General features: G+C 35.3%; 6 protein-coding genes and 1 pseudogene across 18 annotated transcripts in view; 3 read left to right on the top strand and 4 right to left on the bottom strand.

The window, feature by feature from the left end:
* Window positions 1–3,842, bottom strand: part of LOC126967838 (cilia- and flagella-associated protein 61-like) — an 11,719-nt gene extending 7,877 nt beyond the window's left edge. Inside the window, exons 1-3 of the mRNA XM_050812525.1 lie at window positions 3,702–3,842; window positions 2,125–2,260; window positions 1,067–1,221 (exon numbers count right to left, since the gene is read on the bottom strand). Coding sequence (XP_050668482.1) covers window positions 1,067–1,221; window positions 2,125–2,260; window positions 3,702–3,754 — 344 coding nt within the window. The 5' untranslated portion in view covers window positions 3,755–3,842. The remainder of the gene's footprint in view (window positions 1–1,066; window positions 1,222–2,124; window positions 2,261–3,701) is intronic.
* Window positions 3,843–15,809: 11,967 nt separating this feature from the next.
* Window positions 15,810–18,484, bottom strand: LOC126967938 (uncharacterized). 2 transcript variants are annotated; one of them, XM_050812644.1, is made up of 3 exons: window positions 17,963–18,484; window positions 16,529–16,743; window positions 15,810–16,408 (listed from the first exon to the last, which is right to left on the bottom strand). In XM_050812644.1, the coding sequence occupies exons 1-3, from the start codon at window positions 18,265–18,267 to the stop codon at window positions 15,855–15,857; spliced, it is 1,074 nt and encodes a 357-aa protein (XP_050668601.1). In that variant the 5' UTR covers window positions 18,268–18,484; the 3' UTR covers window positions 15,810–15,854. The 2 variants fall into 2 exon arrangements, with proteins under 2 accessions (XP_050668601.1, XP_050668600.1); XM_050812643.1 differs by having other exon boundaries at window positions 15,810–16,743.
* On the bottom strand, window positions 18,485–39,177 carry LOC126967937 (REST corepressor). 5 transcript variants are annotated; one of them, XM_050812636.1, is made up of 12 exons: window positions 38,908–39,177; window positions 38,493–38,645; window positions 35,460–35,674; window positions 33,874–34,056; window positions 33,441–33,527; window positions 31,295–31,407; window positions 26,560–26,791; window positions 25,838–25,991; window positions 25,313–25,462; window positions 24,864–24,955; window positions 23,809–23,906; window positions 18,485–22,836 (listed from the first exon to the last, which is right to left on the bottom strand). In XM_050812636.1, the coding sequence occupies exons 1-11, from the start codon at window positions 39,011–39,013 to the stop codon at window positions 23,814–23,816; spliced, it is 1,578 nt and encodes a 525-aa protein (XP_050668593.1). In that variant the 5' UTR covers window positions 39,014–39,177; the 3' UTR covers window positions 18,485–22,836; window positions 23,809–23,813. The 5 variants fall into 5 exon arrangements, with proteins under 5 accessions (XP_050668593.1, XP_050668596.1, XP_050668597.1 ...); XM_050812639.1 differs by having other exon boundaries at window positions 38,493–38,630; XM_050812640.1 differs by lacking the exon at window positions 33,441–33,527.
* A 7,323-nt stretch (window positions 39,178–46,500) lies between these two features.
* Window positions 46,501–73,526, top strand: LOC126967918 (diphthine--ammonia ligase). Of its 2 annotated transcripts, XM_050812620.1 has the most exons (14): window positions 46,504–46,908; window positions 47,081–47,265; window positions 48,475–48,548; window positions 49,553–49,658; window positions 51,514–51,683; window positions 51,834–52,339; window positions 53,956–54,140; window positions 55,406–55,540; window positions 56,695–56,856; window positions 65,009–65,174; window positions 67,960–68,061; window positions 69,046–69,230; window positions 72,405–72,564; window positions 73,383–73,526. In XM_050812620.1, the coding sequence occupies exons 1-13, from the start codon at window positions 46,794–46,796 to the stop codon at window positions 72,558–72,560; spliced, it is 2,247 nt and encodes a 748-aa protein (XP_050668577.1). In that variant the 5' UTR covers window positions 46,504–46,793; the 3' UTR covers window positions 72,561–72,564; window positions 73,383–73,526. The 2 variants fall into 2 exon arrangements, with proteins under 2 accessions (XP_050668578.1, XP_050668577.1); XM_050812621.1 differs by lacking the exons at window positions 56,695–56,856; window positions 65,009–65,174; window positions 67,960–68,061; ... (1 more) ...; window positions 72,405–72,564; window positions 73,383–73,526 and having other exon boundaries at window positions 46,501–46,908; window positions 51,834–52,343.
* A 5,147-nt stretch (window positions 73,527–78,673) lies between these two features.
* On the bottom strand, window positions 78,674–127,187 carry LOC126967917 (uncharacterized). Of its 7 annotated transcripts, none has more exons than XM_050812614.1 (14): window positions 121,619–127,187; window positions 120,529–121,015; window positions 119,771–119,874; window positions 118,996–119,097; window positions 116,559–116,634; window positions 112,891–113,041; window positions 112,056–112,285; window positions 110,912–111,138; window positions 106,672–106,825; window positions 104,921–105,104; window positions 102,910–103,098; window positions 88,731–88,935; window positions 84,724–84,833; window positions 78,674–80,791 (listed from the first exon to the last, which is right to left on the bottom strand). In XM_050812614.1, the coding sequence occupies exons 1-14, from the start codon at window positions 126,736–126,738 to the stop codon at window positions 80,547–80,549; spliced, it is 7,584 nt and encodes a 2,527-aa protein (XP_050668571.1). In that variant the 5' UTR covers window positions 126,739–127,187; the 3' UTR covers window positions 78,674–80,546. The 7 variants fall into 7 exon arrangements, 6 of the variants coding, with proteins under 6 accessions (XP_050668571.1, XP_050668572.1, XP_050668573.1 ...); XM_050812615.1 differs by having other exon boundaries at window positions 116,559–116,631; XM_050812618.1 differs by lacking the exon at window positions 84,724–84,833 and adding an exon at window positions 85,701–85,778 and having other exon boundaries at window positions 80,724–80,791; window positions 121,619–127,186.
* A 4,158-nt stretch (window positions 127,188–131,345) lies between these two features.
* LOC126967922 (N-alpha-acetyltransferase 20) lies at window positions 131,346–137,342 on the top strand. The gene is made up of 5 exons (XM_050812627.1): window positions 131,346–131,534; window positions 131,608–131,723; window positions 132,476–132,605; window positions 133,288–133,427; window positions 137,241–137,342. The coding sequence occupies exons 1-5, from the start codon at window positions 131,482–131,484 to the stop codon at window positions 137,324–137,326; spliced, it is 525 nt and encodes a 174-aa protein (XP_050668584.1). The 5' UTR covers window positions 131,346–131,481; the 3' UTR covers window positions 137,327–137,342.
* On the top strand, window positions 133,437–136,036 carry LOC126967923 (uncharacterized; annotated as a pseudogene).
* Window positions 137,343–144,179: the final 6,837 nt, after the last annotated feature.

The following is a 144,179-nucleotide window of genomic DNA, read 5'->3' as shown; positions in this document are numbered from 1 at the left end:
GTAAAGTTTTACCCTCTTATTCATAATGGTTCGCTAACTTAAAACTGCCGCTAAGGAGTGTTTTTTCTCATTCTGACTTAGGTCAATAGAAGAAGACAGAGTGAGAATTAGCAATGCTTTAAGTTAGCAGACTATTATGAATAAGAGGGTTAATCTACATAAAATTATTACGTAGTTATATGAAGCAAAAATTGAGCTCCGTGAAAATTCCTTTCAGAATCTGAGGTTGGTTTGTGTGAAGAATGATAAAGAGGACATAGTATATATACAATAATAAATACCATCTTTATCGACAGATATTAAGACATTAATTTGATTAATTTAATAAGTATCAGAATAGTTAATTATCGATTTATTCATTCATTTTCAATCTCAATTATTAGTTGACGTTGAAATTGAATCGCAAACACGATTTTACTACTTCTTAAGTAAAGTAAGGTATCTAATGGGTTTGTTTTTATTCAAGAGGAGGACAAACGAGCGTACGGGTCACTTGATGTTAAGTGATCACCGCCGCCCACATTCTCTTGCAACACCAGAGTAATCACAGGAGCGTTGCCGGCCTTTTAGGAAGGTGTACGCGCTTTTTTTGAAGATACCCGTGTCATGTCGTCCCGGAAACACCGAAACCTCATTCCACAGCTTTGTAATACGTGGAAGAAAGTTCTTTGAAATCCGCACTGTGGAGGAACGCCACACATCCAGATGGTGGGGATGATGTCCTAATTTTTTTTAATGAAAACTAGGGATGAGACGAGCAGGACGTTCAGCTGATGGTAATTAATACGCCCTGCCCATAACAATGCAGTGCCACTCAGGATTATTGAAAACCCAAAAGTTTTGAGCAGCACTACAACTGCGCTCATCATCTTGAGATATAAGATGTCAAATCTCATTTGCCCAGTAATTTCACTTCCGACACCCTTCGGATCGAAACACAGCAATGCTTACACATTACCGCTTCACGGCAGAAATAGGCGCCCTTGTGGTACCCATAATCAAGCCGGCATCCGGTGCAACGGTGCCTCCCACTGGTGAAGGATTAGTGGCAAGACTGACAACTGACCTACTGCTCGACTCCTCAAGTCCAACTGGAGTCGGTGGTGTTATCTTCTCCAACCGCTTCAAACCAGCGAATGGCGTGAGATCAAAACTCTCCTCCAGTTCTTCGTAATTGATCTGGGTATTGAGACACATCACGCCGACTGCCACTTCTTTATGCTATTTATAATATAAAATAACGTTAATTTTACTTAATTATGCGATCGGTATTCCTCTGGAATTTTTTATGACAAATAGAAACAAAACGAGCCGGACGTTCAGCTGATGGTAATTGTTATGCCCTGCCCATTACAATGCAATGCCGATCAAGATTCTTGAAAATCTCAATAATTCTGAACGGCGCTACAAATGCGCTCGTCACCTTGAGACATAAGAAGTTAAGTTTCATTTGCCCAGTAAATTGACTAGCTACGGCGCCCTTCAGACCGAAACACGGCAGCTTCATGGCAGAAATAGGCGCCGTTGACCCACCCGTAATCTAACCGGCATCCTGTGCTAAGAAGCCTCCTACTGGTAAATGCCCTTAATCGCCTCTTTCGGTAAATGCCCTTGAACCTGTTCTTTTTAAGCCCCGGAGAGGCACGGGGCAAGAATTGTTTTGATTAAATTTAAGCTAAAGCACTAACGCCGCTTCGGAAAAAAATCTCGCTCTGAGAGACTAGAAAAATATTTATTTATCGATCTTACCCATTACCAGAAAATACAGAATTACTTAATATAAAGAATGATTTAATAATACTTATTCAACCAAAATCAGCATGCCTCGGTCTTAGGTATCTATTAGATTGACTTTAGCTTAAGAACCATTTATAAGTTACATTTCTCCATGCTTTCCTGTAAAGATTCTCTACTAACTGATGTTTAAAACCCTAAAATAAAAAATAAAAAACTACAATATATTTGTGGGTAAGTGACGGAACGAGAATACAATCCGATCCAGTGACAATATGATATGACTCACTGACATGTGACGACCCCGTTCATGCTGCACTGCGCTCTTCACATGTGTCGGCACTCTAAGACTTAAAATTAAAATGTTTCATGTTGTGTCTGTAAAATTACCTCACATACGAGCAACACCCGCTCTGAGTCAGGATGTCTGGAGATCAGCTCGCTCACGTAGTAATCGCCGTACAGCTGACGAAGTTTTTCAGATTGTCGGTCTATTATTGGCACTATATCATCGTTGTCTTCTTCACTGTGTATGAAGTTAACCATTAACATTAATAACTCTTAATCAAAGTAGGATTATAATTTCATCATTACACATAGCTGGTTTTCCACGTTATTCCATTATAATGGTGCAAAGTCATGTTTAAACAGTACAATCTATTCAAACAAAGATGTTCATCTAAATCGAACCAATTCTCCAAAAGGTTCCTGTCTCCTGACTGTGTGTTTGAACGGGTGAACTTTCCAATTAAATTACTAAATTGAACTATTTAGTTCCATTTGACAGTTAATTTATTATAGCTAACTAGCTATAGCTAACTAGCTGACCCGACAGACGTTGTTCTGTAGATAATAAAAAAATACTGTTTTATGGTAAATTTGCCAATAATATTTCAAAACATCAAGAATTATTTCGTAAAAAATGCTGCCTGTTGTTATAATGAAATTGTTTCACAGCGGAACTGTCAAACCGTGCGTCACTAAATTCTCTCATGGTAAATATGTCCATATAAAACAAATATTGAAAGTAAAAATAATTATGGGTAAATCGAAGTAAAAACTATCCTATCTCTCAAGTTGGACCAAACTGCACTCCATGAAGTAATCCCCATTAAAATCCGTTCATTAGTTTAGGAGTCCATCGCGGACAAACAACGTGTCACGTAATTTATATATTAAGATTACTTACATAATATAAATTGATTATATGTCTGAAACTAATATGATAAAATATAAATGATAAATATAATTATAATATGATAAAACTGAAGCGGGCACCGCGTGCTAACCCTTCAACCAGTTTGAATTCCAACTTCCGATTGCTTTTAAAATAAATAGGACATGAGCATTGAATACTTAAAATAGTTTAACACCTCTCATAAACACAGATAACAAAACTTGATACATCGAATCTAAAACATGTTAATAAGTACATTAACAAAAGCCAATCCCTGTTTTTAACTCACTTTTAGATTTATAAAGTAATAATGAGCGAAATTAGCACGTAGTTTTAACTTTTAAATGATTTTGCATATCCTGGACATGTAATGTAAATTGTAAATATTTGATGAAACATTAACAATGTAAAATCGATGGTTGACCCTATAAACAAATGAAGTAATCCCTGAAGGCGCAAAACCTTAATGTTACAGTCAATCAATCATCTCCCTGTTGTGCACACCATAAATAGATAACTATCTAAATCCAATTACTGAGTCAGCTCCTTTTAGCAGGAAATCACGCGCCGCACAGTTCATTTAAATTTCTAATTTTATATAATTTTTGATACCTATTTCATTTAATTTAGTATTTTAAGATTGTAATTAATACCGCAGATTTAAGGTGGGTGTTTTTTATTGCTAATAAAGTGTTTCTAATCTATTCTATCTATAAAAAGCTAAGCACACATCAAATTACAACCAAGGGTTACCATGTGTTAACTGTTCCAAATAATAAATATTACTAACACAGCTCTTCTCACTTTCAATTTGAGGCATACATCATTCCTTTCGACAACCATCAGAGATGGTAGCTGGTCGCCCGGGACACCGCGTTCTATAGCCTGGATCCGTTTGAAGGATACCTCCGCACGCGATTGGCCAGGAACGAGTGCTTTTTAACAATAATTACAAATTTCATTGTGCCTCATAGAAACAACAATAAACATACTACTAATAATCATAGAATAAAATCGCCGATGTGATACTACAGGGCATTGATATTTTCATACCAAGCTCTGTAGTACCGATCGGTGGCAGATCAAAACCCTGATTCGATGCGTCTCTTTAAAGCAGGAACTGTCTACAAACAATTAAAGTTCTAAAGGAGAAATACCATGTTTCCTGAATCATACGGCATACTGTTCCTTCAAAAAAAGCGCGTAAACCTTCCTAAAAGGCCAGCCTCACTTATAATTTCCCTGGTGATGCAGCATAGTGTGATGATCACTTAAAATCAAAAGACTCGTACGTTCTTGTACCCCTCTTCAAAAAACCACTTCAATATAACATTTTATCTTCACGAATTAAGCACAGGCGAGTATTAAGACCTTTTGTACAATTTGCTAACCGTACCCTACTCAGTCACATCTGTGCACCTCTCCAGCATGTCACTTCCCCCTTTCGCATACCATCGGTACGCTTAGCATTAAATTAATGTATACAATAATTAAATCTGTATAAATATACCACAAAGGCCTCCCCCAAAGGTCTCCACGACGATTGGTAATGCGCTGCTCTCATCCAACGTATTCCGGCGATATTGACCATTGATCGTCGGTCCATCTTTTGGAGGGCAACACAGCGTTATCCGGTACGTGGTCTCCATTTGAGGTATGCCAGAAAAAATAGCATAATTGTAATGTAACAAGTATTTCTTTTATATTTGGAGTGATTTTTGTTTCACATCGTACTAGAGCAACGATATGACGGTCTGGTACAAATTTGACACCTTTTTATGGAAAAGGAGGACAAACGAGTGTACCTGGTGTCTTGCAACACCAGAGGAATCATAGGAGTGTTGCCGGCATTATAGGAATCGTCCCGGAAACACCGCACAAGGAAGCCCAGCTATGTTGTACCTACGTGAAAAAGTTCCCTGATCCAGATGGTGGGGATGATATCCTAATTTGTGGCGGTCTAATACATTAATATTCGTGGAATGCCTGGCGTCTTAAGACAAAACAAACGTATGTCATATGTATATTATTATCATATTTATATAATAAATTACTAATTAATATAAATTATTCATTCACCAGGATATTCTGAGGGAATTTTCATCATTGCCACGTACTGGACATAAAAATCATGCATAAATAACGACCTCAGCATCGCATCAACAACGTCTCTCGCATATGCAGGGTTCCAGCATAACAAATGCAAGAACAGCGTATTACGAGCGTTCATTTCAGTTGTTCTAAAAAAAACAACAAAATTATATCAAAATCTTTTAAATATTTTGTCTACTTGGGAAAATCTACAGTTTTTAACTAAGATTATAATATAAAGTTTTGTAAACTCATGACAAAGTGCAGTCTGCAAATTAGTAGGACGTATAACTTTCTATTACTGATAGATTATCGCTCACAATTACTGTTCTAGCTGCTTGCCGGAGATTCTATTCTATATCCGTATTTTTTTCATGACAATAAGGGACGATACGAGCAGGACGTTTAGCTGATGGTAATTGATACGCCCTGCCCATTACAATTCTGTCCTGCTCAGGACTCTTGAAAAACCCAAAAATTCTAATCGGGGCCACAATTGCGCTCGCCACCTTAAGATATAAGATGTTAAGTCTCATTTGCCCAGTAATTTCTCTTGCTACGGCGCCCTTCAGACCGAAACTAAGTAATGCTTACACATTACTGCTTCACGGCAGAAACAGGCGCCGTTGTGGTACCCATAATCTAGCCGGCATCCTGTGCTAAGGAGCCTCCCACTGGTAAATTTTCATAAAAAACCGTATTACGTTCTTATCGAAAAGTATATCCCCTATATAAAGTATAGCCCATCATACAAATTGCGACAATTTTTTGATAATTTATTAGGTTTCAGAACTAACCTAATAAACCATACGTTAAACTAGAGATTCCCAAGCTATTTTCGCCAAGAGACACCTGCCCCAAATTGACCTGATACCTCATAGCTTAATAAATTACTTAAAAAATCTCTAGTTATTTTCCTTTTTTGCTCAAGTACTTGCAGAGTTTTTTCATGGTACATGGGGCACACTAAAAGTTTTGCACTTCTAGGTGCTTCTAGCTAATCGGAACTATTTGAATTTCGAATGTTATATTTTTTGAAACGTTGCAATCTTCTTAGTAATGTAAAAAGACAATTGGCGGGAAATAATTTTCAATTGTTTTTTATCACACATCAAAGTTCTATGTACGCAACGAAAATGGAATGAAGTCGAAAAGATTTTAGAGCGATGATTTTTTATGATTTTTAAAGATCTCTCTCGGTGCCTCTCGTCTTCAAAATGCTTTTTGGATTGAAGTACCTTTCTTGAGCACCGTGAGGCGATTGTGTGAATAAGGGGGTTTATCAGGTACCCATGATGGGTGCACTATCTACCTACGTCATGAAAACTTAATTATGAAAAAGTTGAAACCGAATTCAACTAGATGGCGCTGATTTAGTCAAGTTATTGAAATCTATTGTCATGTCAACGACGGAAGTGGCGGATGTTGTTATTTTAAATTGTTAAGAATCCGTGACACTTCTCTTAAAAAAGGGTATTTAAGCCAGCGGCCAGAAGACTGGAGGCTCATTATTATTTTTGTGATTTATTAACTAATATCTATTCTATTCCTACATCCAATTTGTAGAATTATGTACTTTGTAAAAACGGAATTGGTGTCAAAAGATAAGGATATTTGATTTGTAAATTGGTTTAATTATTAAAAGAGATTCTGTTAGAAATTATTTTTATGCTGACTAGACGCCATTTTGGTTTTTTAATGTCCATATTGTTATTTATTTCTGTTAACCTTTTGAACCAAATAAACCTTTTAATTATTAATATTATTTCTATCTATCCTAACCCTGTGATTTTCTAAAATGTGAGCACTATAAAGCTATGTAACGGATGAATACTTATTTCCTCGAAATTAGTAATGGTAGTGGTGGTTATGTATTAATTAAATATCTGTAAATGGTTTTATGCGTCATTATTTCATCGACGGGGTTAATCAAATTAATTACCAATTATATTGGAATATGTATTACTTAGGTTCAGGTACTAGTTGAGGTTATGTATTATTTCAGTGAAGTAGGCTTTTACGTATATTATTAGGTGCAGGTAATTAATTGGTTTTAACAATTGTTTAAGTACTGGATTTGAGAGAGGTCGGGTTTCTTTGCATGACGAATTTCGTGTAGGGCGGCCTTCAACTGCCGTCAACGAAAATAATGTGGCGACTGTAAAGCGGCTAATTGAAGAAAACCCGCGGATTGGTATGAGCCAAATTCAGAAAATTTTACACGAAGAATTGAAAGTTCGGAAACTTTGTTGTCGTTGGATCCCTCATGAACTGACAGCGGAGCAGAAGCGGGCTCGCGTGGAATGCTGCTCACAGATGCTAATGAAGTACGACCACGGACATTCTAATGCTGTTTATGACATTGTCACAGGAGACGAAACGTGGATTTATTGTTTTGATCCCGAAATAAAGACAGCAATCTTGTGAATAGGTTTGAAAATGAGAACAGGCCAACAAAAGAGAAGCAGGCGAGAAACGTTGGTAAAAAAAATATCGCATTGTTTTTCTCAGCTACGGGTCCCATCTGCACAATTCCACTTGAAGATCAAAAGAGTGTTAATGCCGAGTGGTAATCTACCATTTCTTTACCTAGGGTGTTAAAAAAAGTTCGCGAAAGACGACCAAAAAGCCGCGTTTTCCTACATCATGACAACACTTCTTCACACACGGCCAACAAAAAAAAAGTCATTTTTAGCTTCCGAAAAAGTACAACTCGTCACTCATCCTACACATAGCCCCGAACTAGCACCCTATTTTTCATTTCTGTATTTTCCCCAAAATCAAAGATTTGATGAGAGGTTTCACTTTTACCAATTCGGAAGAGGCAGCGATAGCGTTCAATCAGCACGTAGAAAACATACCTTTAGATCTGTGGTCCTCCTGTTTTAAAAACTGTTCGATCGCATGAAAAAATGTTTACGTTTTAGTTTCGCAAAACTTTTGATTTTTCGACCACGTCAACCCCCAAAATAGATTTTCATCCATATTTTACATTGTGAATTCCAGCGTTGAACCATAACAATACAATTTAGGCTACCTAAATTACTCACATATTACCTACTGAGAGCAAAGCTAAGTACCTAGCTAGTGCTCTAAATGCATTTGACAAGTTACATTTTAATGGGTAGTATTTTAAAGAAACAGTATACGATTAAATAGTTATTATAAATTATAGTAAAATCGTTGAAGTAAGTAGAGGTACCTACTTGTATTTCATCCAAACAAAATCTTCCCAAGCAGCAGGATTTACAGAAGGGATCTGTGGATAGTCTTTAGCAGCAGCGAATCCAACAATCTCCTTATTTTCATCTAGCTGGCATATTGCAAGAATACTATGCTTGCTATGAACACAATTAGTAACAATAGTTATTATAAGCGGTGTGTTCACCGGAAGTTTTCCGAAGAGCTGATTGGACTTAAACTTAAATTTAGGACTTGGGAGAGTCTAATATCACCCTCACCTGAGTGGTAGGAGAACCTCCAGAGATCTGCTTTCAAGGAACTCTGGGTCCGGGTCCACGTACAACCCAACAGTGGAACGATTTCCTCCCGCTTCAGCATTTACAATGTTGCGACAAGAAAATATAAACGACACTAAAAAAAGTCATAAAAAACAAACTCAAGATAAATTACCGACCTGCAAATCTTATAATATTAACTTTTTTGTTCCTTGTCTAGTAGCATAGAATATGTTTGAAGTCGAAGTTGCCTTAATCAAAACCACACATATAAACATTTGCATATACACGTATAGCTATCAGATGTAGTGGAAGAAGTACCAATTGTGACGAGGGCCATTACGGTCAAAAAAGATACTACCTATTTAAATTATATAGAAAGAGTTCCAACGTCTCATGACAACTCTCATAAGCAAAACACGGCTAGGCTCTTTGCAGTTCTGATGCCTACCTATATCACCAGCTCACTTCGTACATATAAAATATTATACCTTTAAACAGTTTTGGTGGCCATTTCTGATCTTCATGCGGTATATGCGGAGATATGAAGTAAGAAACATAAAAAAATAGACAGTCAAGTATTACAAAGCTTATTGTGACTCGGCACATTCATTTACTCGTAACACTTTAGTCACTCATGAGCTCGTAGTCTTGTTACGGTCACTGGCAGAGAGTGCAATATACTCGATACGTGACTTTGCAAGTCACACCTACCTACGTTTTAGTTTCACACTTATTTTTGTGGGCTTCATAAGACATATAATAGCTTTAAAGTGAAATGTATACACTTTTATAATAAAGTCCCAGCCACTGTTCAGGCATTATCTATTTTGCATGTTTTATTAAAACATGGCTCTGTCGTAAATCCTATTACTCCATAGCTGAATATCTAAACGATCGGACAGCCTGGGATTAGATTATGATTATTTTATAGCAATTACTTTTGTAATAACTGTATATTTTATTAAAAAGACCACAAAAAAGGATGCTGGGAGAGTTTCGTGTCGTGTGTTCTCTGTGAGCGCGCCATTTGTTTCCGAAGCGGTGGTAGTGTTTGAACTGACATCAAAAAGAGTTCTAAAGAAATCAATTTAAAAAAATGGGTTGCATGCAATTTAAATTTTAAATTAGATCGAGTGCATTTTATTTTCTTATTGCGTAGCTGAAAATAAATATCACCTTGATTGAGGTTCGTTCAAAGCAACTTTGCATCTATCTAGGTATAATATAGGATAATCACATAATAATTACATGAGATAAGCAATATCCGACGGGTTCCGCACACGAAAGTTATGTATCATTGCGTCAGTTACAAGCGGCATAATGTGAGAAGCATCTTCAGGAATTGCTAGTCGTAAGCGACCTAAGAGCGCTCTCCTCTCGGTCGGTCTCGCCATTACAAATTATTTTCGAGTAGAAAAATTATTCACAATAATTATTTAATGACTGAAGAATATTCTTGACATTGGTAGAATGAAACCATAGAGTAGTTTTACTCACGCCAGAAGAATGTACCTACCACAGAGAAAATAAACACTACATTACATACCTACAACGGTGTAGAATTTATAAGTAGCTAATTTCATGAATAGCATTAGCTTCCATAAGAAAAGTTTAAATTAGACTTAATTTTAAATAATAATAATGAAAAAGCTTTACCAGTGGAATGCTCCTTTGCACAGAAAGCCGGCTAGATTATGGGTACCACAACGGCGCCTATTTCTGCCGTGAAGCAGTAATCTGTAAACATTACCTATTGTGTTTCGATCTGAAGGGCGCCGTAGTTAGTGAAATTACTTATCAAATGAGACTAAATATTTTGTCTCAATGTTTAGGACGACCGCAATTGTAGTGTCGCTCAGAATTTTTGGGTTTTTCAATAATCCTCAGCGGCACTGCATTGTAATGGGTAGGGCGTTTCAATTACCATCAGCTGAACGTCCTGCTCGTCTCGTCCCTTATTTTCTTTAAAAAAAAAAAGGTTTTCGCCAAATTCACATATTTCATGATATTTTGTAATTACTTATGTCGTTGTTTTCACTTTTTGAATTATAGTTTGCAATAATTAATGTATGAGTTTGACGACACTAGTTCCTATAATAAGGACGTGTAAACCCACTTCCACTCATATTTTCTGTTCCTTGGAATGTAGATTAGGAACGGTGAGGAACTTTGTATATATCTGAAGCCGATCTAAAACTCATTGTATATAATAGTAGATTACGCAACTAGGGAGAAAAGTAGGTAATTCTCACCCGCGGAATAGTGACAATCGCGGGTGGCAATGTCATACTTATCTCACGTGGGGCGTATACGATTTTTTTCCCACCTGGATGAAAAGCTTGCTGCTTGAAAAGTCCCTGGTATGAGGGACAAAAGTCGTCTTGCCGGGAGAGAATCGGCTAATTTTGTCCCTCGTACCAGGGACTAAAAGACAGCTTTTAATCGAGGTGGGAAATGAAATACTATCTTCAACGAATTGCCTTTGATACTTCTAAGATTTCTTTGCGCAAGGCATAAGTGTCCTGTTTTCAAAGACTTAGGCCCGGTATCCACCAAAGCGAAGAGGAGAGAAGCTGTCGGGTTATTTTCACCAAAACGGAGAGGAGATATGAGCTGTGGGAGGCCGAAATCAGTCAATTGATGTCTAGACGTCCAATATCACTTTCGGGTGTGCGAGGCGCGACAAAGGGGGCCGAAGCGCGTACAACAGTGAGAGTGATCGTCCTTCGCGCTCGGACACTCGAACCAATGACAAATCTGGCTCGCTTGTTTGTTGTATCCAGCTCTATTTACTTTGCTGTGGAGGAACGTAACTCATCCAGGATATTTCAGAATATGGAGGGAAGAGCAAAACATCAATGGTGAGTACCCGTTTCTGCACCCGATCCCCTGGGTATATTAATTTATGCCCAACAGTGGCTACCTGAATGAGGCGGGAATAAACCTCGAAAATGGCTACCTGCCCAATTTTTTTATGGAAGTGATATTATTAGCTTAGATAATTCATGCCTCTTGGTGGTAGACAACCGATGAAAACAGGCCAGTTTTATTACGTTAGTGTACGTGTGACAAGCTACGTCTTAGACTCGCGATTTGTATGTAACGTTGTGTTAGTGTGCGTGCATTGCTCAAAATAAGAGGTTAACTGTCAACCTCATATTGTTATTGATGTTGTCACACCTGTCAGTCTATCATGGTTTTCAATTTTCATGGAACACATCAGAAATATGAAATAATAAGGTATATTTAAATCGTTGTAATCACACACACACTCACGCCTTGTTCCCGTCGGGGTAGTCAGAGACAATAGAATGCCACTTGCTTCTATCCTTACAAACCTCACACGCTTCCTCTACATTCATTACTCTTCGTTGTGATCATTACAAATAATATTAAGAACATCAGGGAAGTACAATAAATACGCCAAATCTTTATATACTTATGTTTATTTAAATTTGTAAAATTGTATTTACTGACTACACAATAGAACTAAATAATTTTGTAAGAGCTGTCTCAGTAAGGACAGTACAAACTTCCTTTTACCTAAATTAAAAATATAAATCGATTTTGTAAGACTAATATACAGAACACAATACAAACTACATATATTCAATTATAATTTAGTTTTGTTATAACTTAACTTCTAATTAATGTCAATAAATAAAGACTTCATTGTGGTTCTCTTTGGGGGTCAAATCACGATTCACTGTTAAAAATTTTTTGCGTTATATTTAATTCAATATCAATTTATTTATGTGACTGTTTCCAATTTTGATATTATATTATGGCTAAATCAAGATATAAAGACTAATGAATAAATTAAAATTTGTATTACTTAAAAAAAATCTAACAAAAATTGTTATCGAACATGCTGTAGTTTTGTTCCGAGACCAACAAAAATTATATATGTTTGTTTTAAATAAATAGACCTCCACCAACATACACCAAAGATGGTTATTAACTTTTTCTACTATTTTGTACTCTGGAACAGTTTTAAAAAAAATACATCCTTGTATTTGCGTTTGACATCATCTCATTTCAGTCATCGACAGCAATCTCGAATTTAAATAACATAATATAAGATTTAAAAATCAGAATTTCTATATTTTATTGCTTGACACAGCTCTAGGCGGACATATTCAAATTATAAAATATAAAATTCTTTCGTCTCGTCAACACGGCTGTGTAACAAATATTAAGTTGGTTTGACTTTTATAAACACATTTTAATATAAAAGCTTATTATGCTAACCGACAACACTTCGACGCCTTAGACCTTATCATTGACGTCACATCCCAGTATAAAGTCCGAATACAGTATGACTTGTGAGACACTAAGGATATTTAAGGAGAGCACTCGGAACCCGAATCAAGTTCCAATTATGTTATAAAATTAGGTAGGTACATAATTTCCCTATAAATAAATAATGCAGTGTAGTATTTTACACTGCATTATCATCTATCATCACCACACTACGCGATTATTTCGTTAGCTAAGCGCAAGCGCCAACAGGTTCGTGTCTCAGTTTTCCCCGTCCTTAACCCGTGACCATAATTGCGAAATTAATCATTTAAGTTTCGATTAAGTTTACTAAGTAGTGAATTATGTTATTTTTTCTCGTGATGATCGTCAAAATATCAAGTCCTCATTTGTTAGTATTTCACTATTCATGCTGTATATTCGCAATGCTAACCATTTACGGCCCTTCCCAATGTACTATTTACAGATAGAGATAAATTACTACCTTCTACTGTTTTCTAGCTGTCAATAATCTGAAGCTGTCCCAATATACCCGATAAGTCATTCGTATCGCCAGTTTTCTGTTGCAATTTCCATACAAACTTCTATTCCTGATAAGCTATACGTCCTCCAATTGACAGTCAGCGTGTACGGATGACCATACCATCGATAAGTTTATTGGGACAGAAAAGTGAACGATAGTTACGATTGTTATATCTCAGGTAGACAACCGGAGATAGACTGAATATTGGGAATGGCCGTTAGTCAACAGAGCTGAGCGGACGCGGTGTATGAAATAGTCATAGGTAAGGCAATGCTAATGCATAATCACAACATACCGTAATCAATCGCTTTTCTTAATATGGTATCGGAAAACGTTCGCCTTTTATTAGGTGTCTGTGGATTATAAAAGTCAGTAGGCCATGTAGCTCTCTTTCGCTGCATTCGTTAAAATATGTAGACTCGACCTTATGTAGGTCAGATAATGTTAAAACTCCACCCTGGCACAGCACTAAGGTTTAGTATAATATTTTATCTAAGACTATTTTACCTAAGCACTCTCAACGATAAAGTACAAAAAAAATTGAGAACGCAATTATAAATAATATCGGTAACCGCATCTTCGGTTTAGTAAGATATCCTCCCACGGAATATAAACAGAGAAATGATTTAATTTGTAATCCTAATAATGTTTAATCGTATCAAGGTTATAACTTCGAATATGTATTTTTTGTATATTAATACTGAAGACATATTATATTTTCTTAGAGTGCATAACATAACAGTGTTTTTTGCACCGTATTTTCTATCAGAACGCTATTTGTTCGAAGTGATACCAGACATGCAAAAATTCCTAAATATTAGAAATTCTCTATTACTTCATAATATTTTCCCGTTACTTCGTCACTCTGTCAAACGAATTTATGGTATTTATTGTGCAAAAGGTTTAACTTCAAAAAGTTGCCAACATGCAAGCATAGGGATAGAAAAAATTATAAACCTCGTTGGAAAGGAAAATCGTCTCGAACTAGATCAATTAAAAACCTAATCTTACGCAAACGTAATTATTAAAACTAGCTAGTAGGAAGAAATATATTCTACTTTCGACTTAAACTCTATATGGTGAGATGTCATTTACGTATACAAAAATATTATATATTATTAGGTACTATTACTTAAAATAAAATAATAATAATTACAATAGTTTGTAATTAAAATGTCGTATTTCCCATACACAAGGTACAGTGAATACGCGCATTGACAATTATCGATAATGTGAGTATCATAGAAAAATATTTAAATACCTTAATTAAACTATAAAGCAAGACTAAGTGGGAGTTTCATTATCATCATAAAGCTGAAATACTGATCTATTTTCCTGCATTTTGAAATGGGGTAACAATTTAAAATTTCAGAAACATTATCAATAAAACTTATTTATATAATTACTTCCAGTACTACAGAGCCATACCAGTTAATGTTTCTATAAATGAAACTACGAAGTAGGTCATATCCAAGATCTACCCAATAACAATACTTAATGGTAGTGTTTGACTTTCAATTAGTGGTATTTCCCTATATTGAAGAAAAATATTTGAATTTGAATTAGAATTTAGTATCTACATAATGTATTATTTTAACAAACATCATAGTATAATCTAGACAAGTTATATTATGATTGCATAGACACATATTAAGGGGCACAATATCAACGAATCAACACTATCTGTGAACATTGTGTCCAAACAAAGAACAGGAAGGTGTCCCTTTCTCTTTCACTAGTCATTCATACCCTTCTGTATTTACATTTTATTTAAAACATAGACACTGACATGGGTGGGGTCACCAGAGGAATCACACAAGAGTATCTTAGTGTAGTGCGTGCCTTATAAAGCGTCAACAATCAAAGATGTACGTAGAGAAGATAAGGATCGAATGGCGAACGATGGCTTCACACGAAATGTAGATAATGACAATAATACGTCATTCAACTAGTACTTAGGTGATAATAAAAAAAATGGCAGCTGTAGAGACTGCAGATAGGAGTGAAAACTTATAACTTTTAGCATTAAAATTTGAAATTTCTTAATGTTTAAGAACAATTAAATAAGGGCCTACGCAGACCGGGACGGCAAGGCAAGGGATTTTAATTTTTACTAATGGACATTCAACCGTACTGGTACAGAAATACGACATAAATTGCTATGCTTTAAAATGATGCCGTGGCATTGAAAGGGATTTTATCGCAACACGCGCCACAGGCTCCCGTGGCGGGATGCCGTGGCATACTGCGGTAGGCAACGGCATGCCACGGACTCCGGCGCTCGTAGTGATATACTGCGGGGTGCGGCGGCGGGAGTAGAGAAGCGGGGAATGCACACCAATATTGACCATCCATTTGCGCCCGCGTCTTTGACGACTGTGCTACGTGATTTTTTCGGAGACCAGTTTTTTACGTTTTTTATTCCAACATGGAGGAAAAATTAATAACTTTAGTTCAAGACTATGATTATTTATATAATATGTCATCAAAACATTATATGAACACTCAAATGAAGAACAATGCGTGGAAAAGAATTGGAATAGAAATGAATAAAACAGGTAAGTAAATATTTTTGCACTATAATTATATTTTAAGATTTAACACAGTATTAATGTCTATTTACAATATCGTTTTGCCATGGAATAGAGCCCTCATCAGACCTAAAGTAATCTTTAAACATCTCCCGTACTGTCATACCATCTAATGCATTGTTCATATTATTATCGTTTTCTAAATTAATGCTTACACTTGCTATATTTTGGCTTTCTGTGCTTGTACCACCTATGATGAAATTGTGTAAGCAAGTACATGCTAAAATGATATTATCAACATATTTTGGTTGAACCTGAATTCCTTTTTGACATAATTCGAAACGTTCTTGAAGTATACCAAATGCATTTTCGACGATACGCCTGGCTCTACTCAAACGATAATTGTATATTTTCATTGCTTCATCTGTCAATCGATCGCCACTAAATGGTCTCATAATGTTTGTGGTTAACGGAAAAGCCTCGTCTGCTACAAAAACATACGGCAACTCAAGATCTGTCCTCGGTAAACGTTTTTTTGGGGGAATATCGAGGGCATTAGAAGTCAATTTTTTTCCAAATATTGAGTTTTGCATTATACCTCCATCACTATTTCGTCCATATGATCCTACATCTGCAATCACAAATTTATAATTTGCATCCACAACCGCTAGTAGTACGATACTGAAAAACTTTTTATAGTTTATGTAGAGACTTCCACTATTGCGAGGTGCTTTTATCTTGAAATGTTTACCATCTATTGCACCGATGCAGTTCGGGAAATTCCATTTTTCATCAAATTCCATCGCGATTCGCGTCCATTTTTCCCTTGTTGGTTTTGGCATAACACTAGGTCTTAGGGCATTCCAAATGACTCGGCAAGTTTCATGTACGATAGAGCGCACTGTACTAAACCCCATGCGATAGCTGTAACCTAGAGACTTGAAGCTACTTCCCGTGATCAAAAATCTGAAAGATAATATAATTAGGGGTAAGTGAGGCAGAGTGAAAGACAGGGCACAGTTAAACAAAGTCAATTAAATAATACAGTTTACGTATTTATATATAATTATGAATTCCTCATGATATTTTTCCGTCACCGTAATGCCAGTGGTAATTTCTACTTAGAAAAAGATTAGCTCAATATAATCCCATAAACACAGCTGGTGCTAACCTAGTCACTATCTAAGGCCTTTTCCCATTACCTACTTATTCTGTTTCTATACCATTTTACCTGCTTATGTTTTGTTTTAGGTGAAGAATGCCAGAAAATATGGGGTAATATACGTAATAATTTTAGGAAAGCTCTGAATAACAGAAAAACAAAGAGTGGTGACCCGTACACAAAGCGACGCCCTATCAAGTTTGAAAAAGAGCTGGAGTTTTTGAAAAAATTCATTCAGCACAGAAAACAAACCTCGAATCTGGACTCCTCTTCAGAGGATACGCAGACTTCTTTCGCAGAATCCGCTGTCAATGATAATGATGAACGTTCAGTTTCGCGAATGACCAATGATTCACACCATTCCTTAATAAGACCAGAACCTACAACAACTGCTGAAATACTAAATAAATACATTGAATCGAAAAAGGAGGTGGACCCCATTGATTCGTTCTTTCAAACAATGGCTGCCACAGTAAAAAAACTACCAGAAAGAGTGCAGGTCCAAATAAAGAGACAAATATTTAATGTGGTAACTGACGCCGAATTAAAATACATAGAGGGAACTCCAGCTCCAACATCTGAAGATGTCTCTAGCTATGAAACCACCTCAGGCTCTGGTTATGAAGCTGCTTCGGGGTCTGGCTATGGAACCGCCTCAGGCTCTGGTTATGAAGCTGCTTCGGGGTCTGGCTATGGAACTGCCTCAGGCTCTGGTTATGAAGCTGTTTCACGGTCTGTTTATGGTACCGCCTCTGGCCCTGGCTATGAAGCTGCTTCAGGGTCTGGCTACAAAACTGCAGTTTGTGAATACGAAACTAATCTAAACTAGTAGGTACTCTAAATTAAGTAAAAACAAATAAAGATCCAGGGATTATCAGTGAGAAGGTTTATCAGTGCAAAAACTTGAAAATCGTTATTATGTGTCTACAATACATGATTGTACTTGGCAAAAAATATTGTTTTTTTTTTTTAATTTAATAAAAGAAGAAAAAATAAAACTTATACAATCATTTAACTACCCACCTCAAACACAAGGATAATCTCTGATCGGCTTCAATGGGGTTGCGAAAATTGGTCCTCTGTTTTTCGATATATGGTCGACATATATTCAACAGTGCTTGAAATTTCTCATAATCCATTCTATGATAGTCATAAAATTTTTGCACGTCGTATTTTAAATCATTAAATAAATTATTGAATTCACCCTTTGATTCCCTTTCTTTCCATAAATTATCAACCCAAAATCTTCTTCTATCCCTATTATTAGCCTGTGCACCTTCTTCTTCATCTGCAATAATCGATATCAACACCAAATCCCAATCTACCATTTTAAAACTGAGGCACACCAACACTCGATCAAACGCAACTGAAGACTAAAAGTGTATCAGGCAGCAGGAGTCGCTGAGGCGTGCTTTGTCGTGCCGCGGCACGCCGTGGCATGCCGTGGCAAAGTGCTGGAATGCCGCGGTATCTAAGCGGCCAGTGTGCGCTGACTCACGGCAAAATCCCTTGCCTTGCCGTCCCGGTCTGCGTAGGCCTTTAACGGAACGCCACATCCTTCATCCTTAAAAAACATTCATCATTCTTTTTATACATACTCACCGGATACTGTTTATACATTGATTGCAATTCAGTCTTACAATCGAGAAAATTTACTTATTAGGTTTGAAGCCACAATAAAATTCTTCACTTCACATTTAAATGTAAGACGCAATATTATTATAAATTGTGAATCACGATGAGTTAAATTAGCCGTTATTTTTTCAAGTAAAAAACCCCTTAATATGTGTCATTGCGGTTATCATTAGTTATCATTAGTTGAAACAAAAGCATAATTTTGTAAAGTCGCGGAATGAATTAACTTCACAACTTACAACAGAAATACTGCAATAAACTTTGTGACTCAATTATTCTACATTAAAGGTTCTCAACGTGGGCGATAACGCCCCCTTGTGGGCGTTTGAGACTTTCAGGGGGGCTATAATATAATACTATATACTATAATATAATATCTTACGTTAAAATATAATCGTGGCAACAGCTGTTTTAAGATTCATAGTTTCTCAACCTTATTTTGCTAGTGTTTGGGCAGTGGCCCACTTTGAGAATATGTTTTTATCTAGAGTATTTTCGTGTATTTTTTTTTGGCTTTTTAGACTATAAATTTTAATCTACCCACTCCCCATCTGCGCCATCTCAATGCCCCTAATTTTCTCTGGGTCTTCTACTGCCCCCCCCCCCGAAAGTCTCAAACGCCTACAAGGGGACGTTATCGCCCACGTTGAGAACCTATGCTCTACATCTACCTATTTTCCGTTACGTCCCAGTTATTCACCTGTAGATATTATATACAGAATAAATATATGAAAAACGGTAAGGTAATTAACAAAAATTTACAAGAATTATCTGAGTTATGCTCAGGCATGCGTGTGTTTTACATATATTTATACAATATACTTAATAGCATTACATTCAAAATAGATTGCAAGGCGTGACTTGGCCGTGTGTTTTGTCCCTTTCACCCGAATACCGAGTAAAAGAGATAGCAAGTGCGCAAAGACACTAAGTACTCTAAACATGGCTATATACAAATGAAACAATATTTCTGAATTGTCCCTCTATTAAATATTGTACTATAGCGTTATATTGGGCGGCAACGTGGTTATATATACTTGTATTGCTAAAGTTACTACACTTAACAGTTAATTTTTAAGTGAGGTACAAACACAAAATGGTAAGTACAGTTGTGATGAAGAGAAATATTTGAAGTTTTTAAACTTAAGTTTAGGGAAAATTATGATGATTAAAATTCGTCAATTCTAAACTAATAAACGGTTCAGCTGCACCACTACTGAGGCCATGAGATGATGAGAAAAATTGTAGACTAACTACATTATTTCACAATATTAAGTTTATAATTTCAAATAGTTCTGAGTAATTTAATAATTCATAATACTTGTAATTTTCTAAACGGTTCAGTAACAACAATAAATTTGCAGGCTGATAAAGTACATGATTTTTTATTATTATTATTATTATGTGAGTCATCACACAATTTACACTATTAAGGAAAATTTTAACCAAAAATTAGTACGACCAGCTCAGAATGAGACTGATTTCATCAACTTATCACTATATTTATTTACTTAATATATTTCACTCGGTCTAAAGAAATAAATATTTTAAGTCGATGATTTTATAAAAATGGCAAGAAATATTTACAATGTCCTATGATGAATAGATGATTGGAATTAAATATAGCGTATATACAATTTAAAAGTAAATATTCAAATACACAATATATAGGTACCGATCATCATCATTTGATCATGTCTTAAGCCTAACCTAATTAATATTTACAATATGCTCAATCACTAATGGTTATGTCGCTTATTTTATTAAAGTTGCGGACAAATCGATCAGCAGTTATAATAATTACTAATAAATACTAATCCGAGAGCACTCGGACTTTGTAGAGGTTGTTAGTAAAATGTCAACTACATAATATAATCCGGAAGGGAAACCGTTTTATATATACTTACTTAAAAATAAAAATGTACCTGTCTGTTTGTGACATCAAAATAACAGCATTTTATGAAACCATGTGAATATTTACACCAGAATACATTTTGTTTGCCTGTTTTTATCTCCGAAACACTGATATTGATATAACTGGCAGATAGGTCAAATTCTACGGAGTAACCTAAGGTTTCAAGCAAAACTAATTCAAACCCATGAAGTTACTATTTTATACTATTTTTTATTCAAATATCAAAATACTGAATTTTTTTTTCATTTCCGCTGGAATGAATAAATTGATAATACATACATATCACTTGTATTTATACTTTCCCTACTCGAATTCACATAGTTCCCTATTTTACAATTATTTGAATTATTTTATTTTTAATGCCAAGGAAAACTTGTGTAAAAAACAGTAATGTCTTCTCATGTTCATAATATTTTGGTATGCTAAGCTTTGGAAAATCGAATCTGAATGAAAACAAAGTACCTCGTCAACGCGATTGTAATGACAACCTTAAGCTATTTTTCCAAACCTATGCCACCAAGCAAAAATTATTTTACTTGAAAAAATAATAACGCTTATATTTAACACTATTTCAAGTCAATATGCAGTGAACACATATAAAACATGGAAGCAGTCTTGTCATACTGTCTACGGAAAACTCTCAATGCATAATAGAAAGCGTTATTTTTATTTAATCTAAGCCGATATTATTATTATGAGGAGCTAATATTTATTATGATGAGCTTTGTCAGTTATTTTGTCATGGGCACAACGTGATATCCGTGATTGCTTCTCAGCATGACATAATTACGTAATTGGTTCGCGCGCTTGACATTATATCACATAATATCAATGTTTGTCAGATACGTGGACGATGTATGCGTTAAGTATGACGGGATCAGTCATAAAAATTTTAACTGTATATTATATTAGCTAGATTAGTGTATACCTTCAAAAAAAGCCGCCTACTTTTCTAAAAGGCCTTGCCGGCCTTATGGTATTTTATTGAGAATGTGGGCGGCGGTGATCACATAATCAAGTGACCCGTACGCTTGTTTGTCCTCCTCTTCCATAAAAAAAATAGAAGACCTCATTATTACGACACTGACAATAACTTAGTTTGAAAAAATGATATGACGCATTTTATTACCAGCATATCATTTATGTTACGCGAAAAAACTTAAGGTTTTTTAATTTTTGCCGAAATGCGTAAATAAACGCGTACGAGTTTTTACCCACGCTTTTAACCAGCAGTACATCATGTTTAATATTGGTTGAGTGTTTTATTAAGGAATAAAGAATGAATGAAGCTTGTGCAATCTGTACAATTTAATTTAGTATTTAGTTTCTTTGCTACAAAACGGAACATGTACCCAATTATTTGTGCAATTGTCTCTGGTAATTAACAAACACCTCACAATTTTTTTTTAGTATATTTTGTCTGCACATTATTAGGTTTACTGTTAAGAGTATTTTCAAACCTAAAAAAGCCTTGCGTTGTCTTTGTATAATAAAACATGAGTAAAATGTGCTACCACAGTATGCATAATGCCATCCCTCTTCTAATTGTATTTTTAATTAATTAGTGTACCTACAAGTGAAAAGTGATACTACTACCCTTGGCATGATGATCCGTATGATTCCTACACCACGTATAAACGCATGGCAAGGCATTTTTAATTGAACATTCCTTATTAAGTTTGTTCTAAAAACCTCGTCGATTCAATCGCGCTTACTCGCCTAACCGAACTGATCAGCCGGGACAATTTGAAAGTCCAGCCAACTACGGGATAATTTTAATTGCGCAATTTTAAAACGTCAGAAATGCTTCCATGTTTTTATATGCTTTAATATAAAAGTTATTATAATTTCTCTCAACGAATGACATTCGATTTTACTCTTTAACAATACTGAACTGAACTGAATACTGGAACCAACAAAACTCTTTTAGACTATCATGATTTGCATGTATTTTGGTATTAGATAATGTTCACTGCTTTCTATTGCATCTATGTATATATGGGGATGCTCAAAGATCATGGTAAATATCCACTAGCCTTAAATTGATTTGAGATTGTTTTTTCTTCCTTGCGATCCTATTGTCATTGAATAAGGAGAATAGGGCGACAACAATTTTCTTGCCATAGTTGTAATGTTATTTAGTGTTCAAAGCTTACATTTTCCATAGAAATTGTATAAGCAAAATGAAACTGTGTTTAAATAATACTAAATTAGACTATATAATATACATCTCTTAAAAATAACTAAACATTACTGTTGCAGGCTCTCTGTGACATGTGATATATGAATATGTCACATTTTCCAACCAGGGAGGCCATGTTTCATAATTGTTGATGATCAGATAATCCTGGAATAAATTATATGTATTAATTTGTTGTTGACAAAGTTGCATCCATTTGTTGATTTATAGATTACTAAAACAATTTATATGACACTAGCTGACCCAGCAAACGTTGTGTTGCCGATATTAAGAGTAGTTGGTTGTAGATGGGTGAAAATTTGAATTTGTATGTATTTTTTGATGCTGACTCATAATCAAACAAATTTAAAAAAAATGTCAAAAAAAAATTAAAAAAAAATCGTGTATTCGACCACCCGTAACATTTAGGGGGATGAAAAATAGATGTTGTCAGATTTTCAGACCTACCCAATATGCACTCAAAATTTCATAAGAATCGGTCAAGCCGTTTCGGAGGAGTTCAATGTTTAACACCATGACATAAGAATTTTATATATTAGATATTAAGCTATACACAGGTGTGTGGCTGTATAGGCTAGGTTTGAGTGGAATTTTAATTGAAAACTATTTATAAGTATTAATTTTTAAGTATCATAATTTTACATCATTATATTTTGATTACACAACAATATTATGATAAATTTTTAATATTGGTTTCATGCGTAAGATAATGGTTACAAAATTGCCCGTTTTGACAATAATAATTCTTGACCAAACATATTTGAACATATCACTCGAAAACGGCAACCTCTTCAAATATGCATCTGCACAAAAACAAAAGTCTAACAGATCCTGCCATCACAGTGTGAGTGTTTTTTAAGCTAGAAGAAAGCCAAGTAGCTAGCAACTATTCAACAATTTCTTATACATATTTCTTGATAATTAATAGGCTTTTGCCATACAATGATTCTGAGTCTACATACCAATATGGACCACAAAATAGCAACAATATTAATGAGAGCCTACACTCTCTTTGATACCAACGTAGAGTAAATGTGTTACTACAAAAAAAAACCTTACCTTACCCTACATCTTGCGCTCTACATTTACTATTATACATTATAGGTACACACTACACACCTGCATCACTTAACAGTTTTCTGTTTGGGCGGCGTAGTGGGCGCCCCACCTTGCTCGGCTGAGGCACCAATGGACACGCCCTCACTATCTACCTCCGTCTACACCCAAAAAAAAACAATATAAAAAATACATTTCAAGTAAAATATTTAACAACATGAAGAGTCATGGAATGGTGTACATAATCTCCAAGTTGTATAAAAACTAGGGCTTCCAATCCGGGCGGGATCCCGCGCCAATTTGTAATCCCGCATCTCGCGGGATCCGCGGGAATTGCGGGACTGAAAAAAAGCGTGCATGCGATGCAAAATAGGATAATCTGCGTGAAATATTATTCTTAATAACTCAAGTTTTAAACTGTTTCGTATTTTCGTGAAGTTTATTGATACATCCTGAATCATGAATCTTTCATTCACGTACAAACCCTTAAAAGGAATACCGCCCACAAGTGTGGAATCAGAAAGGGCATTTTCTGCTGCAGGCTATATTGCGTTTAAAATACGCAGTAGTATGGCAGACATCAGTTTGAACATGTTGCGTTTCCTTCGCAAACATTTTCAGTAAAGATTAAAAGCTGACAAACTTAATAATTAAGTAAGTACTAATTCGAGTTTAAAATGTTTTTTTTGCTTGATTTTTTATTTTGCTTTGTTTATTTTTTGAAAACGATTTGTTTTGTTTTGATTTGCTTTTTATTCAGAATTTGTTATTGTTTTTTTTGTGAAAGAACCGTATAATTTGATTGATCTCATTTTAATAGTAATATGTACGTAAATAAACGTGGAGTTGATAAATTCATTGTTTTACAATGTACATATCTTCAATATGCGGGATCCCGCGAATACCGAAATCCCGCGGGATTGTAAATTTGTAGTCCCGCAAATGCCGAGATTGAATACAGACCGCGGGATTGGAAGCCCTAATAAAAACAATAATATAAATGCAAGGATCATCTTCAATATTGAGTTATCAAAAGTATATAATTGTGATAGAAAAACACCCACAGATGGAACTAATAATATATTAATGTAGCTTTTGTCAATTGTGTATGAACTCACTTTTTCATCCTTGTTTGTGCTGTTCTTAGGAGAGCCAGCACCAGTGTTTGCACCATCTTCAATGCTTTCAGCTGCATCGGTACTTGTTGCACCTGTAATTGAAGAAGTTTTCATATTTATTATTTACATCATAGCATTATTCCACTATCTGAACCAGTGGGTGAAAACTATATGAGAGTAAACAACATTTGGTCAATATGTGTAATGTTTCTTAGCAACTTTTTCACAAACTACGGGAAAGTTGATTAATCTGGGTTTCTTTTCATTTAATGCAAAACCGTCGCGTAAAAATCATAGTTTGTACGATACTGTATGCATGGTGCTGCTCCCTTAATATACCACCAATTTGTTTGGCAAATCACTACTGCACATGTGGATCAGTGCTCTTTTTACGTAGGGTTGTTGCATGCCATTCATTATTATTGTGTTAAGTGACTACTAATCAGTACCAGGTTGTATATGGTTATTGCCGCGGTCTGCTTCATGTTCCCTCAGCACTGCGTCGAGGTTATACCGGCGTCGGTATGATATGAAAAATGTTCGCACGTGCGCCTCAGTTTTAGTTCCCAGGGTTTCAGCAATTGCTTGGAAGTCCTTACCTAAATATAAAAAATCAATTAGTAAAAATAATTCGAAAAATTCAAATTCATAAGACTTTTTTGCAGCCCGTTATTAACAGATCACCGAATGCAATCATAGAATAAAAACCTCTGGCTGATGCTCATAATTTGAAACCACTGCCCTATTCTAATTCATTCAAGTCGCCTTTAAAATGATTAAATGTTTGTTGCCCTATTGCTATTAATGGATTTTTATCTGAGTCAACTACAATGGAAAGAGCCTCTGGTCTCTACAGCGCCTATCATCGTCAAATAGAAGATTTGATGCTCCCAATCTTCTTATACAATGATCTATTGTCATCATTCCTGCTTTATACATTTGACAATGACTCAAGAGTGGTGTATTTAACATACCATATTTTCTAACAGCCGTGACGGCCATTAACAACTCTTCATTAGTCCATCGCGAGTTGATCTTAGCAGGTGGCTCTCCAGGTCTAAATTCTTCAACTCCAGCATCACCAACTTTCCGCTTCATAGAACTTAACTGTTGCTTATTCTGTTGCACCTTAAAATTGAGAACATTGTAACATATAGAGAGGCAAAAGCAATATATATGCTTACTAAGTTATAAGGTGTGTGCATATCTGGATTATCCAAAATAATAAAATAGATGCAATTTTTACTAATAAGCGTTTTAAAAGTAAAGTCAAAATAAAGAAGAACATGTGTGCAGAATATCTTAACGCTACCTAACAAGGCAAAGATGAGTATGATTATTAAAAATACATTTCCAAGTCTTCTCCAAATCTTCTTTAAATAAATTGCTAATGAACGAGAGTTACACCGTGATTTGATTTGATAAAAAAAATGTTCAGAATCAAGCTAGCGACTGCGTTCAATATTTGGATAAAAATTATTCCTTTTAATAATCTTGGTGCTTGTTAACATTTTTTATACAGATATTTGACGTAGTCTCTAGCATCATCACTAGAAAAAACTCATAATGGAATTCATGCTGATGCAGGGGTGCCTACGGTAAGCTAAATGCCGGGAAGTATGTTCGAAGGCAAATCGCAGCGAGGATCGCCGTACATTATCAAGTATTGTAGATGATTATGTCATTCGCGGCTTACTTGTCGTTTGAGCGATATAACTTCTCTGTCCATCGCTTTGAGGATGGCCTCCCCCTGGTTAACAAGGCCGGGTTGGGGCGGGTCCCCGGGCTGAGGGCCGGTCGCCATGGCAACCAGGTCGTCTTGGTTGATGTATATTCCGCGCGGCAAGCGATGCTTGTAGCGGACTTGTTTGGAACCGGGCCCGCGGCGCCCCGACGGTCCGCACAGCGGTCTCATGGTTCCCGTGCGTCTGTCATCACCGTCATCGGTAAAACACCAATCGGTCCCACCACCTTGCCCGAGGTTGGACCAAACGGATCTTGCCCACCCACGCTTAGGGCTGCCACCGTCGTGCACTTTTCAAGAAAATATTTTATGATAACTTACGCCCAAAAATAATATTTTGAAGAAAAAGTACATGCCCATACACAAGTATTATTTTCTTCCGACATTTATCAAATACACTATTAGCCCTAAAATAATAATAATGAACAATGCGATACATCGAATATTTTTGCGCTCAAAGAGTACTGGGAAAGGGCCAAAGTCCACTAATTACGTGAGGCGTTTAGGGGGCGAGGGGTTCGAGCCGAATCTCACCCAATCTCCCATGGGACAGTGGGGTCTCTATAAATATCACGGTTTTATTTTTGTCAATGTCAGAAAACGTGTCATAAATTACGTAAAAAATAAGTGTGTGTCTTAATAATTACTTAATCTTAAATTAAAACAATTACGCGAATTGATATCAAATACATTGTAATGCAATCAAGTGTTAATAAATTAAAATTAAAAATACGCATTTTTAAGAATCTCACGTGAGATTAGGGATGATGGGAGGGGTCGATCAAAATATCACGACACCTCACCAAGTGGAGGGAGGATTGTCTAAATCGTCTCACGTAATTTATGGATGCCCTCATTTTCGTCAGTTAATTCAATTTTAGTAACGCAAGCAGCTTTGCCTTACTTTACATGGGACGAGTGGCAACCCACTGCTATAAAATTAATATTCACATAACATATTAAGTCATTTCTCATTTACCCCAAAAAAAATATATACTGGCGAAAAGATCCTTTTGTCCCAACCAAAGGCGATTATGAATTCTACTGTCATGCACAAATCAACGAAGAATGTAACTCATATGACGCCTCGACACAACGCACAGTAAATTAACCGATTAACGGCTGTTCCCAATATACTATCAACAGATAGAGATAAATTACTACCTTCTACTGTCAGTAATTAGCTGACAATAATCTGAGGCTGTCCCAATATACCCGATAAGTCATTCTTATCAACTTATATTGGGACGCGGGAATTGTAATTTCCATACAAACTTCTATCGCTGGTAAGCTATACGTCCTCCCAAACAGCGTGTACGGGATAAGGTGAGTTACCGTCGATAAGTTTATTGGGACAGAAAAGTCAACGATAGTTACGATTTTTATCTCAAGTAGGCCACAATCGGAGATAGACTGAATATTAGGAACGGCCGTAAGTCATCGGGTTTTTATTAAATTATTTAAAAAATGTATCATAATTAGGATACCACTACAATTGGCGATAGAAAGATGCAAACTATCCGAGGCGAACTATGAGCGCTTAGTCTGTGTTTTCTAATAAATTTATAACTATGTAATTCAGGTACAGCCCAAGGTGGTAGGTTACAATCGGACCATGAAAGGCGCTGAAAATCCCAAATAAATTACAATTTTCTAAGAAAATTATTATTGTTAGATCTAGAAGGAATATCAGTCCCTTGTATTTTCATAGCTACCTTATTATTAGTTTATTAATTTTTAATAGAAATGCAGATAGAGGTGTGGGGTTAAGTACTGAATGATTTTCTTTTTCAAGTTTTTACATTTAATTACAGTACCTATATGTGCCATTTTCTTCGATGATTTGATTCTTTTTGCGATCTTCTCTTGCAACACCAGAGGAATCAAAGGAGCGTTGCCGGCCTTTAAGGACTTATGACTTTAGGACTCCTAATCAACTACGTTTGGAAACCAAATATCAAGGAAATTTATGAGGAAATTGAAATATAATATTATTATATAAAAATAATCTAAGATACAATAAGTCGCATCCAATTTAGTGAGATTCCAATCTTATTTTTAGGCCCTTATTTTTTTCTAAATTGTTTCCAATTTAGGAATGTGTAATCGAATCGCTATGATTTAGTTGGCATCCAATTTAGCGAGATTCCAATCTTATTTTTTAGGTCCTTATTTTTTTCTATATTGTTTCCAATTTAGGAATGTGTAATCGAATCGCTATGATTTAGTTGGCATCCACGCTTTGTGCAAGACGGACGTCAAGTGCGCGTGGCAGCAGCGGCTAAAGTGCCCAGTGATAATGTTCTGTTCCGAATTAATGGAATATAAGGAAATAATAATTAATATAATTACTTTTTTCCCTGATCTATTTATCATTTCAAATATTATGATCCGTCAGCAGATTGGGTAGCTAAGTTCCATCGTCCTTATAACCCAGTAGACTTCTAATACATAATATATATATTCGCAAGGCAAAAAATTCAGTCGATCAACTCAAAACTGAGATGAACAGACGTGAGTTAGTAACTTAATGCTCATTTTGATCTTATACAAAATCCACACCAGCCTGATATGGTATCTGAAAGCATTTGTACTTTACTAAGAGTCTATGGGTTAAAAAGTCGATGCTAGGTTCGGACAAGAGACTGTATGCCTTTTCCCAACAGAAGAACAAAGGAAATGTTATTGAAGTTTTTAGTTTTTCGTGATAATAAATATTGAATCATAGTCTGATTGTAATCTGCCATTTATACGAGGCACTTAATCCACATTCTGTATAGGAAACACATGAGTTAAAACTGGATTGCAACAATCCGCGCACAAGGTGCAATGTATGCAGAAAGTACTCCGCGACAAACTACTGCTTGAACACTTATAATGGTATATTTTTTATATAAAATAAATAATAAAGCTTTTAACTGGCACTAAGTTGAAAGCCTAGGTACTCAGGCTGAGATCTATAAAAGCGCATAGACTTTGCTAACGAAAACATAGCTTAGCTTACACTCAGTAAGCTTAGCATAATCTTTGATCTATTTATTATATTTTATATTTATAATATTATATTTACTATATTAAATAATTGATATAATATTGTTAAAAAGGTATCTAAAAATAAGTACATATAAGATTTGTTTTTTAATCCGTATCCATAGTTTTTGTGATTTTAGAGCAAAACTAGCTGACCCAGCAATTTTATATATTAGATATTATTACGACGCAGAATATTGTTAAAAAGGTATCTAAAAATAAGCTCATATAAGATTTGTTTTTTAATCCGTATACACTTTTTTTGTGATTTTAGAGCAAAATTGGTACAAATTAATCAATGTCCAACCAATCTTCTTATGTCATATATCATCGGTGGGAACTACGATATGGTGTTATGTAAGTTTTTTTATGAAATAGGAGAAGAAAGAAGCTTTAAACATCCCCGCTCATGTTCTCTTGCGACTCAAGTAGGCCTAAGGTTGAGATCTATAGAGCGTAATTAGACTTTGCTCAGATTTTACTTACGTAAAACATAACTGAGTGTGATGAAACGAGAACTTACTTTTGGATTGGGCTGTCTTAGCTTAATAAGCTCAGCATAATTTTGAGGTGAAACATCTTTAGATCCGCTGTGTCTTAAAACTCGATGAAACGAAAAAGCGAGACGATAGAGGCACAAACAGGTAAATGTATAGGATTCAGCCGGCGAGAGAATGAGATATAATACATTACACGTTCAATTAAAATAATTAATAATAAATAGTGTTTTGGTACCAGGCGATCATAGTTGAAGAAGAGATTGTCTTATGTATGAAGCGAGTAGGTATACCTTAATATATTCTGACGTATGTGCACGAAGTATTACTACATAGACATAAAGAGGATATCGTAGCGGTGATAGTAATGTCTTTCATAGCGGTTGAAATCATGTGTTATTCTGGAAACATGTACCAAGACTTCATATACAGTTTAGAGGCTAAATGAAAATTTTGCATCGGATACAGCGATTCCATTGATTGAGTTTTTGGCCGCCAAATTTAATTTGTAAAGGTGCAAAGGTCAAAACGTCAGCAACAAGATCAAACACAGTAATTCACGCAGTATTAAATAGATATGTTGACTATAATAGGACCAAAGTAATTAATTCATACTTTAGTTACCATAAGCCTCTTGTATCATTTATCGAAAATGTAAATAAATAAATCTATGTAATACATACGAATAAAATGTAAAATAATTATCAAACTTTATATCACTATGATCATTACTAAAAGCTGCAATTATCCTCTTCCCGAAATTTTACATTCGTCTCATTATCTTGAAGCCAAAATTTTTGAAGGTTTAAGGTCTACCTCGTGTGAATTGCACACACGTTGCACAACTGTCAAATGACTATAAAAACGAAATCAAAGATTTTACTAAGATTACACTCAGCAAGCTTTGTGTAAGTAAAGTATAAGCAAGGTCCATAGATTTCAGCCTAAGAATCTGTACCCTTAAAAGTGTTAAAACGAGATTTTTAAGTGGCACACATCACATCAACCTGGGACAACAGTTAATTTTGTTCAGCACACGCACACATACACACCTTGTTTGCGAACTGTTGCGTAAACTTTTAACTCATATGATATAGAATGGTTTCCGCATGATAACGCCGGATGCAATTGAATATCTAATGAATACATTGATTACCGACCTGGCGTGCACGAGGCATGCCTGGCATAGTTTCTGCGAGTTGTAAGGCGTGGTCTGGGAACAAAGAATGCCGCAGACTGAGCACCATTTGCCGCCTCCGTCTCCGCCGTCAGCCTAAACCCCAATGCAACACTTTACTTTCCGACTATAATATCATCGTCGTCTCCTCGCATACTCCATTTAAAAACCCACTAGAATGTTAAATATTCTGCACACATTTAAACATAAATTCGAGGGGGTATTAAAGGAAGCATGCGGGAGAAAGGTGGGTGAGGAATTGGAACTATCTTTAATGCGACAATATTACGTATTCATTGTAAATTTACTACATGCATTAGTATATGTGTTTTCATATATGTGGTTAGTTAAAGAAAGGAAATTTAGGTGTATTTAGATAGATACAAAGAATATTTACAAAAGTAGCCCGAATTGAAATGAAACGATTAAAGAAATGGATATCTCAACATGAAAATACATGCATATTACACATATAAATGATAAACATAATATTTTAAGTCCATTTTCTATGTTAGAATTTCCACTTATATGGTAGGTAAACTTTCATTGGAAAATTATTTAATTGGTAAGGAAAGTTTTTTAAATTGGAGTATTTATTGAAAACAAAATGAATATATTTAAGAATAATAACAAATGAATATAGACAGTTTGTAGATAAAAATGCAGAGCAGCAACTTAACAAAGCGAAAAAGCTAGCAAATAAATGATGATTTCGAGTGAATTCTATTACAATAAAACATAATAACATTCAGTAATGTAATAATCTGATTGTCTTACAATAATTTCATAATAAAAACAAATCTTTGTCAACATGTAGAATAGTGAGGTTATGGACTAAAGTTTGTGGGTCACTCTATGGTAACTGTTGCTGTCCAGGCTCTCTGGCCATGTAAGGTGTTCCAGCATTATCATTTCTAGGATACTTTACAGTATAAGATGTGACGTGACAGAATGGCACCTTACTATGGGGAAGCTATCCTACTAATATTATAAATGTGAAAGTTTGTATGTCTGGATGTATATTTGAACTTCTTTAACGCTTAAAACGCTTTTTAAATCTACTGAATAGATTTTGATGAAACTTTACAATAATATAGCTTACACACCAGAATAACAAATAGGCTATAATTTATAAAACTATAGTGTGAATTTTACAAAATATAAAAGAAGTGTGATTGTTCCTAATGAATACAACTAGCGCCATCTCTTATCAACTAGCAAGGAAAAGATCAATACAAACGTTTGCCGGGTCAGCTAGTAGTATATATATATATATATATATAGCTAGTTAATATTACTGGACTAGTGAGACTTTGAATTTTGGTTTTTTCAAGAATTCTGTGTGGCACTTATTGTAGTGAGCAGATATTGCTTATCATCTGGTGGTTGACCGGTATCAACTTCTTCTAATCATAAAAATGGGGGGGAAACCTGGGAACATTACTTCTTTAATTCTATTATTCATGCCAACACCATTCAGCTTGTTGATAGGTGATCTATCCCTGCGAAAACATTGATGATGTGCCACAGATTGTTTATTTTCATATACAGGATTACATGATTCACAAAACTATTCCTGAATTGAAAATCCTATCTTCTCATATTGCAAGGGTTGTCTTAGTTAATTATTATTAATTGCAGGTCGACCATAAAATTGGTAAAATGGGGAGGACAATCCTTGTGATCTACTTATTGAAATAAATAGTTTTCCATGAATTAATTATTATTAATCTGTCACATAAAATAATTACCATACTATTTCTTACTTTTGTTCTTATTTTTACTTAAGTACCTTACATATTCAGAAAAAGAAAATATAAAATAGCAGAACATAGATAGGAAAGAATAGTGTGTATTTTTATTGTATTTTGAGACGTAAATCTCACAACTGAATGCACTAAGAGTAAAATAATTTTTTAATGAAAATAAGAAATGAAAAAGCCATGATGAAATAAATCAATGATAATAGCATAATCTATGATAGCATGAATAACAAAACTGAAACATAATATATTTATGCACACTTTTACACAACATCAATGGGATGAAACACAAGAGGATGTGTAATGGAAGAAGACATTGAACACCCAATCAACAATATTCATTCAAGTGTTGGAAACAACACCCACCTCGGCTTGGTGGGCTCCCCGGAGTGAAGGCCCGCTAGTAGGAAGAGACTTGCCTCCGCGGACAATACCCCGGTGGTAAGTCCACTTCTGTCATCACCAATTTAAAATATATCCATAAATTACAACAGCCACAGTAATGAAACATAACCTACCATTTATGCAGAGCAAAAAACTCAAATTTAATTCACTTCGCAAATTTATTTTATGACTGATTGAAATAATATAAAATTAAAATAATGACCAGTCTACATGTTGTCTACTCTGCATTTCTATTAACTAGTGTTAATGTTATAAATGTATCAGTTCAACTCATTGGACAATCCAGATGCACAAAACATACGTACATATCATGTTTTTCTATGTGTCAAACAAACAGATTAAAAAAACAACAAATAAATGGAAACAAATCAAGCATGAAAGCAATGATACATACCTTTTCATCATTATCAGAATCTTTGTCTGACCCACCAGGCTCAGACCCTGATTCCTTCTTGCCTGTTCCTGAAGCGGTAGCATTCCGCCCTTCACCAACTACGTCCATGAGAGATGTCCTGGCCCTTGTTTTCTTCCATGAGTAGTAATATTTCACTAGAGATGCAATTGACTTGTCCGGTAACTACAAAAAAGGATTTTATGATTGTTATGAAACATTGACAGAAGTTTTGAAAAGAAAAAAAGAAACATAATAAGCTAGCCCAATTTGTGGTCAATCTTTGGTTACTTCTCATGGAGTCTGAGAAAAATGAGGTTCTAAGGGTTGAGAACGAATTCGGCATCATTTTTAAATCCAAGATGGCCGACGTGCAAATACTTTACATATTTTTAGAGTTCCAAAGCTTTGTATACGCCATACGCATTTTCTTAATATATATAAATTACGCGACACGTTGTTTGTCCGCGATGGACTCCCTAAACTAATGAACGGATTTTAATGGGGATTACTTCATGGAGTGCAGTTTAGTCCAACCTGAGAGATAGGATAGTTTTTTTTTCAATCTAGGAACCATAATTATTTTTATTTCCAATATTTGTTTTGTATGGACATATTTTCTATGAGAGAATTTACTGACGCGAGGTTTGACAGTATTGCTGTGAAACAATTTCATTATAACAACAGGGAGGATATTTTACGAAATAATTCTTGATGTTATGAAATATTATCGACAAATTCATAATTTTTTTTTTTTATTATGTACAGAACAACGTCTGTCGAGTCAGCTAGTAACATAAAATAAAAACACGGATTTCTTTAATAATTATATGATACTGTCTAAGTCTGAGGATCTATAGAGCATACTTAAACTTTGCTCAGACTTTACTTACGTAAAACTTAGCTGAGTGTGATAAAACGCGACCTTTCTTTTTTGCATTGGGCTGTCTTAGCTTAAGCTCTGTATAATTTCAGCTGTCAAATGACCTATAAAAACGAAATCCAAGGTTAAGCTTAGCTTACACTCAGCGAAGAAGCTTTGGTAAGACCAAAGTGGAGTCTGAGCAAATCCTAAGTACACTCTATAGATCTCAGCTTAAGATGTTGTCTGTAGGTACATTCAATATTTATATATCAATTAGTTACCTATACTGGATTATTCTTTTGGATTTAATTTAATAGTAAGCAACCAAATACGAGTAGTTTTTAGAATTTTATTACATATTATCTTAATTATTTACCATTTTACAAATGATTTAAGTTTTCTTTAGAGTCTTTTGAGTCTCGTGCCAGATTTTGGCGAGACAACACATCCTGAGGAGGCCTCGTGTAGAGGCGAAACACGTGTCGAATTGGTTTAAATACAAATATTGGCGGAATTAACACTAAAGAAAACTTAAATCATTTGTATAATTATGGATTTCCGCAAAGTAACGGCTGATTCAATAAATTTATCATTTACTTATAAACTTATTTAAATGTGGTTTTCACCGAAGTATCATCCAAAACTGTAGGCACAAACTAGCAAACAAAAAATAATAAATATAATATAATTTTAACTTATGATCTAATACTTAAAATATACATACCATTTGCCGTATTCTGTGGAAACTTTTGCCATGAAATTGAAATGCTTGTTCAAACAGCACCTTGTCTTCAACGGTCCACTCATCGGGAAACGGTGTGAAATTTGCTAAATCCATTGCAGCTCTATTTAGGTCATGTTTGTGCCAAAAAAGCATGCCCAATGCTTGCTCACCGTTATAGCCATATTTTTCTTTTGCTGTTGTAATGTATTCGTCCACTGTAATACATAATCTTTATGATATTATTATTTCATAAACATTAAAAAAAAATATTTATTTAGTATTGGCAAAAATATACAATACATTGCATTTTTAAGTTCTACATTGTCATCATTGATTAATATTGTGTTATTTTATTTTTATTTAATTTTAAAAGTACAAAACACATACATTTATTTATGAATTCAATTATATTTTCTGTGAGTTGTGAATTGATATTTATATTTTAATAGTGAAAAACATAAAAACTTAAGACTCAGCTAGATGGAAATAAAAAATACCTTAGATAATTTATACGTTTAGAATCTAGATAGTCTCTTGCTGTTAGACAACCGATAAAAACTGGCCAGGAATATTAGTTTAGTGTATGTGACAGGCTACGTCTTATACTCGCGATTTGTATGACACTTTGAGTTAGTGTGCTTGAATTGCTCAAAATAGAGTTAGTTCTAGTCTTTTTTTTTTCGACCTTTTCACAGCCTATCCAGACGTATAAATGATCGAAGTAAAATACTATCCTAAAGATCTCATCCATCAAAATTTCTCAGTGAAGTTACATTACAGTAAACATATAATATTAATTAGTGTGGCCATAAATATAGTTACAAGTAAAAACATCAATTTTCAAATTCTAATTTAGAGTGTGTTTATTGATGGAGCCACAACCCTAGATTTGAACAATACTAATAACATACCAAGATTTGTGGATAATGTGGCATGCGGACACTTGGATTTGGTAGGAGCGCTGGAAAGTAGCCCGAGAGGCATGGAATCCAATACGCGACGACTATATACTTTGGCTACAAAGTATATTTGTATATTATGTTTATTATGTTAGAAATTTCATTAATCTCCTGCCCTGTTATATATTTTTCTTGAGATTAGCATTACGTGATTTAATGATGATACTGGAAAAGGGTGTTAAAGAAAACAGATACAAATTTTGCCTTACAGTTGTCTCGGAGCTACATATAACATATGGGTTAGGTCAATTTGAAGACACTTCAAAACTAGTTGTTCATATATAATATGTATGACACATCCTCCATTGAATACATATACCATATCGGTGCAGCCGCATGCTATAAGAACTAAAAAAAAGCTGTTAAGACTTAGCGAAATATAATTAAGATTCCAGGTAGGACTCTTCCGGGTATCATCAAAGAAGACCTGAACCTTGGTTCTTACTGTCAATATAGAGGATATGCCCTACAGTTAGAGAAAGAGTGGTTCATTGCATAGTATTACAATAAGAAAATTGACAAAATGTAAGCTCATATTTCAAAAGAAGCTTGACAATTGTTGGAAAGGTGCAGGACATAGTCATCACCCTGTGTCATAGTTTGGTGGGGTGTCTTATAATTTATAAATAGTCTAAGATCATGTTGTGAAATCTCATAACAATACACTAAAAAACGGAATACAAAAAATTGCACTGCATTGCACACATTGGACCAGCAAGACTGCATGTAATCACAAGTCACGAACTACCCAAGCAGGTTATAATACCGAAATAGTAGTGTAAGCATAGAGTTACACTTCCTAGGGACTAGAAATTTCTGTGCAAGTGCTATTTGTGACTTTTAAGAGTGCATATTCGATTCACATTGAAATTCCAAAAATTTATTTTTTTAAAAGTGATGTCAGAGTTATCTTTTAAAACCAATACAACAGAACCATTGTCATGACAATATAGCATATTTGCTGTAATTTTTTAGTTTATGCATTTGTTCAGCAGAACAGTACCTAAAGTACACTACAGAGCCCAATAACGAAAATATGGTCATTATATATATTAAAAAAGCAATATTAAGAATTACAAAATCGCTTCACTTAAACATTTATTTTTAACAATATTTGAATAGAAACGTAACTAATATATTAACTTATTAATATACAGGCTGTACTATATCTTAAGGTGTATAAGGTCCATTTTATTCGTATTACCTGCGAAAGGCGCGCGGAATTCGGCCTCATGGCAAAAAGCAATGAAAATTTTGTATTATTAAACACTTAATTCATTATTATATCCACTTGCTTAGAGTCTCTCAACTGCAGGTGCTGCACAATGTGACCACCACTCCACTTCCGATACATTTAGAGCAAAGTTTCATGATGCATAGCAATCACATACTATAACAATCCGAGCTCTCATTTCTTCCTCAGTGTCGCAATTTTTTTGGAACATGTATCCACTCACATTTGCAAGAGAAATAGAGGTAGACAAGATTTAGAAGATGGGAAGATGAAATAGTGAAAATGGCTGGAAGAACCTGGATTAGACTATCAATTTATTTTTTATCTTCTATCAATTAATTTAGCAAATAAAGAAGAGTGGAGAAGAACAAGGCAGTCCTTTGCCCAGAGGCACACAGACAATTAAGTATTTTGGTAAGTCATGTATTAGGATTTGTTTTTGTCTGAATAATTGTTCTCAAAGAACAGATCAACATAGTCACTTTAGAGATTTATAAAACAATGTGAGTAAATGGTGCATGGAAACAGTGATATTGATATATTTATGGTTTTCCATAAATTTTTCAAAAGTAGTCACTGTGAAAAAGGACTCTATTTTTATTCATTGCTGAAACTTCAATAAGAAAATACAAAAAAGTTTTATGAAGATTACACTACCTGTTTTTATTTGTAACACAACTTATGGCCAGGCTAGGTATAAAGTGTTAAGATAAATTGGTTAAGTTAGATGAAATGTAACAGTAAATTATTCCAATGGCTGACAAAATTTAATTTTTTTTATAAATTTAATAAGTGCAAATTACAACATTCATGCAGTTTTATAACAGGCTGAAAACTCACACTTTAAATCCGATATATCTGATGTGGGTGACCATACTAGTAGTGCTCTGTCTGATATTTGATCTGGTTTACGTTGCTCCACTGGTTCCAACTCAGGACAGATGGCTTGGTAATCCCGACCCACTCTTATTTTCTCAGCTGCAAATGGCACTACTGCTTGGTTTGTTGACAATTGACGTTTGGATGAGATGAAGTACATCATGATGGATGATGAAAGCATGAAAAAAGCATGGTATAAAAATATGGTGAAGAATAAAATATTATACAAGTTCTTAAAAGAACAAAAAAATACTTTTACTACGAGTAACGCTGGTTATTACCAAGTAAAGGTAGAAAATTTACGTTAAGTCTTTTATACATATTATTTATGAAATATAGTACCAATAGTATAGTAACGAACTGAATTCTACGTTACCATTTTCTTCCCCAGAGCTAGAGTCAGGGCTCCCATGCCCATTAGGGCTTGGCCCTCTCGAACGCTTCCCGTTACGAACATCATTACTTCTTTCAGCAAGAACCATGATTCACACTAACACCGATTGACACTTAATCCTCTGAAATATTGTACAATTGTCATTCACGGTCCCTAGTAACAAATTAAAAGTCCAGAACAAATAATTTAAAATAAAAAGCTTCTTAAAATAATTCAAACGTGATTTAAAACCACCGCATCAATACTCTGACAAACCAGCTTTAAGCGTGTAATAGGTCGTTAAAGGGAGTCTGTACTCTCAGAATTATTCTGCAATAAAATAATTTGTTTCGTGTATTGTGTATTTTAACATCCAAAAAAATATGAAAATATTTTAATTATTTTATTGAAATCAAGGAAGATAAGTAAAATCCCGATATAAACCGAAATTATTTAATTAACAAATATAATAATATGTTTTTAGTTATTGCAACATTAAAGTACGGACGTTCTTAAATTACTTGATACGCTTTTATAAGAAATAATAAAGTAATATTGAATATGACTCTCCAATGTGAGTGATGAAAATTATACAAATTACAAAATTATAAACTATAACTCAAAATTAATTTCAACTATTGTCAAATTTACAATAATGTTGTTCCATAACTGCACTTTAAGTTGTTTAGATGGCGCTATTTAAGTTAATGTCATTGTTATTTTATTATAATAGTTAGTTAAACTCGTAATTAAAAAATGCAAAGCCTTATATAATTGCGTGGTATATAATAATTTAATATATATTGTTTCATGATTCGATTAATTGGTTTTTGTATAAGTTATAGACAACAGTGACAATTAAGGTGCTAACAGTCTAACATAATTTTTGTATTTTATTTGTTGTTGTTTTTATGATTTCAACAATTTTAGTTCCATGTGGCACAACGATTTCCGAAAGATGCCTATAAGTTGTTTGGCATTAGGGATATCATTATAACCACCACGCATACGTATAGCACCAAAAGAATTGTTCACCGCAGCCATCTTGGATTTAAAAAATGATCCCAAATTCATTCTTTGCACGCTCGTGAACCTCGGATACGATATCCATATTGTTTAAATCATAGTGTGCATGGCGGCCATCTTGGATTTCAAAAATGATTCCAAATTCGTTCTCTGCACCCTCGATAACTTCGGATACGATATCCATATTGTTGAAATCATAAGTGTGCATGGCGGCCATCTTGGATTTCAAAAATGATTCCAAATTCGTTCTCTGCACCCTGGAGAACTTCGGATACGATATCCATATTGTTGAAATCATAATTTTGCATGGCGGCCATCTTGGATTTCAAAAATGATCCCAAATTCGTTCTCTGCACCCTCGAGAACCTTGGATACGATATCCATAAAAAAATTAAGTTAGTATTAATAATAAAGGCTTATTTTATTTATTTATTTTTATGTATAGGTACTATATCTGTCCCTTGTTTTGATAAATAAAACAATACATGGAACAACCGTTTTCAAATCTTCTTTATTCAAGTACCTAATCTCAATAACCACACCTAATAAATAAATTTTGTCTAAGCTGGATGTTCACCACATTGGTGGTCCACTGAATCAGAGTCCTTAGCTTTCTCTTACTGGGAGCAATTAATCTTTTACTGTCCTACAATTCTTATAAGATGTAATAATATGTTCTTTTCGATCCGTTGACCAGTTTCATCGTTTCTCAGACTTATGTTACCGCCCTTACTTGCCTCGACAGACAGTATGTGGTTCCGGTTCGTAATTTAAACTCACCTTGTCAGTTTTGATCATATTTTTTACGTACGCCTTGTCTCCAACTTCCAATCTCGTGTTTGTAGCTCTTCTGTGTTTGTCCGCATACTCTCATTTCTTCCTCATATTGTTCTTTGTCTGTATTTCTGATTTCTAGGTCATCAGAATGGTACACCAAATTATGTATCATTGCAGCTTATCACGGAATTTTTCTATCTCAAAAGTATCTATCTATGAAAACATAGCTCATTCTAGTTAATTTTATAAGCTTTCATTGATTCGTCCCATTTGTTGATATATAGGCTCTCTTTGGCCTTTTGGATATCTGGATTCACGCTCGATATTTTCGTGATCTCTAATAATGATAAAGCTACTGGCCCAGCGCTTTCAGCAATTGCTTCGACATATTATGAGTACATTCTTAGGATTTATGGCTTATTTCCTTTTATCTTGAAAGTGGATCAGCTATATTTTGGTTTTACCCGGGCTATAATTAACCCTGAAATTATATGTAACTTTAACACCCACCTTTCAATTCAGGCACAAGAGTTGGATCTTGGTAAAAATATAGCTTCTAATGGTGTGTGGTCTGTTATTAGCTCAAACGGTTATCCATCAAAATGTCCATACTAATTATTATCAGTGCTTCTTTCTCTGGTTGACGATAGCGACGTTCATGTTCATGTATTAATCCTTGGTCCATCTTTATTGGTTTGCACAGCACTGCACCCCAGCCTACTGGGCTTGCATCTGCAATATCACTATAGTCTTATCATATGGATTACAGTACTCTTATGTTGGTTTATTCATCAGTGACCCTTTAAGGGTTTCAAAGGCTTTTACTTCGGTTTATCTTTAATATATTTTTTTCACGAAAAACTTTGATTACCTGCTTCATTAAATGATTCGATCAAGCTATTGTAATATTGACAAACGTATATTTCTGTAAAATAAATTTGTTTATTTCGAAATCTAAAATTAAATTTTATTCACATATTGTAGAATATAAAAAACTGTCAATGTGTGTACCTTCACCCATACTTATTTTTATTTTATTTAACACCCTCTGAATTAACATTTATTATTTCCAATAAACTAAGATATTATCAACGATAATATATAAATAAAATTTCGGTCGATGGAAACTTAAGGTCAAACACTTCATTTTCTGCCACTGAGTTGGTATCGATTGCACGCATCATGCTGTAGTTGGAACATTAAACGTTGACCATTATGTAGCAAAATGCGCTTTAGTGCTGTAATTAGAAAACTAACATGATTTAGCTCTTGTAGGGCATTTCAGATTACGGGCTGTATGGTTTGGACTGTTGCATCTAGTACAATCCCTCTAGTCTCTATTCCGATCCCTAATGTTTCGCAAATCGGCTTGAACTTTGCTTACAGTGTAAGTATCTGCCGTTCTTTTCCCAAAATTGCTTAGTTGCCTATCAATAGGTTCTAGAGCCTCTGCAACAATGTCACTGAGTGCAATTCAATCACCTGTTTTCAAATTCTGACCTTAGCTCGTCTGACTCACATTTCTCCGTAACCTGAAAATTAATGTGTTCATCTTCTATTTGCATTTTTTCGCTTGTTGGCTGACAAGAAACTTTTCAAACTTCTCGTCCGACTATAGTTTTATCAATCTAAACAGACGACGCTAAATTTAATGAAATTGTGAATCATCAAATTTTCACTACTCCTTAAATATAATAAAATAATCACTACATATTATAAAACAAAGTCCTCTACCGCCTCTGTCTGTCTGTCATATAAATTGTCATTTTTGTGTACGATAACCACATAAATGCTAGTAGTTTTATACTGATAATTAAATCAATTTGTGCGAAATTATTCTCTAACCATACTAAGATATTCAAAATGAATAACGTTATTGTTAAATTTTTCACTTCTGCCGGCACCCCCCGGAGTACAACAATGATATTTAAAAGTATAGATACGTTACGTAGTGTAGACAACATTCGGTGTTTGAAAATGATACACTAACGCACACATGAATAAATTAACATTGCAATAGCACACTACATTACAATTACACGTCAAAGAAAGATAGTAAATGCAATTATCGCAAGCGAAAAAGAGATAACTCTAATTTGCTAATTGCTTAGTATTTGTATAGAGAAAATACAGTTAATTCATCAGATATCATTTTTTACCGTACACCGTGATTTATGCCTAAATTACGATTCATTCATGAGTTCATGTAGTAAAAGCTATAAAATAGTAAAACTGCATTGAAATTAGGTAGTAGGTAATGTGTCATTGATTTTATAAAAATATAATTTAATATTGATTATAATATACAACGTGAACCAGAAAGGGTATAACATCCCTTTAATGGTACGTTATTTGGGTCATATGCAATAGTAGACTTCCCTACGAAATAAAAATATTATTTTTCAATTTCTTTTCTTAGACAATCCTAAATTTAAAGAGACTGCCAGTTTTAGGCGGGGTCTTTATTTATAAACAGAATGAGGTCACCTACCTATGGACTTAAACATAAACAATAATCTATGATTAAGGAGTATGCACACTACATGAAATGTGGCTTGTGTCTATGTTATTATTCATTCATTGTTTACTTCCTGTAATTGAAACAAATAAACAAAATAAGAAATTACATAACATTACACAGTTTCACGTCTGTATTCCTGAAGGGTTAGAGGTGTATTTTTTTATGAAAATAAGGGACGAGACGAGCAGGACGTTCAACTGATGGTAATTGATACGCCCTACCCATTACAATGCAGTGCCACTCAGGATTCTTGAAAAACCCAACAATTCTGAGCAACACCACAATTGCGCTCGTCACCCTGAGGCATAAGATGTTAAGTCTCATTTGCCCAGTAATTTCACTAGCTACGGCGCCCTTGAGACCGAAACACAGTGGTGTTTACACATTACTGCTTCACGGCAGAAATAGATGCCGTTGTGGTACCCATAATCTAGCCGGCTTCCTGTGCAAAGGAGCCTCCCACTGGTAAAATATTTTTTCCACCCACGTTTCACTATGTTTAATTCCCACGTAATAGGGGGCGAGCATCTACATTTCTGAACTATGGGCTGCTAGTGAGAAATTTCCTACGAAAAACTCAATAACTGCCCCATTCCATACCCAGGCCGGGTACAAAACCCGGTCCGGGAATGGAGTACATATTATTAATACGAGGATGGTCAAAGATATCCATATTTGACAAAAAAAATACGTGAAGAACAATTTCTTAATAGGAGTCTATTAGAATTATCTTTATTGGATAAAACATTTTTGAATTAAAATGTCAAGACTCATTTGCCCAATAATAAGAACAGCTACAGTGCCATTCAGACCAAACCATAATAATGCTTACATATTTTTGCTTCATGGCAGAAAAAGGTGCCGTTGTGGTACCCATAATCTACGATTACAAATTTGGAATTATTTTCAATGTAACTTGAAGAAAACTTCAAATAATTCTACATTGAAGTATGTGTATATGTCTTTAGAATAGACATTTACACACACACAGAGCAGAAAATATCGTGTTTCAAAGCACAATTCAAAGAGTATTAACGCAGACAGGCCGATCTTTTCAACCTAACATATTTAAAAAAACACAAAATGTAAAAACACAGTTACAATTACACTAGTTTTTATCATTTAAATTTGTAACACTCGCGGAAGTCAGAGTAAATAATAACATAACATAGTTTCATAATAAGATTAGAATTAAAAAAATCTTTATTGGGTAATACATAACTACAGTAAATACAAATTTAGAAGTATTTTCAATGTCAGCTAAAGCAAATGCACATACAAAATAACTTTGTCTTCATGGCAAAATGAGAACACAAATTGCTTCACAACTGCAATGAATCGTAGGCATTTTACTATTATCTGATATTATGTCACATCTACGTTTTTCATCTGTTTAAGGTCAAAGAGAGTTCAAAAAAACAGCTGATTAGGGTTGAGGGAATCATAGTTTTTGCGAAAACTTAGCACTTTAAATATTGTATTAAATTATAATCCTAATTCATTTCTGACTTCACATAGCCATTAGAGATGACCTAAGGAATGTCTGGTTCAAAGCATAGTATACCCATTTAGTTTCGCCTTGTATATTGATGATATTAATTATTTATATGTAAAATAATAAAAAAAACATACAGACACCAAAACAAAACCGAAAGGTATCTACAGTAAGGGTCCCATTTTTACAATTTTACTAACAACGGCTCCCAAAAAGTTTTAAGATTACAATTATTATTTATGAATGTCTTTTTGTTGAGGGTTTATTACAATAAGGTAATGGGAGGAGAAGAAAATGATCCATTGATTTTTCTGCCGTTAGCAAGGGATATACTGAAAAAACTCGTACGTAACATCCGGTACCTACCCTATACCTTGTTTTAGTAGTTTGATAGTTCAGATACCTATATACGCACTTGTTTATTAAAAATTATTACATTCACTGCAACAATGACTTTTTGCATCATTTCCTAAAATATTCTACCTCGATCATCCCGCAACAGACAGCATATTTTGTCATTTCTGTACGTTAATCTATGATCGGCTTGGCGGCGATCGGCGTTGTCATGGCAACATATTTATTTTGTTAGATAAATAATGAAATCAAATAAAATGTTATAATTCATGATGTGGTATGTAATTCTATGATTTCTTTTTTACTTTCGTAATTAGTGCATCTTCCCATAACACAAGACGGCATTTTAATTTTGTACCTATATGAAATTGTAAGCAATTCTGTCAACAACAAACGCGTGTGTACCGTTTTCGTATTGAGAGAGCGACTACGACAAAAGGAACCAATTGACTCAATTTAGGCGATTGATTTCCGGCGCGCTAGTGACATATCTACCTCTTTTAATACTATAATATCATTGGAGTACAATCCATTTTTTTGCTATTGACAGAACAGAGTTTGTCGGGTCCACTGAACTCAATGAATATTATATTCATAGAGATCAGTGGTTGGGTCAGTGATATATTTGTATAAAGTACTAACTGACCCAGCAAACGTAGTATTGCCAAAAAATAGATGACGACTGATTCTCAGACCTACCAAATATATCGTACATAAAATTTATCGTAATACAATTATTGTATTCTATTGCCATCTTGCAACCCTTTGTACGGATGGAACAGAATAATATAAAAATCGCGATACAAAAATAAGTGTTGTTGTAGACGGGTTATGTTTGAAGATGTATGTAATTTTCAATGCTAAATCATAGATAAAATAAAAACAAAAAATAATGTCAAAAAATTTATATTTAGGTTACATAATACCTTTATCATTTACGGGTATGAAAAAGATAAGATAGAAGGATGCATTCTTTGTCTCAGGTATCGATCGACATAGAAGATGGATCGACATATTCGTTGTAATTTAATTTGTGACAAAACTTATGATTTCTATTCTATTCTATTCTTCCTACTGTGGCTTCTGTGGAAGATAAAACACAGATTTGCCAGAATCACGTTAGATTAGACTATTAAGCTTTGAGTATGTGTCTTCTAAGTTTAACGGTAATAATCGGTGTTCAGATTACATAAAGTTTAATTTTCTAATAATGTCTGAAAAAAATAATATAAGTTATCAAGTCACTAGAATCACTAGTCATCTGTAACAGCAAATGTCACAGTCTGCCATGAGAGAGTAGGAGTCGTAGACGTGTAATCAATACAATGTTCTAAGGTCTAGACATAAAGACATGACTAGAGAGTTAGGTTATTAGACAAGTTGAAGTTGACAAGTGATGACAATTGACGATTCGCAAATCGCAAACGCAATTTCACAGATCGAAATACGAAGCGTGTTGGATAAGTTTACGTGTGAAACTTTAAATTTTTATAAATAAATTATTTAGCTCATCAATTATTATGTATTTAAAATAGATCAAAGCTATAATTTTTTTTTATGCTTAACATGAGAAGTGGTAGTAAAGGCAAGATTAAAGTCATAATGGTGTTGTCGTAATGAAGTTAAGCATTGGTCATCATTTTAGGTGCCGCACAAAATAGAATAATTGTTATGTAATTTTTTTAAATTGTTAATCGTGTAAACAATAACCTAAAGATGAGGACAGTAGCATTAATAAGCGGTGGCAAAGACAGCTGTTACAACATGATGCAGTGTGTAGTCGCCGGTCATGATATCGTGGCCCTGGCGAACCTCCAACCTCAACACAAAGGTTACAATTTCCACCGATTTACTTTAAGGCAATGACAATAATACTATGCTTATTTAAATATTCGCTACAAGAATGACTAAGGCAGCTGCATGTCTAAATAATCTTGTTGATTTATTTTAACCATTCCTATTTAATTTAATCTTACAGCTATAATAACTCCTTACAATTTTAGATGAATTAGACAGTTACATGTATCAGACAGTTGGTCACCAAGGTATAGAGATGTATGCTGATGCAATGGAACTTCCCTTGTATAGGGAGGTGACTTCTGGTGTTGCAATAGATAAAGGAAGAAATTATAAGCCCACTGTCAATGATGAGGTTGAGGATCTTTATAGATTGCTATCAAGGATTAAGGTATTGTATATTAAATTTAATGAGTACTATAATTTAAATTAAGGATTGACTTCAATTTAACCTTCCCAAAATGGCAGTGCCCCAAGGCACTATTTTTTCAGATGTGAGACAACTGAGAGTGCTGCACCCTACTCACTCACCAAGTTCTGACCTTTTTTTTTTATTTTTAAGATGGTTTATTTAGCATGATCTTGTAGCTTATTTCAATAGCTTTCAGATCATAATATCATCATATAGTTTAAAAAAAATTACAATACATACATATTAAAGTAAAATATCTCACATAATAAGAGGTTGATATGTGGTTCATAATTGTTGACATGTTGTAAAAAATCAAAAACAAAAAATGAATGTTCATTATATTAAAAAAATATCACATAATATAATTAATAATTATGTCCTTGTATGTTCATGTGGGAGATGTGTGATAACTTGCTGATACATAATGTCTTTTGACTATAATTATCTCACTTGTGTTATCATGAAATTTAATAAGCAAATTACATATTTAAGTCTATAGTAATTATTCTTAACTATTATGTAAATATTAACTTATTATAACAACATAAAGACTTTTGTGATTCCTCTGAAAATAAGAAGAAGAATTGAAAATTTGTATAAAAAATCTCTTTTAATAAAAACATAGCTGTTAATCTGAAGCTAGAGTCAAAATTGGAGTGATACTTGATTTTAATAATGATACCTAGAATATGCAAAAGGCTACTAATAATCTAATGCAAGACCAATGCAATCCTAGATATTGCATGCCTTGATTATTTGATTTTTTATGGATATTTTTGAGAAACATTGTACAATTCTAGAGAATTCTTTCATCATCCAAACTAGACTTTCCGTTACTCAAGAGACAAATGATTTGCATATTTAAAACAGCTAAACTCATCAGTAACATAACATCATATTAGTTGTGAGTTGAGCCTGAGTTTTGTTAAATAAACATTCTATTTTAATAATTAATTACCCTAAGTTATATCTTTGAAAATTTTATATTAATTTATCTTAATTTTTTTTCATATTTTTGTTGTTGACCATGTTACTTGATAATTTAATTAAGTTGAAATATGTTTTAAAATCACTATAGCCATTTTTCAGTTTATATATTACAAACAAACATACAAATAACAAATTTGTTCTTCTTATAATGTCCTAACTGTGAAACCAACTATAATTATATAAAAATATTATCTTTAGGAGGAGATGAATATTCAAGCAGTGTCAAGTGGTGCCATATTATCTGATTACCAAAGAATTAGAGTTGAAAATGTGTAAGTATAAGCTTAAAATTTATGTGTGTAAATGTATTTAGAAAATTTTATAATATTACTTCAGGCATATTGGTAATCAATGTATAAAGAATAGAAGAGTCCCAGGCCCAAGGGTGTTGTAAGAGGGTAAGGGTTTTAAAAGTGGGAAAGTCACTATGACATTAGCTTGAACAGGCCAGACTCATCTAAACTAATTACCACACCCATACAGAATCCCGGCGGTGCAGAAGTGTCCCAGTGGCGCTATGTCTAAGCTTATATTGATCGAGTGATATATCATATTTCATGTACTCCAAGCTCTAAATGTAACTCAGATATTACACAGGCCTATACATAAACTATTTTATAAATATACCATGAGCCTGTAGGTCATTTTGTGGTAAATGGAATAAAATTTTTGGTGCTCTTTTGTAGTACCAGAAGTTAACTACTTGAAATTAGCTCACATTCCCAATAGGATTTGTACTGGTCACCCAATTAAAAAAAATCAATAATTCAAATATTTTTATTCAAAATACTATATGATATCACTGAAAGTCAAAAAAGAGTGATTCAGATCTGAATAGAATGGGCACATGAAACTCAGTGGGTTTCTTTTTTTTATTATAAAAATATGGTTGTATACATAGTACAAAATATCATACAATCAAATTTATTATTTAATAAACTGAGTGTTGTCACTCCATTCCCAATCTGTGATATCAAGGAAGATTTAATTTTAAATGAAAATACAAGATGAGCAGGACATTCAGCTGATATTAATTGATACATCCTGCCCATTACAATGCAGTGCCACTCAGGATTCTTGAAAAACCCCAAAAATTCTGAGTGGCACTACAACTGAGCTTGTCACCTTGAGACATATGATGTTAAGTCTCATTTCTAGTTAGTACTTGTATTTTAAATTACATTATAGTAACCTGTATCACACAACACTGAAAGACTTTCATTCCAGTTCATCCTATGCAATAAAAATTTTTCCTCATCTTTTTATTTATTTATAGGTGCCAACGATTAGGTCTTGTTTCACTAGCATATTTGTGGAGGAGAAACCAAAAAGAATTGCTGCAAGAAATGGTATCCAGCGGTGTTCATGCTATTCTTATAAAGGTACTATGTTATAAAATTAATGAAGTAATTATATATGACAACCTGTATAGACGAGTGGTTAGCAATCCAACCTACTAAGCTAGAGGTCCCGGGTTGGAATCCTATTAAGTATTTATATGATGAATATGGATGTTTGTTTCCGAGTCATGGATGTTTAAATGTATTTATGTATGTTTAACTAAGTATATTGTATTAAATATATCATTGTCTTGTAACCCATAACACAGGCTATATATGCTTAACTTGGGGCAAGATAATTTGTGTAAAAAGTGTGTCAATACTATTATTATTATTATGTATGTAATATTGATATAATTACATAATATAAAATAATGACACCAGTCATCAAAATACTGTTAAAGTGGAATTTATATTTCTTACTTTGTCTATGTATGATTTAGAAATTACAAGTGCTGACTGGGCAAATGTTGTTTTACCATATAAATTAACCCCGGTGGTTGTATGAATTGTTATATGTAATAAATGACATTTAATTAATTATTTTTATTGCGAATATAAAGATATTTCTGATATAAATATAGATTCTGGATAAGCAATCATGATCCTACAAAACACTGCATCTTATGGTATAAGTTTATTCCGATCTGTTCAGAAGTTCTCACAGTATAACCGAAGGAAAAAACGGCTCGGCATTTGCTAGTATACATTTATATTTATTGAAATATAGTTGTAGTAGAATTTGTTGCAAATTATGCTCCTAAAAAGTAGTCGAAAAATGTGTATACGAAATCACTAATTGTTTGGTCAAGACTTATGTTATGGAAGTCAGAAGTACGAAAATAAATCGCAGGGTTTGCAATTAAAACTTTGTAAGTATATGTTGAAGTCGAATTTATAAAGCTACACTAGTAATCCAGTCTGATTGTTATCATGTACTAGGTTACATGTTTCCTTGACTTTTATTATGAATAACTATATGAGTAACTTAGAAGTTATGTATTTTATTACATAATATACAAAATATTGCTCCGATTGTGTAATCCCCATATCCAATACTGTCTGCTCGGATAATGCTACTAATTATAGGCCCAAATCTATACTGCCAGCCAGTTAGGAAAGTATTTGAAAAAATCATGTTCGAGCAACTGTTGGTATACTTTAATATGATTGGAATGTTACATAAAAAGCAGTTCGGAGTTACAAGACGCGGGATCTACTCTTATCAAATCTATGCTGATGGCCTGGGATGCGCGTTCTGTGATCTCTTCAAGGCATTCGACTACATCGATCACCGTACGCTAATTGTAAAACTGAAATTCTATGGTGTCTCTGGAACATCTTAAGATCTGATAATTTACTATGCATGCGATAGGGAGAAATTAGTGTCCATAGGCTTTGTCACTTCCGCAGGTTCCTCAATAAAATTGGGAGTGACTCAAGGTTCTATACCGAGTCCTTTCCTATTTGGTACAATAGAAATGGTACATTTACTGAACAAATAGTTAAACTAAATAATGTAACCCTAGACTTGGTTTCTGATACAATGTTTTTAAGAGTTACGCTAGATTCTAAATTGCAATGGGGCCCCATATTGAGAAATTGTCATCAAAATTAAGTTCAGCTTCCTACGCCGTTTGGTAAATAAGTCAAATATCGGATATAGCACCGTCTAGATTGATATATTTTGCATATTTCCACGCGATATCGCGAGTCTTTGTGATCCTGTAGCCTCCACTACTAACGTATTTTTAATTACCTACGTAATTTACTTTTTGACGCATTTGCGCACTTGTTTTTGTAAATATTTTATGCCTATTTACAAATGCTTGTATCAGTGAACGTAAATATATATTTTTTTCATTTCAAATCACTTATATTTATCATTCAATTCTAGGTTGCAGCATTAGGATTAGACCCTATGAAACACTTGGGTATGACCCTAAAAGACATTCAGCCACACCTTCTAGTCATGCAAGAGACATATGGACTCAATGTTTGTGGGGAGGGGGGAGAATATGAGACATTCACTCTTGACTGCCCACTCTTCAAAAAACGTTTAGTGATGTAAGTTACCCTTTTATATTTTAAAGATAAGAAGTCAGTGATGATAATCTTATATAGACAACATATTAGTCTATTTTTACTATAATATTTAAAAAAAATGTCTCAAACTTTATGCCACTTATTTTTTAATATAGGATAACTTAATTGCAGAGATGAAAAAGAGTTAATAATACATTCAGATGACTCTGTCGCCTCTGTTGGATACTTGAATTTGAAGTGTCACCTTGAACCGAAAGATGACTATGATGGAACAATCAAACTGCCTATTAACGTGAAAAACTCCTTCGAATTTGTTAAAGATTTAAGTGACACAGTCTTCAGTGATATTAGCGATATTGATTTAAGTGAATCGGAGTTGGAGTCAATTGAGAAACTGGAGATAGAAGAGAAAAAGAAACAGGAAGAGTTAAATCCTTTAATCAATTATGAAGGGAGAAAATTTCTAGACAAAAATGAGTCAGTAGATCAAATAGAAGATGATGTAGCTGAAGATGGTTATTATTATGATGAAGTGCATAATGAAAGTAATAAATTCCCTGTTGTAGACCACAGATCGATATATGGTAATAAGCATGGCTGGTTTTATATTGGTGGCATAGTTGGTGAAGGTTCAGACACTGCATTAGCAACAGGAGATGCAATGCGAAAATTAATTAGTAGGTAAACTTTGTTTAATTGCTTCACATTTTGTTAGTTATAATTTGCTCATAACATTTAATGTTTTAATGTATAAAACTACTTCTGATTAATTGAACATGAGGTTTAAATAACTGATTTTGTGATATAAACATATAATGGTGCAACTCCTTTAATATATAGTGAAATAAACCTTGAATCAACTATATTGAGGGTTGCGATCAAGGCTTTAGGACCAAAGATACACTAGATATTGTTCAATATCAATAGAGCGGAAAAATTTGCTACAAGTCAAATTAATCAATGATAATTGTCATAACCCGTCCATTAAACTGCTTCGGAATATATAATATATAAAAAATTGACTTATCATATAAATATTTTAATAAAAGTCAACCTTATTGCTGTCTGTTTAGGTTGAGTTTTGACTAGTAGAGTGTGTAATGAACATAGGTTTAATATATCTTTTCTATGAATACTGTCCAAATGACGAATATTTGTTTCTAGTTGTTTGATAATAATTTTTAAGCACTCTTAAACAGAAAATTACATGTACTTACCAAAAAAAAGACACTCCTTATGAATAAAATTTTACTGGTAACTGTGGTTATTTTAGTTGTCCTTATGAGCATACGGAGGCATTTTAGCGCTCCTCATGGTTCACATCTCTTGCCATTTCTAAGACTGTCTGTTACCGTAAATACAGCATACATTTGATCAGAGCCATTGGAACTTAACTTTTGTTTACTAAAAATGTTTAATTAACCTTATTTAAAATTACTTTTAACAGCATCAGACTAGATCAGGCTATCCAAAAATTATGTACTTACTATTTGTATTAAAAGTACAATTTTACATTTTTTATGGAAGAGTTAAAGTGAGCACCGCCACCTTCATTCTCTTCTACCACAGGAATCACAGGAGTGTTGCCGGCCTTAATGGAAGGTGTACTTACGTGCTAACGCGCCACACATCCAGATGGTTGGGATGATATCCTAATTTGTGGCGTGTCATGCAAAAGTGGAATCCGGCGGCAGGAATCAGGTCAAACAGCTCTTCGGAACACACCCCGTGATAAATGCAGTAGAAGACACACAATGAGGCGACGTCTGTACTCAACGCCAAGTGATCCAGCCATTCACAGAGTACTTGATCCCGGAAAATTCGAGCAGCTCTGCGTTGCACGCGGTTAAATGGTTCGAGTTGATACTGGGGTGGGCCAGACCAGAGATGACACCAATACTCCATATCGAATATATAAAATTTTCGTGTCACGGTGTGCGGGACCGAACTCCTCCGAAACGGCTTGACATATTCTCATGAAATTTTGATTGCATATTGGGTAGGTCTGAGAATCGAACAACATCTATTTTTCATCCCCCTAAATGTTAAGGGTGGTCCACACGATTTTTTTTTAAATTTTTTTGACCTTTTTTTTTTAAATTTGTTTGATTATGAGTCAGCATTAAAAAATACATACAACTTCAAATTTTCAACCATCTACGATCAACAGTTACTTTTGTATCGCGATTTTAATATCGGCAATACAACGTTTGCTGGGTCAGCTAGTGTTTATATATTCTTCAAAACAACTTCATATATATCATATTATTTCATAAAAAACTTAATTTTCCAGGCTTGTTACAATCAGAAAACTTAGAGCTGTCAAATGTTTGTTCTGTGAATTTATATATGAGGGACATGGGACATTATGCGGCACTCAATGAAGTTTATGTGAACACATTCAACTTTCCCAATCCACCCACTCGAGTCTGTGTGCAATGTCCATTGCCTGAAGATGTAGGTCTCATTATGGATGCTGTAAGTATTATTGTGTATTTAATTTCGCAACTCTTGTTACACTAGTAAGCAAACATTAGTAGTTCTGTACAACGATATATAAGTTGTAGCACGTAAGTCTAGCGTTGAATGAAATATGGAGGGGATAGCTGCGCAATAGGTACTGTCGCGCACGCTTTAGAAATTTTACTTATTAATTAATAGTAAAATAATATTAATGACATTATTTTAATGTAATGACAAATACTTAGTCTATCGCAGAGCGGTAAGAGGATAGCCGCGTATGGGTAGGTTGCGGTAGATACTGTTGCGAACGCCAATATTATACTTTAAAAAATAAATAAATAATATAAATAAATGTTAAAGTGTTAAGTACTTCTGTACATATGTATGAGCCTGCCAGAGTCGTCAAAAAAATTCTCAACAATAGAATATGTATGTGTGTGTGTAGTGTATGTGCAAGTGTGTGTGTATTTAACAAACAACTCAAACTTAACAATAAACAACCAAAAAAAATAACAGTACAATTTAGAACGTGACTGTACACTGGAAGTGTCCGGGGTGCCGTATCGGTACGGGGGACGGAATACGACTGGTGAGCCAATCGGCACTACGCAAGCTCGCCCTTCATCCCTCTAGCCCCCCGTAAGATACATTACTTTTGACTTTTGCGCAATAACGATCAACGCTAGACTTACGTGTCGCCATCTATACCTACAATATGATGATTTTTTAAGTACTGAAGGAATTTCTTTCTTTAGTTTATTTATGTTGAGCAGCAATGTGGGTAAGATTTCGGACACTGAAACATTTATTAGGCACATATTATTTATTCATATGGTGCATCTGCAATTTTAATACCAATGGGCATAATGGTCATTATTATTTTATATTAACGATTCGAAACTAATTTGAACCGTAACTAATATCAGAATCCTACTGCTATTTCATTATACCGCTTTTCTATGTCACATGCCCTGCTTCGAATAGATAGTTTTGTCACAAAACAAAACCTAAACCGAGTAAAAATAATTATAATAACACTTCATGAAAACCTCACATTATGAATATTATTTTGTTATAGTATAATAATCAAACACACGTAAACACCAACAAATTGCATTGTCTTTTATGCCTTTTACAGGTTGTAGTAAAATAATAAAATATTCAACACATAATATTTTGAAGAACAGATACAGATCGGTACTGTAAGGCTGAAATATAGAGCGAACAAGCTAGTGATAGACTACAATATTCCACTAATCATCTTTATAATTAATTTTAAGGTTGCCTATAGACCAATTCGAAATCCTAATAATGATGGTGATTGTACCAACACCAAAGAACGTGTGACAATGCATGTACAAGGTATCTCGCACTGGGCTCCAGCTAATATTGGACCTTACAGTCAAGCAATAAAGGTATGTTATTGAATTGTTATGTTGAAAATATCCAATAATTTGTATATTTAATACATAAGAGATTACTAAACTCATTCGCAAAAAAGCCTCTTTAATGGTTTGAGAATATTACTGGCACATTTATGAAGTATTGTGATTTATAATAAAGTTTATTCCAAATTGAAATTTAAGACATAATCGGACTTTAACAAAAATTGCAGTTTATTGTGTATCATGGCTCGTTGATAGTTCGTATAAACTCTAAAATCATTTTTAGTTAGTTATTGTCGGATTGTTCCATTTCCTTGATATTTTTATGTTTTGATACCATTATTTAGCGATCTCTAAAATGGTTGATAGAACAATAACAGCGAGCAAAATTATAGCGCTACTTGAGGAAGGGTGTAGTCAAAGTTATTTGTCCCAGAAGCTAAATGTGAGTCGTTGGACTGTCCAAACATGTAGTAGGTCTGGGTGTGGAAGCAATAACAGCACAGACAAAACATCAGGGAGATAAGGAATGTAATTGCTGCGCAGTGGAAGCGTATTCCACAAGGAACAATTAAGAATGGCATACAAGCTGTTATTTTGTCTTGCAACCCATAACAGCTGTGCCTAATTTGGGGCAAGATAATTTGTGTAAAAGTGTGTCAATATAATATTATTATAATATTTTAGAAAGAGGAGGCCACACTCGATATTAAACTCTTACTTTTTATTGTTATGTTAAAAAATCTTAAGTTTTTAGCCTGCTTGTTTTTAGACTCTGGGATCATTTTTCATCAATTCCATCGAAATGTTATGACGAAATTGACAGAAACTTTTACTTAATTATTTAAAGTATTATTATGATACAAGCTACTTAGAATTATGAAATGATCTGAAGATGCCAGTCAAACAGGTGCTCGCTTTTTTTAAAAAGAGCGTATAATTAATTACATTTATATATGAATCAAATTTATGTAGTTGCAATGAATGAAAATGGAAATAGGTATATGAGTTCATCATCTTCCTGTACAGTAATATAATTAAAAAAAATTGTTATTATTGTATATAGTAAATGCTAGTATAAAAATTATATGTTCATCAATTATTTGTTATTCCCGTTTAGTATTTTTAACTACATGCTAAATGTAATAAATAAATATTTTATGTTGCTTGTATGTTGTTGCTAGGTGGGTGAAATAGTAGGTACTTGTGGTCAGATTGCCTTAGTTCCGGGCACTATGAAGTTGGTAGAAGGCGGCGCACGCGCTCAGTGTGCTCTAGCCCTAAGACATCTCACGCGCGTGTTACGGGCGTCACATCCGCGTGCTACCATACGGAGTGTTGTACAGGTATGTTCTATATAGTTACTCGCTTGAAAGATGTGTGTGTGTTTTGTCTGAGTGGTAGTACCTTTAATGCTATTATTCTATGCTTGAAGTAAATAATTTGTTGGTTTGATATATCCAGATGTGCCAGACAGGTTGTGTAGCCTCGCCTTGGTTGTTCAACCTATTCAAGGATAGATGCATGAATGATGTGAGAGAAATGCAATGTGGAATCAATATGGAAGGGTTGTGTGTTAAGTGCCTCTTGTACGCCGATGATCAAGTCATTTTTTCATCATCGGTAAATGAATTGCAACAAATGATGGACTGCTTGAACGGGAGCTTTAAAGCGAGAGGTTTGAAAGTAAATGCAAGAAAGACGAAAGTCATGTTTTTTGAGAAGGATGAAAGGTTGACCGAATGTACTATCACGATTGAAGATGAAAGGGTAGAACAAGTTACAGAATTCCTATATTTCGGTATCATGTTTACAAGAGACGGAAGATATGAAGGTGATATTGAAAGGAGAGTGACTGCGGGAAACTGTGTGAATGGAGCGCTGCATGCCTTTATAAACGGTCAGATTGTGCCAATAGAAGAGCGAATGGCTGTACATAATGGAGTGCTTGTCGCCACGTTAATGTATGGAAGTGTGAGTTGGGTATGGCAGAAGAAGCATAAAAGCAGAATTAACGCAGTTGTGATGCGTTCACTGCGTAGCATGTGTGGGATAAGACTGACTGATAGAATTCCGAATGCGGTAATACGAGCGCGCTGTGGTTTGAAAGAGGATGTTGTGACAAGGACTGAAAAAGGAATGCTGAAATGGTTTGGGCACATGGAGCGAATGAGTGAAGAAAGAATGACCATCAAATATATAAGACAAGTGTGAGACGTTTTGAGAAAAGGAGAGATCCGGAGCACCCGCAACCGACGAGCATGTATGAAAAGAGTAATGAATGTAGAGGAAGCGCGTGAGGTTTGTAAGGATAGAAGCAAATGACATTCTATTGGCTCTGCCTACCTTGACGGGAACAAAGCGTGAGTGAGTGTGTGTGCTTGAAGTAAAGCTCTAAGTCGTATCGGCTTATGAGTTATGCACAGACTAGCCTTCGCTTCCATCGTACATATTTCAGGAAATGACGACCCGGCACTTGACTAAGATATTGTCATTTTTTTAAATTTAATAATAATAATAACTGATGGCCGTTTAACATCTGGCGGGCCAGCTGCTCCTTCTATTATTATTATAACCCTACAAAAAAACCTGTTTTTTTTTGAGATAATATTTGGTCAAAACTCATCTATGACGTGACATATTTAATATTTTACACTACACCTTGGAAAGTAACCTTATAATGGTGTTATAAATTCGTATAGTACAATACGTATATTTCTCCCAATAATAAAATGTAGTATAGTTACAATAGTACAGCAATAGTTATTCTTAAAATGTTAAACTGCAGTTGGGAGACAGGAGCTCAAACTAGGTAGAACCTGTGCTATGAATGATGACTAGGGCAAAAGTGCGTTATTTATGTGTCTGTCGGAAGAAAAGTAATATTAAAATACAATTCTGACGAGGTTTAGCGGGCATATTAATTTTATTTTAGCAATACTTCTAAACAAAATGTTATTTTTAGAGTGACAACGCTCACTTCTGCGATTATTTAAATTAAAATTGTAACCAAAATTTAAGAACGATGCGGGGATCGAACCTGCGACGTCTCTGGTTCCGTCTGAGCGCTCTTCCAACTGAGCCAACTGTTCGAGTGTAGTATTGTTCGTGAATCCTGGTATGCGTGTTCGACTCTCGGGTATTCTCAGACCAGATGCTCATCTCGAGTCAATTTCCTAATTTGCAATTATTGGGGTTGAGCATGTAAAGTAGATCCTGTAGATGGAGCCACAACCTGAGAGTTGAACAAGACATATCAAGATTTACGAGCAATGTGTCACTCGGGGTGTATATGGCTTCGTTCACCCCATGGGATTTTTTTTAAGTAAAACACAGTGAGTTTTCTTATATTACACAAAATAATATTATGTTACATGAAATAAGAAGCCTAATTGTTAGCTTGCACGAGACATCATAATTCAGATTTAACAACCGCGTTATAATTATCCTAGATCATGGATAAGGTGACAGTTCTAATAATAATAATATAAGCCTTTATTCAGATAGTATTATTTACATATATACTTACAAACTATCCTTAACTAAGTATCTATCACTATCTGGTTGTCTATTGACAAAGGCCTCTTCCAACTTCTTCCACTCTTTTCTATCTTTAGCTAACCTATACCATGGCTTGCCTGTTATCGTCCCTAAGTTCGTCTGACCATCTCCTGTATTGTCCCCCCGGTTTCCTTTTTATGTTTCTGGGATACCAGTCTGTGATACATTTGCTCCATTTGTCTATACCCCGAAGGGTGTGTCCCGTCCAGCGCCATTTAAATTTTCTTATAGCATTAGTGACATTCGTGATTTCTGTTTTCTGTATTAAGTCTATGTTTCGAACTTTATGTGTTTTATTAATATTCAGCATACTCCTCTCCATGGCTCTTTGGCAAGTCTCTAGTTTTTTAATCTGTCTTTGCGTAGGCGACCAAGTCTGACAACCGTAGGTGAATACAGGAAGTACACAAGTATTATAGAGTTTTCTTTTTATGTTTATTTTGATATCTTTGCTTTTCATTACTTCTTTGAGTCCCCAGTATTTTTTCCAAGCATGTCCTATTCTTGTATCAATTTCATTGTCTTGATCTTTTTGTGATATAACTTGTCCTAGGTAAGTGTATTGATGTACATATTCGATATTGTTATTGCTTACTACAATTGGTTGTTCTGACCTGATTGTCATTGCTTTAGTTTTGGCAATATTCATAGTCAGACCCACTAGTCGACTTTGTTTTTCGAGGTACATGTATCATTTCCACTAGTTCCAAATGAGAGGAGGCAAAAAGTATTAAGTCATCCGCAAATCTTAGATTGCTTAATTTTATATCTTCTAGAACTGTGGCAAAAAGTTTTGGTGATAGGAGGTCACCTTGGCGTACACCACGCTCTATATTTATTTCTTTTCCTTCTCTGTCTAGCTTTACTTTAGCTTTACTGTTTTTGTAAATTTTTCTTATAACTTTGATATATTTGTTGTGAACTCCCTGGTTTTTGAGCGCCTGCCATATACTGTCATGTTCAATTGTATCAAAGGCCTTTCTGTAATCTATAAAATAACAGTAGAACGGCATATCATATTCTTTGCTTTTTTCCATTATTCGCCTCACTACATGTATAAGATCTACTGTTGAATAACCGCTTCTAAATCCAGCTTGTTCGCGGGGTTGGTTTTCATTGAGTACTCTCGTTATTCTACTGATAATTATTTTTGCGAAAATTTTATATATATTCGACGTTTGGCTGATGGGTCTATAGTTGCTGATATCACTTTTATTGCCTTTATTATGGATCAGTGTTATTGTAGACGTTTTCCATTGATGTGGAATGTTTTCTGTGAATATAATTTTATTAAATAGCTTTTTTAAAATAGGAGCGACTAATTCTTTACAAGATAGGAGCATTTCATTAGTTATGCTATCGGGTCCAGGGGCTTTGTCTCTTTTTTGAGTCTCAATGGCTACTTCGACCTCTCTCAGTAGTATCTCTGGTACTCCGTAACTTTCTGTCGAGTCCACTAATTCTATCTGTTTTCTACTACTTGCATACAGGTTGTGATGAAAGTCTATAGCTATGGCTATTAGATCTCGTCGTTTCGTTTTAATATCTCCTTTCTTATCAGTTAATTTTGGTATCCATTCTTTTTTATCTGCCAACTTCCGTACAGCTTTTTTAATGCCTCCTGTTTGAACTATGTATTTTTCGAATGATCTTAATCTTAGCACTTGTTTGTCTTTTCTAATATTTTTTCTTATTTGTTTGCTAAGACAAGCAATTTCTGTTCGGTCCGATTTTGTCTTGTTTTCTTTTCTAATTAACACGGCTCTCTTATCCAAATGATTCATCGATAGAGTTGTTATATCTCGTGTATTTGTTTTGCTCTCTTTTATAATAGATGAATTGATGGCATTGCAAAGTGTGTCATAAGCATTCTGTGTACTGTATTCCTCCGTGTACTTATTTATCTTTTTTTTTATGGAATAGGAGGACAAACGAGCGTAAGGGTCACCTGTTGTTAAGTGATCACCGCCGCCCACAATCTCTTGCAACACCAGAGGAATCACAGGAGCGTTGCCGGCCTTTAAGGAAGGTGTACGCGCTTTTTTTGAAGGTAACCATGTAGTATCGTCCCGGAAACACCGCACAAGGAAGCTCATTCCACAGCTTTGTAGTACGTGGAAGAAAGCTCCTTGAAAACCGCACTGTGGAGGACCGCCACACATCCAGATGGTGAGGATGATATCCTGACTTGTGGCGTGTCGTGCGAAGGTGGAATTCGGCGGCAGGAATCAGTCTAAACAGCTCTTCGGAGCACTCCCCGTGATAAATGCGGTAGAAGACACACAATGAAGCGACGTCTCTACGCAACGCCAAGTGGTCCAGCCGTTCACAAAGCACTGTGTCCCCGACAATTCGAGCTGCTCTGCGTTGCACGTGGTCAAATGGATCGAGCTGATACTGGGGTGCGCCAGACCAGAGATGACAGCAATACTCCATGTGTTGCCGGACCTGCGCTTTGTAGAGCGCTAGTATGTGGGCCGGCTTGAAGTATTGCCGTGCTCTATTAATGACGCCCAGTTTCTTTGAAGCCAATTTGGCTTTGCCTTCCGGATGACCACGAAATTGGCAATCGCTCGAGATTTCGAGACCCAGTATTCCGATACTAGGCGAGGCTTTGAGGGAAGTGTTGTCGAAGAGCGGTGATACGACAAATGGGGTTTTTTTAGTGGTAAACGCGCAAACTTGAGTCTTCTGGGGGTTAAATTGGACAAGGTTCAATTTTCCTCATTCCGCGACCTTCTCAAGAGAGGACTCGATAGAAGACACAAGTTTCTCCCGGCACTGGTCGACGATTTCCCGAGAGAGACCTGCATGGCCCGTGTATATGGCATCACCAGTGCTGCCGTCTGCATAGCAATGAATGTTGGTGTCCAATATATCATTGATATGCAGAAGAAACAGCGTGGGAGACAGCACACAGCCTTGGGGCACTCCAGCATTCACGGGCTTCGGGTTCGAGCAATATCCGTCGACAACGACCTGTATGCTGCGCCCAGTGAGGAAGCTGGAGGTCAACTTGCACAAGCTCTCGGGAAGCCCAAATGATGGAAGTTTGGAGAGGAGCGCCTTGTGCCATACACGATCAAAGGCCTTCGCTATATCCAGGCTAACTGCCAGGCCTTCCCCCTTGCTTTCAATAGCCGCTGCCCATCTATGTGTTAGGTATACCAGAAGATCACCTGCCGACCGACCATGGCGAAACCCGTATTGTCGATCGTTGATCAACTGGTGACCCTCTAGATATACTAAGAGCTGACGGCTAATTATGCTCTCCATGATTTTGGAGAGCAGGGAGGTAATAGCAACAGGCCTGTAGTTTGCCGGATCCGAACTCGTTAGCACCGGCGTCAACTCAGGGGCACACGTTCTAAGCACGATTGGAGAAATGCCATCCGGCCCGCTCGACTTCCTGACGTCCAACGAAAACAGAGCTCGCCTAACAGTTTTCTGTCTGAACTGTACTTCAGGCATAGAGCTCTGACACCGCGGGATGGTCGGCGGTGTTTTTCCGTTGTCGTCAAGAGTCGAGTTGGAGGCGAAAAGAGTGCACAAGAGATCGGTTTTCTCTTTTGCCGTATGGGCCAGGGTGTCATTCCTCATGTGCAACGGCGGTATGGACGGCTGGCTGAAGTTACCAAGAGCAGCTTTCGACAACGACCAGAACTTGCGTGTTCCGGTCGGGTAACTGGAAAGCTGCTCGCCGATTATGATGACGTGTTTTGACTTTGCACGGGCGATTTGCCGCTTAAAAAATCTGGAGGCACGGTTGCATTTCCTCTTAAGAACTATGCAGTTCGGTTCCTTTGCGCCCAGCGCCGCAACCCAAGCTCGATACGCCTGTTTTTTGCAGTCAGATGCTGCTTTAACTGACGCATCGAACCAGGGCTGTGATCTGCCACCGATCGGTATTACAGAGCTTGGTATAAAAATATCCATGCCCTGCAGTACCACATCGGTTACTGCAACGGCGCAGGCACAAGGAATATCCGAAGGGAAACAAACTTTGCCCCAAGGGTAGGATGCAAAAAAGGAACGCATCCTATCCCAATCTGCTGACTTGTAGTGCCAAACGCGGCGGGTCGCTGGTGGTCTGTAACGTTGGCGTCGGATAGGCACTACACTCCTGACCAAGCAATGGTCGGACGTTCCGAGAGGGGCGTCGACAAAGACCTGGTAACCATCGGGATGTGTAGTCAGCAGAAGATCCAATAAGGACGGCATGTGGCTATCCACATCCGGGAGCCGCGTTGGCGATTCGACCAATTGGGACAGACCATACGCCAATGCAAAATTATGCACAGATCGCCCTGCGTAGTCTGTGGTACGTGATCCAAGCCATTCGGCATTGTGCCCGTTGAAATCACCCAAGACTACGATTTCAGCGGAGGGGATCTGTGCAAGCACGTCGTCAATTGCCGCTTGAACGCAGCCCATGAGATGATCGGTGTCTGCGTTACCACTATGGGACCTGTAGACACACGCAAAGATGCGGACGCGGTCCTCTAAATCTACGTGGAGCCAGAGAGTGGACAGGTCCCTACCCTCAAAATTGCCGAGACGGTGACAGCAGATATCCTCCCTAACGTACACACATACCCCGGTATGAGGCAAAAAATTGTGCTCAATTTTGTACCCGGGGTACGTTAAATATGACGTATCGCTAGGTCGAGATATCTGCGTTTCCGTAAGGAAATACAAGGCCGGCTGCGCCCGTCTCAAGGTGGTGGTGGACGGCGTTTAAATTAACCCGGACGAGCCTGGCCCGATTGTGCTGACGTCAAAAGACGGCAGCGTGACTCTCCCACTTCTAAAAAGCCCTTAGTCGCCTCTTACGACACCCACGGGCCTGGGACTCCCCTATTCTTTTTACGCCCCGAGAAAAGTACAGAGCTATTTATCTTATTTACTACTTCTACGGGTACTTTCAATATTTCGCAATCAATGTTGTTATGTTTGGTATTGTTTTTCACTTTAAATGGTCTTCTATGATTTTGTGAATTTACTAGGTTTGCTCGAATCATTCTATGGTTACTGTTTAAATTAATGTTGTTCACGACTCTACAATCTTTAAATAAACTACTCATATTAGTTAGAATGTAGTCGATTTCATTGTGGTAATTGCCTCCTCGAGAGACCCATGTCCATCTATTCGTTTTCCTGTATTTATATATTGTGTTTAGTACTTTGAAGTTATTCTCGTAAGCTGATTCAATTAGTTTTTCACCATTTCTTGTGCGCTTTCCATAGCAGTAGGGTCCAAGAATAATTTCCTCACCGAGCCTCCTCTCTCCTATTTGTGCGTTGAAATCGCCCATGACAATTATATTTTTATGTGCATGTTCCTTTAGGGTTTTATTTAGTTTTGCATAAAAGGAAACAATTTCCCCTCTACTTGATTGCTTTGTCGGTGAATAAATTTGAACTATTGACCACATTTCTCTATTTATTGATATATTTAGTACTGCAATCCGTTCCGATATGCCAATTATTTCTTCAATATATTTTTTCAACTTTTTGTGTATCAAAAATCCAACGCCAGGCCTGGTGCTTCACCTTTATAATAAAATATGAAATCGTCATATTCCTCAATAGATTCCCCGTATCGTCGAACCTCGCTAAGCCCAATGATTGTCCAGTTGATACGCGTCAGGGCCTGTCTTAGTTCTTTAAGGCTTTCGTCAGCTTTCAAAGTTAATGCGTTATAAGTAGCAATATAATGAAGGTTTTTAACAGTTGGAAGATAGTGGTCATCTTTACCCACGGGGCCCAGCCGGCTTGGGTTGCTTACATTTTTATATGTGACAGCTCTAACCATAGATTAAATAAAAAAACAACAAAATATCATAGAGTAAATAATTTAATAAAGTCTTTTTTTGTAGCATACAGATTTAAAAGTACTTATTTAAATTAATAAAAATGTATCATTGGACTATGTAGAGCGTGTGTTACGTGCGCGGGCGAGGCGGTGCCCGCGAGGCGCGGCGCCAGCTGGAGCGTCGCACTGCGGGCGCCATGGTGCAGTGCGCCGTAGTGGACGCGCTGCCACGGGGCGCCGCGCTCGAGTGGCACGCCTGGGCGCACACCGACAATAACCGCTTCGACTGTGAGTACCTACACCTTGTCTATGAACTTACTTAAATACGTGAATGCTGGAGTGCCCCAAGGCTGTGTGATGTCTCCCACGCTGTTTCTTCTGCATATCAATGATATGTTGGACACCAACATTAATTGCTATGCAGACGACAGCACTGGTGATGCCATATACACGGGCCATGCAGGTCTCTCTCGGGAAATCGTCGACCAGTGCCGGGAGAAACTTGTGTCTTCTATCGAGTCCTCTCTTGAGAAGGTCGCGGAATGGGGAAAATTGAACCTTGTCCAATTTAACCCCCAGAAGACTCAAGTTTGCGCGTTTACCACTAAAAAAACCCCATTTGTCGTATCACCGCTCTTCGACAACACTTCCCTCAAAGCCTCGCCTAGTATCGGAATACTGGGTCTCGAAATCTCGAGCGATTGCCAATTTCGTGGTTATCTGGAAGGCAAAGCCAAATTGGCTTCAAAGAAACTGGGCGTCATTAATAGAGCACGGCAATACGTCAAGCCGGCCCACATACTAGCGCTCTACAAAGCGCAGGTCCGGCCACACATGGAGTATTGCTGTCATCTCTGGTCTGGCGCACCTCAGTATCAGCTCGATCCATTTGACCGCGTGCAACGCAGAGCAGCTCGAATTGTCGGAGACCCAGTGCTCTGTGAACGGCTGGATCACTTGGCGTTGCGTAGAGACGTCGCTTCATTGTGTGTCCGAGCGCTGTTTAACCTGATTCCTGCCGCCGAATTCCACCTTCGCACGACACGCCACAAGTCAGGATATCATCCTCACCATCTGGATGTGTGGCGGTCTTCCACAGTGCGGTTTTCAAGGAGCTTTCTTCCACGTACTACAAAGCTGTGGAATGAGCTTCCTTGTGCGGTGTTTCGGGGACGCTACGACATGGGTACCTTCAAAAAAAGCGCGTACACCTTCCTTAAAGGCCGGCAACGCTCCTGTGATTCCTCTGGTGTTGCAAGAGATTGTGGGCGGCGGTGATCACTTAACAACAGGTGACCCGTACGCTCGTTTGTCCTCCTATTCCATAAAAAAAAATGAATTGCTGTTCGTTAGTTCGCTAAAACTCGAGAACGGCTGGACCGATTTGGCTAATTTTGGTCTTGAATTATTTGTGGAGGTCCAGAGAAGGTTTAAAAGGTGAAAAAATATGAAAATGCTCGAAATTAAATAAAAACAACAACTTTGTTTTTCCTTTGATGTGTTACTTGAAAGAATAGTTTAAAATGAATAACTAATTAGAATCTTTATATCTTTCTAACTTTCTCAAGAGGTAAAAAGCAAACTTTAATTTAATTATTGATTTTTTCTTATTACTTTATATGACAATACAACGTTTGCTGGGTCAGCTCGTACATACATAAATATACTTATAAACATCTATGACTCGGAAACAAACGTTCATATTCATCATATGATCAAATTTGGGAAACCTACCGGGATTTTAACCCGGCACCTACCTAAGATTTAATTATTTAATTATAATTCACCTACATAACTACCCACCTAACCCTTCCCATGCTATGTCAAATGTAAAAATATACAGCATAGCATTTTGGGTTTTAACATGACTTTTAACTCATAACGATCTATTAGATTTCACTTATTTCGTCTGTTTTACTTTGGTGATTTTCTTTATTTACCTATAGTTCCGCGGCACGCTACTATTAGCTATTAATGCCTACTACTCGGCTAAGTCGAGTTGATAAGTCTTTTGTGGGGGCGATGTATATGTTTTTACAACAAGATCCCAGAAAATTATCAAAACAAATGCATTAAGAAATTCAAAAGAATTGTTAAATACCGTTGTGGTAAACGTTACTATAACATAAATAACTTTCTTAATGATACCACAGATTGGGAATGGAGGGACCGCCCTCAGGCTGTTAAAGAATAAGTTTAATTGTACGATAACTATATTTTTTATAAAAAAATGAAGCCCGCTTTGGTTGCGTCCGTTCTTCTCAGGTCTGAGGCATACTTTTTGAAATGGATAGTACTTTTTGACTTTCAATAAGTGATATCACATCCTATTTTGAACAAAAATATTTGTATTTGAAACCATAACAAACGAGCGTATGGGTCAACTGATTTTAAGTGATCACAATCATAGGAGCGTTGCACTTTTTTACAAGTATAAATGTGAATTAATTTGTTTGTAGGATGTATACCTAATACGAACCGTATTAACGTTTTACATATATCATGAAAACCATCACAGTTTGTGTAAAAATGCTCGGCACATTATTTTTGTGATTTCTGTTAAAATTAGCAATAAAATAAATCACAGGATTCAGAAATTCGCAGGGTAATTTGGTACAGACGAATATAGTGGACTGTTTGTTAACCCTGCAACTTATATAGCTAATGACAAATCAAAAATAATTGCGCAAAAAACAAAGAAATCCCTTAAAAGATGGAGAAAGAGAGATTGAGGAGGAGAGCGTTGCACACCATTAAGGTGGCTGTACAGGCTTTCAAAAAGGCGCCTAACTTACCTTTGTCGTTTCGACCTGTTAATCTGCGCAAAGAATTTCATTCCATAGTTTGGTTGTACATGGATGTTCACACATCCAGTATGTAAGATATTTATGAGGATGATTATAGATTATACGACAACGTATTGTGATTCCTTTTAAATAAGATTGCTGTGTTTTCCCATTGACCAGTTTATTTAAACCACTAAGATAATGGTATAAAAATCGATAAATTTTTACTCAGCCATTATTAAAATGTATTAAGTTGCATAAAACAATGTTTGACATTAATTGAACAGATGAGGAAACCGGCTGTAACGTCGGTGAATTCAAAGTGGCCATAACGCGACGGTGGAACTACGATAACACAGTCGCCGCGATCGTTTGCTACGTCGGTACAGGTAAATAATTATTTCAAAAAAGCAAAATCAATCTATTCATGTAGGTCAAGGAAGACATGCTTATGAATGTCAAAAAAAAAAAATTCCGATTGAATCTACTGCTACTTCGTAATGGGTTGAGCTTATGAGAAAAAGTAGCAAGAAAATCATTGCCACTCTTTTAAATCAAGAACTACATTTTCATCGTTTTACAAATAATTTCAATTACAATGTAATATGTAGAGTGATGCAACAAAAATACTCAAATATCAAATAGTCAATGCCTTACACGAGTAAATCAAAAAAGTAAATGTAAATTAATACAAAAGTTATTGAGCACAGTAGCTGCATCATCCATACACACCGTATTTATACTAAATATATTAATAAAATCTTTGTTTACTATGTTCAAATGTCAGCGAATTAGGTACTTAATTCATATGCATTTTTGACACATTAAAAATAAATGCCAGATATCCATTTGTACATTCTTCGTTTTCATGGGCATTTGACAGCTGAAATTATGCTGAGTTTAAGCTAATACAGCCCAATGCAAAAGTCAAGTTCGAGTTTTATCACACTCAGTTTTACGTAGCTAAAATCTAAGTACCCTTTTTAGATCTCATCCTGAGATGAGCCTGAGACATCTAATGAAATCACAGTCCCTAGTCCAGTGAGAGGCTCCTTTCTTTGCACAGGATGACAGCTAGATTTTGGGTACCAAAACGGCGCCTATTTCTGCTGTGAAGCAGTAATGTCTAAACATTACTGTTTCGATCTGTAGGGCGCCGTAGCTAGTGAAATTACTGGGCAAATGAGTCTTAACATCTTGTCTCAAGGTGACGAACGCCACTGTAGTGCCATTAGGTAAACGTAAAAAGATTCTAGAACAAATAATAACATTAAATTATTTTCACTTAAGAGTGTTCATTGTAAATCTTGTCCTTACGAATGCAATTTAAATGCATACAATATTTAAATCACATCAAACACCCACTTGAACAGGGTCGTCACCATCGACTTGTCAGCTTTGGTTCCCGGACGAGGCGTCGTGTCGCTCACATCGCGAGGTCGCGTCGCGGATGTCGCGAGATGAACTCGAGCAGGTCCTATCGTACGCGGTCGAGAAACTTGTCAACGAAAACACACGCGATGAACCGCCCGCTGTCGCTCTAAGGATATTTTATCAGGTGAGTGAGGCCCGTTTTCATACATCCCGTAATTTTACATGAGCGATATCGCAGCGACATCTGTCGTTCACCTACGATTCGTATTCACGTGATTTAAATCGTACGTTCGAGAAACGATCCTATCCAAAAATCGCTAAAGCGTATTCTGCTATCTTTTGACAATCGGTTACTAACGATTTAATGTCAAATCGAACGTCTGAGAAGTCGCTGAACTGAAGTTAGTAATTTGCAGTTGTTGGCTGTTGAAAGTTTTTTCATAACCATGAATATCAGCTTGTCTTGGCTACTTTTGGATCTTTCCGAAAGGGAAGACCGGCGAAGAGAACGTCGACGCCGAAATAATATGAGGATCAACAAATATTTCCTTTCGAAATTTTTACAACCAACCAAGAACGATCTTAGTAGGTACCTACTTGTCTGAGTAGATATTTACTATATTTAAGACTTCAAATTAAATAAATTATAAAATCATGTGCTTATTTACATTATAGGTATTAATAGCACTAGCATTTTAAGCTACTGGATCTTACCAAACCATTGTTGGTCAGAGTATTTCAACTCAGTATCTCAACCTATAGTGTCTAGAGCAGTGCGACAGGTGACTAAAGCAATCAATGATGTTGAGTTATTCAAAAAACATATTTATTTTCCTCTTACTCAGAATGGAAGAGATAGAATAAAGAGAAGGTATTTATTTACCTTTACCTATGTTATTGGACTAATTAAATACCTACTTAATTATTTATTAAATATTGTAGGTACTTATTACAGCTTTTATGAAAAAACTAAAATAGCTCAGTAAATAATTCAAGCTGACAATCTTCGAGCTCATTTTGTTTAATCGAACAAAACGAGACGAGAAAGAGTTACCTACACTTGGGCGAAAATCCAGTTTGACTTTGATGTACGGCGGTTTTTTTTTATTAAAACCATTTGGGTACGACTTCATTTTCAGCCTATTAATTTCTGTATAAAAATAATTATACCTTACCTTTTTACTACTCTACGGCTTCAAATATTGTTGGGTTGAGTACTATTAACTGAGCAAAAGACTCTGATATCATAATAAACATATTTAAAAGAATAAGGTAGAAAATAAAGGAATAGTAGAATTAAACTGGCAATGTCCTACCGCAAGTCGTCGATAAGTCGCTGAGTTTCAGGCCTATTGAATTGTCGTCCTATCGAATCAGTACTACAGTAGTACAGTTCGAATACCAATTTTGGACCAAGTTTCAATAGGACGACTTCTGAACTACAACGACTTTTGGATCGTTAGAATATACGTGAATCGGCTTACCGGTTGCCGGGTAGTCGGCGCCGACTGTCTGGTAACACATTCAGCATTCACACGACCCGATATTGTATCCAGTAGCGTTCTTACCGTCGACGCACGTCGACTAGTACAGACGCGTAGTGACTACATAATTTAGTTTTCAATCTTCTCTAAAAATGGAACATGATCAATTAATTGCCATGTGGATTTCGTACCGAGGATACCGAAAAAGGAAGTCAAGAAATAATGAAATATATGTATTCTTTCCAGACCTACTAAATGATGAAAACAGGTTTTTCACGTACTTTAGGATATCCTAAAAAACTATTTACAGCGTTTCTACATACGCCTAGATACATGTCCATTTTGCAATTTTCGCATAAATTATGACGACACGTGGTTGTGAGCCAAAACGACGTGATTGTACGTGGGCGACTGACCGGTGCGTATGAAAGCTTGTTACATGTCTTGCGGCCGTTCCCAATATACTATCTACAGAGAGAGATAAATTACTACCTTCTACTTTCAGTAATTAAATGTCAATAATCTGAAGCTGTCCCAATATACCCGATAAGTCAATCTTATCGCCTTATATAGTGAATTGCAATTTCCATACAAACTTCTGTCGCTGGTAAGATATACGTCTGAAGCTGTTCCAATATACCCGATAAGTCAATCTTATCGCCTTATATTGTGAATTGCAATTTCCATACAAACTTCTATCGCTAGTAAGCTGTACGCCGACCCATTGATAGACAGCGTGTACGGATAAGGTGAGTTACCGTCGATAAGTTTATTGAGACAGAAAAGTCAACGATAGTTATGATTTTTATCTCAAGTAAGAGATAGACGGGGAACATTTGGAACGGCCGTTAAACACCACTGTGGGTCCGGCCGCCGGCTAACCGATATCCGGCGACCGGGCGCATAGTGGCAGATTCAACGAGCACCCGGCGACCTTCCCGGTAATTTATGCCGGTATGTGTGAAAGCTATCGTTCTTGGCTTTACACTTTGCCGCCGCTTACCCGGCAACCGGGACGTATGAAAAGACACCGAGTTGTATATGCTGCCTTCCGGGAATGTAACCGCATTAGCATAAGACACCAGTTGAAGATGAGAATTACCAGTCTCTGATATGATATTTTTTTGTTCTGCCATTTTCGGGTTAATTTGCTCAGTGCAGACCTGGCTATTTGGGTTCGTCTTCGGAAGCGCTTGACCTAAATGGTTTCCATAAAAATACAAGTGTTTTTAACTGCGACGTTGGAATGAATTATAAATAAAGAAAGCATTGTAAAGAGTGGAATGAATGCTGTTACTATTGTGAGTATTTTCAGATCACCCTTTCACAGCCTCCTTGATTGGTCAGTAGTGAGCCGAGATAGAGAAACTCAGACACGAGTCTCGTTTTTGGAATAGCGATTGGTCTTCGGTCTGTTTAAGAAGTATATAAGGGAGGCTTCATTATGGAGTAGGGTTTTTATTATTAGAAATAAGTCTTTATTGGACCAAACTGCTCGCTTTATGACGACCCATATAGCCGGATGGTTAGTGACCCTAACTACTAGGCTAGAGGTCCCGGGTTCGAATCCCGGTGCAATCATTTATATGATGAATATGGATGTTTATATGTATTTATGTATGTTTAAGTAAGTATGTTGTATTAAATATATCGTTGTCTTGTACCCATAGTACAGGCTATGCCAAGTTTGGGGCAAGATAATTTGTGTAAAAGTGTGTCAATATTATTATTATTATAATTGGACTCTTATGAAGAGTTCGCCAAGTTCTTCGGACGACGCAATTAGACTGGTGGCGTCTTTTGTATCGATACAGATATTTTTTTATAAAAACCTTTTCAAAGGAACGTTCCTGAGTGCGTCGTGTGTATTTCAGGTTTGGAGTGCGCCCCCTATGTCGGACTTGGTATCAGCCGCGGCCACTGTGAGCCACAAGCTGGGGACGCGAGTGTCGCTCACCGCGGTGCCAGTGCTGGCTCTACACAACGCCTTCTCCTTCCTCTCCATCAGCGGTCTGCGCTTTGACGAATGACACGGTGAGTAACGTGGCTAGTGTGGGGACTCGGCTAACAATAGGGGCATTCCATGTGCAGCGGACAGGCAAAAGATGTTGATGTTACGTAATACATACAACGTGTCACAAAATACTAATAAACTATAATATATAATACTAACAAATAATAATATAATTAATTATCAAAGCCAAAAATGTTGTCAACGCTAGTAAGCTGTCATGTCAGGGAACCAGATTATTAAACAGAAAGGCCTACGAACCTATTTTACCTAATAATTGTCTTCTTTAATAGTTTTTCTATTTTACATTCATAAATTGTTTGCTACCTCAATACAAGGATGTCATTATACTCAAGTACTGGCTTCAAAAAATGTCAAGTTGGAAAAAATTGTTAAGTGAAAGATTATTGATGTATTTCTCCGATTGCCCAACGATGGTGCGAAATGCCACACAAGCCATATCCCGACGAGCGAGGTTGTGTATTGAGCAAGGCGGAGCACACGTTGAACTGTTTCTGTAAATTTCACATTTATTACGAAAAAGTAAGTGTTCGTTACGGTTGTTTCTTTAGGTTTGGTCTTTTAAAATTTTTGTCGTTCCGGTAGAAATGTAGGGTTTGCACATCAGAGAAAATAATAATACTTTTAAACAAATTGTTATGTTTTTAAAGTGATAAGCATACAAGATTTTATGACGATACGTGATGCGAACGGTTAGCTCAGTTGGCAAAGCACTGGCACAGAAAGTTCAAGTCCAGACTCACATTATTTTATATAATTTATTATATTTTTTTTGTGTCTGTCATGCCATGTTTATAAATCTTTTGATTTTCTTTCGCAGGTTCCTTTTATTGGATGCAGATGCTTTGTTGCCGATTTTAAATTATATTAATGGCTGAATATTTCAGTGTTTATAAAGATTTTGTTAATTATGCTAATGAGTTTACTCTATTTAAGTCAAATAAATTATTTTTATTGCAATAAATTTAAATATGTTTTATTTCAATGCATCCAAAATTTAAAGAATGTAAATTTAAACCTGAATAACTAGTATAGAATTATGAGACCATTTTTATTGCTCCATAACTCCAAAAAGCATGTCTAGTACAAGTATGGATAAAAATTTTTGAAGTGAAACTTTTTTATGCGCATGAGGGTAAAAAATTTATGGACGAAAGTTGAAACGAAATAATATTAGTGTCATGAAGATGTGCAGCGTTTTTGTCGAAAAAGAGGGAGAGAGCGATTGAGGCCGATCGAGAGGGAGTGAGAAAGGGCGAACGTATATTTAAGCCGTTATAATTTAATGGTTTTAAAAAATATGTCAAATTGCTCAGTAATCTATTTATATAAAAATGAATTGCTGTTCGTTAGTCTCGCTAAAACTCGACAACGGCTGGACCGATTTGGCTATTTTTGGTCTTGAATTATTTGTTTAAATCCAGGGAAGGTTTAAAAGGTGAATAAATATGAAAGTGTTCGGAATTAAATAAAACAATTATTTTGTTATTCCTTTGATGTGTACCCCGTCGTCCGATATTTGTTTTGTATGGACATATTTTCTATGAGAGAATTTATTGACGCACGGTTTTACAGTTCTGCTGTAAAACAATTTCATTACAACAACAGGGAGCATATTTTACGAAATAATTCTTGATGTTATGAAATATTATTGACAAATTCATAAAAAACAGTATTTTATTTATTATATACAGAACAACGTCTGTCGGGTCAACTAGTATTTTTTAAAAATCTCCACGTGTTTTTATTGTTTAGGTATTCATTACTACTATTGCAATAAATATTATATAAGTTTTCAGAAATTTTTCTTTCTATCTTTTATATTATTCTCACATTCGTTAATTTGGTCTCGGTTTTTGTTTTTCGTTTCCATTATTACCATAGGCAGAGGGTTCCAGCCCATACAGCCATATTTGTTAAGATTCATTAACAACGTCATATTGATATGTGCTAATAATAATATAACCTTCAATTTCTTAATTTATATTATTTTATTAATTAGCGAAAATTTTAAAATGTGCAAATGGTATACTGAATTATAAATAGAACATATTTTTTTTAATGAAAATAAGGGACGAGACGAGCCGGACGTTCAGGTGATGGTAATTGATAACCCCTGCCCATTACAATGCAGTGCCGCTCAGGATTCTTGAAAGACCCAAAAATTCTGAGCGGCACTACAACTGCGCTCGTCACCTTGAGACATAACTTGTTAAGTCTCATTTGCCCAGTACTTTCACTAGCTACGGCGCACTTCAGACCGAAAAACAGTAAAGCTTACACATTACTGCTTCACGGCAGAAATAGGCGCCGTTGTGGTAATCTAACCGGCATCCTGTGCAAAGGAGCCTGCCACTGGTATAATGAAAATAATAATCAGTCAAATGAAATGGCGGAATTCCAGGAACATTTTACTGTTTCATAAATAAATAAGAATAAATGAGAAAATCAAGAACCTGATTATGACCTGACCTGTAAGTGTTTATATTCTGACGAATAATATCAAAATTTAACATTATATCATTCTTTGGGAAATATATAAAATCTCACTTGATAAAATAATATTAATTTTATTATATATTAATAAAGGCATTTTTTAATTTAGGTAGAGAAAATGCAAACTTTGCTCAAAAGATGAAGTTATATCGTCAGCTTTTCCGACAAAAAATAAATAGCAAAAAATCTAACAATGCTCCTAGCTCTTCAGTAATACGTGAGTGCTTAGTTGGTAACACGGCTTTATTTAATGTAATACATATTATATTAATGCGTCTGTTAATTATTACTAAAGTTAATTATTACTCATTTTTATTTCAATCGCACGTAAACTACACGCACAGACTTTTTTTTAAATAAAATATACGAATGAGCGTTTGGATAAGAGCGGTGTCTGCCTTGAGATGTTGTTTAGGCTATTAACTAACGGAATCTATAATTACTTCTCCCTGTCATGTTATTCTGTAGTGACAAAGGTAAGATAAAGGCAAAGTTTTAAATTTGGAATTACTCCGCGTTAATTAATAACACAGTATGTGACCGTACCTGCGGATAGAACGCTGGTCTAGAGCCGGCGCAGCTGGAAGTGTATTGTTCCACACTGTTGATGATATGATAACGTTTCTTCAGCCAATTCGATTAGGTACGTAGATAGATAGTCTGGACCTTGATAGAAGTTCCTTCCGGTTCTCGTCTTAGATTCCTTAAACCCTGCATGGACCATGAACTAATCTATTATTATTATCGTCACAAAGACATTGGATGTGTTTGATACTATATTGAAACAGAAGAAGTGTTTAAGATAGAAAGCAGTTCACAATCCTTGGGGACCATAACGACCTAAGGTTGTTGAGTTAAAATCTGACTAGTATGCTAGGCCTAGTAAAAAAAGTAATGAAAAATAACTGTACAGTCTATCAAAATAGTTATATCATCGCCTTCTCCCTTACTTTACAGACCCACTCATCCATGTCTGGTGATCCTCTAGCTGGCTTTGTCGGGCTCGAATACATATGAGTATGAATGCTGTAATACAAATAGTTCATTACGATACCCACTAAGTAAAAAGATTGAACTAAATTATTATTAAATAAAACGAAATAAGCGTCTATTGCTAATAAGGAAAACTGAAACAATTTTAAATTATAAAAACTATAATAAAAAAAAATATATAAACAAAAGTTTTATCTGTGTGTGATAAGTCGTGTGTTAATATTGTATCTTTAGGAGGTTCTCCGTTTCCATATAGGATAGATGCATCGTTATATATTTGCCATGAATCTAGTGTTCTTAAAATTCAAACAGTCTGTGCGCAAACTGATATTAATGCAGTTTGACAGCAGCGACAGGTTTCTATAAAAGCTGTCTTTCTTACTTTGCTTCAAAATCCTATAAACATTGAAATCTAGTTTTTGTGATTTTAAGAGCAGTATCAGAATATTCTTCTTCAGCCAATATGACACCAGCTAACTACTGTGCTCTGCATAATCGCAAAGATTCTCAGTCAGTCGGCACTGTGTATTGAAACAAGCACGATGTTTATATATGATATAAATAAAAAGGGATCTAAAATGATTCCCTGTGGTACTCCGAAATTGAAATTCAAATATTTTTATTCAAAATAGGATGTGACATCACTAATAATAAGTCAAAAAACCACCCGTTCTACATCTAATGCCTCAGACCTGGGGAGAACCGGCGCAACAAACTCAGCCGGCTCTTTTAATTATAAAAAATATGGTTACAAAGTAATATCATACAATAATGAAGCTTCTTATTATGTAATAGCCAGAGGGCGGTGGATCTATTCTCAATCTGTGGTATCATTACGAAAGACATTTATGCTATAGTTACCTTTACCACACAAACGTTTTTTAACAATTCTTTTGAATATCGTAACACTTTTATTTTGAACACTTTCTGGGATCTTGTTGTAAAAGCATATACATCGCCCCACAAAAGACTTACATACTCGACTTAGCCGAGTAACAGGCTTTACAAGTTTGTCTGTTCCTGGTGTTAACATTATGGTTATGACAGTTTCTAGCAAATTCACTTATATACCTATGTACATTACATTATCAAAAATATATTGATAATCATAGATACAGTCAAGATATTAATTTCTTTTAATTTTGTCCTCAATGATTCTGTAGGACCTAGGTTATAAATAGCACGAATGGCCCTCTTCTGCAGCACAAATATTGTACTTGTTGTAATATCGGCAGCGTTGCCCCACAGCAATATACCATAGGACATAATACTATGGATATAACTAAAGTAAACTAGTCGCGCACTCGACCCGTATCTATATCTAATGTTTTTAACCGCGTATGCTGCTAAAATACTGATATTCGATTGGCTTCCCTCAGCTAAATGTGTAAAACATTTCAGTAAGTACAAACTGCCTTCTTCATTTTACATTTCAAACTTAAGATCCGTTATAGTATAGGTTTTAAATTGGTTTCAAGTAATTCCCTCGCCTTTATTAAGATTTATTTGCAGACAGCAGTATATAAATATAGACTTATATCTCATATTCAGCTTTTATATTTCTTATAAATTAGGTAGTGCTTTGTTTTGAGCACCTAATGAGTCTAGAAGTCACACCTTACTTACATAGCAACTTACTTCGATAATGTTGATTCTTTTATTACATACATTTTCAACTTATCACGTCTGAGGTTCAAAAAACTGATATTAAACTGTTTAAATTGCAGGAGTTAATTCATCAGTATATTCAGGATAAATTATTAGTCTCACATCGTAATTTAAACATTATCGAACATTCACATTCACTCACACTACTCACATTCACTCACACCACTCACATTCACTCACACTACTCACATTCACTCACACCACTCACATTCACTCACACCACTCACATTCACTCACACTACTCACCGTTTCAGTTACTCAATATGGATACGATTTCTTCTTTTTTTTTCAATTTATTTTTTTCTTGTAAGTTTTTCTAGTATTTTTCGTTTTTGTCTTAAACTATTTTGTCACATACTTATTGTACTGTTAATAGTATTCCTTTTAATTGGCGTATCTATTCTGTATTATTTTTAATATACTCTTTTCATTTTGTTAGCTGTAAGGAATCATAAATAAATACGAGAAACTTGACACAGCAACGTCGTCAACATTTGCTTGTACTTTAGTCGACCCTAGGTTGAATTATACAAGTATACCTAGCTCTCATGTGACACGCAAATAATCATAACATAAAAAATGTTAGGAATAAAAAGGACTTCAATGATTTTATGTTTTTGTCAGTTTCTGTTCTGACCAACACGTAGGTTCATACATACCAACTAAGAAAACCTATGCAAAAATATGCATTCATTTTATATGAATGTTATTGACGACATTATGCATTTTTTCTCGGTGAAAACACAATTTATGACCTAAATAAAAAAATCTGATCATTGTTATTAAATCAACTGAAGTGAGTTAGAATAATAAAATACATTCTCATTAATCCATTTAATAAAGTACTCAAATTTTTTTTCGTACAATATGTCCCAATTGTAACTGAATTTAAAAACTATCCTGAAGTGAAGAGTTCTTCATCAGAAATGTTAAACCCTAAATAAAACCACGTCATAAATTAAATTAACTTTATTTTTTTTACAAAATTGACCGAACAGTGCGAGATTTCTAGAACGTTTACACTTGCATTAAGTAGACATAAAGTTTTAATTATTTTTCTTACAAGTAAGTCTTAATTCACCTGTGTCAATAAAGCAATACAGTCACGGGCTCAAGTTGCCGGCCCGCGTAATATAAACGATACATGATTATCAAATAATTTGTGGACATTACTCTTAACTGTCGCTACGTAAATTATAACTAATAATAACGAAAAGCCAACTATAACTAAACATGATACATTACACTTAAATAATTACTGTTTATCGATCTAATAATCTATAATAATGTATTATACACAAAGGGATAATTGCACACAGCTGTGTTCAAAAGTACTGATTTGGGTAAATAAGTACAGAGAAACGCTCAACTCAAAGATTTTTACGTATGAAGCGCTGTCGCGAAGTAGAAAGAATATCGGTCATTGACCTCCTGTACCCGCCAATTACAATGTGCACATGCGCTCATGACGTCGGTTCATGTCTCTATGAGTACAAATATAAATCTGAATAATCGGCGGAGACATTCACTCTAACTCCAGAACATGTCTCAAATCCTTTGTAACACAGGCCTTAGTAAAGGGTCAATGACCGGAATTATTACCATTCAGCACATTGTAACAGCCAGTGACACAATTTTGAGTATAGAATTCGTCAATATGAGCTTCGCCCTGGATATAACTAATTATATAAATACTTTTTCGAAATAATAATATAATCTGATAAATAATTTTATCTATACTATAATATTTATAGGGCGAATATCCGGGCGAGGAGATATAAGGTAGCCTACGTTTGTACTTTGTGTTTAGGAACAAGTGCTGAATACATCGAAAAAGCTTTCAAGAAAAGTAATGTCACAAATTAGGCGTTTCGGTTTATTTATAAGCCATATACGGGTTATAGTATAATAAATTATTTATCTTTAACATATTACGGAAAAATGCTTAGACATAAACAAATATTATAAATCAGGCAATTGTTTCTTAGTCTCTTGTCTTTATATTTATAATAGTTATACATTAATAACATTCAGGTTTATATTTTCGGCCGTTAATATAAGACATAATCAGCACTTGGTCTAAAGTGAGTAAATAAAAATTGTCACTAAGCAATGTGAGGAAGATTTTACTACACAATTTAAACTAAATAAACATAAACACTTAAAATTATAAATGAATACATTTCCTACCGAATGTCCTTAACTTAAATGAGTAATGTGGGACAAATTATTACTGAGACATAAGAAAACAAATCCATATTAAGACATCACAGTAGCTTAACCGTAAGGTCAAACTTATTTTCGATTTTTCTTTCAATAATTTAACTTGATATAAAAATCGGCTATAAGGTTGTATACAGTCGTATCCATAGTCGAGTATAACTAAAATAAATACCTTATGAAAAAATAACATGTACTCTATGAATAACTATCTTGTCATTCGGAACAGAATGCTAATACAGACGGTAGTCTCGCATTTATAAATAATACCAATGGACTGTGACTGAAACAAAATGCAACATCATATTTCCGTATCAATATAGTTTCAGTTTGATAATTGAGAAGACAATACAATTATCTATATTACATTACACACATATTCATTTCACATTGATCATAACAAAATAACAGCAAACTATTCAATCTCTTGTACCCTAAGATCCTTCATCACGATCTGTCCTGCGATTACAAAACTATATTAAAAATAGTATGATTGCCCAGCTACCCATGAAGTGTTATTTACATTTAGAGTCGGGACGCTCTCAACATACGGCTACTAAACATTAATCAGATCACTACACTATATGGTACAGAGTTGGTGCGACACTCACAGGATGGTGTCGTCACCGTCGGACGCGTCGGACACGTCTGGTGCGTCGCGGGCCTGCAGACACTTCTGCATGTACTGGCGATGCGCGTACTTGTTGAAGCGGCGCTTGGCCATGAACAGAGTGGCGATGGTCCGCGGCGCCAGACGCACGGCCGCCGCCCGCGACGTGATGCCGCCGCGCCGGCACTCCGAGCACGTGTAGTCAAGCACGTGCACCCGCGCACCCGTCCGTCTGACGCACTCTGGAACACACCCGCCGTAACCTGACCCCACCGAACACGACCAGCACGCGCTCATGCCCGTTGTGACAACAATCTAATAGAATATGAGCACAAACAAGCAGGATTTGTAACAGCAGAGGGCGACTTAACCGAGCACTTCGTATCCCGGCTAGTGCTTCGACGTGAAAGTCAGGTTCAACACTTCAAGATTCAATCAATACAAACAAAAAAAGGGGCAATAAGTGCAAATACCCCAAAAAGAACTTCGGAATCTGTAAGCACAGCACGTAACATTAGATACGAACTACTAACCTGTACATTTGAAAAAAACTGTCTGTACCAAGATCAGCGAGACAAGATAAAGAATGTAAACAAACGGATCGTTACTGAGTTACATTGCGATAGCGAGCATTTATTACGTACGCAGTAATGGGGTCGTCATTTGTGATAGCTGTCGATGCGTTTTTCGTAGTACAGGAAAGCCGTCAGTAGAGCAGTTGTCAACATTTGGTCCGCCATTTTGTGAACAAATTCCTGTTTGGATTGTTTGAAATAATATCTATTTTTTCGTTTCACTATTTACTTAGTTTTTTGTTACTATTAATCTGTTAGGTACTGTTAGTTTTTCGTTGATTTTTGCTGTTATTGTGAGTTATTGATTTTATTAATTTTTTAAACAGAAAATTTATTTATTTTCTATATAATTTTTTTTTTAATAAAATTAATAGAATTACAGCCCATTACCCATATAGCCGAATGGTTAGTGACCCTGACTACTAAGCTAGAGGTCCCGGGTTCGAATCCCGGTAGGTGCAATCATTTATATGATGAATATGGATGTTTGTTTCCGAGTCAAGGTTGTTTATATGTATTGTATTTATTATTGTATTAAATATATTGTTGTCTTGTACCCATAGTACAGGCTATGCCTAGTTTGGGCAAGATAATTTGTGTAAGAGTGTGTCAATATTATATTATTATTATTACAGCCTGACAGCTTTTGAAATATATCAATTCTTTTCAATATTGAAACATATAGATGAAAAAGTTTTAAACCCCTGAAACTGTTTACATTCTTTATGTCGTCTCGTTGGCCTTACCATACATTAGCACAAACCATACCCGTAATAGTGACGTCACAGAACGAAGTGCACAGTAAAGTCGTACGGTGTATAACTATGTAGTTATATACTTATACGCATTTTTAGAGATTCGAAATAATTAACAAGTGCGATTAAATGGAGGTTTAGGTAACTGCTATCTGTATAGATTTAAATTTAATATTAAAACGATATCGTTAAAATATCAAATTGGCAATGCATTGTTATCGTCACTACAGAAATATGTCAAAACGGGCATGATAGCGTGCCACTGTTAACTAGTCCTCATATTACCTGAAAACTAATAGGGCACCTACCATGAAGGATCAATATATATATATATATATTAGATCGCAGGAAGCTATTACAAGTACATGATCCATTTATTTTATTAATTCATTTATCCCGACGTATCGGTAAGTAAGAAGTGGTTATATAATACTTACGTGTATCTGTATTGAAGGCCCTACTTGCATAAAATATTTTTATTTTATTTTTTCCTCTATATATTAAATCACATTTTTTTACCGTCTATTACTAAGCAGCGCAATATTTGAACCAAACAAAATTAAATTTATTATATTGGTAGTGTATTTTACTAAAAGTTTACGTAAAAATATTTTCACTCAATCATATTATAACAAATTGAAAGAACTCAAATTGCTTTTGGACGGTTTTGCGTACTTGCTCTCTCTTTTACCTCTTTCTTTCTTCTTTGTGATCACGTGGTTTAGCTACACCTATATTGCTTGTTTTTTTTAATATGCCTTCGTCGATGAAAATTCTAGGAAAATTTAGAATAATTATACCAACGCGATAACTTTTCTTATGTAAATAGACCTCATTTAAATGTCTCACATGCTAATGTAATTCATAACCCTTCTTGAACACAGCAGTACAATTAGTGCACTGCTTCATGGCGGCAGTAATGTCCGGACAATCAGGGTACATACAATTCGTATTCCACCGTGATTCACTTGATTGTGTGATGATCCCAGCCCAAATGATCAGCTTATACGTTGTACTTTTTTTTCGAGCTATGGGATGACTCACACATGAGCATCATCATGATCCTAATTGTGCTCTCCGCACGTGATAGCCCTTATACGGTTGCACCGTACATCCAGGAACGGCTCGCAGGACCAATTTCACTATGTACGAGATGTTGCTACAAAACGATAGTCAAAAGAAAGATGTTCAGAAATAACGTATACATTATATATAAGTTAAAAAGATGTTGTTAATGTTAATGAGCACTCGCGGTATGTATTCGTTGCGAAATCGTACTGAGGTTAATACCGCGCGTGTCACCTAAAGAGCTGAGTGAAGAAGGTTTACGGTTGGTGGAGGTGATACACTCTTTTCCTTACCTTCGCTCTCGACTCTAGTTTCGCATACCGCTCAAGATCACTGCCAGGGCCTATACGTTAATAGAATTTTGATAGAGAGTTATTCTTTTGTATTACGAAAGAAATCTAAAATCTCTTGTAGAGCCTTCGTGCTCAGCTGATATGCAATGGAGCAAAGTTGAACGTCGTCTCAAAAACACCGCCAAGAATAATGAAATATTTGCAACTATTAGCTTAATACAATAAGAAGAATACACCGTAAGCTTATAACCAAAACAAAATCTTATCAAAAAAAAATTATTTGCATGTCTAGTAACTGACAATAGCCTGAGAATCATTCGTTTCAATTATTTGGTCCGGGGCCGACGGGCCTTGCAAACGGTCCATCATTACTTGCGTGCTTTTTTTGATTTTGACCTTTATTTAAAAAAGTAACCTTTTAATTACCAAAAGAAAACAATTTATAATTGTATGATTTTCCAACTAAACCCCATTTTTCAATTTCACATAATCAATAAACACTCATAATCCTATAAATAATAAAGAATCCTTGGGTTCTAATGTCAATGCCGAAAAATTCGAAGGTCAATGACCGATATTCGCACTGCAACATGACCAGAGTGTAATAAAATTTGATGAAGCGAGAGGCGGAGCAAATTTTGTTTACGAATACATACACACTAAAAGGAATAAATATCATGCTCACGTAGCTAATCGACAATCAACATGTATTAAAGCGTCCCTAAAATCACAATTCACAACACTAACAATAATGAAAATTGAGCGCATGAATACGAAGTGTTAAAAGCAAAGAAAACGAGCAAACGAGAAATCATTCCGTGAAAAGTTTCATGCAAACAAGTCATGCTTCACACATGCAACATTATCTATAATAATGAAACCTACATTCGATAGGAAATTTTTAATGTTATCAGTACGTTTGGAACAAAGCAAGGCGCCTGAATATAAATAAATATATGATCGATTAAAGATGTGCTGACGTGAGGTCGACAATTCACGAATGAGTTATACAATGAATTTCAGAGGGGCTCTTTACCCATTGAATTTGACACCGAAATAGAAACTCGCACAAATATCTTAGCCATAAAAGTGAATCATAATCCCGATATTGGATGTAATAAATATTGGGATATTAATTCTACCAGCAAGTATTGAAATAGTTAACTGGTTAAAAAATATTCTTGAATAAAGAAATTTCCATAGAAAAATTGAAACTAGAACTTTGTTCATTTGTTAGACTATCATGTCGGGAATAACGAACTGTCACCGTTTATGCTTGCACTAAAAACTCTGTCTATTTAACTTACAGCTTTACATTTAATTGTACTTTATATTTTAGTTTTCGCGGAAATTCTACAATAAAAAAAAAATCAAAATGGCCTCTTAGTTGACAACAATAGTTACACAGCATGATGTGCGATATTTATTTACATTCAGGTTAGGAGCGTGTCGGGCGCAAATTGCATTCTACAAGTGGACGTACCTTGATGTAGTTGCCTATCGCAGAGTTTACATATGACGAGCTGCATAGTCCCCTTGGGCCCGATGAAGGAGCGATCGCAGAGCGGGCAGTAGCGACCGATGCGGTACGCCCTACACGCATACACACACACGACCGTACGCACGCACGCACGCAATGCCGGAACAGAAACACGCAATTAGTTACCACACGGGAGCGCCCTTCCACTCGCTGATCGCAACGCTTCCTTACTTTCCTTCATTGCCCAATCCAATTGTAACACAATTGGCCAACATTTAACTAAAGCTAATAGAAACATTAAGCCAGAATAAAATTGCAAGGTAGGAGCAATCGCAGACGATAAGGAAAGTAAAAAAGTTTAGTTAGTTAGCGTAATGAACACAATAATGGTATGCCCGTGTTAGTGGGATGATGATTGACAAATATAAACGAATTAGTAAACGCTCAATGTAATGTATGTATGAAAACAAAAAACCTACGAACCTCGAACAATGACGTTACTCAATTTTTTAACAAATCTGTTTATAGTTTTATTTTTATTAAAAAAGCGTTACAAAAATAAATTATCGCTGTTAAATTGACTATGTCTAATGATTTTTTTGTAAGGATTAATCTCAGCGACTGAGAAACGAGTGAAAATGAATGTCATGCAAAACAAATTAAACCAGATTCTACTAAATATGTCTTCAATTAATCAAAAGTATTGAAATGTAGGATTTTGATTCAAAAGAATCTTCTAGTATGGCATTTTTAGTAGAACGAACGGCTGTGGAATGTGCTATAACTTTAGAATTATGCGGGGACCAATGCTACAATACATTTAATGAACCACACATACCGAAGAGAATGTGAATGAAATACATAAACAAAAAAAATGGCGCAGCGTGTTAGTCAACATCAAACACACAATGAGAGTATGACGTGAACAAAAATACTACCAAGACCAGTTAAAAACACATATCATGAAAGAAATTGTATACTTTTCTATCAGCTTCTCTCATATCTTCGGTGGGATTCAACAAAGGATTCACGTTTTGTTGTGGCCCCTCTTGCATTTACTTGAAAATAATTTAAATATTTTGAGTTGACAAATTTCACGGTTCCTGCTGTTGGTCCTTCACTACGCCACGCCACTTTATAGACAATTATTAAAAGTAGTGCATTGAAGTATTGTACCTTTAACATCGAAAGTGAAGAAACCAACACAATATAAATAATGTTAATTACTATTTATAATATGTTTCACCTTAACATAGTTTATGTAGATTTCATTGTTAATAGTTTGGATTAGAAATTATCAAAAAATAGTTATGCAGATGTATAAATTCTAATATATAATAATACTCTAAAACCACAACTTAAAGATGCGTTTTTTGTTTCACATCACAAGAAGGTCAAATAAAATTATCCCTTATTAGCGATTTATATTAAAATAAATACATAGTCTGGCCATAAATACTGTTACAATTAAAAATAAACAAAATATTACATTTGAATTTGGAGTCTGTCATTTTTATATGATTGTTCATTGAGTTTTCCCATTTTGGCGCCAATACATTGTACAATATTTAACGATATTTAAATGGAGTGGGATGATAAAGGCAACCGAACCGCTGTTATTGCATTACACAAAGGATGGAGCCAAATGCAATTTTTAATTCTCCATACGCTTGGTATTAAAATATTTTTGTACCGCTAACAATAGGTACAATGAGACCTCCGCTGCTTGTGACAGAAAAAGATCTGGCAGTCCACTTAGTGTTCGTACGATAAAGGTGTTCAAAGCAGTAAGGGAAAGAATTTGAAGAAATCCTGTCCAAAAGCAAAATATTTTATCTCAAGAGATGAAGCACCATGTCGCGTATTTTAAAAGATGACTTAGGACTTGCAACCTATAAGAGATGTACTGGAAATTTCTTAACTGATAATTTAAAAAAGAATCGGGTTGTAAAATGGAAACAACTACTGAAGCGGTACGCAAAGGGAGATCACAGAATTTTTTTACGGATGAGATTTTTTCTTTACAATTTAAAAATATTTTAACAAACAAAATGACCGTATTTATGCTCAAAGCTGTAAGGAAGCTTCCAAATTATTTGACAGAGTGCAACGTGGGCACTATCCAATGATGGTTTGGTGGGGTATTAGAAAGGAGTGACTGAACCATACTTTTATGAAAAAGGTATCAAAACATCGGCACAAGTTTATCAAGATACCATTATTGAGAAGGTAGTGAAGCCCCTTAAAAATGTCATGTTCATTAACCAGGAATGGTCCTTCCAGCAGCAAGACTCGGCGCTGGATCATAAAGTTCGGTCTACGCAGTCATGGTTGGGAAACGAACGCTTCGGACTTCATCAGAGATGAAGTCTGGCCGTCGTCTATCCCGATCTTAATCCGTTGTATTATGATTTATGGTCAGTTTTAGAGAGTATAGCTTGCTGTAAATACCATGATAATTTGGAGTCCCTAAAACAATCCGTACGATTGGCAGTGAAGAATTTTCTAATGGAAAGAGTGCATGCTTCTATTGATAACTGGGCTCAACATTTAAAGAACTGTATTGCAGCCAATAGCGGCCACTTCGAATAATCTTTTTATATTTTAAATTGTCTCATATTTATGTATTAAACTGAAACACTGTAAAAGTAATATATGTTATTTGCAATAGATTTTTTTTCTTTGTTTCAGTATTTATGGCAAGACTAGGTAGATGTCAGCATTTATAAATATATCTGAATAAGCATTATTGTGCAGCTATAAAATTTGAAACACACTATCCATGTTGTAGAATTGCCCTGTGTGGATTTAAGAAAATTACTCACTAGGAAAAAAAGATCTCTTAAGTGCTGTGTTAGAGTTGAAGGGAAAATAAAATAATCGATTTGTTTCAATTCCTTAATTTTAAGAAATAAATAAATGGAATATTAAAAAAAAGAAGAGAAGAGGGTTAGTTTTAGTATGTTTTTCTTTAAGCAACAACAATTCAAATCTTGTTACACAGATAAATATATCATATCTTATTTTAATATAGTTGTTGTTATTGTATTGAAATACTAGTAATATTTACACACTTTTTTCCTATCGTTACTCGTGTTTTCAATATGTCTGTTAGGTACTTAACCGATGATATCTTTCACTGAAGGTAAATGTGTAAACTAAAAATAATCACCTTTATAAACAGTCTATTTTGAGGTGTTTGGTACCGTGTACGAACTGTTTATTAAAATCATACAGATAATGTTAAGAACTGCCTATTGTTTTGGGGTGTTTCAAGTGCATAATCTTAATTAGGGGATGTGTTAAAGGATTTTAGGGATTGTTTACAAACTTGCCTTAAAAATTGAATAAAAGATGTGGGTTAAGAAAATTATAGTTTTAAACCTATTTATAATAAAGGTGAGTTAAATATAGCAAGATAATATTATTATCATATATAATAAAAAAGTTGCCATTTGTTAAATTTTATACAGAATGGTACAACAAAATCAACAAAGAAATATAAAATATATTTTCTAGTTACACAGTAATCACACATTCAATGCAAAGAAACCTAGATTATCTATCAATAACTCCATAAAGGGAAATAAATTTCTGAAAAGTCTAAACTGACATAATAGCAGTGCATAATATAATAAATTAAAACTTTTTAGTATCGATTACCAATAAATTTAAAAAATATATACTTGAAGTCGTGTAGTCTACTTTAACATGACATTGGCTAAATTGTAGGGTGTCTTCCACAAAAGTCATATTTTTATTTTATGAAAATAAGGGATGAGACTGAGATTCAGCTGATGGTAATTGATACGCCCTGCCATTACAATGCAGTGCCACTCAGGATTTTTGAAAAAACCCAAAAATTCTCAAATTGCGCTCGTCACCTTGAGACATAAGATGTTAAGTGTCATTTGCCCAGTAATTTCCCGCAGTCGGAAGAATAGAATAGAACGCGGCGAGAATAATAATGATGGTTGTTTGCATTCCATGTGCGATGTGTGTGTGTGTACCTGGCGCAGGGCGTGCACAGCGAGTGCGAGTACACCTTGTGTCCGGAGGGCCCCCGCCGGGTGTGGTGGTGCCACTGCGCGCCGCTGCCCGGAGTGGTCACCGACCCGAGTGGGGCCCCGGGGCCCCGCGGGGCTCCCTCGGGCCCGCTCGCCGACCGCGCGCCGCAAGACTTGCACACGGCGCACTCCACGCAGTGCCACCGACCTGAACACGAGACAACTAAAATTATGTATTTATTCATTAACGATCATTAATATATAGTCCGGACAATCTAGACCAAAAAATGAGAGCGAAGGTACATAAAATGCCAACAGGCTGGAAATCAGTAAAAATTGTTCAAAACACAATTATAAATAATGTATAAAAGTTCCCCATCATGTATGGAAAAAAAATTATTCAAGGTCAAAGGACTAAAAAATTAGTTTTTCGCGATTTTCAGCAAAATGGTGAGTTTTATCATATAAATACCTCCGACAAAAATTGTAGATCATAAAATTATCTATAAAAATGTATCAATACTTTTTTCCTACTAGCCACCGTTTCTGAAATATAACGATTCAAAAAGTTATAAAAATTGTTAAAAAAACGCGCTAAGTACACTACCTCAAAGGTGGCGTAGAAACGTATGCATATTATTATGACGATAACAACTTAATACTTAAAACTAATAAAACGCAAATTGACCGGACTAATAATACAAAATGAAGTTATACTTATTTATGCAACTGTTGTGTAATAAGGGGTATTAAAACACGAATGTGATAATAGTATCACATGAGTGTTTTAATACCTAATTATCAACAGTTGCATACAAGACTTTATCTACACCCATAATATGAATCCTCTAAAAGATTCTGAAACAGTTAGCTTACTGCTAACATTAAAACAGCCAATCCTAGTAGTAGTAGGGATTAGCCGGTTCTAGCTCACAGTAGTGGGGATTCGCCGGTTCTGCCTCCCCGGTTCTGGCTCACTTGTTCAAGATGCCTACTAAAAAAAAAAAAAAAAATTTGGTGTCAAACTAGGGGTTTTGATGTATTTCCGAGCGATTGCGCTGATCCGTTTTTCGATATCTCTTATAGTTTCAAAGTTAGCTTTTTAAGTTAAACAGATCAATACTCATTATTAATCAGTGGTAATTAACCTAATGATTGGTGAGCGACTCAATGTCGATTCTTTGAAAGTGATAGATGTAATTAGTAAATTACCTCTCACATTCGTTACTACGATTAAAACGACAGTTTTGTGTTGTGTTTATTATTAAGTTCTATTCTATTCTATTCTTCCTACTGTGGCTTCTGTGGAAGATATACCACAGATTTACCAGAATCACGTTAGATTAGACTACCAAGCTTTGAGTATGTGTCTTCTAAGTTTAACGGTAATAATCGGTGTTCAGATTACATAAAGTTTAATTTTCTAATAATATCTGAAACAAATAATATACATGCTTGTAAGACTATAAATGACATACACAAATAGAAATACTTAAATAATTAATTAATATAAGTACTAAATAATATTTACAACTTAATCTTATTTATTTTAATATATTTACACAAAATATTTACAAAAGGAGTGTAAACTAGGGAGAGGAGACATTTAACGGAGGTTGGACGGGGGACTTCAGCGGGTATATAATTGTGCAGAGAAGATTGCATTAAGGGACAACTAAAGAATAAATGATCCATGTTTCCCTCATCAAGGCCACAATCACATAGAGAATGATCCCTAATTCTAAGTTTTGCTAGAAAGACTGGAGTGCAGGCATGGTTTAAATGTAAGCGGCATATAGTTGAGATTATTGTTTTATTATGAATCCTACATTTTGAGAACCAAGGTTTTTGAGGAATTTCTGGTTGGAGTTCTCCATAAAATTTGCCTTTTAAAGTTTTGGAAACTTGCCAAATGTTTGACCAACTCTCATACATCTTGGGTTTCAGGGTAGAGCAGAAGTCATGAGTGAATATTTCTGAATACTGAAAGGAACCTGAATGAGCAGCTGATCTAGCACAGGCATCTGCATTTTCATTACCAGAGATACCCATGTGACCTGGAATCCAAGCTAAAACTATGTTAATTTTGAGTTCATAGCACTCTTTCAAAGTTTCTCTTATTTTGAGAATGATGGGAAACTGACTTTTTGTCTTAAACGGATTTGAGAGAATTGATTGGAGGCAACTTTTAGAGTCTGAAAGGATAATAGAATTGTTCATGTTGTGAGACTTAACAAATAGAATAGCTTCAAGAATGGCGATTGATTCCCCTGTAAACACAGAAGTGGTAGGTGGGCAGCTATAACTCAGTATAATTCTTGTTGAGGGAATCCATACTGCAGCCCCAACCGGACTCATGTCTGTTTTTGAAGCATCCGTGTAGATTTTATACCAATATCGAAAATCTGAGTCCATTATATGAGAAAAAGTTTTATTTGCTTCTATAGAAAACTTATCAACACCTAAGTCTAAAATTACTGAAGGTTGGAAAGTAAGAGCATTGAAAGGCATAGAAAATAAAGGCAATTTAGAATATTGAAAGAGAGGGTTAGAGAGCTGAGAAAATAAAAGGTAACTATTTATAACGCAAGGTCTTTTGTCTTCAGGTACAATATTATTATCATTGTATAAAACAGCTAATTGTTCTGATTTTTGGAGTAAGGGATGAGCTCGGCAGCCAGCTAGTTTAAAGAAAAATTTATTGGCAAGGAATTGTCTACGTAGTGAGAGGGGAGGATCCACACATTCTACTTGCATTGCATTAATAGGGCTGGATTTCATAGCTCCCAATACTATACGTAAACATTTAGCCTGAATTCTGTCCAATTTATTTAGACCTGCTTTGTTTGCTGGGATTAAGAAAATAGTGCCATAATCTAAATGAGTGCGAATTATGGCATTGTATAGTAATTTTTGAGTGACGGGGTGAGCTCCCCACCAGACACCAGACAATGAGCGAAGAATATTAATATTTTTCTCACATTTCTGTGAGACATAATCAAAATGCTTGACGCCAGATAATTTTTGATCCAACCAAATACCCAAAAACTTAACATTATTAACAATTGGTAGATCAACATCATAAATTTTAATAGGTGGAATAATTCTTTTATTTGTAAATAAAACTACCTTACTTTTAGATGTTGATAGAGACAGTCCATGTTGTGTTAAATATTCAGAAAGATAATCAAGAGCATTATTTAAATGATTAGATGAATCTTGTATAGACTTGTCAGAAGAATACAGGACAATGTCATCTGCATATTGCAGTATCTGACAGAAAGGTGTAACGGTACTGTTGAGGTCATGGGTATACAGATTATAAAGAAGGGGACTAAGGACTGAGCCTTGAGGTAAACCTTTCCAAACTGACTTAGGAGGGAGGTAAGAGGATGGACCTTTAATAGTGATGGATCTCTCCATTAACATGTTACATATGAAACGGGATAACTTCACAGGGATACTCAGCTGGTTGAGTTTACTCCTGAGTAGGGGAAGTGAAACGTTATCATATGCAGATTCTATATCAAGAAAAACTCCCACAAGGTGTTCTTTTCTGAGGAGTGCTATTCTAATGTCAGTTGTAAGGATACCTAAGCTATCTAAGGAGCTCTTGCCCTTTCTGAAACCGTACTGGGAGTTGGAAAGGAGATTATTGGTTGCAACAAACCACTCAAGTCTTTGTTTAATCATGATTTCAGAAACTTTTGCAAGAGCAGAAGAGAGGGCAATTGGCCTATAGCTGGTAGCTTCAGATGGATTCTGACCAGGTTTAAGTAATGGAATAATTACCTGATTTTTCCAAGGTGGAGGGATGGAACCAAGATCAAAAAGGTTATTGATTATGCTAAGATAATATTCCTTGGTTGTAGATGATGAATTTTTAATGAAAGAGTATGGGATTCCATCTGCCCCAGGAGCAGAGTCAACTAGGCCATCCAGAGCAAGAAGAAGTTCAGAGAAATGAGAAGGGGGACTCTAAACTGTGAGTTGAGGCAAGAGGGATTGGGGGGGATGGAAAATAGTCCATATTTGGAACTGAAGGGGGGGACATCCTATCTGAAAAGGAATCAAGCCATACAGAAGGATCCACATTAAAATCACACACTTGATCACAAAATGAACCTCTAAATTTTTTAATTTGTTTCCAGACAGTTGAGGATGGAGTGCTTGGTTTTAAATTCTGGCAAAAATTAATCCAACCTTGTTTTTTCTTTTTTCTGAATAAATGGGTAGCCTTCGCCGCCACTTTTTTATAATAAATAAAGTTTGACATGGACATGTTTCTATTGTAATTTAATTCAGCTAATTTCCTTTCTTTAGCAGCAGCAGTGCACTCAGAGTCCCACCAAGGAGTTGAAATCTTATTTGAAACAGGTTTTTTAAAGGGAAGTTGTTGTCCGCACATGTAATCATGGCATTAGCTAATTTATTATAATTATCTACTGCATTAAAATGGTTAGTGACTGGAAACTCAGCAATTTTTTTATCAAGACAAGAAGAATATTTAGGCCAATTTGCTTCTATTAATCTATATTTAAGAGATGGGGAAAAATTTTGGGGTGGAATTACTTTGTCAGGGATAGAAATTATTATAGGAAAATGGTCACTACCATGGGAATTATGTAAGATGTTCCAAGAAAGGAGAGGAGCCAGACACGGAGAACATAAGGTGAGATCAACTGCACTTTTGGGATTTTGAGAAGGAGAAACCCTTCGGGTTGGAGAGCCATCATTGATAATGCAGAGATTGATTTCATCAAATACATCCAACAGGGAAAGGGCAAAATAGTCAGTGTGACTTGAACCCCATGAGGGATGATGAGCATTAAAGTCTCCCATAATAATAATAGGAGGGGGAATAGACGATAACAAAAGGAGAATATCTGCAATCATAGTTGATTGCGGATGGGGCACATAGATTGATACTAAGGAGAAGTTCATTACCTTTGCTGCAACAATGTTTATACCAGGATGGGGATTAGGAAGGATAATTGGGGAAAAGGGAAGGGTGCGTCTTATAAATAAGGCGCAACCCGCACCAACACTTTCTGCTCTATCGTCCCTAAGGCACATATAGCCGGGGACCCTGAAGTGAGTTCCAGGGACCAGCCATGTCTCAGAGATGGCGATGGCAGAAGGAAGATATTTATTAATTAGGTGTATAAGGCTGGGTTTTTTAGGACGTAGGCTTCTGGTGTTCCATTGAAGAATGGACACTGGGGCCATGAATTTTACCAATAGATAAGATTTGTGATAGTTGATGGGCAACGTTGGACGGTAGGCTAAGATTGTTCTTGGTAATCAAAGAGAGTAAGATTGACAGGAGAGCCTCCAAGAGGTTATCATCCTGTGTTGATGAAGAAGAAGAAACTTGGTGGTTTAGGGCAGAGCCATTTGGGAAGGCTGAAGGTACATCAGCAATGATAGCTTGGTGAGCAGCTCGATCATAAGGTTTACTCAATAAGGGTTTGGAACGTGGAGAAGAAAATACAGTTTTCTTATAGCTGACTGTGGGAGAAGGAGTGGGTGTCTGGCTCATGTGTGCTGAGGAGTAGTTATGGGATACAGAGGGGTTACGGAGAATTTCTGAGTATGGCCTCATCACCTTTGGGCAACGATTTGAGGCCTCCTCATAGGAAATGTTCTCTTGGGACATAATAATTTTAATTGTTTTTTGTCTGCCCAGTTCAGGGCATTCCTTGTTTGTGGCAAAAGTGTTGTCCTGAACAGTTAATACAGATTCCAGTTGTATCACATGAGCTACCAGCATGAGCTTGAGTACATTTGTAACATCTTGGGTTAGATCTGCATACAGTTTTGATGTGACCAAATCGGCAGCAGTTAAGGCATTGGATTGTAGGGAAAAGGTAGGTTTCAACAGGGAGGGAATTATGGAAGAGGAATATTTTTTCAGGAAGCACTTGACCATGGAAAGTTATTACAATTGTTTGAGTAGGTAACCAAGTAACTTTACCTTCCTCAATGACCTTTCTGTTGAATCTGCGAGCCTTTAAAATCTTACCACAACCAGTGGGAAGACTGACAGACTCCACAAACTCGTTCATAGATAAGTCCACAGGAACCCGGCGGACTATACCCATCTTGGTTATGTTGAAGTTTGGGATTGTTGCTGTATATTTATTGGCAGATAATACAGGGTTATCTAAAAATTTGTTTGCATCACCAGACGATTTGAATGTAACAGCTATTTTATTCCTACCGATTTTTTTGTTGCCGTCAGGGCAAATATTTGGAATTTTATGCCTATGCAGTAGTTGACCGAATTTGATGGGCTTTATAGTTTGGCCTGAGGTAGGGTCTTCCTCGATACGAGAAACATGGATAATAAATGGACCTTTATCAAAATCCGTATATTGTTTAAAACCAATAACTAAACTTGGGTCACAAAATACATTCTGAATGGACGCCGAAGCCAGATCCGTATCAGTTATAGTTTTTTTTTGCAGCGTTTTCTTCTGAGCTGCTTGTATGTTTACGCCGTTTTGACCCGGCGAGTGTGGGGATATCCGGAGGGTCCGGAGGTTCCGGAGGAGAAATCTCCATTATTAAACGGTTAGTATAATGTAAAAGGGTTGACTATGTTAATTGTTAATGACTAAGTACTTAATCTTACCAAAATAAAAACAATCCACCACCAATGAGAGAAAGGTAAACCCCTGTAATCAAAATAACAATAGGCTACGGTAGACAAAGCCCATAAAAAATGATCACTGAATTTCCGAACTCGACTCACGCGTGGTAGCGCGTCTATTACAAAAAGCTGATCATTAACTGTGACGTTTTAAAAGTAATATATAATTGCATTACGTTATTTTTATATAGGTTACTTGTAAGATGATTTGAATAATATCTTTTCCGTTGTTCATGCATTAAATTCTATTGAAAAAGTAATTGATATTATTCCACAAACGTAAGAAAAATACAAGGCATTCCCAAAAACTATAAAAATAAATAATCGTAAAATTCAACTGACATGTTGATTCCTTTAAATTTTTTCCATTCAGTTTGGACAAACTTGTCAAATATTTGAAGGAAGAACAATTTCAAAATTTAAGACTAAATTTTCCAAATAATAATATTTTTTTACGTATTAGAAAAAAAGAATTGATCCATTTGAATTTATAACACCACACGATTGCTTAAAACTTTCAGAACTCCATGATCGTGATATATTTTACAATACATTTACCGACACACATATTTCCGATGAAGATTATAAGTTAGATAATTCAGATTTATATCTTAAAATCAATGTTTCACTTTAAACAAAATATGTATTTGAAAATTTCCCAGCTATTTTTAATTTCTATGTTTACAGACATAATATGGTCTAGATCCAGCACATTATTATACAGCGCTTGGGTTAAGTTGGGGTGCTATGTTAAAATGCACAAAAATTAAATTAGAATTACTTTAGGGCTTTGAACAAATAGCTTTTATTGGATCGGGTATTTGAGACTGTATATCTCAATGTAGGAATCTTTATGAAAAAGCGAATTTAAACAATTAAGTATAGGTTACAATATTATAAAAAGAAACCACTGAAGTATTTACATGTCTCTCAAGGCGAAACATGTGCCTACTCTTAAATTTGTAACGACTTTACTTGTGAATATTTCTGGCAAATAAAGAACTTTGGCTTTGACTATGCGAGAACAGGACAAAGAAAAACGAAAGTCGTTTATAACTTATTTTGATGCTAATAACCTTTACGGATGGGCTATATCTCCATTCCTTCCTACAGACGGTTTTGAATGGGTAGATGTCCCTACAAATTTTGATGTTCCGGATGATTTTGAATTTGGTTTTATTTTGGAAGTAGACCAAGAATATTCAATTGAACTGTATGATTTACATTCTGACCTATCCTTATGCCCCGAGAATATAAAATGTAAGTATTGATGATACAAAAAGCATAAAATTTGTTCCAAACCTTCGTAATAAAAATACATATGTCATTTACTTTAGAAATTTAAAGCAATGTCTCACACACACACACACACAGAAAAAAACAAAATATTCATAGAATTTTTAAATTCAAACAAAGCTCATGGTTAAAATATTACATAGATTTAAATACAAGCATGCATAAACAAGCTACCTACATCTGATTTCGAAGATTTTTATAAATTAATGAATAACTCAATGTATAAAGAACAATGGACAATATTGAAAAAAGATTAAATGTAAAATTGTACAAGATTTAATTGCCAAGATAGAATTCCATAGTTTATCTATTTTAAAATGAAAATTTGGTTGCAGTTCAATTACGAAAAACTAAATTGTTCTTCAATAAACCTATTTAGTTGGGATTTTATATATTGAAAATTTCTAAAACTCTAATGCGATGACTTTCACTAGTTAAATTAGTTTCGAAATAAATTAAAATTATTGTACACTGATACTGATAGTTTAATATATAAAAATTTTATACAGATATAAAACCTGATTTACATTTGCGTTTCAAAACCTCTGACTCCAGAAAAATTTTTTTGCTACCCAAAAGTCAATAAAAAGAAGTACGGTACGATAATTATAAAGATGAAAACAAAGTTAACATATTTAATGAATTCCTAGGACTTAGATCTAAACGTATGTATTAGATGTTGAAAATAAGAATGAATATTGTTCAATGCATAGATTTAAGTCAATAAAGCATAATATTTTCACTCAACGAATAAATAAATCTAGTTTGTCATACCAAACGGTATATCTAAGCAAATTATATTGATACCTTAGCTTGGAGTCATCATAAAATAAAATAAATATTATATAAGTTTTAAGGTTTAATTATTTTTTTGAAAAGAATAGATTAGATATATAACTTGTGGAGTAAGTTATGATGTAGGTACTGTATATATTGTTTTATTTAAATCGTCTCATTATAAAAAATCATAGAATTTTAAAATTCAAACAAAGCGCATGGTTACAAAATTACATAGATTTAAATACAAACATGCAAGCTACCTACATCTGATTTCGAAAAGATTCTTATAGATTAATGAATACCTCAAATATTTAAATAACAATGGAAAATATTGAAAAAAAGAGTAAATGTATAATTGTACTGTATGATTTAATTGCCAAGATAGAATTCCAAAGTTTATCTATTTTAAAATGAAAATTGGTTGCAGTTCAATTTCAAAAGACTAAATTGTTCCTCAATAAACATATTTGTTTGGTATATTGCAGGTATATTGGATAGTTCTAAAACTCTAATATGATGACTTATACTATAACTATATGTTAAATAAGTTTCGAAATATATTAAAATTATTGTACACTGATACTTATATTTTAATGTATAAATTTTTAAAGAGATATAAAACCTGATTTACTTGCGTTTCGAAACATCTGACAATGCAGAAAAAATATTTTGTTATCTAAAACTCAATATATAAAATAATAATAGTTAGGCTATTTTAAAGATGGAACAAAGTTAACATATTTAATGAATTCCTAGGACTTAGATAGATATGTGTAAGATGTTGCGGGAAAATGCAACTCCAAATTTTATAAGTGTTACTAAGTATATGAAAATGAATAATGCCTATATAAAAATAAGAATGAATATTGTTCAATGCATAGATTTAAGTCAATAAAGCATAATATTTTCACTCAACGAATAAATAAATCTAGTTTGTCATACCAAACGGTATATCTAAGCAAATTATATTGATACCTTAGCTTGGAGTCATCATAAAATAAAATAAATGGTATATAAGTTTTAAGTTTGAATTATTTTTTTGAAAAGAATGAGAGTAGATACATCTTTTATTTAGATATATAACTTGTGGAGTAAGTTATGATGTAGATACTGTATATTGTTTTACTTATAGATTGTTCTATTTAAATATAATCAATAAATGGTAGTTTAACAATAAATAGTCTCATTATATTATATGAACCCTTTTTGTAGTAGAGGGTGCATTGTGTGTGGGTGTGGAAAATCAGTTTTCATAAATAATTTTATAATATTTTTGAATAGTGTCAGTGACACAAATTGTATCTAAATCACCTGATGCTTTGATGAAATGAAACCTTTATACAATCTCAACCATGTCAATTAGTTTCAAGATATAACTACCTGATCTCTATAATATGTTTGGCGGAAGAAAAATCTTAAACTAATACTAAAAATAATTAATAACCCGATGAGGAAATCTGATGGTCGAATTGTCGATATATTCGTGAAAGAAAGTAATCACAGAAACTAAAGTGTATTTTATTTATCTCAAAATTTGTTACATTAAGAAAATGACAAAGAGCTTTATCACTTACCTCAAGTTACATATTTCATAAATCAAAGTTCGTTTTGAGTAAGCTCTTGTACAATAAAATTGATAAAAATCATAATATTTCAGTAGATTACCGCAGTTATGTTTATGTTTGATCGTTTGATTGATTTTTTGTTTGAATTGATTGTTTGTAAGGGTGTGTATTCGTTTTAGTTAAACTTACTACTATATTGCCTTATAATTTTGAAATTAAATATGTACTTAAAATGATGTTTTGTTTTATTGTAAGTTGTAATCCAATAACTTTTAAATACATTATTCTAAGGTAATACGAATACAATCGAGATACAGAATTATTTGAATAAAATTGATCTCAGTATTCAAAATAATGATTACGCAGCAAACCGATTGTCGATATACGTTGTAACGCCCTGTTATATTGTCAGCAATGTAGATAGTGAAAATAAGCCAGGCTCTCACTGGGTTGCAATACACATTGGTGAGCAGGGTATTGGACAATACTTCAATTCATATGATCGCCCAACTCGGGGATTCCAGCTGAGGTTTTTACAAAGCAATTGCAGAAAGTATATCTACAAAACTACAAGAGTAAAGAATTTATTTACCGCAGCATGTGTTGAGAGTACTGTTTAATGTATACTTTAAGTTTAATAAGAAGAGTTTGAATGATTTCATCAAATATTTTTAAAATGATACAATCTGCAACGATGTTTTATTATATACTTTATTTATATCATCTGTTAACTTAATAATAAACACAACACAAAACTGTCGTTTTAATCGTAGTAACGAATGTGAGAGGTAATTTACTAATTACATCTATCACTTTCAAAGAATCGACATTGAGTCGCTCACCAATCATTAGGTTAATTACCACTGATTAATAATGAGTATTGATCTGTTTAACTTAAAAAGCTAACTTTGAAACTATAAGAGATATCGAAAAACGGATCAGCGCAATCGCTCGGAAATACATCAAAACCCCTAGTTTGACACAAAAAAATTTTTTTTTTTTTTTAGTAGGCATCTCGAACAAGTAAGCCAGAACCGAGGAGGCAGAACCGGCGAATCCCCACTACTGTGAGCTAGAACCGGCGAATCCCTACTACTACTAGTAGTAACCTAATATCATCCATTATTGATTATATACAAATAAACTAAGTATTAATGAAAGAATTATTTATTTTAGTAGTAATTTACATTTTGTATAGTGCAATAATTAAAATTCATTTGAATATTATGTCCTTTTGGAAATTAATCGCTCATTTTTTGTAAACAAAACAATAAAAATATCGAAGAAAAATGGCGGGAATTCGAATAACATACTTTTTTTTACGGCGCGCGACGTTCTGGTGATGTGGAAAGCGCGTAAACCAAAATGTTCTTTTTTTGAAATTCATACAGATGCCATGCATCGAGCAATAAGAATGTGGCTGTCTGTTAAAACTCTTTGAGCATGAAGGGAATGAAAAAAAAATAGGAGTGTTGGTATGAAATTCAGTACAACATTACAACACTCTTTTGGGTGATGTAATGGTTATTAGAACATTGGGTGTTTTAATGTTGGCAATAAGCTATATTGGATATATCCTAGAATAGTTTAACTGAGAACACAAAACAATACAATTATACAAACATAGCAACAGAACGTTAAGATAAGTAAACAATAAAAAATTTAGGCAAATACACAATTATTACGCAGCGTAAGTTAGCACGCAGCCACAATTTTTCTGCTCGCCTTAAACGCTCCGTGATTATGCAATTCACCACGGGCCACCAAGAAGAAGAAGGCACAGGAAGAATTTCGTACGTTAACCTGTTATTATCTGTCCTTATCACTCCCGCGTAAATATAATGTCTCGCTCGCACAGATACAATGGTTGCCGTCCTCACAAAATTCTAAATATTTTAAAGCATGCAAGCTTTTTTAGCGTGCTGTTCATAGAGTATGTGCGTGTGACCGCATCATCACTGCCCACCATAAAATAACTAAGGTAAAACACATTACCTTATAGTGAATTGTGACATGCCTATTAAGACATTATAATTATTATTTTATTAATGATAATTATTTTTCATGTTGTTCAACACATTTTTTTAGTAGAATACATATTATTACGAAAATTCCTACAACCAAAACCGGATTTGCCAATCGCCAATACAGTAAGCTGTATAAGCCATACTTTATAATAGGGTAAATAAGGAAATATATATCCATTCAAAACAACTTCATGAATGTAAAAAAAATGCTAGTAAGTTGGATAAATTCACTCACTTATACACAAACTGAAGAACTCAACACAAACATTTCATTATAGATATACTTATAATAGATTCATTCATTTGATCACAAATACACACTGTCACACACACTTCATTATACCTCTCACACCTTACTTACGAGGGCGGCAGGAAAATTTCAGGATTCAAGGAAGTGAAAGTAAAAATGTATTTATTACTTTTCGAAGTATTCTCCGCGAAATTTGACACATTTTTCCATACGATGGAACCAATCATTGAAGCAACCATTCCATTCGGAAGTTGGGGTCTTCAAAATGGCCGTTTTGTAGGCGTCCACAGCTTCTTCAGCTGATGAAAATCTCTGACCACGCAATTTATTCTTTATTTTAGGGAAAGTATAGAAATCATTGGGGCTTAGGTCGGGGCTGTACGGCGGATGGTCTAATAATTCTATGTTTTCTTGCTCTAAAATCTCTTTTGTTCTGTGCGCGGTGTGAGAACTCGCATTGTCGTGATGGAGGATGATGCGGCGGTTGCAGTTCTCTTTACGGAGTTCAGAAACGACCTGTGGCAAATAAATGCTAGCATACCATTCTGCATTAACCGTTCTTTGTCCCTCAAGAGGAATAGTCGCAACATGGCCGGTTTTGGAGACAAACGTGGCCACCATTATTTTGCAACACTCCGTGAACGAACAAATTTTGTCGACTTTAACTCATTTTCGAACACCCAAACTCATGACTTGTTTTTTGTTTCGGGTTCGTACGCGTATATCCAGGATTCGTCACCTGATACGATGTTGTATACAGCATTTGAGGACCCTGCGTGGAATCTTTCGAGAGTTCTGACGCACCAAGTAATGCGAGCCGCTTTTTGCTTTTCACAGAGCAAATGCGGTATCCATCGGGAAAACAACTTTTTTACACCTAATTGTTCATGCAAGATTATTTGTATTTGACTCATGCCAATGTCTAAAGTTGCTTGAATTTCGCGGTATGTCACATGTCGAACTTCCTCAATCAGCTTACGCACAGCATCAACGTTTTTTTTGGTGACTGCAGTTTTTGGACGACCTTGACGGGGATCATCACTGAGCTTGACACGTCCACGTTGAAATTCAGCAAACCAACGATAAATTGTGGTTTTGGATGGGGCTTCATCACCAAATACAGAAATCATCCGGTCAACACACTGTTTTTGTGTTAAATCACTTCGAAAGTCATAATAAATCATCACTCTAGAATTTTCTCGAGTCAATTCCATTTTCTCAACGACTAAACAAGTTTGAAAAGACCTTGTGACAAGACCGAGAATCTTTTTTTAAATAAATAAATGGTATTTGATTTTTAAAACCAAGGAGTTTTAAATTAAAAAGATTTTAATATGACAGGAACAGTGGAAATATTCCATTCCCGATACTTTTGTGCAGCCCTCGTATCACTCACAACACACCCAACACATATACATCTTATTTCTTAGTATACATACTTCTTAGTAATTAGAATATGTTTTATTGTCTGCTTGCTATAGTGCTTAAAAGGAGGCTCCAATCATGAATATTGATTTATATACATACTTGATAAAGAATATAAGCATTTTTGTATTTTTTTTACTGATTCCAGCGTCAAATTGAATTCAGTAGAGATCGTCGAACGAACCTTCGGGCACCGCGTTGAGGCCCACACAGTAGATGTGGAAGCCGCGGTCGCACAGGTCACAGAACAGCATCTTGTCGTCGTCGGCGGGGCGAGAACACACCCCACACGTCTTACAGTCGGCACATTGCCACGCGTACTCGCGGCACTTGCGGATTGTGTCCGGACTCAGGTCCACGCACGAAGGGTGAACTGACAGAAACATAACTCATTAATACACAATTTGATAGGTTTTTAAAGTGATAACCCTCACTCAAGTCAATTTGCAAATATCGGGGTTGAGCAGGCTATCAACTGTAAAGTGGATCCTGTAGATTAAGCCACAACCTGAGGGTTGAACAAAGCATACAAGATTTTATGACGATACGTCACTCGAACGGTTGGCTCAGCCACGGAACGCCAGTCGTGATGAGTTCAAGTCCCGCATCAATCATTAATACACGTTCCAAAACAAATAATTACAATAATTGTTCGATGTCCCTTCAGAACAATGATATTTTTTTAAATATTTATTTCAGAAACAAACAGTTATACAAAACATTTAACTTTATTTCAGAAATAAACAAAAATTTTTATTAAAATTTATTTCAGAAATAAACAAAATTCGATATTAAATATAATATATAAAGAGATAAATAAATATGAGAATATTATAAAGATACAAATAGATCATCTATTTGAAACATTTTTTTAAGATCGACAATTTATCAAAGAACACATCTGTGTCGACTAGTTTTTCGTTATCATTAAAGAGTTTAGTAGCACGCTTAATAAATGAATTTGCACCATAAAGTGTTCTACTATGTATAAAACAAATTTTTAGTGCGACAATGACGCTCACTCCTGCGAGGCACTCTAAAATGTATCCTATTTAGTAGTAAGGGGATGTCAACATAGCTAATAATTTTATGGAAATTTTAAGGATGGAATCAAAACAATTACGTCGGGATTCCAATGATTGAAACTTGTGAAATAGACATTTATAAAATTATAAAAATAGGAACAGATATATTAATAACGCGTGCATAAGCTGAAATGAAGACTATTTAAGTAAAGGAGGAATTATTATTAATCAGCGTACGGGTAATCTGACTTTAAATGGTCACCGCTGCCCACACTCTTCTGCAGCACCATAGGGATCACAGGAGCTCATTTTGATGGACCCATGACAATGAAAACACAGCGTAACGAAGTTTTATAGAAGCAATCCATTTTGGGTCATTTCACTATGTACCCAAATATATCTGTGTGTATCAGTACCGGTTAATAAAATGTGCCTGTGTTCTGTGCGCAAAACCATTTACAGTTGTTCTGTGGAATATGTTATATTACCGATGCGACTAGATTATTCTGTCGTCTCTAGCACTACCGCCGTAGATTTCGATCTAGAATCGGATTTTGTTCACAATTTCATAGTTCTATTTTTTTTCAAGAACTTATTTTTTATACTACAAAGAAAACCTATGTTACCTTATAAATACTCATATTATTAGCTTTATTTATTTAGATTTAACATTACAAACAGATACTTCAATAACTACCAGAGATTCATACATGTCATGTATCATGGAGCAGTATGCATGATGTATGACAACACATATAGCCGAATGGTTAGTCATCCTGACTACTAAGCTAGAGGTCTCGGCTTCGAATCCCGGTAGGTGCAATCATTTATATGATGAATATAGATGTTTGTCTCCGAGACATGTTTATATGTATTTATGTATCTTTAAGTAAATATATTGTATTAAATATATCGTTGTCTTGTACCCATAGTACAGGCTATGCCTAGTTTGGGGCAAGATAATTTGTGTGTGCCAATATTATTATTATTATTTTCTAGCAGAAATAACATCTATTTACTTATTGGAAACAATACAGAGACATCTCAAGTTAAAGTAAATACAATTAAAGTACTAGTTGTGGGTGTGTCCTAATAATGTTTAACTGCAAACAATCTGTTGGGATCAGTTAAATTAAAGGACCCGTTCAAGAGTATCGTTTATAAACTCACGTTTGGCATTACAATTACAGCACACCAGGAACCGTTCATGCGTGACCTTCCGGTTCGCCTCCAGCCGCAGCTTACACACCCGGCACGTGTCCACTTTCTCCTCTTCCTCCGCCCCCACCCCTAAGGCTCCCCCACTCGCTCCCTCACAACCGCTACTTCGCTTCACCTTTGTTAACTTCTTTCTCTGAAAAATAATTGTTGATTGTTATTTACAGAAGCTCTGAAGAATTTAGCACAATTTAAAATACGCTCTAGTAGGTGTGCTATTGTCTATGCTACAATATTTTCTTTTGTATATTCTTTGTTTTAAGCGCAATCGCACCAAATGTCTTTTCATTAATCAAAATCGATAATTTATTTAAAAAAATATTTAACTTGTTTCAAGTATATATATATAGTAATGGTCGCCCATAAGCATAATACGAATCGTCGGGTTAAATTAATTATCCATAGTCACTCCTCTTTCTCTCTCCAATAAAACTTATAAAATTAGACGTGCAAAAGTGTTAATTTTAGTAAACATTTGAATTGAATTCAAATAAAAATATAACATTTATTTCATGAAATTAAACAACAATTGATAGTATTTAACAGGTTACTTTAACTTTTACAAAGTTACCAAAATTTAAATACCTACTTGACATCATAAGTATTTCAGGTTAATATCATTGTAAATATTTTAATAATTTAGTGTACATTTTTTTTTCTTTTTTGTGTTTATAACTCAAACTAGCCATAACTTAGAACATCATTTATTTAAATTTAATTTCAATTAGTATTGTTCAAACACTTTTTCTATGTACCTAGCATTGAATACCTGAAAGTTTTACATAGAAAGATGTGGATAGCTTATCTGACTTAAATTTTAATGTTATTTCTTTGTGTACCTACTCTGTAAGTTGTAGTTGTTTGATTTTTCTAATAAAAAAAAGTACTCCGTGCCCGGCGATATATTATCTAATATGTAAAATTCTCGTGTCATGGTGTTAAACATTGAACTCCTCCGAAACGGCTTGACCGATTCTCATGAAATTTTAAGTGCCCATTGGGAAGGTCTGAGAATCGGACAACATCTAAATTTTCATCCCCCTAAATGTTAAAGATGGTCCCGGTCCACACGAAACTTTATTATTTATTTTTTTGACATTATTTTTTAATTTGTTTGATTATGAGTCAGCATTAAAAAATACATGGAATTTCAAATTTTCACCCATCTACGATCAACAGTTACTTTTGTATCGCGATTTTAATATCGGCAATACAACGTTTGCTGGGTCAGCTAGTAGTTATATATATTACTAGTGGACCCAACAGACGTTGTCCTGTACACACGTCTTAAATTTGAAAAATCGGTCCAGCCGTTAGGAGGTGTTCACTAACATACACATGAGCAGGAGAATTATATTATATGGACGGAATTGAGAATCTAAACCAATCTCAAATTCACTGAAACAAACAAAAAAGTCATCAAAATCAGTCCAGCCGTTTAGGAGGTAGTTTAATTGTGAATCTAAACCATTTTCGAATCCACCTGAAGACACACACCAATCTCAAATTCACTGGAACACACAAAAATATCATCAAAATCGGTCCAGCCGTTTAGGAGGTAGTTTAATTGTAAATCTAAACCATCCTCGATTCCCCTTGAACTTACATAAAAAATTTCATCAAAATCGGTCCAGCCGTCTAGGAGGAGTTCAGTGACATACACACGCACACAAGAATTATATATATAAAGATGAGTTGGTCACCTTGCGATGTCGCGGTGTATCGTCGGTGTCGCTGGAGGCGCGGGAGGCTCGAGAGCCGCACTCGGTGTCGGAGTCAGGAGGGGGGGGCCATGGAACTGACGCCGAGAGCGACGGCGCGGGGGGGGCACACAACGCAGTGTTCAGCGGGAAGTACCTGCAACAAGAACACGCGCCGTTGATGATGCTGCGAGCATAGTATGTCTAAAGGTGGCACTTCACATGGCTATTTGTATTTGTTATATTTGGCAAATAATTGCCATGTGTGGACAGTTTATTTGACAAAGTGTTGGCCTTATTTGCCTATTTGACAAATAAGGCCAATACCAAATACGCGTTACCGTGCGCTTGTCGGTTTTTCGAGGCACATCAAAGGGGTCAAATAGGCAAATAAATCGTCCACACAATGGCCATATTTAGAATTTAGTGTCTGTAAACACCTTGCATTCTGCTTCCAAATGTTTGTGTGTTTGTTATATTTTGACTGCCATGTGTGGATGGTTTTATTTGCCTTTATTTGCATGTTTGGCTGAACGTCGTATATTTTGCCAAATACAACAAACACCCAATAGAGAACACAAATAGCCATGTGAAGTGCTACCATAAACAATAATTGGACGACACGTAATAAAACGTGCAGGACAAGGTGGAGGGCCCCAGAGGGCGAGGAAAGTCGCCAACGACCAAATAAGTCAGCTGTGGGGAGTCCATTGAACGAGTCTACCAGACTGTCGGCCAGTAGGGAAAAGTGGGGAATGCTCGTGGGGCGAATCATATCTGCCCCAAAAAATTTCACTTCGTTATGACCACGACCGCTCTGTCAAGAGTCTAACAACGAAGAAGAAGAAGAATAAGGTAAAAAAACGAGGACATGCCTTAAGATTCATCAATATCACCTGTAACACACTAGTAACAATTTATATTGCTAAATATTTGCCACCTAAACCAACAGCATAAAGGACCGTACAAAAGTACAATTTAATACAAACTATATCTTCCACCTTTTATTGTAACTCGACGACTACTGTGTGCCTATTTTATATGAATCAATTTTTACGCAGACATATATAGGTTTCTTCTCGATGATTCCTCCGCCGTAAATGCATCGAATAAAGATACGTAAGTCAAAGTCAAAAAAACTTTATAAGTTATTTAGTGCAAGTCAGGATGAACTACAAAAGTTACAATAGCATTCAAATGAGTATAACAATATTCATTAATAATAATAAGCTTCCTTTTGCGATGTTTCCGTGATGATTTGACATGGATACCGTCAAAATAAGCGTGTAAAACTTCCTTAAAGGCCGCTCCTGTGATTTCTCTAGTGTTGCAAGAGAATGTGGGTGGCGGTGATCATTTAACACCAGGTGACCCGTACGCTCGTCACACTTCGTTTCAACCAATGGAATTACGTTTCGATGTTTTATATTTCGCGAGTACATGTTTGCCACATTCATGACATGCAATTTTTATAAAATACATTTCTAAATCATTACTTACAATAATATAAATTTAACAAAAGATTAGCAGCAGTATACAGGGTGTCCCGTAATCAGTGGACCAACGGGATACCCGTGATAGGGGTGGTCATCATCTATCGAAAACACCAAATTTTTCTGTTCTAGGGCCAGTAGTTCAAAAGATATGATTTTTTAAGCATTATTTTGAAAATTCTACCCTTATCAACACAAAAGTTGAAAAAAAATATTTTTTATTTTTATTTTGCCCTGTTTCTTAACTTAAGGTGGCTGAGGAAACATGTGTCTTCACAATTAAATCCATTTTTGTGAATAAATATTGCCAAATTGAAAATTAAAAACCAAAACATGCGCAAATATCAAATAACTAAATTTGGAACGTGATGTTTGAAGCAAGCTAGTGCAAAAAAAATGTATGACAGCCTTGCGGACCATTATTTAAAAAACATCTGCAGTTCATACTGATTCCAAAAAGGTATAACAATATTACATTTTACAAAAAAAATAACTTAATAACCAATTTTAGACTCCAATTGCGAGAAACATTTAAGCGCTATCTATTCTGAGAATTATTTTGTTATCGAGAGAGAGATAACACAATATGCTATCTCTTTCTCGCTCAGGTACCTTTTTCGTTTACGGGGTCCTATTGGCCGACGCCTATGATCCCCACACCCTAATTTTTCAAATTATTCTTAGTTTCATCAGAGACTTGCTCATAGCTCGTAGCTGCACACGTGTTTTTTACTTCGCTACCATTACGACTCTTTTTTTTGGTGACTGACGCTTGAATTGGACCTTGTTTGTCTTTGTGATTTGGATACTGTTTGCCCGGATTTTATAAAATGCCTAATACCTATACTCCTCGTGAATATGCTGAGATGTATTTTATTTACGGTCTGTGTAATGCAAACGCTCGGCAAGCAGCCCGTACGTATCGTGAGCGCTATCCTAATCGCGACCGCTATCCGGATCATCGAATTTTTCTCCGTGTAAATAACGCGTATTTAGAAGGCAGAATTCCCGGAGCTGCAAACAACGTGGGAAGACCTAGAAGAGTCGATGAACTTCAAATACTGGCCGAAGTGACAGAAGAACCTTCTACGAGTGTTCGTCGTATTTCAAGACGTACTGGTATAGCAAAAACAACAGTACATCGCATTTTAAAAAGAAACAGTTTATACCCTTATCATATTCAACGAGTGCAGGCACTATTACCTGCTGATTATCAACGGAGGATAGATTTTTGTGCAGAGATGCTTCGCCGATGCCGACAAGATCCACTATTTTTCAATTCAATATTATGGAGCGATGAATCGTGTTTTAAAAGAGTTGGAGTGTTTAACATTCATAATTTACATGAATGGGCTGTTGTGAATCCACGTATTGTACGAGAAGATAGATTCCAGCACCAGTTTGGAGTCAATTTGTGGGCTGGAATCTTAGATGGTAAACTTATTGGTCCATTTGAGCTCCCACCGAGGCTTAATGGTGCTCGGTACTTGCAATTTTTAAGAAATGACTTAAGTAATTTATTAGCAAATGTACCACAGGAGGTATGTGAGAGGATGTGGTTACAGCATGATGGCGCACCCGCTCATTATTGCAGACAAGTGAGGGAATATTTAAACGAGTCTTACCCAAGTAGGTGGATTGGACGAGGAGGTACAATCCCATGGCCAGCTCGATCACCTGATCTTAATCCATTGGATTATTTTTTATGGGGATATTTTAAAGAATCCGTATATGAAACCGTTAACGATAACGAAAGACAGCTAAGACAAAAACTGAATGTGGTGAGTGAAAAAGTCAAAAATAATGAAAGGGCGTTAAAAAGTTTAAAAAGAAATTTTATAAGAAGATGCCGGCTATGCCTTAGAGTAAGAGGAAGACATTTCGAACATTTATTATAAGAAATAAATAAAAAAATTCTAACTATTTACTTTTGTTTTATTGTAAATTCCGCCAAGAAATTGCTATCTAATGTTGATTTAAAATAATTATTGTCTTTTATTGTTTCACAATAATGATTAATTATACCTTTTTGGAATCAGTATGAACTGCAGATGTGTTTTAAATAATGGTCCGCAAGGCTGTCATACATTTTTTTTGCACTAGCTTGCTTCAAACATCACGTTGCAAATTTAGTTATTTGATATTTGCGCATGTTTTGGTTTTTAATTTTTAATTTGGCAATATTTATTCACAAAAATGGATTTAATTGTGAAGACACATGTTTCCTCAGCCACCTTAAGTTAAGAAACAGGGCAAAATAAAAATAAAAAATATTTTTTTTCAACTTTTGTGTTGATAAGGGTAGAATTTTCAAAATAATGCTTAAAAAATCATATCTTTTGAACTACTGGCCCTAGAACAGTAAAATTTGGTGTTTTCGAGAGATGATGACCACCCCTATCACGGGTATCCCGTTGGTCCACTGATTACGGGACACCCTGTATATATAGTATATAGTCAAGTTTTTAGTTGAAGATATTCGTCTAATGAATATAAGCAGTTTTTACTAAGGTATAATATTTTCAATTTAGATGAGAAATTCCTATTTGACGATACCCTCTCTTATTATTTTTGGGATGTGATAGATTTTTATGCACATGCACAAACAGTGAAATAATGCAGTTCTACAGCAAGGTACTTGTAGTTTGGTGGGGTCCCTGGATGGGAAAAAGAGAAGTATGCGTATTAATTGAATTTAAATTTTTACATGACGGGAGTACAAATGGCGCCGACACTGAAGGGTTACCGACCTTAACTCCTCGGGCGAGTAGACCCTGTAGGTGTGCTGGTACTGGCCCGGTAACAACGCCAGCGGGTACAGGCCGTGTGGCGGCCGCACGCGCACGACCGGCGCAGGCGCAGGGGCCCGGCGGCGATGGATCGTCATTGACTGGAGGTCGACGCACGCAGGACCACGAGCAGCGTTCAGTCGCGCGTTCCACTCGGACGCTGATGCAATGGCGGCAGCCGCCATTTCCTGTAAACAATTTAAAAATTCAATTCAAACTCAAATATTATTATTCAGAATAGGATTCAAAATGACTTATTGAACGTCAAAAACTACCATTCAAAAGTGACTGACGCAGACCTGAGAAGAATTACAATGTGATATCGTCCAATAAACATTTATAATAAAAGAGCCTGAGGGTGTTCGATTCATTCCCAGTCTGTGGTGTCATTAAGAATATCGTTTATGCTTTAGTAACCTTTCCCACACAAACGTTTTTTAATAATTCTTTTAAATTTCGTAACATATTTGTGACATAATATAAATCACCCAACAAAAGATTTACTAACTCCACCCAACCGAGTAGTAGGCATAACAAGTTTATGTTTGTTCCTCGTTTTAATGTCACATTTTCTAGAATTAAAATTTGAAATTCTATCAACAGCCAAACCTGATCCAGACACATGGTCTTGAGGGGTGGATGTTTTTGAGAATAAAACATTGTTTTTAATGAAAATAAGGGACGAGACGATCAGGACGTTCAGCTGATGGTAATTGATACACCCTGCCCATTAAAATGCAATGCCGCTCAGGATTCTTGAAAAACCCCAAAAATTCTGAGCGGCACTACAACAGCTAAGCTCGTCACCTTGAGACAAAATGTTAAGTCTTATTTGCCCAGTAATTTCACTACCTACGGCGCCCTTCAGACCGAAACACAGTAATGCTTACACATTACTGCTTCACGGCAGAAATAGGCGCCGTTGTGATACCCATAATCTAGCCGGCTTCCTGCGCAAAGGAGCCTCCCACTGGTGTTAAATTGAACATTACCCCAAATAAAATTTTAAGTTTTTACAATTAATAGATTTAGACGAATACTATTTTTATTTATAGCTAGTATTCATATTACATCTATAAAAAGTACCGTTTAAAAACCACCTAACCTGTCTTAGTTTCTCGGGATCAACTTTCGGCAGATCCGGTTTACTATCCCCCTGCCTAGAGTCAGATTTTATTTCAATTCTATCAATCTTTTCTTGTTTTATTTCTTCTGGTTCCGGTACTGGTTCAGTTAGTTGCCTTTCCCGCTGATATGTCCTGTATTCTTCATATTTGTGAGGGTAATCAGAGAGCATGATATCCAATACTTCACTTGCATCTACTGCTGTTATACCTTAAGAAAAAAAAATAACTTGATTCATTTTAATAATTAAGAAATAACAATTGATAATTACTACTAGTGCCAACTTGGAAAACAGTGTTACAAAACGCGTCTCGCAATGAGACCCATACATGACCACGTAGTGGACATTGGGAGTACATTCTGTGCACCCGTGGACACCAATAGTGATACAGTGTCAGTGATAACGTGCACGTCATCACCGGCCCAACCCCCCCTCCCCCCCCATTCAAGCCGCGCTCTACTATCCCAAGTCCGCAGTAAGAGATGGGACGTTATCGCAAACCCACCACACTCACCCCTGATGGACCTCCGAATGGTCCGAAACTAGTCGGTACCGTCACCGAAAAAAACGTGAGTAAATCCGTATTAATAAATAATTTAATAATGACTCACGAAAGATTTAATAATTTAAGTACTAGTAGGTTTTTATTTATATGAAATCATTTACATTATGCACCACCTCAAATTTCTGTACTTTACAATTCCTGTAATTCATTATTTAATTTAAACCTGAGAAATAAACTTTCTTTAAGAGTATAATTGTGTTAGAATCTAAATAATTTAATAAAATATTATTATTACATTGTTGAACTAACCTAAATCGCACAGAGCTTCTGTAACGATTCCTTTACTGAGCAGAAAGGCTTTTTCTTCTCCAATAATAGCTCTTCGTTTCAGTTCTGGGTATCGTCGTTTGAAACCCTTCACTCCCAAGAACATAGCAACCTGTTCCTGTATCATCATAACCTAAAACAGAATATTAATTAGATATAATAATTGTAATAGTTGTAACATACAGAGAAGCTATTTAAACTATTAAATGCGATATTACTATCTATTTATACACTTGAACAACTTGTTGGCAAAAAAGGAATGTCGGAAAAAAATATTTGCTTCGCGAGTTTTAATCGAAATCAGTGTTAAAAGTGAACTAAAAACTATAAATTTTAAACAAACCTGTGAACTAAAGAGTGGGTACTATAATAAACATGTTATTGAAGATAAAAAGAACATAATTTTGAGGCAAAAGTGATAACAAAATCCATACATAACAATAAATACCAATATGTACGTACAGTCCTTTCCTTACTTGTCCTAAAACGTAAATAAAGATGACCTTGAATAAAATTCACTTTCTAATAAAAGCTATTAATTTATGTTTTAAATGCATTATTTTTGTTAAAATTGAAAAGATGACAGAGCAAACTTTCACAGATAACATAACAACATAAGATTTTCACACTTGGCTATAGAGATGGTATATTTAGAATGAATTATCGAGAATGAAAACCGAACTTTTATTTTGTTTAGGACTTGGCAACGACTTCAAACCTATCGATTGGTAGCACATACAAATAATAATATTTTATTAACATCAAAGGTATTGGTTTTGCATAAGAGGTGTATTAAATTAAATCATGTTTATTATGTTATTTTATACTAGTTTTTGAAGTCGGTTTTTTATTTTTTACTTCTTAGTGTCTGTAATGGGTTGTTCTGTAAACTACAGTTGGATTTTTCTAGATTACATCAGGTAAACTACAATAATTAGTTGCTTTTTATTGTCATAAAATCATCATTAAATAGTAATATTTTTAAGTAGTTTTGTAGTAGCTTTAAGCCTACGAAAGGTGCCGCGCTTCTTGCAATATACTTCCCAAGAAACGGGAACGGAAAATAGGAGATGACTCCGAAATAATGCTTTTCGAAACTCTAATTCACGTTATTGTGAGACAGTGAAATATCGTGAAGAACGTTTGATAGCAATGAATGACAGGTAGCCTAAAAAGTATATAGATTACTTTATTTCCGATTAAGATAATTATCCGGATGAATATATTGTGGTTATTACTGAGAATAGGTGTAACTAACTAACGGCTGTTCCCAATATTCAGTCTCTCTCTTAGTTGTGATAAAAATCGTAACTATCGTTGACTTTTCTGTCCCAATAAACTTATCGACGGACGGTAACTCACCTTATCCGTACACGCTGTCTGTCAATGTGACGACGTATAGCTTACCAGCGATAGAAGTTTGTATGGAAATTGCAACAGAAAACTGGCGATTCGAATGACTTATCGGGTATATTACGACAGCTTCAGATTATTGACAGCTAATTACTGACAGTAGAAGTATATTGGGAACAAAATGACAGCTTACAATTAATACACTAAACGAGCTTTTTTAAAATACAAAGTAGTAACTCATAACTGGGTTGGTAATTCTTTGGTACGAGTTAAATACTTTTGATAAGCTTAACTCGTATTTTTCGAGTTATTTTGATATTATTATTATTATTATTTCGTACCTTACTGAACAGTTTATTAAATTGGAATAACGAACTTCGCTCTTGACGGAAATCTCCTGATCGCATATTTTTTACTAACTTCAAAAAGGAGGATGTTATCAATTCGATCGGTAGTTTGTTTTTATTTATGTACACCGATTACTCTGCGATTTATGATCCGATGTACGTTAAGAATAGATTCCATTGGGTCTCATAAAATTTTAAATGTTTTGGCCCAGAAGTTTTCTTTTTATGAAACTAACACTGACAAATTTTATTTAATTCAAGGAACCTAACATTTTATAATCTCTCATTAAAGGTTACCTTAACTTATTAAATCCAATTCCCTTTAGAACGTAAAGAAGTAACAATAAACACAAGCCAATAAATAAACATACAAACTTTCCCCTTTAGAATATGAAAGAGATTTTGGATTAAAAACGTAAATAATCTCCGACTGAACAAATCTTGATCGGAAAATATAGACAGACTGACGAACGTATTTCTTATACCAACCCTCTTTTTCGTCTGGGTTTAAAAAAATACCTAACTGCTACTCCACTGATGTCACTGTCCAAATCGGGTTTTAAATTCAAAATACGCAGCTGAAACTGGAAGTGTTTACATTGCTGCCTATGGACCAATAATATTTAAAAAAAACTGGAGTAAACGCAGAAATGTATAGACATAGCAGTCGAAGCTTATTATGGTGTCATTTGTGACATGTGCCATATTTCGGCTTTGATTTTGTATGAGGTGCATTGTCTATATGTATAGAACGTCATTGACCACAACAGTCGAAACGACTGACGCGTTGACCCGACCAACCAGTGTTTGATTGAACTTTGATCTGCGTCAACCCGCTAATCAGTAAATAATAATTTGTTACAATTGAGATATCTCGGGACATTTTTATAATCGAATGATTTCATTAGTATATCCCATAATCGCCCACCGCTAAAAATAACTTGTCGTATTATTTCTACCACTCTACCCGGTACTTTTCATTCACTGCATAAAAACCATTCAGTTCAGTCGTTCATTCGTTCGATGCTCCCCATCTCTATGAATTATCTCTTGATACGCTGGTTCTTTGTACGCCATATTTGTTTACAACTTACGACAAGTAAGGAAAAGTATACTACACAGTGAATGACAGACCACCAACATTAAAAAAACTGAAAACGAAACTGTCAGAAGTTATGTCTCAGGATTATATCATTTTAATTTGCATTCTCGCTTTATAAGAGCCACTTCATGCACCCACAATGCATAAATGTTAAAGCCAGCAAACTAAAGCTCTGTTCAAACTGAAGCGAATAACGCGCGAGACGCGTTTTAGATCAATTCGCTCGCTCGCTTAACCTCTCAAACTGACGCAACTTCCCGCGTGTCATTTTTGGTTCTTCAGTGGAGAAATATCATGCATTGTGAGATTAAACAATCCCGAGGGGCGTCCCACTCTTGTTTCGCTTCAACTTGAGCGACTACTCGCGTCAATTTGAACACGTCCATACAAGTTAGCTGACACAATCGGCACGAGCTACTTCCGTCCCGCGTCCCGCGCGATAGTAGCCTCAGTTTGATCAGAGCTTATAGGTACGGACAGACGTGCTCTTTACTAGCACGAAAGCATGCTTTTATTGAGCATGTGCTCATTAGTAGCACGTGTGTACTGTAATGAGCATACTTATTTAGAGCATGCTTAAAAATCAACCGACGTTTGATTTTCGAGCATGCTACCTGAGGCGCGGGTAGAAGGGAGCGTGCTCCGAGCGCGTCTGAACAGGTTTGCTTATTAGCATGCTATTATCTATTTGATCTCGATCCGCGGCGGGCGACTATGATTATTTTATTGAGTTCTGTATGGATATCACTGTCACTATATCTTTGTAGATCCATTTTGTCCAAGAGCCTGGTGCCAAATAGCAGCACGTCTGCATTTGTAATTGCAAACAAATATTGATACAACTATACCTGATAATCTGTATTGAGTCTATCGAATGGCGGCCACGTGTATTCCTTGACATCAGATGCTGTCCATACTTTACTACTGCAAAAACAATCATGTTAATAAAATTATTAATCAAAAGCTAAAAGACATTGTTACGATGCGGATAAGATCTGAGTTAAGAGTTACGATGAGGATAAGATCTTAGTTAAAAGTTACGATGAGGATAAGATTTGAGTTAAGAGTTACAATGAGGATAAGATCTTAGTTAAAAGTTACGATGAGGATAAGATTTGAGTTAAGAGTTACAATGAGGATAAGATCTGAGTTAAAAGTTACGATGAGGATAAGATTTGAGTTAAGAGTTACAATGAGGACAAGATCTGAGTTAAAAGTTACGATGAGGATAAGATTTGAGTTAAGAGTTACAATGAGGATAAGATCTGAGTTAAAAGTTACGATGAGGATAAGATCTGAGTTAAAAGTTAAGATGAGGATAAGATCTGAGCTAAAAGTTAAGATGATGATAAGATCTGAGTTAATTGTTACGATGAGGATAAGATCTGAGTTAATAGTTACGATGAGGATAAGATCTGAGTTAATAGTTACGATAAAAGACCAATTGTTAAAAAAAATTGTTACTGCTTATTTACAAAACAGCTGGATAAATTTATTTCACTATAATCTGCTAATTGCTCATGTTGCAAAAAATATCTTTTAATATACGGCTCATGAATTAAGGACCTTTAAAAAGAGACTGAAGTTATAAATGTATGGTGATTCAAAATGGTGGTAATGAAATAAGCCCTCAGGCAGGCGGGGACGATAGACATCATTTATTGTAATCTAGTGACGAGATGAGCAAAACATTAATCAGCTGGTAAATAAAACATCCCGCCAATCACAACTTAGTACTCAGGATTTTTGAAAATCCCAAAAGTCTGAGTGGCATCACAATTACCCGCATCACCTTGACACATTAGATCATAGTTTCTCAACCTTATTTTGCTCACCGCCCACTTTGAGAATATGTTTTTTTCTAGAGTTTTTTCGTGTATTTTTTGCCTTTTTAGACTATATTTTTTAATCTACCCACGCCCCATCTGCGCCATCTCAATGCCCCCTAATTTTCTCTGGGTCTTCTACTGCCCACCGAAAGTCTCAAATGCCCACAAGAGGGCGTTATCGCCCACGTTGAGAACCTATGCATTAGATCAAACATAAGATCTCATTAGCCCAGTAATTTCACCACATATGGCACCCTCCAAAAAGAAACAATTAGTGCGCAAGTGACCGCGTGCAACGCAGTGGGTACTGCACGAATTTTTGGGGATCCAATGCTTTGTGAACGGCTATATCACGGTCTTAAAAGGCATAAAATGATATATAAAGACATATTTTCTCAAAATAGATTCCTTTAGCATTCTTTTTGATGTCATTTCTAACACTACGCTTCGGAAACAAATAGCGCTCTGAGAGAGAAGAAGCGGCGCAATAAACTCCCGGCATTCTTTTTTTGCGCTCTTTTTAATAAAATATTTAAAATTTTACTGTCATTGTTATTGCTATAAAATAGTCTAGTCCCAGGCTGTCCGATTACTTAGATATTCAGCTGAGTAGTAGTCTTTATGACAGAGCCATTTTTTAATAAAACATTTAAATTTATTTATTTAATGCCTGAACACTGGCTGGGACTTGATGATAAAAGTCACGTAGAGATATTGATTATTTACGTGTCTACTAACGCATGAATTATAGAAAATGTGTGGAAGAGCTGTTTGCCTTAATTCTTGCCGCCCAATCCCGTCTACGACAACTTCGTGCGCGACCGTCCCACTGGGTGACAGGCGGTGGCGGGGAAGGGGGACTAAAGATATGGTACGGCAGTCTCATGTGTTGGCGCAACACCACCCTCTACCTGCTGCATTCTTAGTACCGTCTGTCAAATACAAATTGTACCCTGTCATTTTGCACCATGTCATAAATGTACCATACTGTGACAATGGATACCTTTAAAAAAAATGCGTAAACTTTTCTAAAATGCCGGCAACGCCCTGTGAATCCTCTCTCTCTCCTTCCCCCAAGCACACAGGCGGCCCGAGGTTCGAGTCTCCTTAGGAGACGCCCAGCGACTGTTGTTGCGTAGTCTTTGCGGCCTCCACGGCCCACGTCCTATGTCGCTGTAAAAGCCTGGAAGGCTGACAGCATAGAGGAGGTTTTTAGTCGGTAGGGGGTGTCTGCACCCGGGTCCGACACATAGGCCCCGTTTCGGGGTCTTCAATACGTAAATGTACTTTCCTCCTCACCCAAACAAAAAAACAGTGGAATCCTCTGGTGTTGCAAGCGAATATGCGGTGATGGTCACTTTACACCAGGTGATTCGTACGCTCGTTTGTCCTCCTCTGCCATAAAACTGCTTGCACACTGCTACTTAACCAACATCTACTTTCTACATATGCTTACCTATCAAATAGATCTTCAAACTTAGATTTTTTCATTTTACTACTCTCATTAGTAGAACTTTTAACAGAACTTTGTGAATCTTCATCCAGTAAATGAGATGGCCTGTAATCATATTTTTCTTAAGTTAAAAACAAATAAAAATATGAAATATAAAATGCAGTTCACTTTTACAGTTTTAAGTCAACCTTCTAAACTCATTAACTCTCACATACACTAAGTATGCTGTAAATGGAATAAATAGCTTGAAGAAGCATGGGATCGGTTCTTTTTGTTTTCCTGTTGCATATAACCTCTAAATACATGGGAGTTTTTTAATTTAAAAAAAAATTAAGTGTTCTGAATGAAACTTATATTACATAGTGTAAAGAATACTAATAAATAAAAAATCGAGTATATAAAATATGTATAAGTATATATAATTATTAATTACATATATATCATTTAAACACCTAAGTAACCTAATCAAAATTACTTTGAATTTATAAAAAACTATCATTGAATTAGCTGAATGCATAGAAAACCATGTCATGTCCTCTAAAAAAAGTAATTTATTCCCACGAAATTAGTACTGCACTTTTAATTGATTTTTCTTTTCGCAGATATTATATCTATTTCGTATCGAGCATACTTTCCGCTTATGTATCGAAATGTACCTACTAACATCGCGTCACAACATTTTGCTGTTCCATTTACTGGTGGGTAACAAAATTGTTGGAGGTTGTTATAAGGTGAGGCCCGTACTTATAACAGTTAGCATATTATGAAAAAAACTTACTTTGAAGGTGTTGCATTATCATCCATCATACATGTTTCTTCTTCAAAGAGTTCAACAGTTGTTGTAGCTGGGCCGCATACCCGACCATAAATTCCCATTGTTTCCTGAAATATTGGCAATTTAAAAAAATAAGTAACAGGTCTGGAAATATGCTTTTCGCGTATGAAATCTATAATTCTGGTTACCCTGTTAAAATGGACGACAATTTTGAAAAAATTTAGCAAGATCGGTATGAGATAGGATCGGTAGGAGTTACGAAACGTCTGAAGAACTTGTTATTGGACACAAAACAGTTAAGACCCAATTGAAAAAAGCTGGGTACACAATAATTATAGAGTTCGAATATAGGTTAGTATAGCTCACTGTAAAAAACCGACCCGTTTTTGAAGAGATTATATAAATCCGTTTTTTTTTGAAGAAGTTACAAAATTGCTACCAGTTTCCTCTATTAGCAATCTATTCATTCAAATTTGTATGGAAAATGATAGCAATACACAATCCTCATAAGAAGCCAAAAAGCTAGAAAGAGACGGCGCGATACTCGGTCAGATAATAAATATTATGTATTTTAAAAGTAATTTTTTGTCAATGTACGAATTATATATTTTTACGGCTTGTATAGTGGTACCGCCACTGCACTAATGATGGAGAGGCGTTTCATCAGCCTCAAGGCGACATCTGCGTAGTAGATCACTCTTTGTAGATAAGCAAACAGAAGAAATATTTAAAAGCATTAATGATCAATTACGTAATACTACCTTCATATACATAGCGCCCCTTCCACCGCCTCTGCCGCGACCCCGACCACGCGGCGTTCTTGGTGAAGCTCTCCCTCTTCCCCGGAATCCTCTTCCGCCTCTTCCACGTCCTCTGATCTCACTAAGTACTTCTGTAGATTTTGCAAATGGATTCTCCATTCTCGGGAGACCTGTCTCCATAACAGCTTTAAGCTCGGATGGATCACTTTCATAATAATTCACTTCACTTGTCGAAGACATACGTCTTCTACTAGTCAATGGCGTCAAACACGCAGAAGGCATTTTATCTAGTGCTTCGGTCAGTCGGGGCAATTTTATCCGCGAGCTGGTTGGGTCTATGTCAGCAGAGTTTTGGTCCGAAATAAAGAATTTATGAGCTGTTTCAACAACTGGTTCAGGTTCCTTGTGTGGTTTCGTTTCAGAGTCAATTCGACGCCCTCGACCACGTCCTCTTCCTCGTGGTTTCGCTAGTATGATAGGCCTTTCTCTGTAAAAATTTAATTATGGTTTTAAAACATTTTCTTTAGTCATTGATATGAATAGGGGCAAATAATCCTACAGGTAGACCCGTGATGGTAAGTAATCTAAGTAAACCCTCCTGTTTTACTCTGTTGCAACACAAGAGGAAAAATAGGAATGTTATCAATATTAGCATTTTTTTTATGAAAATAAGGGACGAGACGAAACTGATGCAATGCAGTGCCGCTCAGGTTTCTTGAAAAACTCAAAAATTCTGAGTCACACTACAATTGCGCTCGTCACCTTGAGAATTAAGATGTTAAGCTCATTTGCCCAGTAATTTCACTACGGCGCCCTTCAGATCGAAACACAGTAAAGTTTACACATTAATGTTTCACGGCAGAAATAGACGCCGTTGTGATGCCCATAATCTAGCCGGCTTCCTGTGCAAAGGAGCCTCCCACTGGCAAATATATTATGCATATTAAATGATTTCTCAATTCTTCCATTTGAATTCCCCAATACATTAATTGGTTAATTACTGAGACTGGATGATGATTGATCTAATCTCGATCAATAAAAATTATGTTACTAAAGATAACATTAAAGTATTACATATAATAAGATTTACCTTGACAACCTAAGGGATCTCTGTGGTCTCTCTTCAAGTGCTGGTGTTGGTAAGACTATAGGAGGTTTTGATCCCTCAGAAACAGGTAATTTCCTTGGGCGCCCTCTTTTCTTTGGCTGTGGTGTCATTGGAATAAGTGTTGAGACCTTTTCACTTTCAGAAACAACTTTCTCACTTACAACTGTTTTAAAATCTACCTCTAAAGGATCTTGCGCAGTTGGGTCAGCAGATAAATTGAAATCTTGACTCTCAATATTTTCTTGAAAAACTGTGTCACTGATATTACTACTGCTATGGTCTAGTGAACTAATTTCAACTGTGGCCTCGTCCAATGATACATCAGTTTTTATTTCTGGACCCAATCTCATCTTCTTATCAGATTGATGCAAATCATTCAGTGCGACAACTTTCAACTGTGTACTTTGTAAGTTAGACAAGATATTGTGAAGTTTTGAACTGCCATTTTTAGAACAATTCTCATTATTTAAGAGTGGATGATTAATGATCTTTGCATTTTGTTTATTTTCCATAGAGTTAGGTGGTGAGTTTTGAGTTGAAGACTTTACGACAGGATGAATAGTTAAAGATTTTTGTGATAATAGTTGCCCTAACTTTAGTCTCTTGACATGTTGCATAGAGAATTCATTTTCACACTCATTTTTAGGAAGATGACTATGGGATCCATCTGGAGAAGGTGATCTTCCCATGTTTCGCTTTTCTGGACTTTGTACAATTCTTGAACTTCTCAATCGTTTTCCTACTACAATCTCTGGAGAAGATGCTGATGATTTCTTTTTACTGTTAAAAATTTGCTTTCTTCTACTTTCCACTGGAGACAATGTTTTATTCTCTGGTTTAGGTGAGTCTTCTGTAATGATCTTCGCAGATGCCCCATGATCAGTCTTATTAATTTTTATTATAATTCGTGGTGAATCTTGGTCACAACTCTGATTTATTTTATCTGATATATTAATTTCTAAGGGTTTTGTAATATTGTCATTGACTTTTTCATATAAATGTTGTGTATTATGAATGTTTAAAATTCCAGGTGAACTACTGTTTGCAGTATTTTGGGTAGTGTCTTGTATATTAATATTTTCTTCTTGTAATTTTTTACTGAAGTTTTGAACATTGTCATCAGTTAGATTTTTCACATTTGACTCTATACAATTTGTCAAAATGATTTTATCATCAATTTTTTCACTACATTCATCTCGATTTTCTAAAAGTTGTTTCAGCAATGTGCTATTTGAATTAGGTAAATGTTTTGAGATTTCTTTTGGTGATTGTTTAATGATTTCTATGTGTGACTTTGTTGATTGGTCTTTATTAACACTTACAGTTTCACTAGATGAATACTTTTTCTGCTTATCACTTTTATCTATACAGTTCTCTTCGGGCTTGCAATCAACCTTAGGTATGGGTACAGTACTTAAATTACTACTTAAGCTATTATTAGAATATTTTTCTGAAGAAGGTTTATTATCTGTATTTAAAGAATTGTTGCTATTAACTTCCTTGGAAACAGGAGAATGTGTTTGCGATTCTTCATGAGAATTAGATTCAATGAGATTTTTTTCATAGTCTATACAGTTTTTTTTACTATCACTTATTTTTGTACAGGGTGTATCAATGGTTAATGTAGAACTAGGTATCATTTCCTTAGTAGGTAAGTTTTCACTAATACTGTTACAGGGCTCATTATCACTGTTATGAATAGAATACTGAGAGTCAAATCCTGAGTCTGACACAGTTTTTCTATTTATTTTCATCAACAATGGTGGATGTTTAACTGAGAGATCTTTCAGATCTTCAGATTCCACTTCTTCATCTTCAGGATTCACTATCGGCTTGATATTTAATCTTGTAACAAAAGGTATATTATGTTGTGATTTTGTGTCAGGACTACTCGTGCGATCTTTTTTTGGTGACAAGGGAGCAGAACTATCAGGTTTTACTAAAGGTTTAATATTTAGTTTTTTTATGTAAGGAATGTTCTCTTCCTTAGTATTCATTTTTGTCACAACTGGTAAGGAATAGTTATTCTCATCACTAGAGTTTCCAGTTTCTGATGAATGGTTTTCAGATTCCTTTGAAGTTTCTTCATCATCACTTGGTTTGATAGAATTAATTTTAGAATCATCACTATCTTTTTCATCTGATGAATCACTTTCAGGACTTCTTATAAATTTAGGATTTATTTTCTGAATGTTGTGTGCATCTTCTTTGTTACATTCAGGTTCATTGGGTTTTACAACTGGCTTTATAGTAACTTTAGGAACTACAGGGATCTTTTCATCACCTTTATGAGTAACTTCTAAGTTATCAACAGGCTCAATAATGGGTTTTATATTAATTTTAGTCACAAAAGGTATGTTTTCAGAATTATCTGAATAACTGGATTTTTTTGGTGATTTATGAGATATTTCACAATCAGGTTTTGCAATTTTTATTGTTATTTTTGGCACATGGGAAGTAACATCTTGTTGTTCAACACTTGAGCTCTCTGTCTGGATTTTTAACTTTTGAATACTATCCACATTTTCTGGTATAGGTTCACAATCTCCTGGATCAGGCGGTTTTAATGGTTTAATAGTGAGCTTGGGGCTTTGTGGTTGACTGTCAGTTATTGTATAAGTTTTAATTGTTAGCTTTGGCACTTTTTCTATTTGTGTCTCTTCAGATTGACAAATCACAACTTTTAATTGAGATGGAGATTCTCTTCCCTCTTCAGTACTGTTTTGAATTCCCTTTATTGTCAGTTTCGGAATGTTAGACTCAGTATAAAACTTCCCTTCTGTATTTGTGCCAGGTTTGCCAAGTTTAATTGTTACTTTTGGAACAGAGTCTTGTGGTCCTTCGTCTGACATAGATTTTTGATCAGAAGTACTTTCATCATTTTCTGAATATTCAGACTCGGAGACTTCACTGCTACTAGATTTACGATGTAATATGTGAATTTTTTCGGCTGGCTTCTGTAATGATTTACAACTTATTTTTGTTGCAGATTGAATTGTATCATTATCATTTTTGGGAATTGTTTTAACTTCATCAGTGTGTGGTGGTTTCAATGGTTTGATTGTTACTTTTGGTATTGAACATTTGGATTCCTCATTTTGCTTATTTCCAACTTTGATTGTTAATTTAGGCACAGTTTTCTGTAACTCTTTTGTAGATGATTCTGTTTTATCTTGTAAATGTTCCTTATTTCCTGTTTCTGAACACTTATTTGGACTACTCACAACAGGCTCTGTTTCAGTATCATTAGAATGGGTGAGGATGCTAGCTGTTGGTTCCTTGAATATTTCTTTACTCAAACTTGTACTGCTAGATGGTGATGGTCTAACAACACTGGAACAGCTGACATCTGAAGTACTAGTTGAATCATGTAAATTCCCACCAAAACTGTCTATAGGTTCAGCCAAATTGCTGCAACTCTTGACACTTGACTCATCTAAAACACTTTTAGAGATAGTAGGAAATACAATTACTTCAGCCAACACATTATTTGAGTCACTTGAACCAATCATCGTAGATTCATTGACTGTATTTGAATTGTTTGATTCACAGATATTAGATTCCTTTATGATATCGCAAGAATTACTAGGGCTATTATGCACTGTGCTATTTAATGAAGAGTCAACTGAATTAAAAATAGGGAGATAAGATAGAAGAGTTATATTTTCACTGTCTTGACATTCTACTTCTACTTTCTTCTCCTCACAACTGTTTGAATCTTTTTTTAACTGTTCACTAGTACTACATTCATTCTCAACCCTTTGTAGTAATGATCGAACACCTTGTGTTATTTTAGAGGCAATATAACTACATGTTTCAGGTGGGATTACTTCATTAATGCTCTTATTTATATGTGGAATGTCAGATGATGTAGATTGACATTGTTCATTAATAGATAATAAGGGTGGTTTATCAACAGTTTCTGTGTGGTTCACTACAGGAGTAGGTCTGTGCCTAATAAGCTTAATTTTTTTAGGTGTATGTGTAGTTTCTGCTTTGCAGATACTTATTTCACTCATACTTCTTACTTCTTCTAACTTAACACTATCATTTACAGTGGACACAGCATCTGACGAACTAGACACATCTTTAGTAGCACATTCACTTGACAGTTCAGGGGCACTACTTAACATGGAGTCAACTGTAGAGGATACAGTTGAATCAGGCCTTGGCCTGTATTCTAGATGTTCAAGATGGTTAAGTAAGGGAGTTTGTGTAGGTGTTTCTACAGGAAGTCGAACTTCACTTACAAAATGATTGTCACTTGAAGTTGACTCGGCACTTTCAACAACAACCTCTTTACTATCACTAGAAGTCACACACTTAACTACATGTTCACTAAGTGCTCTTTCAACTTCAGACACTTGGGGCTCAGACTCATTTTCACTATTTTTAGGACTATTTGTCACCTGATCACTACTTGGGACTGTATCATTTTCACTACTTTGGAACACCGGATGAAGCACTTCTGCCAGTGTATCCTCATATTTATTTAAAATTTCTTCTTTCAACTGAGAAAGCTGCACTTGGTCATTGTTTTGTGCACCATTATTACTATTACTTGTGCACGGGATTGCATGTTCCTCTACTAACTCATTTGAAACACATGGAACAGCTACCGATTCAGATTTTGTGCTTTCTTTACATTCCACTTGGCACTCAGGCTCCTTGGAGCACTCCGAGTTAGTCGGACTTGAATCATGCTTGGATGTGTCAACATATACCCTCTCTGATGACATAGACTGAGAGGAACAATCTACATCCAGTGTGTCTAAGCTAGGGCTCTTAGCTGTCGAGTCGGTATAAACTGATAATGGTATTCGTTTAGTTGCACCAGGCCCATCAACGAACTCATCAATCATGTCTAATACCGCCTCTGTACTTGAATTGGCAATCTGTTCGGGCGACGAGGATACGCTTTCGCCATCAAAATAGTTCTCCGACATTGTGTGGGTATCAGAAATAGATCTCTCTTGAGTCGTGTTTTCTTGTTGTGTTCTAGTATCACTAACGTTTTCCAGCTCTCCGATATTACTTTCCCGCGCCGTTTCGGGGCGGGAAGCGTTTGTTGCGGTGCCCGCATCGTCTTCCGAACTCTCCATTATCTGGAGTTTTGCGATGCTGTCATATCTGAAATACAAAAGTTCCGCAAGTTGATATTTATGTTACATACGGGTAACCTGACGACGTGAGAGCTTGACAATCCAAAGGCACCATTCTAATTCAACACAACGCTATGAAATGTTCACGGGTCCATGGTGTACATTATTATATTTACACATGTACTTAATTCTCATATTCTCGTTTGACTGTCGTCGGATTTCACTGAGAGTCACTGTAACTTTTCATTCAATAATGTAAACCGGCAAACAAAAAGCTTGTATACGCCATTTTTAAAACCAAAGACATGGCAAGTTTGAGATAGGTACGAGCCAATAAAAAATATCATATACAGACATTTCGGCCATTGTCGTGTTGTTAAATTGCGTGAAGCCCATAGATCTCCTAACTAACAAGTAAAAGAGTAATAAATATATGGATTTCAACATGTGGTAAAACGAGTAGACAATATTATTTACTTAGTTTTCAGACTTGACAAAGTAATACAGATATTTTTAGCCTGTGGTACTAGCATTATTTCGATACAGTCACAGAACTAAACTGTTAGCAGTATATAATCTAACAGATTAAAAAAAGCTAATAAGGATAGAATGCTTCTAGAATCAAATAACATTCAATATTGTATTCGAACTTAATCTGCCAAATTGATTTGCCAAGTTTATGAATTATGATCGTATGTCATTTGATTGTTTTTATGGGAAGGCCCGCACACTCACGGACGGACACGGTCACATACAGAGGGACAGCAAATTCTTGGTAGTTAGTAATACAGCTTCCAGTGGTTTGCCTTCGAGTATGCAAACCTTAAAAGCCTGTGCTTTACCGTTACCGAAATATTCCCTCGTCTCTCTATGTGGGTTTCAGTCAGTCATTCTTTATATAGAACAAAAATCAACTCTGTAGGATGAGAGAAGAGTATATATAATATAACTTTTTATAAGTAAAATAAATAAGTCAAATCTTAACGTAATTTAAATAATTTGATAATTATAATTTAATAATGATAAATTAAAAATTAAAAAAACGGCGTGCGTACAAAGTACACATGTCAGAAGTGAAACTTCTTTGGAAAACTAATTTTTAGTGGGAAAGATGTTCTACGTTTTCGCGGCCGCGCGCTGTACCTGTACAATATAACTCTAGTAGGGAGGTGGTTCTACTTACTAGCGGTGCCATGTGCTTCATCCTACGTTCACCCTTTCTCACTCTATCTCAATCTCCCTCTCCCTCTTCTTGGATAAAAACGTCCCACATTTTTGTGACACTTTATTGGCACATATAGACATTGGATTTCAAAATACATCCCAAGTTTGTTCTCTGCACCCTCAAGAGCCTCGGATTCAATATCCATAGTGTTGAAATCATAAATTTGCGCAGCGGCCATCTTGGATTTCAAAATTGATCCCAAATTCGTTCTCTGCACCCTCGAGAACCTCGGATACGATATCTATAATTTTGGACTTCTTTTTTCGTTTCATCGAGTTTGAAATCACAACGATTCTAAAGAAGTTTCACTTCAATAAATTTTTTATTCATTCACATAGTAGTCTAGTCGACAAGTTGAAAATGGTACAAAATAGAGATACGGCTCTTAAAATTATGTGCGATAGCTCATTGGATCCGGAATGACGCCAAGAAAAAGCGTGTATTAGCTCTTGCTCTGTGCGCTAATGAGTAATGACCTACCCAATCACATGAAATAATCACGGCAATTTTTGCTAATCGAAATATCCGTTAAAATTCAGATTAGGCCATTAATGTTAATTAATATGAACTATTTACTAAGTACCGCAAAAAAGGTGGATTTTCTTGTAATATGATATAATATATGAATAAATATTGAATATATTATATTTATTGAATATAATAATGTCGAAAAATGTTCTTCTTTCGTTTGCTGACAGTTTCGTTGCCAATTTAAAATAAAGCACTAATCGAATCTAAGAATATTAACTCTACAGAAGTAGCGTCGATGACTTCATTACCAATAGAGAGGACAAGCGATATACAACTAAACCTGAGATAGAACGGTACAAAGCCAGTAATTTTGCATCTCTATCGCGTAACCCATTTTATTGTTTGCTCCAATGTCAACTTTGAGGCAAACAAACAAGATCTGTCATGTCATCGAGCTTTTTATTAAAAAATATTACTTTGGTTAATTTATCAAACCAACTACCATATGAAGCAAAATATTGAGTAAGGTAGGAATTTCACGACATAAATTGGAAGATTTTTATTTTTTATATCATGTCAAGATTATCCAAGTTTCCTGTTCAAAAAACCTACAATAAAATAGAACTGAAATAAGCTTCTCATTCATGTATAATACATGTACATGATAGAACAAAAAGTTATAAAAAGAATGGTTGAAAACTTCTTGCGCAAACAGAAACCGTGCGATTGAAGAAGCGCGAAAGTGCGAGATTGCTTGTGTATGATATACAATATAATTTGGAAAAAATAACTACTGAACTACATAACTACGATAACCAAGTAAAGTACACATAGTTGATAAGTTTCATGCAAATTACAAAAACTTATCGTAGACAATCTTATATATAAAATTCTAGTGTCACAATTTTCGTTCCCGAACTCCTCCGAAACGGCTTGACTGATTCTCATGAAATTTTGTGAGCATCAATAAATTTGGCCGATTCTCAGACCTACTCAATAGTAGGTCTGAGAATCGGCCAACATCTATTTTTTATCCCCCTAAATGTTAAGGGTGGTCCACACGACATTTTTTTTTAAATTTGTTTGATTATGAGTCAGCATTAAAAAATACATACAACTTCAAATTTTCACCCATCTACGATCAACAGTTACTTTTTAATATCGGCAATACAATGTTTGCTGGGTCAGCTAGTATTTCTATAAAACTTGTCTCAATTGCTTGTCACCTATTAGTTGTCTACATGTATATTATGGTCTCATGTTTTATACTTGTTGTAGGGTTGTAACTAAACTTGTTTAAGACATCTCAGTGCAGAAGATAATGAATTTGACAACACAATTGACTACTGGTACAGACAATAGAAAGTGAAGGTACTGCGAAACTTTGCTTCATGAGTGCAGTATACTTGTACATCATACAGAATGAAGAAAATTCAAGAAAACCACGCAAGTACTGGTTGCGGTCATTTTTGAGGAGACGACAGCAAGAAGGGGCCTATCGTTCTTTATTGAATGATTAAAGAATAGAAGACAGAAGTGGATTCAGAAATTTTGTTAGAATGAGACTAGTAAATTTGGAGAATTTTCATCAAAAGTTGCACCATACTTTTCTTAGTAGAATTCACAGTATTGAGAGAGGCGATGGCTGGTCCATGCGTCATGCTCGTGAACGGGTGCTACTCGTGGGGGCTGGATGATCTTGTTACCGGGAGGTCTGCTTGATGTGTTTTTTTATTATTATTATTTCCTTTAAAGTTAAAGTTATTATATATTTTATTTTATGAAATGCTCACATAATGCCTCTATTTATTTACGGTTTGTGTGGATTGATGCATCTACTATACTCAATAACTCTTGTCTTTATAAGTATTAATTTACTTTTTCTTCTTTTTTTGACTTACTCATGTAAGCCTTTAAGTTTTTGACATTTGAGTATTTTGTTGCGTCACTTTGCATATATTGTAATTGAAATGATTTGTAAAACAACTAAAATGTAAATCTTGATTTAAAAGAGTGGCAATGAGTTTCTTGCTACTTCTTCTCATTCGCTCAACCCTTTACGAAGTAGCGGTAAATTCAATAAGAAACAATATTTTTATAAATTTTTTTTGACATTCATAAGTGTCATTTCTGTGACCTACATGAATAAAGTGTCTTTGAATTTGAATTTGAGATGCCATCACTCCAGCAGAGCAATTATTTTTTTATGGAAAAGGAGGACAAACGAGCGTACGAACGGGTGATACGTGATCACCGCCGCTCACATTCTCTTGCAACACCAGAGGAATCACAGGAGTGTTGCCGGCCTCGAAGGAAGGCATACTCGCTTTTTTTTGTTAGCTGTTTATTTGAGATTTCTAGCTACTGGCGAATCATATTCTACTTTGTATTTGCATCGGATATCAAAGACAAAATGTAGTTAATGCATTACTCATGCTTGCGAGACGATTATAAAAGTATCGAAAGAATATCTTAATATAAGCCGAGATAATTAATATTGCTAGTAAAGCTTATATCTTTGACCACTCCATTTATCTTCTTCTTTTCCAGTACAAAAAAGCGGTCTGTCTAAATGTTTAAAACTTTATCCACCAAGCATGGGTAGAGTATGAAACTTGTTTTGGTGAAGAGTATTATACATAAACTTCAATAAAATTAACAATACTTGTTAAAAACATGTATGTTTTATGTTGGTGTGAACGCTGATAAATTATCAGACTGTATCAAACATGTCTCAGATCTATATGTGAACGCAAATATGTTTTATACTTGTATAAAAAACTTGTTGGCAACACAGTGTGAATGCAAGAATGATTCAGTCAATTGAAAAACATGTTTAAAACAAATAATTATGTATTGACAAGTATTCTACAAGTTTTGTATAAAACAAGTTTTTGACATTTTTCACTTTCTTGGTGTAAAGTGTAAACGAGGGGAAGGGGCAACTGGTTACATTTGAATGTAGTGTTTAAAAATTAAATTCTCTTTGACAACAACAAATTGTATTTTCAAGAGTTTTTTGGTTAGCAAAAAATATTTGTTATAAAATGACAACTATTCGCCCATTTACTTGTGAAGATATGTTAAAATTTAACAATGTGTAAGTTTTTATGATTTGCGTGTACTATTGTAATATCACGTCATTTTTGATTAAAATGAATAGAATTTTTCAGAAATTTGGATCCATTAACTGAAACTTATGGATTATCTTTCTACACGCAGTATTTAGCACATTGGCCTGAATATTTTCAAGTAGCTGAATCCCCTAGTGGAGAAATAATGGGATACAGTAAGTGAACTTTCTTCTAGTGTCTAGGCTCTTGGCTATATTTTGACTACTGTCGTTCATTATGTGGGTGAATAGACGAGTTGTAATTTTTTCTAGGTATTAAAGAGGGTCTAACTTATTTATAAATGTTGTGATTATTATTTATAAGTAAAAAATAATTTTCATAATAATTTAGTATCAGCAATGGCAGATATTTAACCAATGAATCAGTCTTAGCTATATATTATTTTTTAATATGTAAAATTGAAATGGAATGAAATGATTGTAGATTTACAGTAAAGCCAACTATGTAGCTTAAATATGAGTTCAAAACAAGTCACCATTCAACTTTATATAAATTTCACCATTTTGTTGTGTTCTGTTTTTTATTCACATAATATGATTGTGTGTTTGCTATTATCAATTGGAGGTAATTCCAGAAAAACATTCCAAACCACTATCATGTCGAATTGAGTTAAGAATACAAAAATGGTCATGTGATTCATATTAACGGACTGAAAAAAATGGCCGCCCTACTGTCACTCTTTAAATGACATCATGACTTAGTAGGCCAACCCACATGTATGGAAGACACTGATATTTATTAAGCTTGGAACATTTTTCTGGAACTACGTCAAATTTATCCTTAAATTTTAGTATTTTGTTCTAAACATGGAAACTTGTAATTGGCCTTCAAAATTTAGTTAAGTAAGTATTTGTAATATGTTATCTGTAAGTTTTCCTAAAATTGTTAAATTAATATATGTCTTTAGTAATGGGAAAAGCAGAAGGTCATGGTGAAAACTGGCATGGTCATGTTACTGCATTAACCGTTAGCCCTTACTACAGAAGATTGGGGATTGCTGCTACTTTGATGAAATTACTTGAAGATGAATCAGAAAAGTAAGCCCTTCCCTTTAATACAAATTGTAAGTACAAATCTACCAAAATCAGGAATAATGTATGTACAGTATCTACCCAATATATATATATAAATATAAATATAATCAAACCCAATATTTGCATATTCGGAAATTGACTTGAGATGTCACTCTTGCAAATCTAAACAATTTGTAATAAAGAATATAATTTGATTTTCACTTATTTTTGTATTAATCCTAGAATTGAGGGTTATCACTTTAAAAAAAACATAACAAATTACTTAATTATAGTTTCAAGTTTTTGGTTAACTTTCTGTTAAAAGTAAATTTACTTTACGTTTTAAGATGACATCACAAAGCTTTGATCTCATCTGTCTCTTGTCAAACCTCAAGAGTGTGACATATTTTATGGATGACCCCTCATGAAAATCTTCAAGAGTATAACAGAATATGGTAGTTATATGGTATGGAGAGTTGAACAAAACATACCATGATTTATGAACCATACGCCAATCAATCGGTTGGCTTAGAAGAAATGACAACGTGGACGGACCCTGAGTTGTATGGGTTTGAGCCCCGCATTGTTTATAGATTTTAGTTACAAATTTATTTTGGTATATCACTTTAAAAGACAACATACAGTTTTTACTTTGTTACAATTTTATTATATGTATACAATATGATAAAATGTTTATTTTTTTCAGGAAGAATGCATATTTTGTGGACCTCTTTGTTAGAGTGAGCAATAAGGTGGCAATCGACATGTACAAGAACCTTGGATACATAGTTTACCGTACTGTTTTAGAATATTACTCTGGAGAGCAACGGGATGAAAATGCCTATGGTAATTTTTTTAATATGGAAGAGGAGGACAAATGAGCATACAAGTCACTTGATGTTAAGCGTTTACCACCCACATTCTTTTTTTTTAAACATAGAATATATTGTATTTCTTAAAATTGTTGACATCAGCCCTCAAGCAGACAATAGTGATATTATTTAACTTATTTTTGACTGAATACTGCACTAATTAATAAAATAAGAATGATATATTTTGATTAAGTAACTTTGTGACATTTTTCTATCAAGAAATTTTTATTCTGTCATGTCTCACTCAATATCAACCCACAATTATTATGAATTACAATCTATATCAAGTCTTATTGTTAAATTTGTAAATTTTATAAAGTAAATTAAAGATGAGAATTGCAAATTTCTCAGTGTCTGCTCTTACACTTACAATTAAAGAACCAAAAAAATTGACGATTGGTTATTAGGCTGCAATTTTTTTTTAAGGGCAATCATTGTCATGTGATAAGGGCGGGTACTATGCCGGACCGGCAGATATTCCGGTCCGGTAAAATTGCCGGAAGGCCTAGTAGCTGTACAAATTGTATGAAGCTATTCACATTATCCCAAGTCTGGCTTTTTCGCCAAGCCCGGCATTTTTATCGAGCGTTTTGTCACTACAAAATGCCGGTAAAATCACGAGACCGGAGTAATGCGAAACAGTTCCGGCGCGTGTTCCCCGCCCCGTCCGTGCTACTCCGTACCCGCACTTCATTCGGCTCGCATTTTCTGAGTACAGAAGACGTGTAGCATGATGAACGACATTCAAATAGAAACTTTAATTACGCTTGTCCATGAGAGACCTGTTCTGTGGGACAAGACCGAAGATGTCTATAAAGACAAAAAATTAATGTTAGCAGCATGAAAAAGAAAGAAAACAGTATGGTGAGTATTTTAATATTTTTATTGATAAAAGTGCATTCACAAATTTTAATTTATAGCTGCTACCTGCCACGGAATGGAACCAACATCCGATACAAAATAATTAGTAAATGCTGTCCGTATAGCATTGGCATTAGGGCCACCTCGAGTCGACCCATTTCGATCCACGGGTCTCGTTTCTTGTTCTTGTCTTTCTATATTTTGGTAACTTTCAAAATTTATACCGTCTTATTCTCTAACAAAATTATGTAAGACTGTACAAGCTTTAATTACTTGAATTGCTGTGTCTACGTTCAGATCTATAGGCCGATGAAGTATTCGCCACTTATTTGCTAGAATACCAAAAGCGCACTCAACGTACCTTCTTGCTCGACTTAATCTATAGTTAAAAATCTTTTTATCATTATTCAAATGTGTACCTCCATACGGACGTAGGAGATTAGGTGTTAAAGCAAAGCCTTCATCGCCAACAAGTATAAACGGTAATTCCTCGTGCATGTTTTTATGAAGTGGTCTAGGTTTTGGTCCATTTAAAGTACCATCATTGATCTTTTTCCAAAATGCACTAATAAATAGGTACTCTGAATCGACAACTGCCATTAATACAAAAGAATAATATTCCTTGTAATTAAAGAACATTGAACCACTCTTGGCTGGTTTCAAAATTCTAATATTATGTTTGCCATCTACTGCTCCAATACAGTGAGGAAAGTTGGCTTTTCTTTCGAATCTTAAAGCGATGTCCTCCCATTCTCTCTCAGCATCAGGCAGCTAGAGGAAATCTGTCGGTAGGTTTTCCCAAATGACGTGGCTCATTTCTTTTATTATTTTACTTATTGTTGAAACGCCAACTCTGTATAAGTAATGTATTTCTTTGAATGAACAACCTGAAGCCAAATATCTGAAAACATGTATCTTTTGTTACACGTCACCAATAAATAAATAAATTATATTCTAATATCTTTTGTATTTTTTTTTATTTCAGGAAAACTAAATGGAATAATATACGAGATTCGTGGCTTAAGATAGTAAAAAAAACAAAAAGATGAGTTTAAATCTGGATCTTCGGCCAAAAAGACACGAAATTATTTATTTCACGAGCAATTAGTGTTTATAAAGAAAGTCTCCGAACCTCGACCGCCTCATGAGTCAGTTTCAAAAAAAGCAAGAACTGACTGAAGTAGGCATGGAGTCAGATTTTTGTTCACCCTTAATTAAAGATAAAATAAGAATTGCTAATAAAGAAGTAAATGAGAAGATGTTTGGACTCCAGAATGAACCTAGAAAAGGAAAACCATTATCTTTCTATTTTCAAAGGCATTATACAAATTTTGGACACTATCGAAGAGACTAGAATTTTAAGCCAGCGTCCTGACAATGTTGCAAAAAATTAAAAGTAAGAATTATGAGAGACCAAATTACGGACATTGGCGTCATTTTAATCAGATGACCGGACCAGACCAGTATACTCACTCTGGATACTACACACATCCTAATCAACAGGCGACACCTACGCAAGATCATCACTCTGGAGACTCTACACAATATAATAGTAGCAACCAACAGGCAACAACACCTATACCATCAACTTCATCCCAGTCATCCAACCTGACTACAGTTTCGCCAACAGCATCTAGTACTCATGGCATATAGTCCCCAGACTCAGAATATTTAGATTTTGAAGGGTTTTAAGTTTGAATACAAATAAATACTTAAATGACTTATTTGCATTTTTATTTAATAATTATTGTTAAAAGAACACACAAACACTCTTACCTTAAAGCAAATCTTTGTTCTGGGCAAATACATTCTCTGAAACTAGCATTTCGTACTCTTATGCCTGGTGAAAGTCGTCCCAGTAAATCGTCAAAAGTGGTTGTTTTCATTCGAAAATAATTGAAGAACTTTGCTCCGTCTCTTCTTACCCACCCTTCACCCATCAATGTTTTAAATGTCCCGAGTGAAAATCTTTCCCGTAAAATATGATCTACCCAATATTTTCTTCTTTTCTTTTGCCTTCTGTACCACCACTACCACAACACAACAATTTCGTCATCCACTGTGGGCACTGGTCCAAATTCAACTGAGTTGCTTGTTCGATTTTCTTATGGGGTGCGGTGTAATGTGAACACTCTGTCCGGTGTCCGGTTTCCGGCAGATCTGAAGGTCCGGCCTAAGGGGCCATACATAAATTACGTCACACTTTACATTTCTGGACTAGAGATATAGAGGGGGATCAAAAGCTTTGTGACGTCACGCGCTCAAATCTAAAATACTGAAACTTGAAAGATATATGTAAAGCAAAATTTAAAGAATTACTAATTCGATATTTTTTTATATATGGCTTCAACATCATCAGCCGGAAGACGTCCACTACTGGACAAAAGCCTCTCCCAAAGGTTTCCACGACGATCGGTCCTGCGCTGCCCTCATCCAACGACGACGATGGACCGACGATCTGGTCAAGGTCGCCGGAATACCTTGACCGTCGGTCCATCCTGTGGGCGCCTACCATCTTCTTCTTGGGTCTTCTTTTCTTCTGCTTTATAGGGCTTATGTATGTTAAATTCGTCGGTGAGTGCCCGCGCGCTGCAAGATCTACAGATTTTTTTTAAATGCTATACATTTTCTTATTTATGAAAATACAATTGAAAAAAAGTGATGCTACAGCAGGGGTAGGTTTTTATGAATAGCGGATGGAGCACTGGTGGCTTTTCCATTCGGATCAACGCCTTCTTTACAAATTTCAGTAGTAATAATAAATTGTATAGGTTTTGTAATTGTATTAATGTTATCACATAATATTACGAATTAGCCGTGAAGCCCTGGAATATTGTTAAATAGATTGTGTGTTACTAAAGGTTTTGCAAAATCTTTGTAGTTATCTATCAGAGTGTATCTACTAATTAACCTGTTTTATTTTCAGATATGAGAAAAGCCTGTTCAAGAGATGTTGAAAAAAAATCAGTGATTCCTGTTACACATCCTGTCCGCCCTGAAGATGTGGATTAAAAAGATCTAAAAAATACTATATTTTTCTTTTACCTACTCTTTTCTACTACCATTTTTCTATAAAGTAAAACAAATTATACTACATAAATAAAAGGATTTCAAACTTGCATAATTATGTAAGTTTTTAGTCAGGCTATAACTTCTGTTACTAATAAAAATGCATTTTTTATGACATATTTTGTAGCAGGAACTACTGCTACAGAACACTGGAACAGGTCCTACATTGTACAGGAATCCTGATAAGCTCTCAATGAAAATGAGTAGGTAAATTAAGGCTCCTTTCGCACATAATGCCGGCTGGATTATGAGTACCACAACGGCGCCTTTCTTTGCCGTGAAGCAATAACTTATTGTATGCATTATTGTTACTAAGCAAATGACTTAACATCTTATGTCTCAAGGTGACGAGCGCAATTGTACTGCCGCTTATTCATGCATTGTAATGGCAGGGCGTATCAAGTACAAACAGCAGAACGTCCTGCTCATCTCATCCCTTAAAATGAAAAAAAAAACAAGCTATGGTCAAGCTCTATACATGGCTGTGATCAAGAGGCTCATCCAAATATAATCAAAGAATTTCACTCTCCCTCGATGCAAGATTGCTGTACATTGAAAAATGACTAGGTAGGTATATCAAATATCAATGGGACATGTCATTAAGAATTTCTTGATGTACCGTCCAACGTTGCATCTATATTTATTTATGTTAAATTAAATGTAAAAGCCTTAAAAATGATGGTCCTTCAAAAATTCTACGATGGAAGTGTAGAAATTCAGTTCCTAATAAAGCTGGCATAATTTAAGTAATAATAAATAAATTATAAGGCTTATATTAGGGTAAGGCTTTTGACGAGTTGACTTAAGCCTAAGAGTTATGTATCGGGCGTCGGGAATTAAGTTTTTAAAAAGCACTTTATTTAACAATATTTAATGTTACTCACAGGTAAATTGGAACAAGACTGAACAAACAATATTATAATTAAACTAAAAAATGTAAAAGACAACGGGAGCTCGATCAGCACTACGTCGAGGTACGGGGTGGCAACGTATGCAGGTTTAGCCGTGTTGGACCTGCGTAACTCCTCCCTCCTTAAGCTGGAAGCTGACCCGGCAGCTTCCCACAGTGTCCTCACTGTGTTGTACAGCGGTGTCCTTGGCTGCATGCGACTTCCTCCAGCTAATGATCCTTGTGACTCCAACAGTAATCAGCAAGCCATATAGGATAAGGGTAGTCCAACTTCGTGTTGCCATCATGGTAGTCCAGTGTGGTTCCTCTGTGACAGATATGTCTTGGGCTGTTCCAGAAGGTGCTGCAGGTTGTCCAGTTCTATATTTTCCAATTTTATATGATACTGTACTGGTACACTCTTTTCAATATTTTTAGGCAGTGGAACAACTTCATTAAATGTAATTTCTTTGCGGTTTGAGTTCAATGTTTTATTCAATATCTCAGCATGGCATTCCTCTGTAAGGGTAAGTAGGAATGTACCTGAAGCCTTTTTGTATGTAGATTTTGCTAAACACTTGATGTGGATGACTGTTTCTTCTCTCAGCACAATTATCCAAGTATTGTCCTTGATCCTCTGCACTATACTTTTATTAATCTGCATTTTCGCGTATGTACAGTTTGACGTGCGGTGTTGAATTGGCGATATAATACAATCTTTCGATGCCCTCGTGGATGCTGTGTTGGACATCTCGCAGAGCTGCGTGTTTCCGTTGATTGTTCTGCATTTGCCCTTCCAGGTATTCGTACTCATCGCTACCAAGTGCTAGGTATTTGGATTTTGGAATAATAGTTAGGTTTGATGAGTTAGGAATGGATTACATGTGGATGAGGTCATATATATTAGAATCAATGGAAGGGATTTCTAAGATAAAAGTCAAAGAATGTTCCGTACTATATGATTTTACTTTTATAGATTTTTCCAACTCATGAATCTTATTTAAACTTATATCTGCTACTGGCAAAAACTTATGTTTTTTATGAATTATTGAAATTTCATTTAAAAGGTTGTATGGACTTATAATACTAGGGTGCATTACTCGTAATTGCGCAAACGTCATTGCGTCTTCTAAAATTTCTAATCTATCTAAAAGAATTTGTAAGCTAAAGTCTATTTCTACGTATATCTCTAAGAAATGTAAATGGTTGGCAATCTTATCGCTAATCCGTGATTGATTTTGGATGGTTAGAAGCAATTTATTTAAAATGCTTCTATTTGTGTGCGGAATAATAAAACTAATTTTCTTACTTATAAGAGATAAACTATGTACTATTTGATCTTTATACGATCTATGTCTGTCTCCAATTGATGTATCTTTTTCGGCAGCTTTAACACTCTCGAATAAAGATAAAAGTTTAATTGATGTTAATGTAGGTACGTGACATTATAGACACATGCAAGATTAAAATAATCGACTTGTCGTAGTACTTGATCCTGTTTAAGCAAAAGGATTCCGTTCTCATCATTTATAGGGACAAGCGTTACGTCGGCGGTTGTTGTGAGCACAATTGCTCCTGAGATGAGGATCCTGAAACAAGATGAGGTCTTCGTAGAAGCTTGAAGTGTACTCTGATTGATTTTGAGTTAGGGTGGTTACCTATAATCTCCGCTACGTTATTAGGGTGAAGATGAATAATTTTATACGGACCTTTAAATACGGGCTTAGTTTTATCATTTCTTGCTGTCTTAGCTACTTGCTTATATACTATTTCACCTACCTTGAGCGCAATTTCCTTGGCGATGACAGCCTCCTTGTTCTTTGACATGTGAGCTGCTATGCATTCTTGTACGGCTTCGGTGTTCATCTTGTGTTTTATTACATAATCCTGATAAAACTCTTTGGGGTAATAAATTTCTAAAGGGTTTCGTGATGCTGTGTGTCCGAATAGAATTTCATGTGGAGTGTAATTTGTAGCTGAGTGTATAGTGTAATTATACGCAATGAGTGCGTATTTCATTGTTGTCTCAGTTGTGTCATCCTTATTTGTCATCATTTGAATTCTAATTATTTCTGAAAGAGTTGAGTGTAACCGTTCTATTGGTGAATTAGAATTAGGGTTATACGGTGTTGTGAAGTGTATATGAATATTGTGTAATGCACAAATTTCTTTGATTACATCATTATCAAACTTTGTGTCTGAGTCTGTTGTGATTTGGTGTGGAAGTCCCAATGTCGATATGATTTGTAACAGTGCGTCTGCTACGTGAACACTGCTACATGCACTGATGGGAATAGCTTGAGCAAATTTAGAAAAATTATCGATTATAGTTAGAAATGTAACTCCTCCTGTCCAGTACAGATCCATGTAAAGGTGTTCCATTGGTTTTTTGGGTGTATCAGTTAATGCTAAAGCTGGTTTAAATAGATTTCGTTCATATTTTGCTTTAAGACATATGTCACATTGGTTAATATATCTTTGAATCGTAAGTAACATGTTAGGCCAATGGTAATTTCGGTGTAACTGCTTATGCGTCTCTTGAATACCTCGATGGGCTGTTTTTCCTTCGTGGTATTTCTTAATTAATTCTTGTTGTTCATTTTTATTTTCAACAAAAGTGACGCGAGTTGTGCATCTAATTAATTTAGGGCCTCTATCGTTAAAGATTGTAGTATATACTCTAGAAAAGGCCAAGTATAGCTCTTCATTATAGAAATAGCAATGGAATATTCTACCTGCTATAGTGTGTTCTTTTAAGAAACATATAATTTCCTGTTCCGTATTATTAATTGGAATAAAAACATCTTTGACTGTTTTAGAGTTTGTAGAGCGATTATCGACTCTATATTCTAAACCAGGGGTTGATCGTATGTGAAATTGCTTCAATTGTCTGTCTATTATAGCGTCTGTCAGTATTGGTATGCCTGAATTTTCGTTATCTGGTTGGGTATGATTTGTGCTTATTAACTGGTTCTCACTAATTGTAACTGCACTCATGCTGTCTGATTCAGCCTGAGAGAGTACAGGTACTGGTAAGTTAATGTGACTTGTGGATGGTTCAGGTTCTTCCACATTGTTTTGGGCTGATTGCTCCATCTCATTTTCTCTCCGTGCATTTTCAAGAATTCTATCTATTTTATTATCGTCGTAATTATCATCAAAATTTACAGCTAGGGAATCTATGCTAGTATGGAAAATTTTAACCCTAGATAATGCATCTGCATTCGTGTTTTGACGTCCTTTTATGTATATTACGTTATAATCATACTCAGCAAGCTTTAGACGCCAGCGAGTTAACTTAGAATTAGGGTCCTTTAATGACATAAGCCAAGTGAGTGGTCTGTGGTCTGTGTAAATTTGTTACCATATAGATAAGGTCTAAAATATTTTGTTGCCCATATAATGGCTAACAATTCTTTTTCAATAGTTGAATAACGCGATTCTGTGTCGGAAAGCGTACGTGATGCGTAGGCTACCGGCTTATCCGATCCCACTTTTCCTTGGAATAAAACCGCGCCAAGAGCTACGTCTGATGCATCTGTTGTTAATATAAAAGGTTCATCAAAGTTTGGATATTGTAAGATTGGGGCATTTGTTAAGATTTGTTTACATTTATTAAAAGAATCAATAAATTCAGCGTTGCGCGTAATTTTACTGTGTTTCTTTAAACAAAGTGTCATTGGTTTTGTAAGTTTAGCAAAATCTTTTATGAACTTCCTACAAGTCCAAGAAAAGCTTTTATTTCTTTTTGATTTTGGGGCAATGGGAAGTTTAATACGGCTTTTATTTTGTCTTTATTTGGTTAAAGACCTTCGTCCGTTAGTTCGTGCCCTAAAAAGTTCACTTGTTTTTGTAAAAATTCAGATTTTTCAAGTTGTATTTTTAAATTATTAGTTTTAAATCTATCAAATACCTGTCTAAGTTTGTCAATGTGTTCCTGAAGGGATGTAGAAGCTATAATTACGTCATCAAGGTACGTATAAACGTTGCTAAGGCTTCTAAGTATATGGTCCATTAGCCTCTGAAACGTACTTGGTGCGTTTTTTAAGCCAAAGGGCATTCTTAAAAATTCGTAATGCCCTCTCTCTGTAGAGAATGCTGTCTTTTCTATATCATTAGGGTGCATTTCCACTTGATAGTACCCAATAGCTAAATCTAATGTTGTAAAGTATTGGGCTCTTCCTAACCTATCAAGTATGTCATGTATATTAGGCAAGGGATACTTATCTTCTACTATTCTATCATTAAGACTTCTATGATCTATAACAAGACGCCACTTAACTTTACCGGACGCATCTGGCTTCTGATTGATTGATTTGTACTTATTTGATTTAAATTTTCTTTTAATATTTTGTCTACATCTGGATTTACTTTTAACGAATTTATTTTACTTATTTCAAGATTTTCGGATAATTTTTCTAACTTAATATTGGTTACAACTTGGATAAATTTATTTTCGTTATTATAGTTTATAACCGTGGTTCTGAAGGAACCATTTTTTACCGTCACAAAGGCTGCGGGTGACTCTAAGTCTTCCGACCAATAAAGGTTTTCATGTAAATATTGGCCGTCGATGTGACGTGTTTTCACATGAACCAATTTTTCACATTTAGGACCTATTTTAATTTTCCTAATTGGTTTATTTAGGTACATCGGGATATCTACCGCCGATGTGCGCAATATATTTTTATTAAAGTCTATTGTACTTTTTAGTGACCTCAATAAGTCACAACCTATAATACCTCTATATTTAGGATCGAAGTCAAAAAGAAGAAATTTATTACTAAGTTTAATATTAAAAATTGGTGGTAAGGGTAGGTTTGTTACATAATTATGGCGTGAAACGCTATGAGCCGTTGATATTTCAAAAGGTTCATATTCCACATAAGGTTCATAATACGTATTAAAAATAGCATCTGAAGCAATCACACTTCGGCTTGCTCCAGTGTCAATAAGAAACTTACCTCCTAATTCGGGTATTTCTATGTAAGGGAGGTGATCCCTGACCAACAAGTTTATTTTCACTAGGTCTGGTCTGGCAACTCCTGGGTTTGAGGAAAATCCTGCTGGTACTCCTCTTCAGGTTCCTGTACTACATGATATGGGTACTCACCTTCATTGTAGTTGCTATGGCATTCATTGCCATATAATACTGGTTGACCTTGAGTACAGAAAACGTTCTGAGCAGCATACTTGGGCGTATCCGCTTTATTCACGGACCGCATAGTAACATCGGAACTTATTTTAGGTGTTACCTGTCTTTGCGGTACATTAAATTGCCTAAAATTCGCGCTGTTACTATTCCTAAAATTACCTGAGTTTCTCTTGAAATAGTGGTAAATGGTATAGACACATTTTGACGATTTACAATATTTGAAGGATGGTGGTGCTGAGGTTGCGTCCCTATAAAATTCCTTGATGGAATATTCCGCTGTTGCGAAACTCTAGGGGCATCGTTTTGCTTAAAATGGGAAGTAGGTGACCCGTTATAAAAAGGTTTACTGTGGACGAGCCTAGCCTCTTCCTGCATTGCTGCCATAATTGCTGACTCTAATGTTAAAGGTTTACTTATTCTAACTCCTAACGAAACATTGATATCTAATTGATTAGTATATTGCTCTATAACCATTTCCTCATAGTACGAACGGTCACCGTGTTTACCGACCGAGTACAGGGTATCTAACAACTCACGGAGTCGTTTGCCAAATGTCTCCGCATCTTCGTATTTATTCCTACGGGGCCGCGTGAGCTCTTGCATCACCTGGATTTCGTTGCGCGGTTCTCCTAAACGTCTAATTAGAGCGTTTTTAATGGAGTCCCACGTTATTAAAGACTCTTCGTAGGCTATCGCATCAATAGCGACACCTCCTAACTTACTTTTTATTAAACATATAAATGCCGGGTGAA

The sequence above is a fragment of the Leptidea sinapis genome, chromosome 14, assembly GCF_905404315.1.
Source record: "Leptidea sinapis chromosome 14, ilLepSina1.1, whole genome shotgun sequence".
Taxonomy (NCBI): Eukaryota; Metazoa; Arthropoda; class Insecta; order Lepidoptera; family Pieridae; genus Leptidea; species Leptidea sinapis.
The sequence above is the reverse complement of the archived record's forward strand: the minus strand, read 5'-3'. Positions and strand labels throughout refer to the sequence as shown.

Bases quoted from the DNA above. Each gene is read 5' to 3' on its own strand.
- LOC126967938 (XM_050812643.1), bottom strand. From the start codon at position 18,267: ATGGTAGATTGGGATTTGGTGTTGATATCGATTATTGCAGATGAAGAA. The intron at 16,744-17,962 runs GTGGGTAGTTAA...ATTATCTTTCAG, and splicing joins AGATTATCCTTGTGTTTGAG to ATTTTTGATCACGGGAAGTA.
- LOC126967937 (XM_050812636.1), bottom strand. From the start codon at position 39,013: ATGGTTCTTGCTGAAAGAAGTAATGATGTTCGTAACGGGAAGCGTTCG. The intron at 38,646-38,907 runs GTAACGTAGAAT...CAAACCAAGCAG, and splicing joins TAGCTCTGGGGAAGAAAATG to TAGTGCCATTTGCAGCTGAG. The intron at 25,463-25,837 runs GTATGTTAAATA...TTTTATATTTAG, and splicing joins CACGGCTGTTAGAAAATATG to GTAAGGACTTCCAAGCAATT.
- LOC126967918 (XM_050812620.1), top strand. From the start codon at position 46,794: ATGAGGACAGTAGCATTAATAAGCGGTGGCAAAGACAGCTGTTACAAC. The intron at 46,909-47,080 runs GTTACAATTTCC...TTACAATTTTAG, and splicing joins CCTCCAACCTCAACACAAAG to ATGAATTAGACAGTTACATG. The intron at 54,141-55,405 runs GTAAGTATTATT...ATTAATTTTAAG, and splicing joins TAGGTCTCATTATGGATGCT to GTTGCCTATAGACCAATTCG.
- LOC126967922 (XM_050812627.1), top strand. From the start codon at position 131,482: ATGACAACTATTCGCCCATTTACTTGTGAAGATATGTTAAAATTTAAC. The intron at 131,724-132,475 runs GTAAGTGAACTT...ATATGTCTTTAG, and splicing joins TGGAGAAATAATGGGATACA to TAATGGGAAAAGCAGAAGGT. The intron at 133,428-137,240 runs GTAATTTTTTTA...TTTTATTTTCAG, and splicing joins ACGGGATGAAAATGCCTATG to ATATGAGAAAAGCCTGTTCA.
- LOC126967917 (XM_050812614.1), bottom strand. From the start codon at position 126,738: ATGGAGAGTTCGGAAGACGATGCGGGCACCGCAACAAACGCTTCCCGC. The intron at 103,099-104,920 runs GTGAGTTTATAA...TGTTTCTGTCAG, and splicing joins CTGTAATTGTAATGCCAAAC to TTCACCCTTCGTGCGTGGAC. The intron at 88,936-102,909 runs GTTCGTTCGACG...TCTCGTGTTCAG, and splicing joins CCTCAACGCGGTGCCCGAAG to GTCGGTGGCACTGCGTGGAG.